This window comes from Sinohyriopsis cumingii, chromosome 4 (genome assembly GCF_028554795.1).
Source record: "Sinohyriopsis cumingii isolate HCF-2022 chromosome 4, ASM2855479v2, whole genome shotgun sequence".
Taxonomy (NCBI): domain Eukaryota; kingdom Metazoa; phylum Mollusca; class Bivalvia; order Unionida; family Unionidae; genus Sinohyriopsis; species Sinohyriopsis cumingii.
This window is the reverse complement of record NC_142964.1, coordinates 37,933,686-38,059,939: the sequence shown is the minus strand read 5'-3', so window position 1 is coordinate 38,059,939 and position 126,254 is coordinate 37,933,686. Positions and strand designations below refer to the sequence as shown.

Sequence of the window (126,254 nt, the reverse complement as noted above, 5' to 3'; positions counted from 1 at the left end):
AATACTTTTCAAGCTAACTGGAGGCAGGACATCCTCGCCAGCACATCCACTATGGAAATTAAATGTCGTTCCCTACGATTTATCAAAACACTTGCTAATTTCATCATTTATTTTGGCCATGTGTCTTCATATGTTGAGACACGTTTCGTGTGTGTGTTTATGTGCGTGTGTGTGTTAATGACTATTATTCTTTAATTTCACTAATCTGGGGACTCTCGTTGTCAAATGTATTGCTCTTATTCGAAACGTCGTTGTGGTCACACGGTGCAATTGGTAACGAATACCAATCAAACCTTGTGTGAAGTTCCCAAGAATCTTATCCACACACTATATCTACTAAGACGTTGTGTCGGTATTGATCTCCGCATAAACCTTTACACTGGAATGATCTATGCAACTCGAAAAGGTTTGAGATCCAAGCTGAAGTTGTATGTGCATATTTATATTACTGCTCATGACAATAACAAAAATAGCAAGCAAGACACACACACAGACGGATCCTGTTTTGGTAAGGAGATAAACCTAAAGCGAACGTTGATATTGACGTTGTGACATTGTATACATGTGTTGTTCGTTTTATAAAAATAAAAACATATTAATACTCTGCATGAAAAGTCTTCTGTGATTAGTTTTCTTTCAGAATTCCATAACACTCATATCATGTCTACCTGCATCATTCTTGAAGGATGCAAGCACTTTAACAAATCGAAAAGTTCTAGGAATGGATAATTTTATAAACGAGTAGATTAAATACATGTCACACAAATTCATGCCATTGTATGTTTCTTTTTTATTATAGTTTTCAGTACTGGTATAAAATCATATGATGGGCTGTTGGAATTACCCAATATAGAAGTTGGTTCGGACGTCCTGATAAACATCTGAATAACTCCTCATTAGGTGTAGATGTTCGCGTCACATGGACGAGTGTTTGGAAATTGCAAAAAGAAAATAAAATTATTGTCAGATATAATACTGTGCCTTTATAATTCGCAAATGATTATAAGTTTCTCAAAGTTAGTTCTATATAAAATGGACGATTTATGAAGAATATCCAGTCTTGTTTCTTTGCAATAAAGTCACGTTCCTCTTTAAACAAATGTATCGATTTAAAATTTTCAGTTAAATGTCAATTTAAGCTGTTCGAAAATCTATACCTATTAAAAGAGTAGACACTGCACTTTTATTGTATGTTTTTGAATTTAGAAACTCTGCTCGAATTCATATGTAGTATGGAGAACTTAGCAGCATATCACTATGTGTATATCCAAGGAAAGGAAGCCAAACTATTGACACAAATGTGCTTGTTTTACATAGACTAAACACAAATGGTAGATCATGGTAGACTTACGAGTAGATTGAGATCATTATTTAGAAGAATATCACTTTGATATATACAGTTCGACTGGATAAACCAAACTTTGCCTAGTAAAGAGCAAACAATTTTCTATAAATTTAATGCAGTTTGTTAGGAATAATAAGTAGGAAAAACGGTATAGATCCTGATCCGTCGGCGCATTTTTTATATTGTTTCTAGTTGAACCCGTCTTATAAGCGAGTATATATGGTGCTATAAAATCGCATCGTAGATGCCCCTTTAGAAGCTACATGACCTGCATCAAGGTACACGTGGCATATTGTTAGAAATATTAGCAATTGTATAGTTTAGTCCCTTTTAACTAATGGCTGGCGTAATTTCTTTCGCACTGCTTACTTGCATGGTTACTTACAGGATTATATAAATTAATGTAATTGGTGGACTTTCTTTGCAAACGTTTCATTAATAATTTAATTTGTATGTGCCCCAAGTGTACAGATTACATTAACCTGATTATGTTTACGGCAAAACGATGTACTGAGAAGTTGCGAATGCATAAGCTATTTTTTCATTCGCAACGTCTCGGTCAAACCTACGTGCAATCCATTCGTGGACAGCGCCGAATTGTTCCGCAAGGTCAAAAGTTTTATTAGGAAAAATGTCTGTAGGGTCAAAATAATTTTTGTCTCCACTCTAACTGATATGGAAATTTGATTTAATTTAATTGTTTGTAAGTTTTAATTTTTTTAATTCTATTACTTGCTATTGTAATGTAACTTTATTTACTGGAATAGACTTCAGTTCTGACTGTTTGTATTTTTGACGTAAACAGCTTTATGAAAGCATTGTATCTAATGCTGACATAATTTCTGACCTTCATTCAGAATCAGTGATAGTTTGTAGCAAACAACTTTCTTTTAAATTCTTTCTCAGAGTAAGATTCATAAAGTGGAATCGAGGCCACACTCGTATTACGTGACAAATAACATGCAGCAATTGTTACAAACTCTGGTTTTTCGAGAGGATTGACCAACATCCTGGCATCTGTTTTGCGTTGTAGTTAGATATATTACTGATGTTTTGAGAAATACTAGTCATACTTGCCTTAACACTGGAGACGTCCAGGTTTTTTACGTTGTGACCAGGTTTTGGGTTAATTATTTTATTTTATTTTAATGAAAAGTGATTTTTTAGAGTGCGGCTTTGTTGATGTTCCTCTTCTTTGTGTAAATTTGTCATCAGACTTAGTCTCAGGACCCGTCACAGAACAATAAGAAAACGTTAATAGATCAATAAGTTTTACTAATTGTACTCCTCATTATAAAAATCAGACTGATTTCGACGTCTCTTGGACAGTATCTAATGAGGGACCCATCCTAGTAATAGGAAATGTTTCAAAAAATATTCGCCTAGCCGATTTCCAGAAATTTGCGGCTAGATAAAGGGCTTTAGGTCGAACACATGCCGTAAGAAGATTATATCTTACGTATACTGTTGCGACATTAGCTCCCCTCATAAAAGAGTTTCGACATGGACCCTTCAATGACATTTCATCTTTATTGGACCTAGAAAGCAAGTCCTTACATATGTCAAGGAGAGGAATCATCCAAATAAGGGCATCCGAAGGGTACCGGGTATGAAATACACGCATAATATAGATCGATTGGAGCAATAATAAATTATAATTTGTATTAATTCAACACAGACTTAGTTTCTTTTTTATTAAAACAAAATCTTGGAAATTATCTAGATTGGGATCTGTTGCATCAGTAGAGAAGTTCGAAGACAATTCCTCTAACCAATTTGGAGAAACTCGCTGTTATATAGAGAGGTTTGAGCACAACACATGTTGTACGGAGATTATATCTTGCGTACACTCATTACTATTAGGTCCCGTCTTAAAAGAGTTTTGAAATGCACCTTTCTTTGAGAATATATGTCAAGGGATAGAATCCACCCGTCAATGGGCATCCTATAGGTTCTGGTTATGAAAACACGCACAATTAGATCGATTGGATCAATATTTGTACTAATATGACACATATTTAGATAACTTTGAGTCCAATGCGGTATCTAGAATTGTATATATGCCAACAGTAATAAAATTGTAAGGAAAATTCGTAAAACCAATTTTGAGAAATTGTATATATATTACTCTGGTTTTTCTTCACATCGTATTAATCTTTCGTCTTTTACTAAAGATTATCACAAATCCACCTACCAAGATGCCGGACATAAGGATTCGACATAGACATTTCCCGCTGGTGAGAAAAGCTGGCATGTAAACCGAATCACAACACTTAAAATTTAACTACAAAACTAAACCAAACTACAAAACTACAAATTCATGGAAACGACCTGGACTACAGAATGTGTGGACAACATAGCTTGAAAAGGAAGATCTTTCCTGATAACCATAAACATTTCAAAACGGATTAACAAATGAACCCACACGGACTATGATATGCTAACGGACTACTAATAATCCAAGAGACAACGGAATTACAAAGCGGATTAACGAATGAACCCACACGGCCTATCATTCATGCTAACGGACTACACATGACCCAATATATAACGGATTTACAAAACGGATTAACAAAGAACCCATACGGGCTATGATTCATGATAACGGATTAACGAATGAAACCTCAGAAAATGTAACAATATAACCGAAACCAACATACAAGGCGTGATACGGGAGGTGGAAGAGATATTCCCCTTTTGCCCGCGGTGGGGGGGGGGGGGAGGACACCAACCAGAAACTGTGCCATGCAGCCAGCTACCAAGTAACAAATTACCCGACATCACAACCGAAACAAATGATCAATTAGCAGCAAAACCAAGATCAAACGGAAACCACATAGAAGATGCAAAGAAGATAAACAATGGATATAGATAATACAAACCAAATAACATAGGCAAAAGACAGCTCCCAAAATACCACAAGTTTAAAGATACCAAATGGACGAAACGGTTATATGCATGGTTCAACATAAGCAACGATTCAGACTAATGTGAACGGATTACCAACACTGTGGGAATGGATTGTTAGCATATTAGTACAGCCGAACTCTCCATAACTATCACCTATCCTTTACATTCTTTATAATCTAATTACCAACTAGCACACACAAAACAAATAAACACTTTTAAAACCTGGAATCCTTTTCGGCTTAAAAAACTACTTCCTAATACCAAATTGTTATCTAAACCCTGCATAGCAGCTACTCTAGAACCCTTAGATGACATTCTAATTAAATTAAATCACAAAGATTTAAAACCGAAGTAATGTTCTTGAAACCTACCAAATGGCTAAATATTATATAAGGAATTTCTCTGTATTACTAAAACTATCGACGTTCTCATGAAATTCTCCCCCTTGTGGCGATGCCTCCTGACAGTGATTCTCTTGTACTAAAACAATCAGCTTTCTCAGGAAATAATGTTCTCGAAAAATGCCAACTGGCTAAATAGCATATACGAAAAATTTCTCTAATACTAAAGTAATCGACGTTCTCACGAAATTCTCCTTCGTGGGGAGATTTCTCCTGACAGTGATTTTCTAATACTAAAATAATCTACTTCTCACCGCTGACACCTTAAGACAGGCCTTTACAGTCAAGGCTGCTCTGGAGCCCATCACTGATGCCTGTAAGACAGACCAATAAGGTCAAAGTCTGTCTAGATCTTGATTATGAAGATGAGTGCACCTCTTTCTGTCTCCTGCAGTTTTGGAAGATAAATGAATTTTCCTGACATTTTTTAGACTAAATTAGGAACCCAGGAAATTCTACTTTAAGCTTAATGGAAAGCTTATTGCCAGTATATTTTTCATTTTCTTGGTACCACATGCATTTACACACATTCACTTTGGAAGGTTTGAGCATTGATAAGAACAAGAGTAAACATGCCAATTCAGTAAGGTACATCAATGTGTTTTCCACCTGACTTCCAAGTTGGTGTGGAATATGGTGACCATAACATCATCGTCTGATATATCAGACTCCAAACATGTATTCATCTGTTGATTGGTTTGGGTTTCTGATCTCACAAATACATAAAACCCTGCAATTATTTAGGACTTATCTGTCTGCAACACATGATTGAACACCTTGATTGTTTTAAGACACTGGTATTTGGGATGTACCATTTGAACACCTTGATTGTTTTAAGACACTGGTATTTGGGATGTACCATTTGGCCTCAAGACAGGTGTTTATAAAAACAATAAAATGCATCAACACCCAGTTGAGGTATTCCTCATCATAAGCACCACATCATATTCAGATGATAGCCCTTAAAAACATTGATAGTTCAATTTAATTGAAGGAGATAAAAGTCCTTATCTCATATTTCACCCGCCTGGGCTTTCTATTGAACTCAGATGTCAAATCATTTACATTGGAACACTTTGTCTATCTGGGTGTTGAATTTGTTATTCATCTCAACATAGTTCCTCTCCCTTCCAAGCCATTATATCAAGTATCAAGTGTTCGCTGCAAATTTTCAACAAGGAGTGAATTTCCTTGAGTGTTCTGCAACTGCTTGGTTTGCTGGATGCAGTGGCAAACTTGATCCATCTTGGTCTTTCTTTTTAAGCACTCTCAAGGCAGATGGCATTACTGGCTAGCTCATCATGTTACAGTCTTGACCAACATAAAATGATTCCAGATTAAGTAGCATGACATCAGTGTCTTGGGGCAGGAATTCCTCAGGGGAAGTCCCAGCCTGAGAGTATGGTTTGTATGGATGGCAGCTCATATGGTTGGGAGACTCGCACTTCATCATCATTGACAATATGGTTTGTATGGATGGCAGCTCTTGGTTGGGCGACTCACAATTCATCATCATTGACAATATGGTTTGTATGGATGGCAGCTCATATGGTTGGGAGACTCATACTTCATCATCATTGACAATATGGTTTGTATGGATGGCAGCTCATATGGTTGGGAGACTCACAATTCATCATCATTAACAATATGGTTTGTATGGATGGCAGCTCATATGGTTGGGAGACTCACACTTCATCATCATTGACAGCAGCTAGAGTCTAGAGGAGAAATTTAGAAATAAAGGCTGTAATGAATGTCCTTCATTTCTGGAAAGATCAGCTTTCAGAAAAGTAATCTTTGTAATATTGTACAATTTGAAAGTAGTCACCTATCTCCTCCATGTTTGTAGAAGAATCACTTGATCTCTGTGTTTTGGTCTGGGACTTTCAATACCGGTTTCTCAGCACAAGGTTCTGTTCCAAATCAGACACATTCTTGTCCAACTAAATGTTTTTGCTAATTCATTGTCAAGATGTTCAAATTGGTTGGGCTTCTCATCCATTATAGCATTTGTGTAATTTGGTGGAATCTAATGATAGATCTCTTTACAGTGAGGTGGAATCACAAACTGCCTACCTTGTCTGGCCAGTCCTGGATGCAGAGGTTTGTGCTGTGGATGTTCTGTCGGTCATTTGGGACAGCTTTTGGGTCTGTGCCTTCCCTGTTCTCAGTCAAGAGTCATTCAAAAGATAAATTCTGAATGCTGATAACCTTTAATGTTTTCGAATCCAGTTCTGTCAATAAAAAAGCAATACATTTGGTCCTTTATTTAATTTTAATTATGAAATCTGGTTAATTAATTGCACTTGTAAAATGTTCATCCATAGATCAGTCTTTTAATTGCTGCACCAAAAACAGAAATTGGCTTGTTTAAAGTAGATCTGTCACTGAGATGTTGTGAAGTTTTATGCCAACATGTGAGGTTTTCCAGGCCCATATATACTGTGTTATTACTGCTACAGCTGAAATGTTCTTTTTTCTTAAAAAACATTAAAGATGGTTCATGCTGCATGTACCTCAAAGTGACATTATCACCAGAACTTATGACACAAGTCATAGACATATATGTCACTACATGGCATCACTGTATATGGGTAGCACCAGACTGTGTGTCTATGATATTTGCATTCTCTAATACATTGATGCCTTTGTGTGTGTGTGATTTGGATTTTTAAAGTAGCTTTAAAAAATTTCAGTCATATCGCTACGATGTCTGCAGTGTGACATTTTATAGTGATGTCTAGCACTGGGGCATCATGATGCAGACATGTAGCATGATGTCCCACCCAGTCACATTATCCTGACACCAGGTTGACCAGTCCTAACACTAACCTCTTAATGCTGAGTGCCAAGTGAGGCAGCTGTTAGTACCATTTTTGTATGTCTTTGGTATGACTTAGCCTTGCATCGAACCCATGACCTCCAACATCCGAGGCGGACACTCTAACCACTAGGCCACTGGAGCAGTTTTGATGCCTTTGTAACATATACACTATACTTTCCAATCTTAAATTAGTACAGAAAATGTTCCCATTAAACTTTATGCTCAGTACACATTTTAGCTTTCTGGAAGATTTGAAGCTTTTACTTTTTTCTCTGGTGTATAATACAAGATAATGTGTAGTTGTCTTTCTTTCTGAATGCTCCTTTTGCCTGTTTGTCTGTCTGTCTGGGCATACACATTTTCTCTTCTGGAGCATAACTAACTGTCAGGTTATTTGAACCAAACTGGGTACACCTGTCAAGTAAGCTAGGTACCTTTTCATTCTTGGAATTCTCCAAAATTCAGTTTGTTTTATGTTATCATGGAATTAAGGTATAGCATAAGTAGTACACAAATTGAGAGTGCATGACCATGTAATACAGTGGTTCTTAATCTTTTTGGTTGCAACACAGATTAGGTTTGTGGTATTAATCTTGCCACCTATCAGATACTATAAAACCACTTGGTTAGGAAATGTCAAATTATTAAGGTTGATCTTGGCAACACACTCAAAACAGCATGGTGACCCAGTTTTGGGTTGTGACCCTGCATTAAGAACCACTGATATGGTACTATTACAAGTAGTTTAAAAATGTGAGTAGTGGACTATATTGTTCTTTAAGGTGGAGTCTTTAGATTAGAGTGATACGTCATCTCTAGTTGGCTTTTGTTTCAAACCACTTTAAAAATAGAATGAATCACATGTTGCAGCATCATTATTTGTTTCATTCTTGTTTCTGGAGTGTGGTGGTAAGAGGCATCTCCGAGAGGGGGAATATGAGAAGGCCCACACAGATTTCTTTGAAGCTTTTAAAAACTATGATGAATCTGGAAGCCCTAGGTAAGATAAGACTCCAAAACTATGTGACTTTGTTTTTTTCTCCATTGGTTGACATTCATGTCAGTTTTCATTGCCATAATTATTACAAACATTATTTTCCAACATTGTAACTGGCAGCTTCATCCATGATATAAACATTGAGTTGTCATCAATGCTTACAATTTATCCATTAGTATACCATATATCTTACACTTGTACCTTGTGACTTCCACCTAAACCATGTCTTGCACTTACTCTTTATGTCTGACATCTATACCTTATGTCTAACACATATATATTATGTCTTATACTTGTAACTTATGTCTCACACTTATACCATATGTCTTACACCAATACCTTATGCCTCACAACTATACACATGTCTTACACTTGCACCTTATGTCTGACACATATATCTTATGTCTTACACTTGTAACTTATGTCTCACACTTATACCTTATGTCTTACACCAATACCTTATGCCTCACAACTATACACGTCTTACACTTATAATTTATATATTTCACCTATTTCCTATGCTTTATACCTATACCTTGTACCACTTGTACTTTATATCTTACACCTATGCCTTATATCTTGAACCAGAGATTCTCTACCTGTTTACCCTAAACACATGTTGATTGGAAATAGTTATGCGGCTTTTCATAATTTGATGGGAGAAAATACAGGATTCCACATTTATATCCTTCCCTCCTTCTGTCCTTGATGAAGCCATATTCTAGGGATCCTTTTTAACTTTACTGTCCATAGACCAGAAGAGCTTATGGAATGGTCTTTTGTCCCTCATGTCATCCATTTGTCATCCATCCATCTGTTAGTAAGAGTTTGTTATCTTCTCCTTGTAAACTACTTAGAACATTGCTATGAGACTTTACATACACTTTCATCCCATGGTCTTGTTGATCCTCAGTGAAACATTGGTCAAGTTGAAAATCTTGTTATTGCAACTAATGGTCATATTGATGTAGAGTATGATGTCCAGTTGGTCATAAATAAAATTGGTGGCAATCTGACCTCCACTATGGCTACCATGGCAGCCATGTTGAAAATCTTCTCAGAAGGTCAGATTGATATGTAGTTTTCAACAAAATGTCAGACTGGTCCTAAATGAAAACAATGCTGATCTGAGATACAGTGTGGCTGCCATGTCATCCATACTTTTATATGGCTACTTTTCCTAGGTGAAAAATCATATTGACATGGGGTTTTACCAGAAGAGTTTTTATGGTGTTCAGTTGGTACTAAATGCAAATGGTGCCAGTCTGCTAATACAGTATGGCTTCTGGCAGTCATCTTGAAAACCTTGTTCCTATGACAACTAGCTGATCCTAAATGAAAATGGCGCCAATTCGACATCCTATATGGTTGCTACAATGGCCATCTGGACAATCTTGTTGTTTTTATTCTTTGTGAATGGATGGTTGCTATGCATAGATAATCAGAGATGGTTTCAATAGTTGGCAGGTAGAAAGAAGAAAGAGTCTTCCCATTGATTCCAGGAAATTCTTTTCTGCCAGCATAGCATTTTGTTTATATACTTCAGCTCCTTTAGTTTTTAATGCATTGCCTTGAAAGTTTACTTGATTGTTGCAGAGACAGTCGAGTTAAGTATAGTGCAGTTTGAGGAATGACAAATTATTTTTGAACCTAAGTAAGATTGTTTTAAATTGCCCCTATTTTTAAGTGACCTTCCCATAATGGGGTCCTTAGTTTGTGTCTTTGTTATGTTTCATAAGTATTAACTGCTTTGTTTTAAAACTTTAAAGTTTCTTGTAGAATGGAGAGTTGCACATGAGTATGAATAATGAATTTTCTGAAAAATTGCCATATTTTTCAACTTTGTTGTTTTCTCATATGAATTGCCTTTTTTGTGTGATTGAACTTCAAAATCCATTGCACCATCTAAAATTGGCATGCACAATAGTTGAAATAAACATTCTTGAATGTTCATCCTGTTTGTTTCACACCCTATAATGGACACTAATGGAGAGAGGTTTTTCAACAATTTGGATAATTTATTGAATGTATTTGAAAACGGGCAGTCATCTTTTACCATTAATATGATCTAGAGATCTGCCTGTGTTGGAAAATTATTTGTGTGTACATTGTATTATTATATATTCAGTTAGTTTTGTTTTGTGTTTGTATATTTGTCAGTCTTAATAAATCAGGTAATAACACAATAGATAACTGTGAAAGGAAAGAGATCTAAAATATCTTCACCTTATTTCTTTGTTCATCCAGGCTTCATTGTCCCCAACGTTTTCCTATATAACATGTTCACAACACCTCAATGCATATTTATTTGTCTGTTTTCCTTTGAGTTTGGAGACTGCATCTGTTCCTGTTTATAGTCTTGTCAGAAATATGGAAAATACTGTTTATGTCTTTTTTATTGATATAATTATATTCTTTCCTATTGATATAATTATGTCCTTTTTATTGGAATTATTTTAGTTATTTGAGACAGTACTTCAGAATAAATTAATGTAATGTTATACCTGAACACCATGTCGTATGTAACACTCAGTTAAAACATTATGGATAAGCTCTTGTGAACCTATAGACTGTGTTGAAATCCACTATCTAAAGTATGGTACATACATACACTGTATATAAGCATTTGTCTACATTCCTCTTTCAGGAGGACAACCTGCCTGAAGTACCTTGTGCTGGCCAACATGATAATGGAGTCGGGGATCAATCCCTTTGATTCCCAGGGAACCAAGCCCTACAAAAATGACTCTGAGATTCTTGCCATGACAAACTTAGTCACGTAACTGTCTGACATCAAACATATTCATATGACTAACAATATAATTGTTTTTTTTTAAATTAAAAAATCCTTTATTGAATAAAAATTCACCATATGAAGGTGAGTTTGGTAATATATTGAAATGGGGTCTTACATCATTCCTCGTTTGAATAAAAAGGAGGAAGTTTTTCCACCTGGAGCAATTTTATTAACAATATTTTATTAGGTGGTCACAATTTTTTGTTTTAATTTCACGTGTACAGATGAGAATTTAAGATGTAATGAGTTGAATCGTATATACGTAATTAAATTTTTTTTTTTTTTTTGAAGTTATTTCTGACATTTTTCTGAAACATCAGACTTTAAATTAGGTTGCACTTACTATCCTTGATCAGAAACAGATGGAAAGGAAAGGAGTTTCAAAGATATATTTGACTTTATGTTTATAAGTAAATAAATATAATTTTTTAATTTCTTATATGAAGGTGGATTTTACCTTTATCTACAAACTGTGTCAAGTATAATTGAAAAAACCTTTAATTTATGATGTTTGCACAGTTGAAAAAGAAGGATGTCACATGATTCCTATGTGTACCCTGATTAGATGAGTCAGTATCATGAAGGTTTATTTCAATCTTTCTGATTAGCAATTACATAAAGTTTAAGTAATATGATGCTGTTTTATTAATGAAGAGCAGAATTAATCTGACCAGCAGCTTTAGACTTGGTAGTAAGGTGGGAGGGGATAGGTTTTTACATTACCATTGTCTGAATTACTGCACTTATCGTTTACTACCTTGCACTTTTTATAGGTATGAATATCATTTTCTAATTTCATCAAGTTGAGAAAACTATCAAAAGTAAAGAATTACCTTCAAACTGAAGTTTCTGACTTCACTTTGGAACACATCTCAATTTGTTCAAAATGATTTTTCTAGACTTATTTATGACAGGGGTCTCAAACATGCGTCCCATGAGCTGCATGCAGCCCACCAAGCAGTATTAGGTGACTGCAGTATGATTGGCGTCATAAGGTGTCATGAGAGGTAACAAAGCTGGTGTGCCCTTGGGCCAATGAAAATGCCCATATGCAGCCCTCAAGATGGTTTGAGTCAGAGACCCCTGATTTATGGCATACAATCAGCACTCTGGAATGTTACAAATAATGATCTTTTCATATTTACAGCACATACCAGAACAATGATATTAGTGAATTTGAGAAGATTTTGAAAACAAATAGAAGTAACAGCATGGAGGACCCATTCGTTAGAGAACACATTGAAGGTAAAATATTTCATGTGCTTCATCAACATTTTATGGTTTGATCTTTGCGCTGTAACATCATGCAGGACTCGTTCATTAGGGGACACAGGGAAGGTAAAATATTTCATGTACTTTATCAGTGTGTTATTGTTTGATCTTTACACTGTAACATCATGCAGGACTCGTTCATTAGGGGACACAGGGAAGGTAAAATATTTTGTATACTTTATCAGTGTTTATGGTTTTATCTTTGTGCTTAAAGGATTCAAATATCATCAACAAAGCTGTTTGTTCACCAACAGTACATATTAAGGCACAGTATGATGGACAGTTATTATTTGCTTTTCTTTTCAAGGTGACTAACAGTACAAGTTAGTGTACATACATTATTGACTAATGAAATTTTGTGCCCATAGTCCCCCTCTCATTTCTTGATTTGTTGAAAATAGTCTCCCTCAAATTTCCTGATTTGTTGAAAAATCGGCATCAAGTTAACAAAATCTAGACCATACTTGAAATATTCAGTTTAATGTGTTAATATCAGACATTTTTCTCTGACTTAAAGCAGAATTCCGCTCTTCTCCTGACTTGAATAAGATTTTTCTTGATATAGTCCGTTTTTTATATTTCCGATCGAGTTTTTAAAAAATGGTCTGTCCAGTCCCATTCCACAATTACACTTGTAAATTATTCGCTCCATATATTTGTTAGCACTCGACTCTCGTAAAATGGATTCTGATTGGTCAAAGGTTTAAATTCATCCAGTAAATCATGTAATGGAAACTGATGACAATGGACAGAAGAATCATGCTTGCAAAACATGGCGTCCCGAGTTGTTCAAAGAGACCATGACACAAAGAGTTTACATAAAGGTTTTAAAATAACGTATGGAAATGGAATGGGTGGAGCGAAAAGTTGATGGAAATTTAGTTTGTCAGTTAATAAGAAAACTGAATGCTAGAAGACAGGCATTTTGGGAGGACCTCTGCAAGAAAGATCAGAATTACGGCAATCGCCGTTGGAAGAGTTTGGAACAGCACCTGCAAAAGAAGCTGCATATGGAAAAATTGAAGCTCAGAAAGCATCTGGAAAAAGTGCAATTAATTACTATAAGAAGAAAGATTTCTTGCATGAGAGAACAGATGTAGCCCTCTGTCAGAATATGCGCACTGCATCTCGCCAATACAAGCACCAGCTTGAAAGGATAAAGGCTCTCATTGAGAAGGAAAAGAAACGATTGCACATTTAGCCAAAAAAGTCATTGTTGACAAAAATGAAGGCTAAAGAAATCTTTGCCAAAGCTGCAAAAAGAGCTCAACTGGTATATCAACAGGTTGTGTCTACTGGAGAAAAAGACAAGTGAATGTATGGGATTATTTGTATATAGTTGATGTACTTGGGTGTTTATTTTACAGTATTTGTTATGAAAAGAGAGAAGTATTATATATTTGCTGCAAAAATTGACAAATTATTGTGACTTAATTACGATGTGAACACTGACATGCACCTGAAATAACTTCATCATCAATATTATTGAAGAACAAATTCATCTGACTATAAATATTGCGATATTATTCAAGTCAAGTTGAACATTGTTGTAAGTTTATTAGTTTTTCAAATGATTATTTTGGTTGATTTTACGATCATAAGTTGCACCATCAGTAGTTTTTTATCAGTGTAAAATGCATTTTTTAGCAGGAGGACTTTTGATCCCCGCATCAGGGGTGCTGCACCTCGAGAACCGATTAAGGGAGGACCCCCAACCCCCGTTAAATATTTGTCAGCTTTTATTATGGAAGACCAAAATCATGTCAGCAATATAAAATTTGTGAGTGATGTTTGTCCCAGAATGATAGTAATGTATATTCTCATTTGTAAGTTGAGTCCAACTGAAAGCAACAGACTCTAATCTGCCATCACATAATGCACTAGCAGATCAGGGTTAAAGTTGTTATTCTCCTGATTGCCCCCCCCCCCCGGTAAAAAACTATATCCAGATCAACTGGCATATTATGTGATGACAGATCTGGGTCTGTGTGTTTGCAGTTAGACTTGACTTATAAGTGAGCATGGACAGTAATGGGAAAAAAATTACTTGTCCAAAACTTTTTAAATTGATCATCATTTTTCATGATTTGCAGTATCTTTTTTTGAGTAAAATGTACGTGTAGAAATTCAGGAACATACAACCCATGATAAGCCAATCACAAAAAATGTGAAGTTATAGTTCTTAAGATGCAACAGAAAGAGTTCTGTTTTATAATTATCTGACCATACTAGCATGTTCCAGATGCAAGTGACGAAACTGGTGCTGCTATAAAAAAAAAATCAGTTCTTTTATGCTCATGATTTGAAATCTTCACAATTCCATTCTGATTATCCAAAATACCAATTACCTGAATTCTCAATACCATGTCCCCTCACCAATGAAAATGTCTACATTTTCAGCATCATGTTGAAGCATCGTGTAGTGCAGTGTAGAAGCCGTGTTATACTGGTGTTTCGTTGAAAAATCATATAGTACAATATAGAAGTCATGTTACGTTGCTGTCTTGTTGAAGAATCGTGTGGTTTACTGTAGAAGCCATGTTACACTGGTATCTTGTTGAAGAATCATATAATACAGTATAATAGCCAAGTGACTTTGGTGTCTTGTTGAAGCATCATGTAGTACAATATAGAAGCCAATTTACATTAATGTCTTGTTGAAGAATGGTGCAGTGCATTGTAAAAGTTGAGTTACCATAGTGTCATACTGAAGAATGGTGCAGTAGATGTTTGAGGCAAGTTACTGTGGTGTCATGTTGAGGAATGGTTCCAAGCTACTTAAGTGTCATTTTAAAGAAATGGTGTAGTATATTGTAGAAGCCAGGGTACTATGGTGTCATGTTGATGAATTGTGCATTACAGTGCAGAAGACAAGTTACCATTGTGTCATGTTGTGGAATCATTTAGGGCAATATTGAAGTCAAGCTACTGTGGTGTCATGTTGTAAGAATGTCTAGTGTGATGTGGAAGCCAAGCTTGTATAATGTCGTGTTGTATGATCATGCAGTGTGATGTAGATGTCAAGCTATTTGCAGTGTCGTATTTGAAGAATTATGCAATTTGTTTTAGGATGGTAATGTTCATTAATTTACTTGAAATCCTTTTGTATTCTTGTAAAACAATAATTAGAGTTCAATTATTTATCAGTATGCTGACACCAATTGTTATTACAGATTTAGGATCTGATTCACCAGCTCTAAAGGGGAGGCATCACATTTAGCATCGTAATATAATCATGCAGGGACCTTGTTATTTACATGAAATGCCTTTCTCTATGTTTCAGATTTGTTAAGAAACATAAGGACCCAAGTACTGATCAAGTTAATCAAACCTTACACAAGGATACATATCCCTTTTATTTCTAAAGTAAGTACCTACACCTCTGGGCTGTTGACTTCTGAAGCGCACAAACTACATTTAGCAAAGCTTGTAGAAAAAAATAGGATATAATAATTTCAGATGTACTTTAATATTTTGATTATATCTTTATGTTTATTAAAGAGTGTATCTGTTGTGTGTCAAATCTATACTTTATAGCTAATATTTCTTGACATCTAGCAATATTATCTATACATGCTTTTATGTCAAGGCCAACTGCAAACAAGATAGATCCTGTACTGCCATCCTATTAAGTGTCTATTAGATACTTAGATCAATCTGTCGATATTTGCCATTCAAAGGACTTTCTGGTTGACACTTTCTGAACTAGCTGTTAAATAAAAGCTGATACTATCTTTTGTAATAATGGTACAGTTAGTCCCTTATCTTAGTAAAAGGATGGTATTTACATCAGGGTTCTTATGGTCTTTGAAGGTCTTTGACAGTTTGGGAAAAATGAGTTAGTATTTTCAAGGCCTTGAAAGTTTGGGAAAATCAAGCAGATTACCCAGAGGTCTTTAAAAGTCTTTGAAAATTGAAATGAACCCAAACATTGTTTAAAACATCAACTGTAATAATGCATTTACAGCACTGCTGATGTCTGTTAAGAGAATAATTTATTTTGTATTAAATCTGATACATAAATTACACATTTCTGAAATAAATATGAAGGTTAACCTATCTTCCAGATCATTAAAAAGCAATTTTAGGAGATTAATTATAGTTTAAATTTCATCATTAAACAATATTATAGTATTTTGTATTCGTTGTTTTCTCATATAACATAACTTATATACAAAATGTTAGCGAAAATAGGTCTTGGAAATCTATGTTTGTGGTCTTTGAAAGTTTGGGAAAAGTCTTTTATCATTCAGAATTCTGTATGAACCCTGTACATGCAAAAGTTTTAGCCAGTTTGACTGTACTCACATCTGCAATACATATATTTTATTACAGGAACTGAATATAGAACCGGTTGAAGTAGAAAATCTCCTGGTATCCTGTATTTTAGACAAGTAAGTTTCAAAAGCTCATCATTAGCCATGAACCACCACAAAAATACCCTTATGTTGAGATGCACCAATCTCTAATTTACACTTGTTTCTCAACCAAAAGAACCAGTATGTAATTTATATATAGAGATAAACTAATTGTTGAGTTATACTGAGTGATTGGATGATCAGTAGTACAATAAATACAAAACATTTTCATAAGTGTATGTACTATTAGGGTGGGGCAATGAACAATTTTTGAGTTATGAATCATGGGCAGGGTGAAGGTCAAAGAGAGAAAGCTGGTTGTATAAATAAATGGATTAACTTTGACATGCAAAGAAGATGATCACACACACACACACACATATGTTGTATATGGGCTTGGAAAGAAGTTAAAAGATGCCCATATTAATAGACACTGTAGCAACTGTATATACAGTGCCTACATTTAGAGACAGAAAGGCCCAGTGATGTACATGTGGTCATCATAAGAGTACATGAATTGAACAACTTTGACTTTCATTATTGTGTTAATTTCTGAGTGTAGCCGAGTAAGTAGTGCAAGTGACCTTTAAATCGAGACACATTGAGACTTTGACCAAATGTTGTTTGCAGATTTGGATATATATTTTGGGGTTATATGGCAAATGGACAGAGACTGTAATGAGATTCAGAGAGTGCTAAAGTTGCTAGAACTGATAGTTTGGATGGGAAAGTAGCCAAGTGTAAGAAAGCATGTTTTGCCTGGCTTAGTGTTTGGAATAAGATCTTTCCATAGATTGACAAAATTCAGTCTTGTGGAAAAACAACAGCTATATGTTGCAATAACCAATAGGGGGAGACTACTTTTAGTAGCAAATATGTCACTGCCATTTTTTTTTGGGGGGGGTATAATTTATGCTGAAACACTACCCATCTTCTACATTCTCTTGTATCAAAATTTTTGATTGGACATCAAAAATAACAACCAATGGTGAAGCTTGAGACATAAACTCTTAATATATCTTCAATTCATTCTTCATTCTGTTGCATAGACATTAATTTCTCACAAAAACAAAATATTCCAAACATTTTAAAATTAAATATATGCAAGTTATATCAACAAGACCTAATTTTTGTAACAACAAAAGTATATCAATCAAGATCATTAGTTTAAAATTTAATTTACTTGAGAGAGAAAGCAGTAATTAGTAAAAGCATACACGTAGGGTGATGGCTGCAACAAAACCAAAAGTGCGAAGTTTCAGTATTGCTGCCCCCATGTAAACCTTGTCTTTCATTTTTCCCCATTCTGAGAGTTTTCTGTCAGCTTGTATTTAGTCAATTTATTATTTTCCATATTAATTCATGTTGACATTAGATTAATACATGACCAATTGTAATGAAGTTGAAATTATATTCAGGCAAAGTACAACAGTTAGGAAACCATCTACTACTTCTGTCTTTAGGAGGAATATTTTAGTTGTAGGCAAGTTGTATTTGTTATTTACTTCAATTGTTCTGAGAAAAAATAAAACTTTTTTGAAGGAAAAGGGTCAGGAATTAACGTTTGCTATGCATAAGTAATGAAGCCAAATTAGACATAATTAAACGTTATTTGTTTGTTGTGTGTATATGTACCATGTAGGAGGGAGGGGTAATGTAAGTTTTAAAACTTTTGAAAGTGTGCTTCAAAAATAAGTCTTTGCTTACTGAACTGAAAGGAATGATAATAAGTTTTTAAAAATAAAACAAATCCCACATTTAACATATTTTTGGAGGGGGGATTGACTACTGATCAGAGTTTTGGAACAAGAATTTTTAAGTGGTTTTGAAAATTGTCATGGATGAAAATATTGAAAATTTGCCAGAATCAAACATGAAGTCATACTGACCAAAATACTTCTTTTTTTGCAGTCAACCTTGTTAAAGTTTTATATGGTGCAAATTATTTTTTATTTGTTCAAAAGTTAAAAAAAAATCATTGGTTATCCCCTACTATATGTCAGTGGTGTAAAGAACGTGAAAAATTAAACTCAATTGCAACCACTGGTTCTTCTAATCTGGACATTTAGCAACTTAGGTGTGCCCATCATGCTTCTGGGAGGAGACTGCATCTTTTGCTTGTGGGACTCCTAGTTTTAAAATTCTAGTGAGACCTCTGATAAGAAAAGACGATAATACAAATATGTATGAAATGATTTTATGAAACCCTGTTTGTGGATATATCTGAAATTGTACTACACTTTGTTGATTATACTTGTTGTTTCAGCACAATCCAATGGCGTATAGACCAGGTGAATCAGGTTCTAGAGCTTAACAGAGGGGCACTTGGTATTGCACGCTATAATGCTACAAATGGACATGCCAGCTTCAGTCTTTACAACAAGCAGTGGTCAACAAGATTGCATGAAGACAATATGGACTGAGTCTGATCAGAAATGTATATTGTCTGTGGGGTTAACAGCTTTCAGTGTTTAGTTCTATTGGTACTCCAGTAATGCTATTAAATTCAAGCGCTTGTATCCAAGAGACTTTATAAAAATAAAGATGGATCTGATGATACGGAATTGAAAAAAGTATTCTTGCATTGGAATATTCGCCACAGTTGAATCTGCCTACTTATGTGATTGTTTTAAAATAAGATCATAGAATAATTTATACAGTATTCATTAAGTCAGTAATAAGAGACATCCTTTTCCCATAAAATTCATTCAGTACTAGTTCTAAAGGACTGTGAATTTTATTTGTTGTTATAGTAGAAAGTTTCTTGTATATGCAGAAACTGATTATTTTGTCTGTACATTACATTGTGGATTAAGGAAAGGTTCAGTTGCTTCCACAGAAGGATTGTTTGTTCTTGAGTGGGACATGACATTCATGGTTTGTAGCAGCCATAAAATCTCCAAAAATTGGTAGCCTCCAAAAATAGATATATAATTAATTTTCAACATTTTTCTTTCTTAGAGAATCTCAGAGATACATGCAGTTAACAAGCACAGACTTTGGACATTGCTATTTACTGAAACTAAAATTATTTTGTGAAACTAAGGCCTAAAAATAAGGTGTCAGTATATACATTCATATCAGTTTTGCTAAATTTATGTCATCTAGGAGAATAAATCCATGTTTTTTCAACATTATTTCTCTTTTTTTAACTCATATTTTCCTCATCCTGTTGACTAGAAACCTAAGTATCACTTTTTCCAACTGATCCTGTGTTTGACAGATTTGCCAAACCAAAGATGATATTTTTGTTGCTATATCAACTAAAGCAAATTAATTGCAATCACTTTAGCATAGTCCTGCACACATTTCTTTCCACTGACTTTGATTTGGAGTTAGTGGCATTAAAACTATTTAGTCTTGATACATTGTGGAGGTTATGCAAAAAAAAAAAAAAAATTAACACGTTATTCTGGAAGTGGAATATCAAATGTTCTTGCAGTGTTTATACCTCATAGATGGTGTAACAACACACCCAAAGGTACTGCATGTTCACATTGCCAAATGTGTTCCACCATACAGAAGATGGTTAACTACAAATAAAAATGGTACATAAGTTTATTAGTTGTGTATTACAACACAGAGTATTAAAGTGTTCCATTGTGTTTTAAGTAATATATTACATACAGAAGGTGTTTTGCCATGCTAGAAGTGGTATGTTATATGGAGTGGGAACAATGAAAGTTGAAATTTTCCACATTGACGTGGTTCTCCACAGTTTGAGGGGCCCCGAGTGGTCAAGTGGTCTAAAGCGCTCGCTGTTCCGGATCAGTGCCATCTCACCTCTGTCTGCGTGGGTTCGAGTCCAAGGCTCGGCTAGCGTGGGTACGTGGGAAAGCCTGCCAGTAGCTTCTCGTGGGTCGGTGGTTCTTCCCTGGGTTTTCCAGGGTTCTTCCTCCACCAGTTATACTGGCCGCCATGTATACCTATCTTGTGCTGAAAACTGGCGTTAAACCCTAGAACAACAACAGAACAACAACCACATTTTGAAAAAAAGGTATTGAATTTAACATTAACAAATTAATGTTTTGTTATCAAGGACTGTTATTGACACATTCTTAACTCAGCTGATATCATACTTCATACAGTACAGGCAATCATCTTGAGGAGCTTTCCACTGATGGACCAATAGTATGTCACTGGGACATACTTATTACATTAAAGTACCAAAAGTATGTCACTGTGGCATACTTATTAAACTGATGTACCAGAGGTAGGTCACTCTGACATACTTATTGCAAGATCGCTGTTATTTTTATATTCAGTTCATCACTGAATTGGGTTAGACTTGATATTTAAGGTTGTATTATCCCTATCTTTACAACAGTACAGGAGCTTATTAGGAATTCATCTGATTGATTTCAGCACCATTATCCTACAACTAGGTCTCTGTTGCTTATAATCTGTGACACTTAAATGTCAGTTTTCAACTATATTTGCATGGGATAGTGTAAGAAGTGTTTTTTTAGAAGGGTATCCACCCCCCTCCCGTTTTATTGTTTGTGTCATAAAACCAAAAAATTATAAATAGGAACCAGAAATATTTATATAATACTTTGAATGAGAATTGAATGATGAATAAATGATAAACAAATGCTTAATGAATGATAAACAAATGCTTAATGAATGATAAACAAATGCTTAATAAATGATAAATAAATGCTTAATGAATGATAAACAAATGCTTAATGAATGATGAACAAACAGCCAGAACTTCATATCAGGCATCAAGTGATATTTTAAAGCTAAAGAAAAATAATAAATGCAAAACACTTGTAGGATTTTATGTTTGCTATTTTCTCCCTATTAAACCAATGGTTTTGCTAATAAATGCTTGGCTTCATTATCAATACTTTCGATTTTTATCAGTTGGCTCTCGAAAGTCAGCACAATGTATTTAACATACATATGAATCAGAGCAAAATAATTTTCCAACTGATGACACATGGGAGTGTCAGGCCCCAGCCCCAGAACACTGAATTGTTGGTCCCTAATATAATTGCAGTATACCATGGCTTGTATTACAGTATGTTCAGAAATACCGCAATACAACATTTTTCTTTGTTCCCAGCTCTACTAGTAAACGTGTATAACATAGACTTTGCCAATTTGAATAAAAAGAGCACATATTTTACAATAATTGCAAACTATGATTAGACTGACTTTACCTTTGGAGCTGTTCGAGCAAGATATACTTAGGAAGTAGGGAAGGTACTTTTAATGTAGAGTAGTCACCCATCGATGTATCATTTTCATGTGAACTCTTTGAATAATCAGAGTACCATGGCATATATTCTTTTGAAAAGCAACTTCATTCGGTATAATGTATGCTTAACTGGATCAGCCCTTACATACTGTCAGAGCTTTTTCTAACAGTAATGACAGGTTACTTAGTAGCTTGTTCTTGTCTAGAATCTTTGTCAACAAAGCCTTAGTAAGATCACCATCTTTAATGCTGTGTGTCAAAATATGCCTTGACGATCAAGACCAAAGTAAATGGTGTGTATTGCTTGCCCTATCGTTCAAAATGAAAGAGCTGGAGCGATTGTAGAGTGACCTGGAGTAATCATAGGGTGAGCTGGAGAAGGTGATTTGGAGATATCATAGTGTGAAATCTTGGTGTGAGCTGGAGTTATAGGGTGAGCTTGGAGAGATTGTAGGGTGAGCTGAAGTAATCATGGGATGAGCCTGTAGAGATTGTAGGGTGAGACGAAGTAATCATGGGATGAGCTTTTAGAGATTGTAGGGTGAGCTGAAGTAATCATAGGATGAGCTTGGAGAGATTGTAGGGTGAGGTGAAGTAATCATAGGATGAGCTTGGAGAGATTGTAGGGTGAGCTGAAGTAATCATAGTGTGAGCATGGAGAGATTGTAGGGTGAAATGAAATCATAGGGTGAGCTTGGAGAGATTGTAGGTTGAGCTGATTGTAGGTTGAGCTGAAGTAATTATAGTGTGAGCATGGAGAGATTGTAGGGTGAGCTGAAGTAATCATAGTGTGAGCATGGAGAGATTGTAGGGTGAGCTGAAGTAATCATCGGGTTAGGTTGGAGAGATTGTAAGGGTAGCTGAAGTAATCATAGGTTGAGCTTGGAGAGATTACAGGGTGAGCTAAAGTATCACAGTGAGCTTGTTTTTACTGTTGTAAATTTTTATTGTGAAAACAGATGGTGTATTTATTTTTTGTGCTTACATTTTATTAATTGGGAACATGTAAAGGTTTAACATAAGGCTTTTAATTTTTAGGTGATTTCTATATATTTTTGTCTAAGGTCTAGATGTTTAAAATGATTAAGAACCAGAGGAAAATATGGGCAGTTATTTGTAGTAAAAGATTTATATCAAGTTCACAAAAGAACTACACCATGTTTAAATCACTATTTGTTAAGTCATCTTCACTTTCCCACTGTCTTTGGATTGCAAAGTTTGGTATAAGTAAGACTTTTCCAGAATTATTGATTTTGAAATATGAACTTGGACTTACTCATTTAGTAAAGAAGAAACCGATTTTGAAATACAGCTTAGACATTTATATTTGTGACAAGAGATGCCCCTGAAACTCTAGAATCAATAATTTTCTCTCATTGCTTTCCAAGGGAATTAAGCCGACCAAAGTTGGGAAGCTATATTCAAAATATGATACTATAGTCTGATAATACAAACCTGTTTGTTTGTACAACCCTACCGATTTAAATAATGGAAACCTTTAATGTGACAAAAAGTGCAAGGAATTCATTCATTGATTTATAGTTTCTAACCTGACTCTGAGTAGAGTGGCCCTAACACCGCATCTTATGTGCGTTTCAAGCTTAACGGAAGTTTTCAGTGTAATAGACGGACATGCTTGGATCCATTTCCAGTTTCTGGACAAGTCCATTTTCAGCAAAGGGGTGTATCACGACTACAGATGTACATAAGTCGTCTGCTTTCGATATTTACAGTGTCGAATCAAGCAAAGGAAAATAATGACAACTACAAATTTGCTTTTGATGTGGATTTAGCAAGCGGTTTAATTTCTATGTTCATATATGCAGAGGGATATAATTCCAAATTCTCAACGTTATGCAATTCACTCAGTTATTCAGCAGTTATCGAACAGGATGAACTATATCATCATGTTGTCTGATGGAAATAAACTAGTCTATAGTGTACGCAATATGGCGCCGTGTTAGTATGGAAAGTCCGTTAAGCATGAAATGATGCAGGGGATGCAAGCATTAGTGCCCTTCAGGTCACAGTCAGGTTAGAAATTATACATCGATGATTCAATTGACTTAGTTCTGTGCACTTGTTATCACATTAAACGTTCTCGTTTTTGAAATTGTTAGCGGGGTACAAACAAACGGGGATGTCGAGTCAGACTATAATGCTAGCTTAAAAATCACCTGTGATTACCTTATTCCCAGTTTTATAATGAACTTGTATGGAAGGCCAAGAATTATGATGGTTATGGAATGCTGTCGAGTTCGAATCAAATTGTAATATTCTGAATTCTACTTTCAGTTCAGCTGTACATATAATGGCTACTTTACTCATTTCCTTTCTGCTGCTGCCTTTCTATTATGCTGGTCTACAGCCAGAATGCTTCAGGAATAAATGTAGCCAATCTTTAGTAATTCTGAGAAACTGAGAATGAAAATGATGATTAAAGTTGTTGATTGGCTATAGTTTTAAAAACATGATACTGGGTCAGTATCTTCGCCAGTGGTTGAACAGGAAAAGGAAAGCTATGCCCTTTGCAGTGCCAATGTTTTGGAGAGAGCCAACAGATCATATCAGCAATTGTTACTTCTGCATGGTGCCTACAGTTGTGAAAGGTGTGTCAAAGAAGAAAAGTGGACTGTGCATTATCCAAACACTCCATCAGCTATACACTGAGTACCCCACAGAGATGGACTGCTGGTTCCTAATGCATCAGTATCATTCTCACTTGAGTCAGACGAAGAAGAGGATGAAACTTCCTGTACTATAAATATCACATGACCCATATTTTTACTCCTCCTCCTCCTCTAAAACACACCTCATAACACAAAGCGAGCTGAATGACCTTGTCAGGGATTTGGAACTATCCAAGAGTAAGGCAGAGCTGTTGGGCTCCAGACTACATCAATGGAATCTATTGACAGGTGATGTTAGGGTTTCCATGTTCTGTGACTGTCAAAAGGATCTTGTCCCATTCTTCTTCATTGAAGGTTGATCTAGTAGCCTTCAACAACATCTATGGTGTGATGTCAGCCCTCAGTATTCTTTATGATCCAGATGAGTGCAGACTGTTCATTGATTCATCAAAGACTAGTCTTAAATCTGTTTTGCTGCATAATGGCAATGTTTTGCCATCAATTCCATTTGTTCATGAAGTCCATATGAAGGTAACCTATAAAAACATGAAACAACTTTTGAGGTGCATAAACTATAAGCAACATCAATGGCAGCTTTGTTGTGATTTGAAGGTTGTTGCTCTCTTGCTTGGTCTGCAGACTGGATATGCAAAGTACTGCTGTTTTTTCTGTGAATGGGATAGTCGTGCAATAGATTACCACTACAGCAAGAGAGATTGACCACTCCAACAGTCATTGGAGCCTGGGAGGAAATTTGTTCAGCATCCACCAGTAGTTGAATCAAGGAAGATATGATGCATTTGACGGCGTATTGTATGACAAGGAAAAAACAGCATGTAAAGCCTTCCAGTTAGTGGCAACAACGTTTCTCTGAAACAAACAAGGCAGACAACGACTTGAAGTTGATGGAAAACCTCCTGAAGGCATACAAAAGCATTGGTTGTAACATATCACTAAAGATACATATTTTGCACTCTCATCTAGTTTTAATCCCACTGAACTGGGGAGAAGTGAGCGACGAGCACATCGAGCAAATTTCAACAGGACATTGCAACAATGTAGAAATACTATCATGGTAAATGGAGTCCATCAGTGCTTGCAGACTATTGCTGGACAGTTACAAGGAATGCTCCATTTAATGAATACAAGAGACAAGCCAAGAAGTACCAAGTAGATACTGAATAAAGACTAAACTATGTACTTATATATATATATATATATATATATATATATATATATATATATATATATATATATATATATATATATATATATATATATATATATATAGTCTTTGACTTTTGTTTCATAATACATTTTATTTATATAACCCTTTTGCTGTTTTTTAAAGTGTTACATAAACATGACAGGTGAAATATTATGTAAACCATAACCATAAACACATGAAAAGACCTAGGTTTACAATTTATGATTAAAACTCTACTATCTACACAATCTACATAGACATAAAATGTAAAAATTAAATATCTTGGAAACAGTAGCCAGTCATTTGTTTTAATTGTCATATTTGAGTTCAGCACATCAAAATCCACAATAAATAGCACATTTTATCTCTGAAGCAGACGACTTATAAAAAATTGTAGACCATTGCAATTAGAAATATTCCAAATGTATGAACATTGTGTGATATATCTAACATTTGTCAGTGAATAAAGATTTGTATGGATCAGGTGCATCAAGGATTCAATTTTTGAAAGATGTTCACATACAAATATGTAGACCTTCCACTTGGTGTATTGCACCATAGATCTCTTGTAAATATTATAGGAGTACAATACCTAGATTATCCCAGATTAATAGGTATTACTAATAAGACACGTGATTCCTCTTTATTGTTGTTGTTGTGGGGTTTAACGCCATTTTTCAGCACGATAGGCTATACATGGCGGCCAGTATTAATGGTGGAGGAAGAACCCGGAAAATCCCGGAAAGAACCACCGACCCACGAGAAGCTACTGGCAAGCTTTCTCACATGCCCACATTGGCTGAATCTTAGACTCGAACCGCCGCAGACAGAGGTGAGATGGCAGTGATCCGTAACGAAGAGCGCTTTAGACCACTCGGCCACTCGGGGCCCCGATTCCTCTTTATATTTTGTAAATTTATATTTATCTTGTGATCTAGGTGAAAGTTTGCGAGAAATTGTCGATGACTTGGGTAAAATTAATTATGTTATAGAAAATACTAGTGCACCAAATGTGTATTTATTAGGAGATTGGAATGCCACCTTCACCAATTTTGTGATAAGTATGGCTGTCATATCAGAAAAACATAGAGTTGTGAATGTGAACCTCCGAGCTGGGAAGGTTTTCCTTCCTAAACGAGGGATGTCTTCCATCCCTCATTACAGTCTCCCTCATACTCAAAATGGTTATTTAAAAACGTCCAGAACAGAAATTTATCCGTTTATTTACACTTTGCTTTGGTGGCGCTCAACAGTTTCGTATTTTGCATAGGGTTTTAATTTTAAAGAAAAAAGAATTTACTCGAGCTTCTTCACTGATTATACTGGCTATTTAGAAAAGACCTTATATATTTTATGCATTGTTCAAAGAACCTTCAATTCCCTTTATTTTGGTGTATGATTGATGGGTGTAATATGGGTTATAGAGTATACAACTTGGCCTTACTCCAGATGTGACCTTTAAAAAAAAGTGCTAGCTTCACTTGGTCATTTTCACTTCCTAAACTTCAGAGGTAAATTGTAAAAAAAAGAGCCAATAACCTTTTTTTCACATTTTATATATTTGGTAATTAATTCATTGCACTTTCAGAAGCTGGTATTGTCTAGTCTGGCAAAATTCATTTTCTCTGTTTTAATAGGTGCTAAGGATAGTAAACTTTAGACAAATTCTGGCTGATTTTTGGAGGACAAGGGAGGAGACATTTTAGGTAGCAATATGCTTAGATTCTTTACAATTTCCAAAATTATAATTTACAAAGAAATGTGAGGCACATTACATCAAAGTAGTATAGCGGTATGCTAACATTCTCTCCACTCTACATGTTTTAAATGCAAACAACTGCACCTTACATACGTGACTCTCAAAAATATGTAATAACTGGTGAGCGCGTCCCCCTTTCAGTGCTGCTTATTTATGGTAAGGACATCCTGTGATCACGTGACTGAACTGGGTTACCCGCATGTTACTTTAATTGCTAATTTGACAGACACTAACCAGAAAGTAGTCCTGAATTATAATCAGTATGATCAGCAGTAATTCAGAAAGGATTAAAGGCACAAATGGATTATGAATGAATCAAAACATCTCAAGCTGTATAAAATATCAACACTACTTGGATTCTTTCGGCAGGGTAAGTTTTGCTTCGGTCATTAATGTTTCTACAGATGGAGTATACTATGTACAATTAGAAATGATTCGAAACATAATCGATTAAAACATTAATTGATTATGGTTGGATTACTTAACACTAAAGAGATCTAGTGCCATAAAGCAGGTCGGTTTGTCTTATTTATTTAAAATATGCTTGAGATTCTAAGCGTGCTTTATCTCACAATGCTTAAACGCCCAAATCTAAGGAACCAGAATAACGCACCAAATTCCGTGATGAATGAATACAGGAATAGCACTGGTTGTACTCTAGTTCAAAGGGACAAGTACATTCATTCTGCTATTCCTGTAAAGTCGGTTTAAAAAAGAGCATCCTAAATTCGATCCACATGCCATGAATATTGAGCTCTTCTGACAGGCAAACAGCAGCCTGAAAATGTTTCGTGTACTTGAACGAATAAACCTTCATGCAAAGTTAGAAATTGTTCTTTAAATATAAAAATTAGGTTATTCAGATCTTATTGCTGCACAATGTACTGTAGACAAACTTTAGTGAGTGTATAAAGAGAAAATTAGTAGTTGGTTTTACCAACAATCTTCGGTAACTATCAGGCCTTCCAAAATGGAACATCACCTAAGCCATGTTTGTAAACTATAATGCATTTAGTTTTGAAGAATTCATGATTAAGTATGTGTTTTCAATGAAGACAAGAACATTTAATTGTACGAATTGCGTCTTGAAATCTCTGTGGAATTATGATATTTGTTTTAATGCCCTGTCTATAGATAGAATAAATTACTATTTAAATGTCTATACAAAATTTGTCCTTAAAAATGACGGGCACATTCTTTAGAACCATAGGTGTCTTGTATGATCTTTGATGCTTAAAATACATTTAGATGTAAAGACCATGAAGTCTGAAATAAAGAATTCTTATCTCTTATCTTAGCAAGGAAGAAACTGATTTTGATTTATAACCTGACATTGCTCATTTCGTAAAGAAAAAACTGATTTTTAAATAGAAATGAACTTGCTTATTTAGTAAAGAAGAAACTGAATTTGAAATATGTCTCGAACTTGCTTAATTAATTAAGAAGAATCGGATTTTGAGTTAAAGAACTTAAACTTTTTGGTCATAAGGAGAGGAGCACCCAAAACATTAATATCCACTTTAGGTTTGTCAATAACCGTCAGAGTCAATTTTAATACAGATAACAGGAACACGAATGCCATGTTTGAGTCCTTTGCAGTCCATTGTGAATCTTTAAAAGATCATTTTGTATCAGTTTTACATTGGTGTGGTTTGTCTAGTATTGAAAGTTAGTATGCAAATCCTGCACGCAGAATGGTTTGTCTAAGGTAAGTATGAAACGTTTGCACGGGGAATGATTTATCAAGTGTTCAAGGAAGGCATGAAACGTTTGCATTTGAAATGATTTGTCAGGTGTTCAAAGAAAGCATGAAAACTTGGGTAGTGAATGGTATATCAAGTGTTCAAAGTAAGTGAAAATATTCCATGACAACTGAATAAAATATGTCAGTTCACTAACTAGAGCAGCCAGATATACTTTATATCCAAGATATTGTAGCAAACCGAACTGTGCAGCTAAGTTCTTTTTTTTCTTCAGATGTTAAGTGTTCGAAATATTGGTCGATTCCCGCTTGAGCTGACAAGCGCTTCTGAAATTTTATTTCACTTCGCCAAACTTTCTATATATTTCTCAGACAGTGACAATCACACTCCTACCTTAGGTTTCGAAGATTACTACTGTTATACTGTTATAACAAATTTACTTTCTAACTAATGTTCATGGGAAGTGCTAACAAACATCTTTTAATTGTATTTGACAGTTGTCCCGATTCCTGATGCCATTAGACTAGCAGTGACCTCATGTCACCCTGTCACCTAGCACGATAGCCTTTGTAGCTGTTTACAATGTAAGGAAAGTGTCGGATGCGGGAGGTCGCAGGTTCGAGCCCAGCCGAGTAATATCAAAGACATAACTTTGGTACTAGCACCTGCCTCGCTTGGCGCCCAGCGTAAGTGGTTAGTGTTAGGACTGGTCGGCCTGTCAGGATAATGTGACTAGGTGGAACATGATGCTACATGTCTGCGGCATGATGCCCCCGTGCTAGACATTACTATACACTGACACACAGCAGACATAGAGATATGGTTGAAACGTTTTTAAAGCTACATTCAAAATCCAAATCACACACACAATGTAAGCAAGGAGAAACTCACTAAAATTATCCACATTAAAAACCGATTTTGCAAAAGGTCAATTTGACTGCAAACCTGTATAAACAGTTTTGACTGAATATGTGCACGGTTCATCTTAGGGGTAAGACAAATGAAGAGAGAAAAAAAGAAATTTATGAGTACAGAACGATAAACAATTTATGCAAAGATAAACTAATTTCAAGTAGTACGATCGATAACTTGACTGGAGTTTATTCATGGACAGCATTTATAAGTAAGCAAGGCATCCAGCAATTTAGAGTCAGTTTGCCAACTTTTTCGGTGGCTAGGACCCGTAAAAAGTAAGAATCACATACAAGATGTTATGTACATTTAGGTTATATTTTGTCGTGATCGTAATTGAAAGTTGTGAATGGAATCAATTTCTACCTGACTTTTGTCATCATTGTAAGTATGAAACAATATGTTTACATAACAGGAGTTCAAGGTCAGTCTCTTTGCAATAAGACTAGGCCCAATAATTTTCCGCGAAGATGATCAGTTTTTCCAGAGCACTCTGTTGTGACATAGATAAAGTTTACTCTCTCTCTCTCTCTCTCTCTCTCTCTCTCTCTCTCTATATATATATATATATATATATATATATATATATATATATATATATATATATATATATATATATATATGTGTGTGTGTGTGTGTGTGTGTGTGTGTGTGTGTGCTCATTTAAGTTTTAGACCAAAATACTAGTTTGGGATTTTTGCGAATTCATTCAAAGACACTCTGGATTATATCATTGTGGTACATAAGAACATATAAGACTTTCGGTACATCAGGGCGTTCAAGATTATTGGAAATAATTCGGAACGTTCTATAAATTTGGGCTTGTGATAGAACGTTTAGGATTATTTTGGATTTAATTCACAATAATGTCACTGTCTCTTAAATTGTCACTTTGTAATTTGAATACATTTTTTTGCTGAATTTTACTAAACTTTTCGGATTTTGCTTCTTTGTTTCTTATGTATTAGACATGCTTCAAGGACACGCAGGAAATTAAATCATTATTAGCTGAATAGGTGGAAGATCATTGTGAAAACGGCTCTTTGGAATTTGCATTATAAGTGCAATACAATATGTGTTTCAACGAAATGCATAAAACACTACATTAAGAAATAAACGGAACACCTCAATCTAGCATTTAAAATATGAAAGGTCGAGGTTATTAAAACCTGGAGTAAGAGTACAGTTTTCCAATGATCAGCACAACACTTAATTTCTGGTCCAGATTTTGAATATGGCTTGACTTCTGGGAATTCATAAACGTTTTTCCATTTGAGCGCAAAGATCATAGGTTTTTCAATGATACTTTTAACCTAAGTGATCTTGTTGAATGACTTACGTGAACTGTTAAAAATATCAATCTACTTTGGATGATGTTATACATGGCAATAACCATAGACGCTTTCTCAAATCAGTACATTTTAACCGTGGTTTGATTGACTGTCATAATTTAGATTACACAATTTTGGAATAAAGTGAACCCTAGTAAAAAGCGCAAACAAATTTCAGAAGCTACAAAAAATCCCCCCACCCAACTCCAAACAAAATCAAAACCCAACAGGTTTACGAATGACTTACTCGACACGGTAGAGAAAGATGAGCACTGATTTGTTCTTGGTCCTAAGCTATTTCATGATTGCATTTTGGTTTTACCAAGACATTCAGATTGGTAAAAGTCGTATAATGTGACGTAGAAAAAAACCGATTCATGCAACCTTCTTGTGTCCTCAAACAGTATTAGTAAATAATATTTAAAATATTGTTGCCCTTTATTTCTTGAGATTCGCTATTATTTCCTTAAATATTTGTATTTATAAGAACTGAACCTATCATATTACAGGATTCATGAAGTCATAAAGCTTGCAGCTTTGATTAAACATTGCATTTGAAGAGCCCATGATTATCCCATGATCACACACTAATAAATTTTTTAGCTTCCAGACTTAATAAATGCTGTAAATATGAAGCTGAATACTTAAATATCTTAATACTTGATATATTTTACTTTGTCAAAAAAGAGGTAGCACTCTGCAGTTATGCAGATGATACTACTTTATCTATCTTATATTACTTACGTTAAAGACCATGCAGTTTTAGTCGATGGGTTAACCCAGAATGGAATGAAGGCCAACTGAGACAAGTTCCAGATGGTTTGCATTGGCTGGCTGGCACACGCGCGCGCAAATGCAGGCACGCACGCATACAATCACTACACGAGGGTAGCTCATTTTTCTTTATCAAAATCAAATCAGTTGTGACGACGCTGCTGATGAATGATAAGTGAAATGCGTTGCATAGCTTCAAGATAACGGAATTTATTCAAGCGCATAAGTGGGTAGCCAACTTTAAATGGGGAATGTTTTCTTTTTTATTCTTACTAACATAGGGGCCCTGAGTGGCTGAGTGGTCCAAAGCGCTGTCCATTACAGATCACTGCCATGTCACCTCTGTCTACGTGGGTTTCGAGTCTCGGATTCGGCTAATGTGGGTCGGTGGTTTTCCCGGGTTCTTCCTCCACCATTAATACTGGCTGCCATGTATAGCCTATCGTGTGCTGAAAAATGGTTAAACCCTACAACAACAACAACTTACTAACATAGAAAAAAAACCAAGTTGTTCTTTGGCAAACATTTTTTGTAAAAAGGAAAATACTCTTAAAATGTAAAAAAGATAATACAAGTACGAATCCTACGTTTCATCTGTGAGTGGAGGTTACAAGTAATAACCGTTACCGGTACATGCAGCCAAGCTTCTAGCTCAGATTTAGTTTTATCAATTTTTATTTGCCCTTTGTTTAGCTCTTTGTCCATATTTGGTTTCGTATTTATGTAGATATGGTGATTTAGCCCCTTTGTTTTGAAGATATCAGCATGACACGCTTTTACATTTAATAAAAGTCGTACCCCAGTTTACACGCACTGAATTTAAGATTTGTGAATTCGACCACAAAAAATGTATGTATATGCTTCTGGTGTTCGTAGAGTGTGTAATTATGTATTGTATGTGTTTGATGCCTCTGTTATCCTTATATCGGCGTCGTAAAATAACGATTCAGTGTGTCTTCTAAATCGATGTGTTCATTATGTACGCTGTGTATCAGCGTAGGTTAATTTCTTTGTGCTTTATGTGTGATGTGTGTGTATGTGTAACTGTATGAAAAGGTACGTGTGCTTTATGTGTGTTCTGTGTGTATGTGTCAGTGTATAGTAATGCCTGTGTGCTTTATGTGTGATGTGTGTGTGTATGGTCATGTCTGTGTGCTTTATGTGTGATGTGTGTATGTATCAGTGTATGGTAATGTCTATGAGCTTTATGTGTGATGTGTGTACCAGTATGTATCAGTGTATGGTAATGTCTATGAGCTTTATGTGTGATGTGTGTACCAGTATGTATCAGTGTATGGTAATGTCTATGAGCTTTATGTGTGATGTGTGTGCCAGTATGTATCAGTGTATGGTAATGTCTATGCGCTTTGTGTGTGAGATATATGCAAATTTATAAATACTCCTTTTGTTCCATCTGTATTTGCATTTAGTTGATTATGTCTTGTGTCTTGTACTGTTAACCCGACTACACTAACCATGTGGCAGCCATGAAGCATGCTTCCTGTCAATTTGCAACTGACCTATGGCCAGATTAGATATGACCAGGTGTTCTCTTTAGTGCAGCCCATCACATGCAATCAATGCAAACGTTTTCTATATAATGAATGTTAAATTTTGGGTGCATACAGTCAATTTTATGTAAAACGGTTGGTGACAGGCATTAGGCCTAAATGTCGGACAAGCTGTCAGTGTTCCTGTTTATCACATGATGCTCAAACCCTTGCTATCGTTTGCAGTCGCTACGATTTGAGTGACATACATGCGGCGAAACGTTAATTCTGTTTATATCTAGACATGGTTTTGTTGCTGCTGTATCTCAGACGGAACAGGGTCAAGAGTATAGTTTGTTTTATGTATACGAAGTTTCATAAAAAAAGAAAGAAATTCAGCTATATATTTTACATGGTGTAATCGGAGGACTTTCCTTCGCACGATATTTGATAAGAAAATGTACGTCTTTCTGTTACATGTTTGAAAGATCACCAACGACTTTGTGCTGGGTCGAAATCTTCCAGGGACATCTCAGGGTTGTCATTCTCTCTGTAAGAAAAGGGTCAGCTTGCATTAAAATTATGTTGACAAAATGTGTGCTAGGAATTATTAAAAAAGTATAGAGAGCAAAATAAAGTCAAATAGTTGGTAATAAGGAAAACCCCATGCGATGGTATACATTCAGGAAATATGCAAGCATTCCGCTTATTATTATATAAGAGCGTTATTCTGATCACAGGATAATATAACCACAAAAATGCACGAAAAAGGTCCTGTAAATTATTTTTACCATATGATTGAAATTGCAAACAGCCTTTCATTTTTGTGCTACTTTCTTTTGGAAGATGTTAAAGAATTAAAAATACGCCGCGAGACATTTTTTATAATTAACGGTCAATAAATTGAAGCGGTAATTAATTCATTTTCTTTTTTATAAGATAGTATTTACGAATTTTCAGGAAAAAGATAATCAGTGTTTTGAGCCACTTTTATATATGCACAACAAAGCCCAGAGAAGAGGGACAAAAATCTAAATAGTATCTAAGAGGGCCACAAGACTGCCATAAAAAGTGTTATACGCTATTTGTAACCTTGTCATTTGCATTAGTCAAGCACGAAAACTAAATAAAAATATTTTAGCGGAACAATTATTTATAACTATATTGAACCTCCTGGTGCACCAAGCATGCTCTGTGGTCCTGTATATGTTGAATCTTTGCTAACTCTCCAAAAAACACGTTCTTTCAACCAACAACTCAGATTCCACCCTACTTCACAAATCAGGCAATACTTGCAGATCAATAAAGCGAAACATATTAGCGTCTATTTCCTAGCTCTGATAAATTCTGATAAAAGTTTTTATGAACCATTGTTAAATATTGGCTAACCTACCGGACCAATGACAGCATTGAGCGAGAAGATCTGGCAGGCGTTTGAAGGCTGGAAGAGATACGTTTTTCCTGGCACCCAGTTAGTTACATGTACAACGACGAATTTAGACCTGAACAAGTGTCCTCCCTCTGGGTTGTACTCTGTCTTGCAGTCTTCGAAAGATATCCCGCTGGGATGGAAAAAATCGTAGTGGATACCTACAATAAGATAAATTAGGTTTCAGCTATTAGAAACATCCAACATCTACGTTCATCTATTAGAAATATCCAACACCTACCACTGGGTAAATGTAGCCTATTTTTAGCAGTTGTGTGAGGTTGGGAAATTCCATGTACGACGCATAACTTAATTTTCATTTGGTTTTTGACGTTTCTTTTTTTCTTCTAAAAAGTAAATAGTGTTTCAGTAGAACACAAACAAATGAAAACAAACTTGACTTTCACTGATGAGAAGCACAAAAACAGTGAACAAACTTGACTTTTACTGTTGTGGTAGCACACAAACAGTGAACAAAATTGACTTTTACTGTTGCGGTAGCACACAAACAGTGAACAAAATTGACTTTTACTGTTGCGGTAGCACACAAACAGTGAACAAAATTGACTTTTACTGTTGAGGTAGCACACAAACAGTGAACAAAATTGACTTTTACTGTTGCGGTAGCACACAAACAGTGAACAAACTGACTTTTACTGCTGAAGTAGCACACAAACAGTGAACCGACTGACTGTTACTGTTGAGGTAGCACACAAAAAGAGTGAACAAACTGACTTTTATTGTTACTGTTGAGGTAGCACACAAACAGTGAACAAACTGACCTTTACTGTTGAAGTAGCACACAATTTAGTTATGAAACTGACCGTTATTGTTGCAGTAGCACACACTTTAGAGGACAAACTGCTCTTTACTGTTGCAGAAGCACACGCATGTAATGACCATTTCTTGACTACAGTGTATTACTATACCGCACATTGTAGTGAAGTGACTTTTACTGGTGTAGAAGTACACATTTTAGTGACGAGACTCAATTTTATTGTGTTAGTAGCACATACGTTAGTGAATAAAAATTTAGTGTAAACCTTAACTTCATGTCAAATTCTGTAAAATGCAGAGCAGACGAAAATTCGTCAAAACTATGTCTTGCTGCAGCACGATCTACAACAGCATTTCCCGAAATTGCTCTGTGAGTTTATTTATTCCTGGATGAAGCCGATACGAAAGCAAAAATAATTAATTTAAAGTTCGTTATGCGTTATCAAGTACACTTGTTTGGTTTCGATATGTTAAACCAGAAGAACCAGAACAGATGGCACTTCTGTTCAGAGATTTATAGAGTCATTCGAAAATACACTGCCAACAGAACGTTGGGATGTATATTGTTTGTGTTTAATTTGGCAATCCTTTTCGCATCCAAGTTGCCGTAGAGGCAGTGATGGTTGTCGCCACTAGCCTAGCCTTAAAGTGAAACCTATTTCCTGTACTGATTCGTTCACTGATAGCTAGAACACGCAAAATGTAAGTCACGTTTATTTTGTCGGAAAATAGTATATATGCTATATTCATTATTGTTGTTTCGCTTTGTGTATCACTCAAGTGTGCATGATTCAACTGTATGATTTGGAGACAGAGAGAGAGAGAGAGAGAGTATGCATTCAAATGAGTTTTGTCCATTCCCTGACATGTTTAAAGCAGTATTTTTCCTGACCTTTGAATTTGTGCTACAAATTTGACAAGATTCTGCACTACCATTCTTTGTTTAGATCGATCAATCGATAGAGAGAGAGCACGGTTTTGGCAAAAAATAAAATCTGTAATCCCCAATTAATAAATATGAATTGGGTAGGAATATGAAAATATATTGGCTCTCTATGTCTTGGAGAGGGTGAAGCACTGAGTTGCTGATTTTTCTTGGAATTTGATTTAGAAACAAAGTGGTGATTATTGTCTTTTTGTGTTGGTTTTTGTTTGGAGGTGCAAACATTCTTTTGATCAACTTTTTTATAACTCTCTCTCTCTCTCTCTCTCTCTCTCTCTCTCTCTCTCTCTCCTTTGGCACATCAAATTGATTTACATGCTAAATTCCAATAAGATCACAAATTCCCTATCATGTTAAATAATATGCGCATTTCTAAAACTACATTTCTAATTAGATACCATACAACCAGCCCCATATTAAATTCCCTTTAGACCCAAAACAGCCCCTGATGATGACCCTGTTGATATTTTTAAGATATAATTTCTCGTTCGATCCAAGACAGTCATTCTCTTGTTAAATTCCAGTTAGAGGCCAGAGTGACAAATTTCATGTTACCCAAAATTATGACCTCATTATTGAATTCCCATTTGGAGCCAAACAGATCCAAAATCTTACAATGTTGCATTTTACGCTAAAGTTAAACCTATGGACATTTTTTAAAGGATTTCTCGTTCGAACCCAGAGTGTCAATTTTGAGAATTTCCATTAACATTTACTAATGTTAACTCGTGTATGTAGCCATTTTGACACACTTTACTACTAGTACGCTCACGACAGACATACGCCAAATGGGTGCTTTACTTCATGCATCTTTTCAGCAAAAACAAAATGACACTGTAATTTCCATTCAAAAGAATCGGTTTGAACTTCTGATTCCTCTGTAATATAAATCAGTTTATACTTTTCAATTTAAAACGTGCATACCAGTATTCTGACATCAATTTAGAGGCAATGTCTTGTCACAAAAAGAATAAAAAAGACACCTTTTCTTGCTTTTTAATAATATTGGCATATTTAAATGTTTCCATCATCTCTCACATCATCGAAATTAGGAATAGTTAATAGACTTACAATACGTTAGCTCCATTGATGAAATTTTAAATCGAATTATTTCAAAAACACTTGACGGGTTTTGTTCATATCTATAGAGTTCTTCCTCTAAAACTGTCCTTTTCATTTAAATTTTCCTATTTCTAGTCGTCGCTGTCAAGATATCACAGTCTGAACCATGTATTTGCACAGCGACATTTCGACAACTCCAAATCATCACCACTCATCTGATAATGAAACTGCCCGGAAGTGATCTGTCCTGGGAGTGGTGAAGAAAGGGCTACGTCAAGCGTTGGTAACATACAATGTTGTATTCTTTAAAACGTAGTTGTTACTGCAGAGTGGTTCTGAACGTCGAGTCCACTATCGACATAACAGGGGTATATTAAAAGTTCTGAACATTTAGGGATAATGTTTTTATTTCTTGAACATGGTGATCAATTGAATGTCAATCAATAGACCAAAACACGTTTGAGCCAATGAACTGCGCGTGCAATTAGTCAAACATCTGTAGATACATGCATGTGACGTAATATAAGTAAATAACAGTGAAGTAAAATGGAGGAGAGAAACAATACTGTTTTTATGAACATACTGTTAAATGGTTCACTGATATCATGGCCATCTTGGATACAGTTTGCGTATGCAATTATCTGTCATATTCTTTAACTTTGGGGTGGCTTCATCGTTTCAAAGATTGTCGTGAATCCATTGAATATGACTCACGTACAGGAAGACCGTTGTCTGCGAATGATTAGCGGGAAGTCACTGCTGTGATGCATGCAATTGATGAAGACGACCGACACACACTTTAGTAAGTTTCTATTATCAGGTGCATTCATTCATAAACTGTTTTCAAATGTTTAAGAAAAATTTGAAGCTGATAAAGTTTTGGGCAAGTTAAGTCCTGCCTTTATTGACGACTCATCAAAAACAGACTCGGGTAGAAATTGCATCCCCCCCCCTTAAGAAAAAAAAACACAAAAAAACCCCCCAACAAAACTACTCCCCAAACATGAAGAGAGTGAGTGATCAGAGATTATCTGAGGTGATAAAACATAGATTGTCGTTTCTCAACCTAGTAGAAATTTGTTTTAGTTAGGATCGGAGAAAACGAGTAGAACTCTTCTACACATCGTTTGACGTAGTAGGATTGTCGAGAGGGTTTGAGATGCATTATTTTTCTTCTGCCTTGACAGATGTCCTTAAGAAGCACATCATCCAAATTTAGCCATAGCCTTTATATAGCCGTGACTTAGCTCCAAATTGGCCATATCTTTTATACAGACCTGACTTAGCTCCAAATTTAGCCATATCCTTTATACAGATCTGACTTAGCTCCAAATTGGCCATATCTTTTATACAGACCTGACCTAGCTCCAAATTTAGCCATATCCTTTATAATGACCTGACTTAACTGCAAATTTAGCAATAGCCTATATGCAGACCTGACTTAGCTCCAAATTTGGCAATAGCCTATATACAGACCTGACTTAGCTTTAAGTAATTTGTGACTGAATCCCATTTTCAAAGATTCGCTGAGGGGCAGACAATTTGAAATCCGCCTTGCGGTTAGAATTGCAGTTTTTGGATGTATGAACAATATACTAGAAAGTGAATTCAAATTGGCATTCAATAATTGGCCAATCGGACAGAGAACAGTACCTACAAATGCACGAGGAGTACTTGGAGGGGATGCAGGGAAGCACTGTTCACTAATACAGTAAACTTTGTTGTAATCGCACTAATATTCAAAATCTTTTAAATACCACTCGAACATTCTAATATAAAGCTATTACACTTATAAACGCAGACAAAGAATATAGAACCTGCGACCCTAGAGGTGGGAAGAGAGTGATTGATGCTCATTTTCTATCATCTGTGCCTTTGACAATACCTACATTTAGCTTACCGGAGCTTCATGATAAATAATTAAACGAAAACAAATCTATCAAAGAAGAACATCCCTGATCAATACCAGCATATATGTGATCAGGAAAATGATCTCGTGTGTTGGATGTAGGTATATCAATTTAACATGAGATATTGGGAAGCTTTCAAAAGTACCTTACCAATCATGTCGCCCGGTTGTACGTGTATACGTGACCCTCTGGGGATGTCCACTGTCACTTTCCGTCCGTTTCTTGTATTCTGTATTATATTGTGCCCCACGAGAAGGAACCTAGTGAAAGTATAAACAAATGGAAAACAAATGTTGTGTGCTTACATTTTAATCAATATGTCCATCTCATTGGAAAGGCTATAGCTAGATCCTGATCCTGTGTAATAGCAATACATATTGTAATTTTGTTGACATAACATAAACATCAATAACAACAATAACAATACTCCCAAAACAAACAAACTGAACATATAATTAAATTTAATTATTAAAAAAATCAAGCCAGAAAAATTGTTATTAACGAATTCTTATAAACGTTTCTGTTGAACCTGCTGGAAACCATGAATATATATATAAATATATATATATATATATATATATATATATATATATATATATATATATATATATATATATATATATATATATATATATATATCACAAAGTGAGGACGGACGCACACAATACTGTTATACTCAGCTTTGAATATCCTATGTAGGAATCTGCTCTGAGCCTCAACATCTACTATTAAACTAATATATAAAATGCACGATTCATCTATTTTAAATATCGAATACATATCTAAACATAAAAACGAAAAGACAAAATAGATACTGATTCACGGTGGATGTTTGTCGCCAGACTTGCATGACAGCCAAACCATCAAAATTGCTGTAGAAGATCCATCGGTTGATGTCCCCTGTTCTGTTTATACGCATGTACGTTGAGTTAGCAAAGTAGGCTAATCCTTTTGAACCCGTTGAATGGCGGTAACTTATATCCACGTTATTGACTGACGTCGACGTATCCTTCTGGGCTGGTACATGAAACATTACGGAGGAGGAAGTTAAGTATTTTACAATATTGTTTTGGAGATCATTAATTGGGTTATATAATAACCTGAAGCCAAGCTTTGATCTCATTCTTGCAATGAAAATAACTCGACTTGCATGGCCGGAAGTTTGTGCTTGGATGTGATAGGAATAAAAAAGTTCTTAAAAATCATGTTTTGTGAGTACGGTTAGTATTACATTACAGAACAGTGTACTAGAAAATGAGCAAGTTACTGTGATCGTTTAGTACTTTTTAAATAAGGTTTCTGAAAACTGTAAGTAATGTACAATACATGTATGACATGAGTATCATGTTCTGCAGATGCAGTATATTATAATATATGTAGATAAGGTTTGTCTTGATACGTTACCAAGACACTTGGGTGTCGTTCCTGCCAAAGTGCCTGAGATTTGACACATCCTAACGAGGTCACCACTGACGAGCACGTATCCCTGCCGGCAGGAGTACTGTACCACTTGCCCAACTTGTAGGGAAGTCACGTGTCCTACCAACGTTATGTTAGGTCCAACATCAAACTTTTGGCATGCTATTGATGAGAGAGGAACACCTACAAAATAATAGAACACTTTGATAAACTTGTTTTGATATTTTAATAAATATACACGTGCTCAAGATATACGTGATAACATTAGGAAACGACGAAATAGGTGCTGTCATGAACAGTGCTTAGCGGTGTATTGTTACCAATAATTTCTTTTCGTTTCTGCTTGCTTGTCCGACGTATAGGTGTGCCGACCTTTTATTTATTGTTTTATTTTGTATATATACCTTATAGATTTCTGAAACTAAAACGACTATCTTGGCAATGTAGCACTGAAAACCATGCTATTGTATTTCAAGATAATGCGTCCTTTTCTTTGGTGTTAATGTTTTATTCATATTGGAATGCTGGTAAAGATAAAGTGCTGGCATAAATGATGTAAGACTTACAAAACCGATGATTTTTATATAAAGGGCCTCATAACATGCAAAATATTAGATGATATAACCACAAGAAACATATATATGACTAGCACCACTACTACAGCCTATCGCAAGGTTCATAACTGGTACCGGCAGTTTTGTCTGTACACAAGCCACAGGTTTTTGCACATTTCGAGAGGGCAAAAGTTTCTCTGTAACGGACACACAAGTCGGGTGTTCTCTGAATCAGGAGACTGCAGTCAGGGCGTTGGTCTGCACACAGCACGCGCTCTGAAATGAGCAGAAAAAGTCCACTTAAACATAATGGCTTTTTTATACATAGCAGGGATGTCATTTCAACGTTTTTCGGGGTGGGGGCAAAACTTGATTGGGGAGGGCAAAACTTGATTGGAGGGGGTAAAACTTGACAGGCTTGTCAATTTCGCATATAGGCTACAGCGATTTTACAGGACGCAAATTCAAGGGGGTGTTGGCAAAAGCCCCCTGTCCCCCCTCCATGACGTCCCTGATACATAGTCTCGTTCAATCAAACGTAGCTCCATGAGGGTCTAGCAAAGGTCTGTACATACCATTGTGACACTTACAAATATTAAAACTTGGGATCTATTAGCTGAACCGGTTTGATGCCTGGTCGAAACCCATCACTTAAGGGGTAACACAACAGACCCTTGCTGAGGAATATTTGAAGGGTGTTGTTATTGATTTTTTTACATGTTGGCAGTACGGCTTCACTGGATATAGGGCATGTGTTGAATAAAAATGATGTTTTGATAGAAACTTATAGCACATAACGTCAACTGTGCATTTTTAAACGTTAATTTAACACTTAAGAAGAATTGTAAAATGATGTAACGGCTATTTGTTGCAAAATGTACCCACGCAGACCGATACCAGCAATGAGAAAATGAGATATTGAAAGGCTATACAACATCAAACAAGGCTTGCACTCTGGATTTGACCTATTTCCTGTTTCAATTGGTGCGACCCTGAAAGCACGTGCTCTTTCTTTAAATGAAAAATAGATGAATTAACCTATATCCATTTAACAAAACGTTATTTCATGTTAGAATCTAAAAGATAAAATAATTGGAATATGGAAGAAATAATTTGTCCTTTTTGACCAAACAAAATTAAGGGTGACGCATACTTTTTATCAGCATGAGAGATGTACATCAGTGTAAGGAGCTTAAATTATTCAAAAGATAAAGTGATTCAGTTTTGCCACGTATCTCATTGTAAAGGTCTGGACTGACCACCCTCCACCACAACCGAGATGTAGTACATTGTAGAAAATATTTAAAACCATTGGCAACGAGTATTTTTTGTATGATTAGCCAAATATAGTAATGTATCCAATAGTAGCATATTTAGCACATGCTAAGATATATTTTTGCACACTTTTGGCAAAGTATGGGCTTGCAGATAACAAATGAAACATTTACGAATAAATTAAAGAGCAAAACACCCTCTTTTACTTTCTTCTTTCCATTCTTTAAAAAGAGATTGGAAAAGGTTTCCTTTGAACATATAGTGGATGTTGTATGCAGTTTACCTGCGGGCTTGTACTTGCAGACAAACTTGTGCAGCTCTGTACACCTGACGTTGGTCCAGTTTCCACCCACATGCATCACTAGACAGTGTCTATCTCCTCCTGTTGACCATGGTTTGCCTAGAATTGTTACGTATACTTTTAAAATCCCAGATTTGTCAGGAGCATGGACAAGGCTAGCATAAGGTACAAGACATTACAATGAGTTTAATATAAACTAATCCTTAAATAATCTGAAGTAACCCGTTTTCCGATATCAAACCCCCATAATTACACAAGCAATTGCCAATGTCCCTCGAATAGGAAAATATCAGAGCTTCGATTCTCTTCATTATATGTACGAAGAAAGAAAATATGTTACTACACTTTCGTACCTTGCCAATTAGAGAAGTTGTTGACCGTGCCGTCATCCCATTTAAGTTGGCCATGATGCTGCAGGTCAGTTCCTCCAAGCCATGTCATTTGGTTATCGCCACTGAGAAAACTCAATTGATTAATGCAATATTCAAAAATAGAATTATTATTATTATTATTATTATTATGCAGTTTTGATAACTCTGGTAGAACTTTGCATCGAAACAAGTTCTATTAAAGAAAAATTCTCAATAGCTTCTTTGGCCGAAATCTTTGCTGTTAATCAGTCAACTTGTCATATACTTATGTGAGATGTGAAGACTCTACTTATTTGACTTCTGCAAAGTAGTTTAATTTCTATATAAAATAACCAAAGGTTAATTTATGCTCTAATTTAGGTTATCAACAACAACAAAAACCCAAAACGAAACTACGTTCTATTGTCTTTAATACTCGCACCCTTCGGTGGTGCATTTGTCCAATATAATTATACGTTTTTGAACGATGCAAAAAAAAAAAAAATCCTGAAGGCAAATAACCGTGTCTAAAGCAGTGTTCAAAGATCCATGCTCAAGAATCAACAACAAAGCGAACTCGATACTAAGCGCAAGTTTGCATGCTGAAAATGGATTATAACACTGCTCGGTTAATGTTTAAAAAAATATTTTTAAACACCAGTAGTTATGGAGTTTCAACAATTAATATAACAATTCCAGCTTAATCCGAATATGATTCTGGAAGACTCTGTAAATCATCCAAGCTTGCAAAATAAAACGTAGTTATTTTTTCAAGTCTATAAACACAATTTACTATCAGCACACATCCACATTTGTTTTCATTTTATTCAATAAATAATTTCTTTGCTGGTAAAGTAGACCAGAGTTCTAAGCATAACGAAGACAATTGCCTTACACAATTCTGGACAGAACGTCAGCCTCCTCACTGCTTGAACACGAAGTCAGGCGAGAGCCCGCATGTAATTGACCGCATTTTTTATCTGCTGCTGATTTCGTCACAGATTCATCGACAAACTGGTAACAGGAACTAGCATGGCCACTCCAGCCTGATGGACAAGCTGTTAGACAGAACAATATGCAAAAATGTCACATTCCAGCCTGTTGGAGAGTCGATTAACAAGGTACACAACAAGGCAGATTGTATTTTGACATCTGAATAAAGATTTTCGGTAGAATTTATTTGTGTACTGTACTAGATCATTGCATTCTAGTGGGAACAATGAATTCTTTCTGGGGACAAGATGAAAAGAGTTTCATATCTTAGGAAATGAAAATGAAGCATTGAATTGTGAGACAAATGCTTGCGGTCACGAAAGGATTTTACAATAAAGAACAGTACTCTATACGGTTACGGTAAACATGCTTTGTATTGTTAAATAGTTGATTTGTGAAATGTGGAATTCAATAGATTTTTATCTGACCGTTAGATTCGTCAAACTTTGTCCTAGGTTCCCGAAAGAGTAAACGACATATGTTTCTTCTGATATAATCCTTTTACAACATTTTTAATTGTTGCTGTTCAGTGAGGAACATTTATCACAGTAACAATTTCTTATCTTTCATTTCTGGCATAAATCGGTTGCAAACCAAACACACACACACACACAAAATAATTTCCAAACAGAAATATGTTGAAAGGAATTAACGTGGCCTCGAAAAACAATTGGATTCCTAACAGAGGTTGCGAGGTGCGATAATCTAATTTACTGAACCTTTGAAATTGTCATTGTTATAAGGCAGATCATTTCTTAATGCAGGTGTCGTCGTTTTGATTAGGTTTAGACATGTTATGTTATTCGATTAAATTTTATGTTTTACATCTGATAATATATGTGAGTACCAACTTCCGCAAACGTAAGATAGGTGAGTCCAAATCCTATCCGAGGTGCACGTGATGGCCTGGATGTCATTTCCGCCACTTTTACACCGGAACGTGACCTTTTCTCCGACGTAATATGAGGTCTTCAGTTTGATGGTAGGTACTGCGTCCGCTGGAACCGCTGGTACATCGCATGTCGTACTAGAAACTTAAACAAAATGATGAATTTACCCAATCTATTTTTTGTGTAGCTCTACGCTGTCGCAAACAACTTAATTGAATCCTATTTTACTTTATTTTTCTTACATTTGTTTGCTCATAGCGAAACTGCCATTGTCCCGCTGATGTTGGACCAGTTTAAACCATTCTGATAAAATGCATTATTTTATTTTAATTCACCATTCTGCACCATCCTGTTTGTACTTTCTTTATAACAGCATGACACTTAGTTCTGCACTATTCTTCCATAAGGACTCAATTTTCAAAATATTATTGAGTCTGCGTTGAATTGAACAAGAAAATATAAAGAATCGTGAAATAAAACCAAACTGGACACGTCGTGATTATACTGCTATGATTTTCTATTAAGCTCTTATATACTGATCAATAGATGTCATTCTTGAATATGGACAGTCTATGAAAATAACAAAAATAAAAAACCCAAAGCAAAACAAAATAAAAACAAAATACAAAAAAGAAGAAAAGAAGAAATAATAACACCCCCACCACAAAAAAAACCAGTATACCAGTCAAACATTAGCATTTGTGTAATTAAAGCTTGGTTTGCAAATTGAGTCGATTTGGTTAAAAAAAATACTGGGAAAGTATAGACAAGAAGTTAATTTTGATCAAAAACAATAAGAAGATTCATCTTGTACAAACTTCGAATCATCAAACTCCGCCTAGTCAGTCAGTTGTGTATTTGAAATGCAAATGCCACTAACCAGTCATGTGATCTGTTACATACTGTGTGTTGTCTGACTAAGAAATAGCTGATGTCCTTAGACATACAGGCAGCTTGCACTATGTGTGTTAATTCAATGTTTAGCAACTTCATAATTTTTAATCATCAACAGGAAATAGTTATTTAATAATGTGGTAGAATTTTGAAAAGAAAATCTTTAGTTTTACGAAGATACAATGATAATGAATAGGCGTGGTCGTTTCGTGTTATGGCAATTCGTTAACACTACTCACAAAGGGGGCCGAAATGAGGCAAATCAAAATTTACTTAAATAGGGTGACTTACTCAACCGATTCAGACATTTGGTATCAATCTCATAAAAGTGGACAGATTTTAATAATATTTTTAGCTATGAACGTAAGCTTTTATTATTATAAAGTGTATTATATTACCATATTGCCAAACGTGGTGAAATAAATTGCATTACTTAAAATATTTTTTTAAAAAACCCACTCTTAGGACTTTGCGCGATTAGATAGCCATGTATGTAGGTAATTTAATTATTTTCTGCCGACATTTACTTTCAGGCGTAGCTAGACCGAAATGGTCCGTCCTTTATTAACATTTTAAATATATTGCAGCATGGTATACTTCATTGTTAATATGTAAACATTGGTGTAACTTTATTACTCGAATTAAATTTGCAGAATATATTCCAATACATTCCAAACGAAACCATTTAGTCAGGTCCTGATGCATTAAGAAGGAAGAAAATATAAAACCTGTTACGTTATATAACCTTCACAGTACGTACGTAATTCATTCCTATTAAGTAATCCACTATGGATCTACAAATGTCAGCCCAACATTTGTGTCTTATTATTTCAAAATATTACCATAGTCCTGTTGTTTTTTTGTGTTACATTAAATATTCCATTCTGTAGGCATTTGGTATAAAATATATGTCGCTAGTAGCTAGTGACTGACAAACAAAGAGAAATAAGGAACGACCCTGGATTCCTATCATGGCGATTGGATGTGAATCATATTGTATGTTCTCTTGAAAAGATTCTTTTAATCAGATTCAGTGTCAAGTATGTATGCAAACACAGAACATGTTAAAGTATGTGGAACTTATTGGGCGTTAAACACCTCAGAATTTGTAAAAGAATGATGCAAATGAGTTAAGAGATACTAAAGACACGAAGATGAATTTATTTTAGTAATAAAGCCTCGCTCTAACTTAAAGACGTGTAATTTTTATTGTCATAATTACTTATCGCTTGCTAGTTGTCAAGTTAAACCATGAATGTTTTCAAAGATATTAACATTGGAAACGTGCCACGCATTTTGGGAGTAAATTTATATTCTACTATAATTCTCCTGTGTGCAAACGTTTGCGTGATAACTTTTGTTCATATTTTACCTTCCTTCGCCGGTAAACCTTGTCACACAGCAAACCGACTGCCATTGCCAATAGATCCATAACACAATTGTGGCACAGATAAACGCCTAATCCCTTACTGTAGCACATATATGTATATTACAGCCATAACTGTAGCACATATATGCAGAATTAAGCCCCAGCTATAGCACATACAATGTAAACTGCAGGCCTTACTGTAGCACATAGATTCACACCGAAACCCTAACTGTAGCATATATATGCAAACTAGAGCCTTAACTGTTGCACAAAGATGTAAAATACAGTCATAACTGCAACATCTCACGGGGATGTGTATAGTTAATGTTAATGAATATTTGGAATAGAATGTACTCGGGTTTCATTTTTGTGCACAGTGTTACCTGAGGATAGTTTATCTATATCATGCATTACGTCAATGTTGTGAGTTCGGTACACTATGCTGCATGAGCGAAGTGCTTACGATAGAGGATCACGGGCTCTGGGGGTAAGAAACACCCGGGCATCTCCAAGTTCTTGTTGAAACAAAAAAATTCTCTTAGAAAATTAAAAAGTGTTGTTGCCACCCCTCTTGTCGGCCTGAGTGTACATATAGGCTTTATGGTACATTCAAATTTCGCATTACGGAAAGTCTTGTCAGTAAGCAGTCCACTTTACGGCGAAATATCTGCAGCTGTAGAACTGAAAGGGGGTAAAGGGCTGATAAGGGGTGAAGGGCTCAACAAGTGACGGAGTGCTGTAGCGATAGTGACAGAGCAATGCTGTGTATTTGTATCTGCACCCTACTGTAGGTGTTGTTTTAGCCGTGATGCTAATTTGGGTTGGTATCTACCCAGTGTGCTGATGTCGGTGGTGACGTTGGTCCTGAGGAAGATAGTGGTGATCTCGTGGTGAGGGACCAAAACTTCAGGTCCAGCATGTCTGCAGGGAACAAGATGTTCTACTGATCATTAGGCAGACCGTGAGGGGCAGACCATTTGTGCAGAGTGGTGGGGCTGGAAATACCTTGTGCTTATGAATTGGATGCCGCACGATACACGTCCAAATTTACATTAAATCATTATTCACTGTTTGAGCGAAAACATTGTCGTTGTTTATGTAAAAGCAGTTATCAATGTTTGAGTGAAACCATATCATTATTTTGAAATTCACCTATCATTGTTTGAGTGAATAATTGATTCCTTTGTGCTTTTTGTTTTAAATTTCATTTCATTTATTATTGTTGACTCTTAGTTTTATATTGCATCTTACAATTCGTGCCAGTTATGAAACGTATCATCTTTCGTTATATTATTTCAGTTATCGGTCAGTAATACAACTCAGTGCGCATCATTGTGTTAAAACTCCAGTCTTAGAATTTATGCGCACGAGTTTGGAATATGATTTTTTCCACCTTAAATCATCTATAAATAAACATAGTATTTTTGTTTATCTTTCTTAGTGTCTTCATTGTAATGTGATCCAAACCCGGTTTATCTTGTTACACAACTTAGAGCTTTAAACTACAACTATAGCATTAAGATGTAAGCCACAACCCTAGCTGAAGCACACATGTAAAAGAAGACAGGTTACCTGGGCCACTTTGGGGAACAGACTGACACAAACCGCATGTTTTTCGACACCCTCTCATAGCCTCTTCGTTCGACTGACATAACTTAGAGTTATTGCGGATCAAAATATTGCAGTCATCAAATATGTCATAACATTTCACTGAAAGATTTTAAAAAGCCATTTATATCCTTGGAACAATGAACAAACTGTTGAACATATGCAAAACAGGTGTTGGTCAGAATCTGCATGGAATGATACAATCACAATGCGAATTTTTGCCTAATACAAGTTCAAAATTTACAACTTTCCAGCACCTTCCCGGTTTCAGGACCTAGTATTGTTTTGGACGATTTTGAATGCAAAACTGAATACAATCGGTATTGGCAAAGAATTTCACAACAGTTTGTGTTTGTATCCAAGCACTTTAATTTTATTTATTTAAGGTCCTGAAACTTAAATCGTCAGGAAAACGGTTATTTGAGCAGAAACATAAATACCTGATATTTTTGTTAAAGAGACTTTGGAAACAGAACTTTCATATTTATACATTCTCTGACAGGATATGATCCTATGATTGATTCACTATTATCAATATTGAAAATAGGCAAATATCTTACGGAGTTGACACGCGTCGCAGTAAGTCCGTTTACAGGTGTCAGCAGTAGTGTAACACCATGGTCCCAGCCCAGAATTAGGGTTTCGACAGTAATTGCCAGTCAAATCATACTCTATGTCCCTGTTAATAATAATAATGATAATAATAATAATAATAATAATAATGATAAATGACAAAAAGAGACACAGAAAGGCAGAGAGGTATCTAGACAGACTCTCAGAAACTATGTTCACAGAAAATCAGTGAACATTTGTATATCAATGGCTAAGACAAACCTTGTCATAGGGATAGGAAAGAGAAGGAGGTGGGCACCTTGTGTATTTAAAACTGGTAATGTTACTACATGAAGGGAAGACACAGAAATACAGGAAACAAAAACAATTTGGCTACAGATAACTCCATAAAATCTAAGCCCTACTTAGCTGGTTTTGCGTAATAACCCCCACTATCACACACTGATTGGTGTGAATACTTCAAAAAATTCAAACTTCAAATGAAGAAAAGGTATTTTACATTCTAGGTGATATAAAGGGAAACCTCTCAATGATCAAATAAAAATGAACTGGATGGATTGTATTGTTTAGTCTGGTACAGAGCGATAGATAAATGAACCCACCAGAGCAGCATCTACCTCCAAAATACTTATAGATCATGCTTATACCAATACAAAACAAAATGATCGGAAGTAATGTTTTCATAGATTGGTTTCAATGACCACTTTGCAATTTTTCTAACACGTCAAGTCAATGACAAATAAAAATAAATAATATCTGATCAAAACTTTGATACAATTAAATTCCTGGAAAATCTGAAACAGATTCCATGGAACACAGTCCATATCTTTGAACATACTGATGCTGTTTTAGGTACTTGAATATATATTTTCATAGAAACAGTCAACAATCATGTCCCTTTAAAAAAAACCACAGGATAAAGAAAGACCAATACCATCCTGACTCTCTCGAGAAATTCTAGATACAATAAAGCAAAGACACCATATAAAATATATAGGAAATCAAGCTGCATATGGAATTCGGAGGAATAAAGTTCAACAAAATGATACGTCAAGTGAAACAAGCACACTATAAAAAAATGTGCTGGATGAAAATAGAAATAACCCAAAAGGTAACGGGAAAGATTTTAAAGAGTTCGCTGCAGGGAAATGTAAGAGTGAATCTGAAAATGTATCCCACAGTCATGAGGGGATTTATACTGATCATCAAATGAGCCCTGAATCTGAGTTAAAATGTATATTTATAAATGGATGCGTTTAAAGCGACAGAACATGATATGATTGGACCAAGGTATCCGCAGCTGCTATATTATACAGTATAGCATTCATTTGCAATGAATGTATTAGGTCCAATAAATTTCCACAGACATGTAAATATGCCAAGGTAACACCACTGTATAAAGCTGGAACAAAAGATAAGGTAAATAAGAACATATCCATCTCTATTCTTCCTTGTCTTTCCAAATTACTAGAAAACATTTACATGATTCTTTTCTCAACTTTCTACAAACTTATGATCTTATTCATGAAATTGCGCTTATAATTATGACTGATAAATGTCGGAAAGCATTAGATGTAGGAGAAATGGTAGGCACCGTTAAAGCTTTTGATCTTGCCGACCATCATATTTCGCTTGAAAAACTGAAAATATATCATTGCAATGAAAACTCCCTGAACTGGTTTACATCTTACGTAACCGATTGAGTGCAACAGTATCTTTAAATGGTAAACTTTCTGAAAGTAAAATTTTTAATTGTGGATTACCATAGGGCTTAATCCTAAGACCTCTGTTATTCATCCTATTTATCAGTGATTTAACTCTTGAGATATGAAATTTAATTTGTTTTTTCGCTGACCTCTATGCTGATAAAACAACACTATCTGAGTCGGGTAAAACCAAAACTGTTCAAAAAATAATTTGCAATATGTAATTAAAAGACTTAAAATATTGTACAAGAAAATCAGTATGCTTATGAATAAAAGGAAAAACCTACTAGTTAAAACAAAACAAAAATTCTTAATGTATTCGTATATATCAACCTTATTTGGTCTACTCCCATGAAACACGTTTCCAAAAAGGTTAATTCTTATCTTTGACTACTGAGGAAATCAAATCATATATTCCATTTCAGTATAAGGTCATGTTTTATAAAAGTTATATTCAGCCATATCATGACTACTATATTGTATTTTGGGGGGTAATACCTCTAATTCAAACACAAAAACACTTTTAACACTCCTAATTCTAGATCATTGTATAGACAATTGCCATGACGGATTGAATATTTTATAAGTAATTTAACAAGCTATGAAAGAACAGTAATTATAAAGGCCAAATTTATGTATAAAGTGCCCAGAAAAGCCATTCCTGTCTATGCAATATATTTTACCATTTCACCTAAGAGATGATGATGACACTCCCAAGTTAAGGTCTGTTAGAAGTTTAAACTTACCTTATACAAAGACCAAAGAAAGTTTTCTTTAAAATCGTTGTCAATATGCTGGTCCACTGGTATGGAACAACATTCCCGGTAACATAAGGCAGGTTCCTATCATTTTTTTGTTTCGTTATCGATGTCTCAAAAGGTTTTAATCTTAAGGTAATTGAACAAATCTAGTAATCTAAATACTGCTTGCTTTCCTGAACTTTTGCATCGTTTTCACATCTGAATGTTTTTTTCAAGAGAGGATGATAGTTTATATTTTATATATGTTTATGGGTTCACAGATGCCTGTGCATAAGTTCCAGGCTTGATAGTTTTATTTTGATAATCAATTACTTCCTTAGTGTCGAGTCACAATTTATCACATCGTGTTGTATGTACTGTATATACGGTATTGTACATAACAGCTACCAGTCCTCATGGTAGATTAGTTCTGTAACTAATCTGAGTAAACGTTGCTAAATAAAACCTTTATTATTAGTAGTATTACTATTATTATCTTACAATGACCACCAATGGCTTCATTTCTTTTTCACACGTTTTTTCAGATTTTGAGTACTTTACGTAGTTTATCTAAGCATTTTATTACATTTGTATTGATTTTATAATTTCGTTGTTTAACTGATTTCAAGGTACACCTACTTATTGTTGAACATATGGTGAGGACAGTTGGTAACTTTGTCCCAGGAAAGGCATGTCTCAAAGTTACGGCCGTAGTTCACTTTACCCGCATAACTGCCGTCCTTGGCCCCATTTGTGTAGCACATATCGGATTCTACAATGATCAGGTTGTTGATCAACGTATAGACGAGGAAACAGAACAAACTAAAATATATCCATTATACGCTGTATCTATGATTTTTATAAGATGGAAAAGTAAAATTGCAAACACACTGATAAAACGAAATCGATCACAAGAACATTCAGAAGAAATACAGCTTATTGTTTGTAAACTTACTTGCCCATGGAAAGCAAATCGTCATTTTTATTGTCAGTGTAAGCACTGACTATTGCTTCTTGTGTTCGTGATTGAAATTAGAATACACAAATCAGTAAAACTTAATATGATATTTTGTCACCCACATTACATATAACATAATGCATAAAATAAGGCATAGAGAAAGTAACAAATAAAGCAAACCAAACAAGCCATTGTCCACATTGTAATGGTAACTAAAATACATTGAAATTCTATACTTTTTTAAATGGACTGCGTATTTCTTTTCTAGGGTGATGAAAAGCGATGATTATACCTCGGACTAGAGTAACAGTCGCATTGAAAGCTTGCTTTGTTCTCTCTGGTGCTGCATGAAGAGTTAGTGACACCATATTTGTGTTACTCATGATGGACTTCTTGAAGCCATTGCCGCAGTACCTGCATAACAAGAATCAAAGCAATAACAAAAATTCTATAGATGTCTAATACAAGTACCAATAACTTAACAATATCATTTCATTCAGAATATTTTATGTCATGTGGCCCCAGGTGGCCAAGGGGTCTGAGACGTTCGTCTTTACAGATCACTGGCATCTCACCTCTGTCCGAGTGGGTTCTAGTCTAGGCTCAGCTAATGCGAGTAGTTAAGAAAGCTTTGCTAGCAGCTTCGTGTGGGTAGGTGGTTCCTCCTGGACTTTGCCCGGGTTCTTCCTCCACCAAATATACTGTCAGCTATATATAACTTATCATGTGCTGAAAAATCCCGTTAAAACCCACAAAGGGTACTGGCAGAGAAATCGAATGCGCTTCAGCGTTTTCTCTGCCAACACCCTTTGAATCTACCACCCTATATTATCACTGTTATCACAGAAGAAAATATTGTCTGATTCATTATATGATCACGGTATTAGTTCTCATTTTATATGATCAACTCTCTTTTTGACCTAGGTCACACTTTTCGCCTATGCGCCTCATTTTCAACATCCCCTGTTTCTCTTTTTTATTTTTAAAACAATTCTAATGCTATATCATTTGTCAGCATACAGCTCGCTAACTATTTCGACTTTTCGCATGATCATACCCATGTTTTGTAATTGATTTAAAGTGTTAAACTTATAGCAGTCCAACCCCCTGGAGATATTCATATGCTTTAACTTCTATGACTTATCTATATTGTTTTAGGACGAGTTAAGCGGAATTTATACCGTGACTTATTCAAATTGTTCTGGAGGGAGGAATGCGGAAATTGGAAAATATTGCAATTATATGTCAACCAAAATAGAGGGAGGACACTACTATCGTGTATTTCAGAATTTAATTTGTTGACCAATTGTTAAGGAGGTTTATGGTATATTTTCTCTCCTTTCTTTCTTCCACGAATTGATTCATTTATATCTTTTTGCAATTCGGTATTTTTTCCTTTTTCATTAACAAAATGGCTCAATGAAGTACAAGCAGTTTTCAAAGTTTTTCATTTCATTTTATTCTCTGGATTGTTTGCAAAACTATTCACTCTTTTTCTTTTCTTTCTTCCTTTCCTCCCTCTCCATCTCACTGAAAACTAGATTGTCCTCACATTGATTAATGTTTTCCGCAACGACATATTTCCTTTCGTTGTTCTATTATAGAATTATATGAATATGATCATTTGTTAATGTCTATCCTTCACGTTACTTGCTAAACTAACTCTCTCTCTCTCTCTCTCCCTCTCTCTCTCATAACATTTTCTGTTTATTACCACCGCATAGAGCAGACAAATTCTGCCCTCATTTATCAATATACACTTGAAAACGCCCATCAGTGAAGTACAAGCTACTGGCACCACATGCATTGCCATGGGCTAATAGAATTTGGAACAAGCGAAAGGTATTGACCAGAAAGCCACCATCATATAATAACATGTAAGAATAGAACTCACAATCCTTAGCTAAAAAGAAAGAAAAAAATGCACTTAATATATGTGCAAGGAGGCCTGATGTTAACACTTAAAAATAAAAATATGATTACAAATAACATCAGTTCTAAGTGCTCATTACTTGTAATCTTGGTTGAAACAAGGTTAAAAATATTGATAGCTCGTCTGCAATATCTTTTCGACATAAAATTAATTTAATAATCAAATTCGTTTCATTTTGATTGAGTGCACATGTACCGATACCATTTCTAAGATTTATATTTAGAATATTTCGTAATCATGTATACATAAACTGACATCAATGAATGACAGAAAATGCAATCACTTTTGAAGGGGGGATAATATATAAACTAACCAAAATACGATCAATGTATGTATTTCAACAGAAAAAGGCCTCATTATTTTGATCTGATTTTGTATGGCAGATTGCTGCTTGATACTATTTTGTACACACTTTCTCAGCTTCAAGTTTTAGTAACAAGCTTTGAAATGAGTTTTGACCTCAACACATTTTAGGTGCAGGTCCTCGGAGTCGGTCACTTAGGGTTGTGTCAGAGCTAAGAGTATCAAACGTTCAGTATGCACGTGTGATTGCAGAAATGCAGCGAATATTCAAGATATATTGTCAATATAATTTAATGAATCCGTATTATCTTACTTAACACCCGGTTGTCCCGGTAGGCTGTAACGAATTTCAACATGACCTGCGCAGTCGTTGCTTCCTGACTTGTACACACCAAAGTCGTGAAAATTCAGCACCATTTTGCTGTTGGCAGGGCCCTGTAAGACATATTCAGAATTTAATTAATTTTCTTCCAACCTCAATTTTAGATAGTTTACCCCAGCATTATTTAGTGGAGATATGATTAATCTTTCGATTACAATTACATATTGCTTAAGTGAATTGAGTGAATGACTGGTATCACGTGCTCGTCATGTGAGATGCACTTGTGCATTGTTGGTCCTAATGTACATTTTCATAGAGGATAGAGAAGAAAATTCAATTTACTGCGAAAAGAGAAGATAACTCGAAATATGTTCAGCACAATTACGGATCCAGTCAAGTGTGTCGGTTAAATAGAGAACTTTAATTTCGTCAATATTAATCTAATTACACTTAACTTACACGCATATAATTTTATAAGGATTTGATTATAAAAGAACATAAAATTTCTAAAACTTAGCATGATCAATTTATAAAACTAATTGTGAACGTCTGACAATCAGTTATGTAATATATACGAGGCAGACACTAATAACTCTTCGTCTAGAGAAAGGCGCTGTTGAAGGATTTTTCTGCGAAAATTGGAACTGCTGTTAATATTAGATTGTTTTAACGAGGATATGTGACTAATGACTAGCGCACATTCAATTACGTTGATTTTGTGCTTGCATTATCGTATTTTTGAAAACTGATTCGTGTTATTACCATACCGACCAATATCGATGGAAATTAATGTCTATGAGCGAGTCCAACTGCAAACTCTAGAGAAATTAATGTCTATGAGCGAGTCCAATTGCAAACTCAAGAGACTCAGATTTTCCGGAGCATGAACTGGGTCTATGCAGTTTGTTAGCAGTAATCAATAGAACAAACAGCATATACTCTGATCTGTATTATGTGCCTGATCTGAGTGTATGTTGTTTGCGGTTGGACTCAACGTTTGTTTTTAGTTTTCTCTACTGAGACTTTATAGTCCCCCTCGAGTGTCAATTATCAAGCTTCAAAATCTTCAACAAGATGACATTTGTACTGAAACCGTTAAAATCCTAGAAATGGCAATAATGCTCACCTTGATAAACCACGTGCATGTTTTTGTGCCATGATAATTCTGCGGGTAATTTGGCGTAGTAAACGTTTTCCACTTCTGAGCGTCTGATAGGTTTATCACATCTCCACACTGTTCTTCCGATGCTGATGCTAAAACATGATGTATCGTATTCACTTAATTAAGTCAGTTCAAATGGTATGTATACAACTTAGATAAGCAACGAGGATTAGAGTAGTGACAGTGTCGTTAGGAAGGGAATTTTCAAAATTCTGAGTACCATGGACTTGGTGGTTCGGTGGTCTTTCACAACTTTTGGCAGTTCTTTGGGAGCTGAAAAATGTCCAACAGTGTCAGACACAGGTACGTTGATCACCGTGCTTTTGGCATTAAAATAATGCTAATAGAACTTGCTAGACAGTCCGATTACGTCGAGTGATTTTTGGTCTTTGCTCGTTTTCTCTGATCAAGCTTTGACAGTTTCTCTTGAACTGAATTCAGAAGAGTAAATCCATTTTGTTTCATCTCTTGTTACAATGTCATTCAATCGTCTCTTGTTACAATGTCATTCAATCGTCTCTTGTCACACTTTTCATATTTGACGAGTATGTGTTTGGCGACTTCAATCCGAGTCTGTTGATGACCATCCGTCAACAATGTCTGTGATAATAAAATATATATTCCAATCTGTATAGATGATCTTCATCAATTGCCCCTTTACAGCAACCACCTCCCACTCACCAATCGCAAACAACGAGACTAAACAACGTTGGTCATACATGGATTCGCGATACTCTTTTAAAATGATGAAACCACCCCACAGGATATGAAATTATAGAGAATTACATCCGGAAACTTTATCGAAGTCGGCTTTGATACCAGTCAGAGTACCCTAAAGGCGCCCAAGTTGTCCAGCATGTTCTATGCTCAACAGCAGAATTGTTTCTCCTTCTTAAGACATTTTCTGTGACTGTCATTTACATATGTTACCTTACACGCTTATATCTGCAGGTGTTGGGGTTGCTGTACATGTAGCTGCAGACCAAATTATTGAACGTACTTTTATGTATCAATTGGTATTAAATTTATTGACAGATTCCTAGGAACAAAAGTATATTGAGAACTTTTCAAATACTTTTTCCTGTAGACTAGATTTATGTCTACTACATTTTACCTCTAATGCATGAAAGTTCTATATTATTATACGGTATTGATCATTTTATGAAATATACAAAACTTAATTACGTGTTATAAATTGTTTGAAAAAGTATTCATTTTTCTTTAAATAGGCAGGAACACATTTTGATGTGAAGCTATAGATTGGTAGGTGATTTGTGATGGTTATGCCAGGTCAAATTATATATTAGTCTCATAACATTTTCCTTTCTACTTCTACTTTAAACTGAACAATCAACTAATGCAGAATATTTTTTATAGACGCACACACACATATTTTGTTTATTGCTCTTTCCCATTTAAACTTCTTTTTATAGAAGTTAGTTACATATAGATTATACGTGATAAATTAACTGGTGATATTTAATAAATCTTTGTTCCAACCAGACTTGCTGAAGTACCCGTTGACACTGCAGAAAACGTATTGATAAATGTTCATTTGTCAATAAACAATTCGTGTGCGTCAACGAGAAAAGCCTTTTCCACGTATGTGATCTTACTCTTGGTGTCTACATGACTTGTATTTGTCGCCAATTACGACAGAAACCTCATATAAGTTTATCTTTGTGATGTCCAGTGTTTTAAATTTTTTATTTTTTAAAATTTTGTAGGACACGCATTTATGGTTGAAAGATTCGGCAGGAGCACTAATCTTCTTGCTGAAAAGAATTGCATAGTTTATGTTGGATGCTAATGTGTAGTAATACTATATATATAAATGTACCTGCTGGTGCTGGGGTATAGTAACAATACTGAAGTTTAGTCAGGTACTGGTCGTCTCTTTTCGAATGTAAACTCCGACCGACAAGCACCGAGGGGTCGAATGTAGAGTGGTCCCAGTCTATGTGTTCTTCTATTATCGTCATGTCTGTTAAAGAAAAAGAAATTGTCGTTTACACGGACAATCTGATATAGAATTAATATCGAGTTAATAACGATTTTTAAGGTTTCGGTCTTGCTTCGTACAATTGTTTTTGAAGGATCAATTACGATGCATTTGTTTCTTCATCTTTGTTTTTATGACGGAAAGCGTTGCTTTTATACTTACTTTCAACTTGCTGACATGAATGGTAGTTATTCTTGAATAGGATGAAAGGAGTATGGGTCGGTAAAGATACTGGAACGTCAATGTTTCCATCATTTCTGCAGCACATTCCAACTTTCAGTGATCCTTGAAAACTGTGGTCCGGTAAAACACCAACGTCCGTGATATTGTAGAATGAAGATGGTGTGCCATATTTTGCATTAACTGATTGAAAGCCTGAAATTTACAATCGATTCCTGTTGTTAGGCATCAGTGCTTATTATATAAATGTTCATGTCTATTTGTAGCAGCATTTTTTATTCACTGAACAGCTACATTTCACCAAAATAACTTCACATATATTTTATGGTAAAAGCAGTGCAATACACGGTAAAGTTTTATATAGTACGTTAACTTGGGTATTATGAAACGGGCAGACTGAAGAAGAACCGTATATATGACACATTCTGTGTATGTAGTAGCTACAAATATTTTATACTGTCCAGTGCAGTATCGGATGAAGCTGCCTAGTGCGTGGACGTGGTTTCTGTATTTATTGAAGGCTACAATGGAATTCATAAATCTGGACATTATTTGACACAATCATGCAGTGAATCCATATTAGAGCCGTAAAAACCAGCAACCTTATTAATGTCGGGAGCTTTTTGTTTTTAAATAAGGGCTGTTAATAAAATTTTGCTTTAATGCAACGGCTATTTAAGCATTTTTGGGAAAAGTGAGAATAATACTTTATTTCATGTGTTATGCTTTCTTCGTAGCACCGTTGATATAAATACGTTAGAAGATATGAAAACGATATGACCGGTATATCGTTCAAATTGAAATGGTGGCAGGCGCAAATGTAATATATTTCTGTCAGTGGAGTCCTCACCTGGTGAGCACGTGGTATTAAACCTGAAGGTACAGTAGTTCCCTTGTGGCCAGCTCGTCTCCGTGCCGGGATGGTGCTTATACGTCTTGCTGCAGTAGCTGAAGGTCAGATAGTTGTGGCCAAATCTTCCGGCGGAGTGAAACTGAGGGGAAATGTCCAGACTCGAGTGCTTCCCAAACTGGTTTGTCCACAACCGTGTCCATCCCTCCTCAAATCCGGGGGGACAGCCGGACACTGGCTTTAACAGCGAGTACCGGCCGACGGGCCAGGTGGCTGAGAAAAAAGATCACAGCCTATACAAAGGTCTCCGATCATTCTGAATACTGCGAACATTCTGAATATTTTGTTAAATATATTGGACATATCTGAATATTCTGTTGAAGCTATTGGGCATATCTGAATGTTCTGTTTAAAACCACAGGGGCTCGTATAATTGCTTACAATTTACCTGTCATACACGTACCATAGTAATTATATAGTGCATGTGTGACAGGTAAATTATAAACAACGATACGAGCCTTTGTGGTTAAAACTGTTGTACATATCTGAATATTCTGTTAAAACTATTAGATAAATCTTTCAGCGAATTTAGTCGTAAAAATTGAGAGTCACTATAATGATCCTAAGAATAATACAGTTCATTTAATTATTACGATGCAAGGGCAAAATAAATAAAAGTAACACATGCCGCAGTAATAACTCGCTATTGCAATTATACTGACATACTTAGAAACATTTATTTATGTACCTATATATTTTTGTATCTTAAAAAATAACATCTGGTATTGGAGGATTGGAATATCGATGGAATTCATTGTCCCAAAAATCCACGAAATACATGACCGTTATTCACATTCATACGACATATACAGACTTTTACTGAGAAAATTGTGAGGTCATATTATAGGAATTTTGCGAAGATTTATAAAATTATTATAGTATGATTTTCCAACGATATCTAAGGTTTCTACCGCTGTAGGGTAAACATGTTTGACTATGCGTAGCTTTCTTCATTGAATTACAGTGTAAAACAAGGGTTACTATGAACAAAGATACAACAAATTTACAATTAGTATTAGATTTATTCTTTTGCATAAATTATTGGTACATCTCATTAATTTGGTTGTTCCATGCGATTATTAATAAATATTTTTTTTAAAAAATTATTAATTTAAACGTTAAAGTGGACCGGTTTGAAATTTTGATTACCTGTATTCTGGGGCGTGGCACATCCTGTCTCGTAGTTTAAGCCTGGAGGACAGCGACATACACACTTGTTGTGAATATAAGCTACATAGCCATCGTTTATACACTCCAATGGAAACTCCGGGCATTTCAGGTCTATAATATGAATTTATTAGATACATTATCACACACACACACACACACACAAACACACACGCACGCACGCACGCACACACACACACAAATATATATATATATATATATATATATATATATATATATATATATATATATATATATATATATATATATATATATCTGCGATGTGAGTAATCCATGTATGTTTCCATATATGGCAAAATGTATTCATCCAGCAGAATAAATCAGTAACTTATCCATACTTTAAACCTCGTAGAATTTTTCAAGTATTTTCTTCTAAGGAGATATTGTACTGAGTTCCTCACGTTTACACTAAGGACATAAGGACATATTGTACTGCGTGAGTTCCGCACATTCACACTAATGACATATTATGCTGAGCTCCTCACGTTTACAATATGGACATATTGTACTGAGTTTCTCACATTTACAATAATGACATATTGTACTGAGATCCCCGCCTTTACACTAATGACATATAGTAATGGGTTCCTGACATTTACACTAAGGACATATTGTACTGAGATCCCCACCTTTACACTAATGACATATTGTACTGAGCTACTCACATTTACACTAATGTCATATGGTAATGAGTTCCTGACATTTACACTAATGGCATATTGTAATGAGTTCCTGACATTTATACTAAGGACATATTCTACTGAGCTCCTCACATTTACACTATGGACATAGTGTACTGAGTTCCTCACATTTACACTAAGGACATATGGTACTGTGTTCCTAACATTTACACTAATGGCATATTGTACTGAGTGAATTCCTGCCATTTACACTAAGGACATATTGTACTGAGTGAGTTCCTCACATTTACGTTAAGGACATATGTTACTGAGTTCCTCACATTTACGCTAAAGATATATAGTACCGAGTTTCTCACATTTACACTAAGTACATATAGTACTGAGTGAATTCCTCGCATCTACACTTGCACAAATGTACTGAGTTACTCAAATTTACACTAAGGACATATGGTACTGTGTTACTTTACACTTGCACATATGAGTTCTTTCCATTTACACTATGGACATATATTAATGAGAACCGCATATTTACACTAAGGATATATGTTACTGAGTCCCTCAGATTAACACTAAGGGCATATGTTACTGAGGTCCTCACATTTACACGAAGAACATATGGTACTGAGTTCCTCCCTTTTAGACTTGTCCATGCCATACTTAATTCCTCAAATTTACCCTTGCTTATATGGGATCGAGTTCCTCACATTTAGACTGAGACATATAATACTGAGTTTCGCATATTTACACTTGTATGGACTTGTCATCTCATTACCTTTACACAGTCACACGGGACCCCGAGTGGCCGAGTGGTCTAAAGCGCTCACCGTTACGGATCATAGCCATCTCACCTCTGTCTGCGAGGGTTCGAGTCTCGGGTTCGGCCAATGTGGGTATGTGAGAAAGCTTGCCAGTAGCTTCTCGTGGGTCGGTGGTTCTTTCCGGGGTTTCCCCGGGTTCTTCCTCCACCATGTATAGCCTATCTTGTGCTTCAAAATGGCGTTAAACCCTAAAACAACAGCAACAACAACACAGTCACGCCGATTTCGATCTAAACAACATGCTGAAATGAGGTTCTTCCCTCCACACTTGTACTAACTATGTAGTTCTAATAACACGTGGAACTCGTAGAGCTGACACCCTCCTCATCTTTAAACTTTATTAATTTGTACAGTTCGGAACACACATATCACGGAGTTCAACACTGTTAATATGTGAACACATTAGAACATGTATAACTAAATTCATCGATCATACACTCATAATTCCGTGCTGCTTCATGAAGATGAAGAACATACGTTCTACACTGAGACACAAGGAGTACCTCTGAAAACAGATCAAACGGAGTTTTCACCTTTTCGTTTCATAAACTGAGGACATCACTCTCTGGTACCTTGTATAGTTTCCATGGTACCTTGTATAGTTTCCATGGTACCTTGTATAGTTTCCAATAAAAGTTTTTAACCTTTACACTTCACACACTATTAGTTCAAAGAATATGTTGAGCTCATTATTTTTGCACATGTACGTCTTCTGCAGTTCTTGGAAAATACAGAACTAAGTTCCATATCCTTACACCTAATAAACATTATAACTTTGTATTAAGTTCCTCATTTTTATTTTTGAGCATGACCACTCCGGTGGCCTAGTGGTTAGAGCGCCCGCCTCGGATGCGGGAGGTCGCGGTTTCGAAACCCGGCCGAGTTATATCAAAGACAAAAAAATGGTACTAACAGCTGCCTCGCTAGGCGTTCTGCATTAAGAGCCTAGTGTTAGGACTGGTCGGCCTGGTGTTAAAATAATGTGACTGGGTCGGACATCATGCTACATATCTGAGGCATGATGTCCTAGGATAAATTGCCGCTAGGATAAAGCTACGTTGAAAATCCAAATCACACACACACACACACACACACACACACACACACACAGACACACACACACATCTGATAACCCTGTGTAGTTCTGAAACCATTTAAAACAGAGTTCGTCGTCTTTATAAAAGTAATGTCATGTGCAAAGGGGTGTGCGCAAAAGGAATATTTACGACTTTGTTAGCGAACCATTCCCTTTGCTGTTCATACTCTGTTTTACCCAGAGACTGGTGTCGGCGCCTAATCAATCTTCTCGAGCCCTGGTGCTTGCCTGTGCGAAGAATATAAAAAATCCCAAGATTCCCTTATACGCATTTGATATTGCTAGAGTCGTGGAAAGCCTTCTTCAGGCATTTCACCTTTAGCATATTTACTACAATACTTACCTCACAATTGTCTTCTTGATTTACCGCTTTTTTTCTCTGAGGACGATACACATCATAACCGAGAAACATCACGTTACCGGACGAGTGTATTCTAACTGGACCAGCCCATTCTCAATACAAGGGATACTTATCAAAATGGACGACTTCTGATGCAGGGAAGAATCACTACAGTACATTATGTGTTATGTTTGAAACACGTAGAGCTACTCACCTTTACAACTGTATTCCATATGTATTTGTGAGATTCCATTTGCAACTTGTGAATAATTACACTTTATGGTCTTTTGAACATGCATGACCGAGGTTTATATATATATATATATATATATATATATATATATATATATATATATATATATATATATATATATATATATATATTCTCGTCTTTGCTTCGATGCGCATTGCAGATATCTGAGGATATTCATCGCCTTGTCACCTTTAAATAATTTGTACACGTTATGAAGTTCCGCAAAAATGTAGAAAATAGTTCCTTACATTGAGATTCTCGTGCAGTCAAAGAACTGAGTTTCTTACCTTTACATTTATATACATTATGTAATTCTGAGAACATGTAGAACTCCTCCGTGTCCTGGTGACCAAACAGATACTCCAGATCCTGGTCAAAGACGGTAATTGTTTGTTGCTTGTTCTTGGTAAATGCCTAATTGTATTAATAAAAATAATGATTGAGACTAAAACAGAGTTAAACAATGTCACTTTTTGCTTGTGGCATCATTTGCTTAATTATGGCTAACTCTGCAAAATTAAATAATCCAAACTAATTTTTGAGAGTGTCGAGTGGCTTTACAGTATTGTCCTTTCTTTCGATAAGGTTGGTGAATAAATGTAAAGATATATATTACGTTTTGGCTGACAAGGTCAGATTCTGTTTCATAGTCTTAATATCTGCTCTTTAAAATTGTAGTACATTGAAGGAAAGAGGATAATAAGATCTGAAACTTCTTACATTTTTCACATTGGTTTCCCAATAAAGTTAGTACTTTGGCTTGTCTTATTTCTGCACTGGACAATTTTTGTAAATGTGCGTTTTGTTATTTTCCTTACCATGCTAATTCCTTTAGAGCATCGTATCTGAAGAACACGATTTTGTTCAATAAGTACTAAAATTAAAGTCTTATCCGTCTGCAGTAGCCTGATCACTTTTCATAGCTCTTGAAATTAAATGCAAACTCGTACTTAAAGAGTCTTACTTGATAATGATAAACTGATTAAGCTAACAAGCCTTTTGAAAGCTGAAATATATATATATATATATATATATATATATATATATATATATATATATATATATATATATATATATATATATATATATGAATGAGCTTCTGTCATAATAATCGTTCTGTATTGTGATACCAAACCCCATTATCGCTTTCATGTCGATTACCGGTACTTTAGTTGGTGCGCTGGCCAATTATCGAGTTTGTGTAACTCCTTTATTTAATTCATACCACTCACTTCTGTGCGATACTTCATTACTGAGCTTGTGTGGTTGACATTTTGCCAGACTTACATTTATACCAGCCCCGAATAAATCTTAAAGTCAAGCTAAGACTTGAGACATTTGATTCGTCAATGTTCTTAAATTTTGATCAATCAGATTGCAAATCTGAGGTTAGTTACTTTTATACCGTAGTAATTTATTTTCAAGCTCATGTCACTTTATTATCAAAAAACGTCACTTACAGTGAGACCATATTCCATTATTGAGCTCATGTCAAAGTAGCCGAACGTCCTGCTGTTTTGCTGCCCTTTTTTGTAGAAGTTTGCCTGCCTTCCTATGTAAAACAATAGTCATAGTATTTGAATGAATCTCGCTCCAGTAGCGTTTGATAAAAATCGCCTTTTAAAATTCTATCCATTAGTAGATCATAAAAATATAGTAGACTGTACAGGAATCTGAAGCACAAGTTACGAAACATTCCGAATACATACTCGCTCACATTCTGGTTCAATGTATTGACGCATCTCGTCATAAAGGCTCCATTGTTTGTGCTTGCTTGAAGCTCTACTCAACTTGACAATAAGTTTACTAAATTTTTAAATGATTTACAATAAAAATTCTTTAGTTCGTTTAAAATTAATTAATGAACGTCCCTTTGAATCATTAATTACACAACCCATCTGAAACTCCGATTGTCCGGTAAAACCAAGAAGGCCAGTGAGTGCATGTCGAGTCCCCAAATCAAAGCACTGATATAAAATGCGTAACCTTCACCACCTCATCCACAAATTCAGTACGTTGCAGCGTTAATTGTTTAGCTACATAATAATTTATCCTAACTACGGAGCAAATCTATATTGGGGTTTAGGAAGAATATGCAACAAAAATGAGCAAAAATAAAATTTACCAAAATCACACCGCAAAGTATTCTATCACTGGCTTTGACTATAGGTCAGATGGGCGAGTGAGCATTTCACTTAACACTTTTCCTTAGCTTCATAATGAATATCCATCAAATGGTCAAGGAAACAATAAAAAAGGGAAAATTTGCTAGAAATTTAACACAAAATGTTCTATCACCGTGACCTTACGTTACAAGTATGAGGAAATATAAGCCCCCTCCCCGCAAAAATGAATGAAAAAACAAAGGAGAACAAGTTGGAAACTTTAATCCAAAGGTAAAAGGAGCGAGCGGCTACGTTGTAGACTAACTTAGCTTCGTGCCATTACAAATTATGCCAATTATGATCAGAATGTATCAAGCCGTTTAGGAAGTATATACAAAGGAATCTTTAGCTAAGACTGTAGCAACATGTTGAAGTCGTTTCTACATTTTATGGAAAGGTGACTGCTATGTCTCGCTTCCAACTAACGTGGGCTACAAAATAATATAGGAAAACATTTCAACTTTTATCTGTTGCTAAATAATCAGTACCATTTGCCAAACAGTTCTGCCTTTAAGACACATTCTACTATAAAACAGGAAAGTCAGAACTAATAATGTTCATAAGCATATTGGAAATACCATAATAAATATTTGATTTAAAGCTAACAATTCTTTATGAATTATAAATACTGACAGTGTTTACTACGACCAAACTTTATGTGGAAATAATATTAAATTAAAGAATGTCTTCAAACTTAAATGGTTACCAAGCAATTATATTCAGTTATGAAAAAGGCATTTTGTCTGTGTGTGTGTTGGGGGATGTGTTAGTCACTTGTACTTGATATATTGAGCAAACTCTGGAGATACTGAACTATGTATTACGTGCAATGTAAACAATCTGGACAGGATATAACATAATACTTTATATGCAGCCGACTTACACACGCCATATATAAGTTCTTAATTTATTTCGGTACTCTATTCGTTACTTTTAAACATCTTGACAACTGTTTATACCCTTTATTCACATTCATAATTAGATAACTAATCTGCATGAATCAAATAACGATCTTAAACTAAAATTACCGCTGACTATGTTTTGATAGTTGATTCTGATGTAATCGTCTCTGACTGGGACTTCTTGCTCATGCAGAAAACCGAGCGCGTGTCCAATTTCATGCACACAGGCAGTCTGTGCATAAAAAATAATAATAACTGATTAAGAATTAGGCCATACCAAAAACATTCTGAAAATAAATAAATAAATTACAAGACTTATCAATGATAAACTTTCGGGAGATGGAATATAGTTCAGACTTATATGCTGCATACCTGTCTGTGTCAACAATGTTGTGAATTTTGATGTAGAATTTTCCTACATTTTAAAAAATATAGAAAAATATATATATATATATGTTTGTTTTTAATTGTTTCTTTGTTAGTTTTAATTTTTTAAAATTCCATTACATGTTATTATAATGTAATTTTATTTACCGGAAATAACATTGTCCAGAAATCTAAGTCAGTTATAACCAACTAATAATATAAACTTTGTATCTAATGCTGTGCTAGTTCCTGACCTTGATTCAGAAACAGTAAGAGTTGTTGTAAACAACTTTTGTTAATTTTTTTAATTCTTTCTCAGAGTAAGATTCATAAAGTGTTTATTGTTACAAACGTTCGGTTTTCCCAGAACGATGAACTATTGACTTCCATTCGGGAATCTGTTTTACGTTTTAGTTACTTCCACGGGGGGGGGGGTACTTACACCTTGACAGCATGATATTTTCTGTCCACTTTTCCTTATATTACCAACGAATGACCAACAGCTGAAACGAACCAAGATATTCTATCTAGTTATTTGTCTTTTCGTTGGCCCCTTCTCTGTCCATGCATCTCTCTCTCTCTCTCTCTCTCTCTCTCTCTCTCTCTCTCTCTCTCTCTATATATATATATATATATATATATATATATATATATATATATATATATATATATATATATATATATATTCGTGTACAGGTAAAATACATCAATATAAATAAGAAAATCTAAATGTTATAGCGAATAATCTTTTGTTTCACGATTTCACCTGTACAGGTACGACAAGTCAAATCAAACTTTAAAACGAACTCGTGCAGAGAAACGGCGGCGCGATCAATAATTTGAATTTGTATACATTTGTATGCATTACTAACGGCACCAAGCTACATGTATTAAATTAATATGTTTCAGAGAAGTGCAACGAGCACCAAAATATCTGCAAGGATCTTACATTAATATCCTAAAACAGTAACGTTGTTGTACATATAAATAGCAAATTATTTGTACTGTGAAATGGCAAAATATTTTTTGTTTCTTTTTTTTTTCTTCTTGCGTCAATATATAAATATTGCATGCCTTGCTTTAATGTGTAAGCGAGGCCGTATGGAGACGATGTAGAGAATGGAATATTATTTGAAATGATGTTGCTGGAAACTCAGCATATGTATTACTATTTTTTTCAGTGAGGAGTTATCAAAGCCTACAACAGTGATCTAATACACAAAATAAAGACATGACATGAATTCTATTTTTGTGCAACTCAACAGTACATATAAAACGTTCTTTAATACCAAAGATCATACCATGACATGAATTCGTACTAAGTCACAATATTCAGAAATTAATAAACAAGCTGCTAACACATGAACGTACTGGTGTAAACAAATTCGTGACTTATTTATATAGTTACAATGATTAAATATAATTACTTTTTCATCTAAAATGCAAGTTAAATAGAATAAAATATCGAAGCAGTCAGACTCGAGATTTGAAATTTTGTTCTATGTAAGGTATAGAAACCTAGCGTTTTTGATGGATTGTACAAAGCAATATACATTGTCAACACAAGATATTAAATGGAGCACGCATTGAAGAAACGTTAAAGAAATGAAAATGCATTCCCAAGACATAATGTATTTATTTTGTCATGCACCAGTCCGCGCACATTTAGATAGTCCATGAGAATATCCGACATAAGAATAGGCATAATCAATGTAAGTACTTCCACGATATACAGTTTAGATGGTGACCCTATCTAATAACGGTCTAATGTTTGCAACAGCATATTACACTAGACCGTTAAAACGGTTACCAGAGATACATGTTAAATAATAATCAGTGTTGGTATTTTGTTTCAAACATTTCAAATACAAAAAGCCTACAACATTTGAGGGATGTAGTACTGCTAGGTTTGCTTTGCACGCCTGTTGCAGACACTGCCGTTTTAATTTCTACACTTTTATTTTCGCTTTGTTTTTCTAAATTGGACTTTTGCTATGTATATTTAATCTAATTTTTTGTTAGTTTTTTATTATTTTTTTATTTCATTACATGCTGTTGTAATGTAATATTGCTCTAAATGTAATAATATTCCCGTCCTAAAAATTAGAAACATGTTTTTTTTCTCACTGTGTAATCAGTTTTAACTGTCCATTATGTCGTAATCAGCAAGCCACCAATTGTTTTAACGCTCGAGATTGAGTCCACTGGTGGGGAAATAAAAAATACAGTACCCAATATTTAAAGATGCACCCAATGGCTAGTATATTGATTCAGTTTTCTTCCAATATACATTTCATAAACGTAAATGTAGAGCACTACAGTTGACAACAAAATATGTAGTTTTATTTTGATATCCTGCATTTAATTTTATACTGAAAAATATCATAAGGACTTTTGGTGCGAGACAGTGATATCAGGCGCAGACCAGGATGTTGCCATGTTTAAGTGTACGAAGATAGTACTGCGAAATACCTGTCTTTCAAGCTTAAAACAATTTCTCTAACTCTAGTAAATGAAGTCATGTGTGGTTTTGTTTGCCAACCTAATGAAGACATTATTTTTATTTTTGACATATTAAAATTAAGCTTAATGGTAAATGAATGAGTGGTTAGATTCTTTATATCATTATTTCTTTCACAATATATATATATATATATATATATATATATATATATATATATATATATATATATATATATATATATATATATATATATATATATATATATATCTGAAATCTACTCGGGTTTTGCATTTGCATATATGTTCAAGATTTCAGTGATAAGCAAAATAATTTTGAACAAATATGTATGTGTATATTTTTAGTCTTCAAATTCGATTCTTTTCTCAGTGCCAACAGTAGCTGACTATCCTTTTTAATTTGTACATTTTATCGTATGTGTTAGAAATGCATATTTTAGCATTCTTAATATTCTGTTACATTTCAAAGCATGACCGGAAATGAAAATTGGAGCAATATGAAACCTCTTTAAAGAGAAAATTAGTGTGTTTAAAAATATCCCCTATTAGGGGTGTGGGGTGGTGGTGGTAGACTTTAGGCAAGTAGATCGTGAACCCAATATATACAGTCACCTGTCTTTTTCGAAAACATATATTGTGGATATTTCTTTTTAAAATGTTGTGTTAGTGCATTATAATCTTTTTTCTTTTTATTTGAATGTTTTTATCCCTTTACAAGTGGGTTGGTATAAAATGTCATTACTCGTGATAAAATTTTGGTATGGGTTCCATTCTTCTTTTGGGGATATGCGCTAAATAGAGAGGGAATGGGGGTTGGTGCGCGAAGGCAAGACAAAGAGAGCTGTAACCCAAGGACAATATTTTAGTTACCAGCAGGGGACGAATTAAAAATTATCTAAAGCATTTTCTCTCCGTACTCCATACATTTTAATTTCACTTCATAGTATTAGTCATCGTCGTGTATGTTCAACAGATATAATTTTTCAACCTGACTGGTGTATATTATGATAAATATATAATTGTTGTTTACACAAAACATGATGCATTCATTAATTGCAATGGCACGTAGCAAAGGTTTAGAATAGACTTTAGCTTGCTAATAGCTGTGTTGACTATTTCTTGTTTATCAGTAAACGGCAATCTATTTCTTTATCGTTTTCTTTCTTTTATTTTAACTTTGGGAAATTGATGCTAGTATTGCAATCTGTGATGATAATCTGAAGTAAGAGTTTTGATCATGTATACAACCATTGTATAATGGTTTTCACATGTTCATTGGAACTGAGATAGACAATGACTCGTGCATGAAGTTATGTTTGTCCCCCTTAATTTGCTGTCTAGTTGGGGCTAGCTGTAGGATGACGTTCAGTGTACATAGCCAGAGACCCTCGAACTGGTCATCATTGTTATCAGTACTGAGAGATCGAACCAAAGTCCATGGTTAGCAGGTGGTACCTAGTGATCAGTCAGTATCGCTGGGCTTGGTTTGAGTCTCATGTAACTATATTTATGTACTTGTACATGCCTGATATCACCACTGACACCGCCTTGACATCACACCTGACACGGTCGGTTTGTTATGTACATTGTGCCCTATACTCGTATAATTGGCTTTCACTTGTGATGTCTCTTCATTACTCTGATAGGGGCTAGGCGTCCCCCATGGATATTCATATTGTATACTAACACGGAAACATCTCCCACCATCCATCTTGAGAATTCGTTTAAATCCAGACCATACAAGCCTTGTACACTAGGATCAGCCAAAGCGCTGGACTCATCCCACCGTATATTGATATTCAAAGTTTAGTTCGGATACATTTAATTGGAAATCAGAATACCTTTTCAGGCTAATCACAGTTCTGCTGAATCTGGGATTAGCCCAGAATACACTCAGATGCGAGGATCAGACATGGACAGATTTTTACTTAACCTGGACTCAGCCAAATATACACACTGATGCTAGGATAAGCCTAACCTAGATTCTACTAAATTTGGGATCAGTCCGGATAACAATGATGGGATCAGTCCGGATTACAATGATGGGATCAGTCCGGATTACAATGATGGGATCAGTCCGGATAACAATCTAATGCTAGAATCGGCTTAATACAGATTGTGAATCATCATTGTTTTATACGATGGGTTTCATGCAGATTCTAACCAATGCGTAGCCCGAGTTGACATACAGTTTGTTGCTTGTTTAAGTGGTTAAATTGGTATTATCGTCATATATTCAGTGTATATGTACTAATGCAGATCTATAGTTTGTTGTATATAAATGTAACTTTGTTCTGTGTGTACGTTTGTCAGCAACTTATTCAAGTTGCGAATATAAATTATTATTATTATCATTATTGAGCATGCTTTCATATACATACCCGTGGTCTTGGATAAATATCAAGTAGTTGTGGTGAGACAGGCCATACAGACTGGGTACACTGTTGTTCCATGGTACAAACCGGATACACGTCATCGTCTCGTACCTCGGGAAAACGTGATCAAATATGCTCTTTGAGGAACCTCTCCATTTCATTGTGGAAAAGAATGTAGTAACCGTTTGTGTTAGTCAGGTTCCATGTATATACGAGTTTTAAATATCTATAACTCATAATCTATAAAAACCGTGTTGTATTATAATACATACTACCATATGCCTTGTGGTCTCCTTAAACGAGAGGATTGCATGCTAGTATATTCAAGTGTACGCCATTGTTCTGAATAAAGTTTTCTAGTAATCATTTTATATCGAGGCTACTTTTATGTCGAAGGTTTAGTGTGAATGTGACACAGAATATTGTCCCGTCTAAGACGAAATTGTCGATGCTTAATAACTGCTATTGTTAGTTAAGAAGCAATTCATCCAAAAGAGGTATGTATTTAAACAGATGAGTGCCTCGCTGCTAAATCCATGGATGCACAATCCTGCGATGACGTTGCATATTTACAACTTGCAGCATTAATTTTGGTGAAAAACAACTGTTAAAGATGCATTGCGGATGATACCAGTGGGGTTTTTTTTAAGTTCTGAATATATGCGCTCTGAACAACAAAGTTTAGTGAACAGTACGTTAGTGTATCGTCTCAAAGTGCTCACCGTGCACGTCTACTTACTTTCTCAGTCTTATTATCCAATTATTATATGCCATTTTGTATTCACTTTATGGTATGTTGTTCACACATTACAAACATGAATTTTCACAGTAGGGTGGCTTTCAAATCGTCTGTCCCTCGGCGAATCGTTGATAACGGGATTCAGCTAACACTAACTTGGTAGCTAAACCAGAGTCTTATGTCACTTGTTTAGGCTCGAATAAACAGTAACACGAGAAAGAGTGAAAACAACAAGCTTTGAAAAAAATGCAATAATTTATTTCCCTGGAAAAATGAAAAAATATGAACTTACGGTTTTATAGAATCAAATCCAAAATTAATCCAAGAATAATCTAAGAATAAAATTTTGATGCCCTAATAACAAAATGTTCAACTGATTTCAAGTTCAAATCCCAACGAAGAATCCAAGATGGAAGACGATGACATATGATGAAATCTGTACTGTTGAATTCTACAGTTCCTTGTAGAAACAAGAATTATCACTCCGGTCTTTGATAGCTGAATAACTTTTTTTTAAACTGTTCTTGTTCCACAATATTACATGAGCACACGTATTGTCCAGAAAAATAACAGAATTAATCCTTTTATATCCAATTAATTAGAAATAACTCCAAACCAAGTAATTTGAAATAACTCCAAACAGCACAACGTACAACTAACAGTTTAACAACCCAACTTCTACTGAAATTAATTCTCCAAAACATAGGTTATATCGTATTATTAACGTAAACAAGGGGTCACGTGATCATCTTCTCGAAGGCTTTAGAAGGCAAGTACTTATTACAGATCACGTTTACCAATCATTTTACTCTAAGAAATAAAAAATTAAAAAAATTATTTACATCTTAAAGACAAAGTCCCATCATGACCTCGAAAACAACAAATCATTTTAAAATAAAATAGAACTTGTTTACGATGGTTGCTACAAATTTTGAAACGAGGTCAGGATTTAGATCAACACATGGTGTTTATAAACTAACAGTCAAGGTCAAACTATTTTCTGAAAAACGTATCATCTCTAGTGAATAAATTAACATTACAATATCATGTAATGAAAAATTTAAAAAAATTGAAACTGACAAACAATTAAATTGAAATAAATATATTTTAAATCAGATACAAGTAAATCAAATATGCATAACACAGAGTTGTATGGAGGATGTAGCAAAGTTTGACGCCGTCTCCTTCAGGAAGTATTTTTGAGCCAATACGTGTTATGGAGTAGATAAATATTTCAGGCACCGATGCGCAGACGGGTGGTTCGGTAGTGTTTCAGAGGGTGTGGCAAAATTTTGGAGTCTTAAAAATATCCAGTGACACTAGCACAGTCAGGTACAGATACATGGACGACAGTGCATTAAGCATTCAAAATAACGCGTATCACTTTTTCTTGACAGTCCGATTACAATGAGCAGCGATATGTCTTCTGCTTATTTTATCCCATCCAAACTTTATTATTTTATCTTCAGTCGTTTTTAGCAAAGTAATTTGACGCCTTATCTCTTATGATTATCTCATTCAAACGTCCCTGGTCAATATATTCATATTTTGGCCAGTAGATGTTGGTCGGTTTCAACCCGAATCTGTTTTTTTTTTATATATAAGCCGTCAACAAATGTGAGACTAATGTAAGGATGCAAATTTATGTCGATATATAACGAGCACATTAATTTGGGCCTAAGAACAATTAATTAGATTTATGGGGACACGTGGTTCTTAAATCGCTATACTGCAATTATTTATAATGTCTGTGTCGGAAGAGGAAGCGATTCTTAATAAAGCCTTCGTTTACTTAACTGTTAGACGACTAGAAAAGGGAATGGTACTTTCGATTTTATATCGGAACTGTCAGATTTGAAATTTTCCAGATCTGTTGTTTGGAATTCTATAAGTCATGCTAACCACAATTTTGGTGTCTAGTTATAAAAGCCGGTAAATATATTTAATCCTGATTGGTTACGCTAAATAAGGGGCGTGGTTCCCACATGAAAATTTCTTAGGGTTAAATTGCCCTCGTCGAAAGAAATCTAGTCAGTCTGAATTTTCCTGCAAGAGTGAAAGGGACTCCGAGACTGAATTTGGAAGAAATTCTCTCATAAAACATTGGTCAAAGGGACCGGATGTCTGGAAAGTCAACGGACACAATTTTGGCGGCAGAAGGGAACAAAGCTTGAAAGCACAAAGTATTTGAGTCAATTTCATTTAGCTCGTTAATACCAATATAATGATTGGCTTGAATTTAATTGTTTATATTTTCATGAATTTATTTGTTTAAATCAGTAGATCAATTCTCTTGAAATGAGTGTAACTGTGTTTGAGTCCATCTATCTGAATCTGCATAATGAACTCCTTTATATAAGTTTGACGAATTGTTTGAATTTGTCGTCTTGATTGTTATAGGAATCTAAGAATTTCATGCATTACTTTAGTTGATAAGAGTTACGCGAATCCGTTTGAATTCACCGATCTTATATAATTTCATGTATGCTAAAGACTTGAATGTGTGTATTCGCTGAAAATAACGTAGTTAAAGCATTTAATGAATTTCTTTCATTCATTTGTGTAATTGAGACGAGAACGAAACTGTTATGTCTCGTGTAGTGTTAATGGGATTCAGTAATGAAATATCCATTAGGTCTGTTTGAATTCCGATTAAACGATATCTAACATAACGAGAGTGGAGTAATGATCTATTTCCAGTAGGGCAACTGACAGAAGATTTAGGTCGCTTATCTTTATTTTGCAATGGGAAATAGCTCCACGGACGTATCCGCTGATGTATCCACTGACGTATCCCCGGACGTATCCACTGACATATTAACGTACCTACTTATCCAAGTATTTACGTACTTACGTATCCTCCTACCCACACAAAGTTTGAGGACCGAAAAGAGACGAGACAGTAAAGAGGTCGGAAAAGGGAAAAAGCGAAAGGACCTGGAGGAACCACTATAGTGAAGTCGGAGAGGACCGGAATAAGCAAGTTATGAAGTTGTATAAGACAATGACTTCGATCGTTCACTTGATTATATTATGAACTAAATCTGTCATTTAAAACAGACCGGTTATTTAAATAAATATATTTGTGTTTGAAATTTGGTGAAAGATTTATTTCATAAAGAAGTGTATCTTCCTAATGTGTAATGTATTATCACAGTTGTTTATGTGATTGATTCAATTTTTGTTTTTCCATGTACGGGGACTCGTGTCATTCTGTTCTATATATCTGCTCAGATCTCTGTTTATTTATAATTTCACATTTTATTTTAAAATTTACTCGATCCGGGCAAGAATACCGAGGGCGATCACCATCTAGATAACTGTAGCCAAATAAAGCGGACACCGTGTAAGAAGGTACAACCTCATAGCACCAGTAGCAACCGCTACAAGCCACATTGCAAAAATGTTTCTGAGCTTTATACGATGAATTATTGCTCGTAATATTCTTTGAATATCGAGCATGTTCATCAATTTCCTTCATACATTCGCAACCATCTTTAAAATGCTGCAACCACCTCCAAATTGTTGGATATGGCAGAGAATTATATTCGCAAACTTTACCTAAGTCCACCCTAATACCAGTCGCAGAGTACCCTAAGAGGGTTCAATTTTTAAAGTATACTCTTTACTCACTAGCGGAATTGTGTTCCTTCTCCGACATTTTTACCTTAATTTCGTTTGACTATGTTACTTCACAAACATATATCTTCAGGTGTCCGGTGCGCAGGATTTGCAGCAGCAGTCCATTTATAGAACGTTACTTTGTCCATTGATCGGCATTATATTTATTAACAGTTTCAAAGAAACAAAGGTTATACAAATATTCAAACTTATCAACTGCCCCTCGTACATATGTTTTATGTCAATGCGCTATAATATGGGAAGAAGAATTGGAACAATGTTAGAATCTTTTTTCTTTAAGCAACAAGGTAAGAAAATAAAATTTTAAAATTATGATGTAATTTCACCTTTAAAACGACTAAGGTACCATCAAAATTAGCCGATATTTACACGTGGCTATAAGGCTTTTATTTTGTTTCATTGGGGGTGGGATACAAATAAAAGTTTTGAGAAAAAAAAACATGTTCAAGTTTACTTTTGAAACATTGTTACTTACTGATATTAGAAAATTCATACGGTATGATTCCTTTATCCCAATAGCTATGTGGGTTGTTAGTCAAAAATCGTTTTCGGCTACTGTATCCATCCTCATACTGTTTAAATAAATAAATAAATAAATAAATAAATAAATAGTGACTAAAATAGATTTGACTCTGTGTAAAATATCCGGATCTTCAGATAGGTTTGCTTATTTTCAGAGCCAATATCATCTACAGACTGGTTTGGTTAGGTTGAAAGGACAATAACTTGCTTCTTTGGTAAATGGGAATAAAATTGACAAGAGCTCGCACGAAGTCAGTCTATACAGTAACTCTAAATTTATAAAGATTTTTTTTACATACGCCTTATCTCAGTGATTTAAATTATATAATCCCGTTATGTATCAATATTGTCAAAGCTATTGAAAACATAATCATCTTTCATTTGCAAAATATACTCCAATATTGAGAAAATTACCTCGTTTGTTTACATGTCAACGTGTCTGCTTAGCGATGTAAAAGGTAACAGGTATGTTGATAAAAAAACGTCTCCTGCTTTTGACTTTATCTTAGTGAAGGTTAACTCATTATTATATTTCTATTATTGGACCAATTCCACACAAATAAAACTAGAACTTACTTCTACATCTTGTATTTCCTCGGGACTGGTCTCTTCGAATGTTCTATCGTCCTCCAATGACTGGAATAAAATTAAATACCATATTGATAATAGACATTAGATGCCTTAGGTGCAAAGTGCGGTGTTCATAACAAACTTATTTTATATATTCAGAAAGAGGTTGGAAAGCGTTGGGTTTGAGTGGCTCAAGACTGAAAACAAATAGCATTTATAAAGCTATTAAAGTTTAATATTATTTTACCTTTCACTGCCTGGAGAGCATTTTTGTGTCTCGTATGATAACTACAGCCTTTAACTTTACGGGAATGAGGAGTAGTATGCAAAAAGCTGTTTCTGTGCTGAACCAATTTTAATCGAGATAAGAGAGAAAATAAAATGAAATCTTAAAAACCGATAGACACTAAAACGTCTGGGTTCATTTAAAAGGAAATTAAAAATATCACGAAACCATTCACGTTCTGTTGATCGACATTTCTTAGTCATATAAGAAAACAAATGTAATTGAAACTTTTTAAAACTAATGGACTAGCAAGACATCGCTGGCTGACCAGAGGTAGATACCTCATAAATGTAAAATAAATACTGGATCAGTCAGATTATGAAGACAATTTGCGAACACTAGTGCGACGTTTCCTTTCAGAGCAAAAATAATGTCAAAAAGTAAAACTGTATTGAGTTCAACAGTTTTCAGAGTTTAACATAAAAGCAGGAATGTCGGTATATACATTACATATACATATATATAAATAAATAAATAATATATATGTGTGTGTTTGTCTGTGTGTCTGTGTGTGTATTTGTGTGTGTGTGTGTGTGTGTGTGTGTGTGTGTAATTCCTATTGGTTTACAAATTTCGTAGTTAAAGCTAGATGTACTAAAGAGTTTCCAATAAAAGAACAAAATCATTAATTTGTTGATTTAGAAAACATAGAGGTATACTTGATCGTTTCAGAAACGATCAGAGATGCTGATTATATTTAATTATGATTACATTGAAATAAGTAGTGTCTTCTCGGATAGTAAAATGGCTCAAGCAGTATAGGATGATGACTGAAATAAAACTATTTGTGGTGAGAAACAGGTGTGTTTTGTATTCGGTTATTTGCATATTACAATCCGAGAATGTGATACATATCACAAGGCTAATCGTAATTTGTTCGACACCTAAAATGATATAGAATTTATGAAACATAAAGTTAGATTTAAAACAAGACATTGTGATTTAGCTTATGAGGCAGCAATTTGTAATCAGTATATGGAAGGAAAAATGCATGACATAAATCTAGAATCATTCATACGTTTGCAACGATGAAATAAACGTTGTTAATTGCTGGCAAGAAAACCCTCTTGCCTTAGACGATAATCTTGCTGGTTTGTTGATGGCACCTAAAAAAAATGTATCAAACACAAATGATACTCTTAAAGTTTCATATGGTTTTAAATGACCAACAATGACAAGCATGTATAATATTATCCCTACCATGCACAATATCAATTTGCTTATACAAAATATCACTCAAACGTGTGAACAAAATAAATGAGAGAAAATTTCAGTGAAGTACATTAAATTAAAGCAAGTATTCACTGAGCAGAACATACTTTACACAAGCAAAGGTGAGAAAGATTTAGATTTCCCTTCAGAGATATCTATGTTAATCATAAAGGGTGATCAGTCGCAGGTGGATATTGTTGACGTGTAGCACATAGCATATGCTATTTACAACGATTCATGCAACGATAGATAAGTAGTATAGGCAATGATACAAATAATCGAAAAACAACTATCTCAAATCAATCCAGTTCCCAATATATTTTAATATTTTTAAAAGCGTCAGTTGCCTTACACTAGTGACTGAAATAGGCCGATACAACACTTCTCTTTCTTGCCACACATTAGTGATTGAAATAGTAGTAGTGAAGGGGGGCACTAGAGCGACAATGGGAATTAGCATTACAAGACCCCTTGGGCAAATATAGCGACAATGGAAAATTAACATGGAGAAAAATCGTGGGCAAATATAGCGACAATGGAAAATTAACATGGAGAAAAATCGTGGGCAAATATAGCGACAAGGGGAATTAACATGGCGATAAATTGTGGGCCACTTTACCGACAAAGGGAATTTAACATGGAACTATAGTGTGGGTCTGTTTAACGACAAGGGGAATTTAACATGGGAATAAATCGTGGGTCACTTTACGTACAAGGGAATTGAATATGGGATTTTTTTTTTTTTTTTTTAAAAAAGAGGTAGGCAATGGAAAGGCTATCTCTTTTCGAGAAATATGGCTGGCCCTGAAAAGGGCCTTTGGGTTTTTGTTCTTCTTCTTCTTTTAACTTCTTAACTTCTTCCACCATCCTCTTATTTTGTCCATCATTCCTTTCTTCTTTTTCTTTTCTGTTTCCGGCATCCAGTCCGGGTGACCCATGGCTCGGAACTTGGCCTGTATTTTCATCCAGTTGTTATTCAGTTGGTCGAATTCTAATTTCTTCTTCTTATTCTGTTCTTCCTTTCTTTCTTTAGTCCACCTTTCCTTTATGTTCTCTACTTCTTGGGTCAGCACTCGTTTCATAAGTTCCTCGGCTTTTATAAGTTGGTCAACACCCCATTTCACAAAAGACCACTCACTCCAAACTAAGATATCTTGTAGGAAGCATCTTACTAATGTTGTATTATCTAGAGCTTCCTTCAAGCTACCTACTCTTACATAGGGAGGGTTAATTAATCCTCTTATTTTCTTCACTTCTTCTTGTAACATACCGTCAAGGAGATCCATAGCTAGTTTCAGACTCCTCACTTGTCTGGTCACAAAATCCCTTGTAACTGGATATTTCCATTCCTTTTCCACTCTTTCTACAACATATACTCCATCTACTATCCAGTAATAACAGTGTCTCAAGTTGTTGAACAGGTCAGATACAGCTACCATTTTCTTTCCGTTATTCCGTAGAATGGTGCGAACGACGAACACTGTGGGTTCTTATAGTGAAAGCGCGGACGTGAAGGAAAACATCCCCCTAAAATCATAAAATTGATCTTACCTAGATCATGACCCAACAACGCGCGGACGTGAAGGAAAACATCCCCCTACTTTTTCATTTCATATAATATAACCCAAACTATACTTTCTCATTTCATATAATAAAAACCCAAACTATACTCTCCACATACGCTAAGAAACAATAAACAAAATCCATAATCTACTATCCACACAATCTTACGTTAGCGCTTACAAAACCCTAACTATACTCTCCACATACGCTAAGAAACAATAAATAAACCCATAATCTACTATTCACACAAACATACCTGAGCTCTTACAAACACAAACACACTAACACACCAACACATACCCTCACATTTTTTTAAAAAGAGTTAGTGTTTATATTCACACTACTCTACCTACACACATTGGCAAATCGATAGTTATTTCTTTTCTAGAGTATTGGGTAGCCCTGAAAAGGGCTGTTTTTTTTTTACTCCAGATGCACCTATCTAATGGTTGCACCTTCCTGGCCTGGCGCCGCACACGCATCTTTGACTCCAGTCTCTTTTTACTTTTTGTCTTGAGAGTGCAGAGGCGGGATATGTCGCTTCAGCACCCCAATCCTCTGTCTCGGGAATATTGAACGACATCCTCTCTTCTCTTTTCTTTTCCTCTTCTTCCCTTTCTCTTCTCTCCTCCTCTTCCGTCTTTATTCTTGCTTCTTCTACGATAGCCTCCGCTGATAGTTCGTTTACTATGCGCCTGGCATATTCCAGGTGCATCTGGAGTTCTAGCAGCTTCACAATCCTTGTATTCATTGTCTTGCTGTTAACAGGTCGACGATGGGCCCAACTGACGATTAGTTTTTAATTTATACTGAAAGCGCGGACGTGATGGAAAACATCCCCCTAAAAACATAAAATTGATCTTACCTAGATCATGACCAAAAAACAACAACGCGCGGACCTAAAAGAAACACTCACTCACTTTTTTATGCTACCCATCACTATTGTAAAATTTTTTATAAATCACTTCAAGTGACTATCCACATACGCAAAGCAATCCAATCTAACCCCAAATATGCACCTCAAACACCAAAAAAAAGACATCATTTTAATCTACTATCCACACCAACTTACGCGAGCACTTACAAACACACAAACACACAAACACATACCCTCACATTTTTTATAAAAGAGTTAGTGTTTATATTCACACTACCCTACCTACACACACACACATTGGCAAATGGATGGTTATTTCTTTTCTAGAGTATTGGGTAGCCCTGAAAAGGGCTGTTTTTTGTTTGCTATGGCATTCTTTTTTTAGTTTCTAAGAATGCGATGTCCTCTGAGGTTAGACTTTCTGGCGATAGGTCTGCTTCTTCGGAAAGAGAAGAAGAACTCTTTGGTGTCGATACGACAATCGACAAAGCCTCTGTCAGTTTCAGGTTGTTGTTGCTGCTGTTGCTGCTGTCTCTGAAGTCTGTACTTCTCTGTCCATTCTTCTTTTTCCCTGTTCATTTCTTCTCTGAAGAGCTCTTCTATCAGGTCTTCAGTGATTTTTAACATTCTCACATTCTCTATTTCTTCTGGCTTCGGTATCAGACTGTGTCTGACCCTATGCAAATTCACGTAGGCTTCGTTGAGTTTAGCTAGTTTGGAGCACATCTTCGTAGGAGGATGAGTCGACAATGGATGGTTAGACTGGAAACAACCCCCGGTTCGTAAAGTCAAAGCGCGGACGTGAAGGAAAACATCACCCACACGGTTTTCGAGTCGCAACGTTCAGTGAGTGTCATGAGAGGGATAGTAAGAAATGAAAGAGCATCAATCCAACATTCTTATAGCTAAACAAAAGACAAAGGCATTTTTTTCAAAACACATTTTTTATTCAAAAATCACTTAACACTAAACAACAACAACTCTAACATTTTTTAACAATAATCCAACATGATAACATCAAACAATTTTTTTTCAAATCACAAACATTTTTTCTCAATTAACCATCTACTTTAAACAGGGCTGACAACGTTGTGAATGAAATTGTGATTTCCACTGTTGGAAATCATTAGGCCATTGACGGACACTACGCTTCCTAGCTTGAGACAAAAGATAAGCATAATGGTCACAAAACCATCGATCTACTTTCACATCGTTTCTAGCAGAAGAACGAGGATCAAAATGAGTCACTAAATGTTCTAAGGAATAGCCCAGGCTGCGATGATGCAGAAAATACACACAGTATTGACCACACACCAAGGAATCTGTGCCTTGTAATTTCACGTTATTGAATCGGGTGGTCTGAGCATTTCTTCTCATAAAGTCAATGATATCGTCTTCCAAAGGGGGCAATCCGTACGAATCGAAATATTCCACACATCCTTCTTGAGGAAAGTAGACGGCTACCCAGTGGGTTCCTGGGAGATGACTGTCGTCCGTGTTGATCACGTAAGCTTGATGGTCTTTAGGTTTGCGATGAGGGAGTTCATCTTTAGCACAGACGACAGGATTCCAAGAAGCCGTATACGAACTGTGGTTCAAAAGGTAATAAAGTTCCCAGGTATCCATTGTTTTGTGTTTTTTTCTTCTTCTTCACAGGTAATAATAAGTCGTCAATTCGATCCTGACTTTTTGCTTGAAAATGTCTGACGAATAAACGGTTATTCGTTCTGTTTCCTCACTCTGATTCAGGAGAGCTTCGATACGATGGATCTCTTGAGTGTTTAATGGTGGACAAGAATGTTCACGCAAGTCTTTATACCACTGGTGCAACACGTCTTTGTTCGAGATGAGACTCCAAGCTTCGTCCAGATACTCGTCCAATTTTTCTTCTTGACTCAACATTAGGCATTTATCGTGTTGAATTTGACTGGGATGATCGTTTTGACATCCATAACAATTTTTCTTGATCAATTCCGTCATTTTGTCGACCAAGTGTTTGGCAAAACAGGAGACTAAATGGGCTTCTTGTTCTGGCCATCTTGACTTCATCATGATCACTTCTTTTTCCACAGTTTCCTCACATTCTATCTCCAAAGTTTCTCCACTAGGTAAAGAGGGATAACAGTCTTCCATGGCTTCTAGTAATCTAGAATGACTTCTCTCAAACTGTTGATTTCTATCGTATTGTCGAATTCTGCATACAGAATGACGTTCACTGTGTTCCCTGCTTCCAGTGGACTCGCAAACTGAATTTCCACACGAATCTGACCTGATTTTATAGGGTGGAAATGTCCCTCGTCGCTGCCTTGGTCTGGAGTGAAATCGAAAGCCCACAAAGCATAGCCTCCTGCATAATCGTCGTACGTAATGCCGTGACTGGTGTTGGTTCCTAACTATCCGGTAGCTTCGTACAGGGACAAGTACGATCTCAAATAATTCTTTGCGGCACCAAAGTTAGGTTCGAAAGCTCGGGTACACAAGGTCTTGGCATCGCGACTGACTTCGATCTTGGACACATTGTAATGTTGAAACTCAAAAGGATTTTCGTGGTAGACTCCAGTGAAAGCTGAATTCTTGACGATACCAACAATCAAACGTTTGGGTAACTGTCCTTGGAACAGATGATCTTCGATCATGGATCGCTGTCCAGCAGGAATGGTGAAGGTTTTCACTTCTACGCGTCGGATCGGATACTTGGCGGTCGTTCTGCTCAACGTCTAACTGATGTCGTTTCCCACTTTAGGCAACACTTCCACACGTCGCACGTAGAGTCTGGCTTCTTGGATGATGGTTTTGTAAGTGGAACCATCAGCAGCCATCAAATGGAAAGCGGCGCTGCTGCGATTCAGTCTCAAGCGGATATCCACCCCGTTCAGCAAATACTTTTCTTGCAACCACATGTCTAGATGCAAGCGATCCATTAGTTCTAAAACACGACTTCCAGCAATTTTCATTTGTCGTTCTACAAATCCCGTTGTACTTGGATTATCCGCCGCAATAAGTGTAATTTTGTTGAACCTAGTCGCTTGGTCAGGTTTCCATACCACGCAAGCATCCAGATGAGTATCCTTGGCTTCTTTTCCGTACGTCAAGAGATTTTCCAGGTACGCTCGATAAGGGTAAGTATCCATGCTGCTGCTGACCAGTTTGTTATTCAAGTACAAGTCCACTTCGCTGAACAAGGAATGCATGAAATTATTGACGGAAGCTACTTCTTCATCAGCGTCTATGTTAGCGGGGGGTGTTCCTTCCTTCACTTGCACTTTTAAGTACAAGTAACTGCTATTCAGATCGATGTAATCTTCGGGCTGTCCTTTGATTTCAAACTCGATGGGAGCGGAATCGGTCAATGAGGAGACGGGATGAAATTCCACCCACTGGGATTCTTGCATCGTCATCATGGTGGGGGGCATGGCAAACAGATCCAGTTCCGTCTTGGAACAAGCGCAAGACTCTCGGTGCATCCTTTTTTGTTGCTGTGTCTCAATAATCGAAAACGTCTAAGTCTCGAACGGTTCTTCTTTTCTTGGCCTTTCTCGCTTGAAGTCTGGTGAAAGGGTGTTTTCTTCGTCGTCTCTTTCTGCCTTGTCCTTGCTGAATGCCTGACTCGGTAGCGTGCAGGGCATTTATAGGTGTGTCTCGTCGGCCTAAAATGTCTTTACCCGTTTGCAGCAAGACATTTTTGCCTGCCCTCATGAAGGCTTCTTTAGGGTTTTGTTTGTCGATGATGACATTTTGGAGAAATTCTTTGCCTTGCGTCAGTGCCGCATCTTTCAAGGCGTGCAATCCGCGTGTCACCATCGGTTTCAACACCGGGGCCACCGAACGAAAGGCTGATTTTAACATGTCTCCTAAACCGTGTCCTCGCTGTCGAGCAACCCCTTGGTACACTGGATACATGACTTACTTACGAATCGTGAGAGAACCGTTTTCGAAAATGGAGTTTCACCGTGACTTTTCCTTTGGTGAATGGAATATTTTGTCCCAGATCTCCTTTTATACTAATGTTGACCGTGTCCAAATACGACTTGCTAACGGGCAAATAGTGAGGATGGACAAATTCGCGGTGGACGTGGTAAGTGTTTCCACCTTCCTCGTCAGCGTTCGTGGCAGAATCCACTTTGAAAGGAATGACACGTAGTAACGGTACGGAGGTGTGTCCCACCACGTTGTACTCCACCACATCGGAATACACAAATACATCAAATTCAGTCCTTGGTTCAGTTCTACCGGGGTACGAAAATACTTGGCAAAAGTATCGTTGTCAGAAATGACTAGTAATTCGCCTTTTTGTTGTTCTACTATCTTCTTCAGGTTCATGTCACCGCCCAACATGTCAAACAATTCAGGACAAAATAAAAAAGATATTATTTTAGGCCCCTCAGGAAATTTTATTAGGAAGCGACGAGCTGTTTTGTGGTACTCCAGGGTGACACTTTTTTGGTACTTTCCAAAGCTTTCAGAAACACACCATTAAACCTGGTGGTTATGGTGTTGACCAAATGTTGACCACTAAAATAATAACCTGGGGGAACGAACAAGTGATAGTCGGTCCAGTTTGAATTTTCTTCGTTACGGGTTTTCTTGTCATATTTGCTATGGGTATCCATCCACTGTTGCACTTGCTCGTCATGAACTTGCACCGTAAAAAAATTTTGATTGGGAAGGACATTGAGGACTTGGGTCGGGTGAATCATTTCTACTAAAGCCACTTCCCAATGGGCTTCGTGATCTAAGGGGATGGCTTGAGGTAATTTGGCCGTGTAACAGCACAACGTGTTGTGGGGAAACACCTCCATGGAACTGTCACTGGGTAAGGTTAAGTAAAATTGGTTTTGATGACTCATAATTCTAGAGTTCTGTGGCTGTCCGAGGGGATATTACTGGACGTCAGAGGCGTGTCTCCGCCCAAAATGGGGTTCTGATTGTGGTTGTTGGAGTGGTGACTGGCACTGGTACTGGACACAAGGTTCCCGTTCGAAGAGAATTTCAGGGAGGGATTAGGAAGCAGGTAACCGATGCAACTGCTCAATAAAATGGTCCACAATTGTTTGTCTCCTTGTTGCAAACTCAAATTGGCAATGGCTGCCCCGATGACACAATACACCACGAAGATTTGGCAGAAAAAGACGATTTGCGTTTTAGGCACACGTTCTCCACACCACACCCACAAGGGTTGTTTTTGTAAATCTTGCACAGAAGAACTAGGTGAAGAAGGAGTGGTCGACGTAGCTGCGTCTGCTGTGTGAAAGGCATGATGGTCACTTCTTCTTTTTATAGTCGATGACTTGCGAAGCGTCGATCCAAGAATCGAAACTGGGTGGATATCCTTTCCAACGTACTTTGACTTCTTTGACACGTCGTTTGCCCACTTTACGGGTTCTGCGTTCGAGAATGCTTTCGATGTCGTACACGTCGTCTTCTTTTTTGGTGACACGTTGTAACTCGGGCAAATAAAACGTTCCTTTGAGTACTTCTCCGTTCATGTCTTCCAATTTATAGACGGCAGGATGACGGCCATGCACTCGTCCAGTGACGCGAAACAATTCGGTCGTCCAGTTAGGTAAGTAACCTTTGTCGAAAGTGCGTTTGGTTTTGCCAATGCGCACCCAATCTCCTACGGCCAACTCTCCACTTTTCTTGGGGACAGCCCTCGTTGGGGACGTACCAAACAGGCGCTCAAACACCAACACTTCGTTGTCGGGAGTCACGTCTTGCGGGGCACGTCCGATGCTTCGATGGTAAGATTGGTTGTACGCTTGCACCAGGTGCGGTAAGATGTCGATGTACGTCAGAGTGTGGTGATGCGTAAAATATTTCCACATGCGTTCTTTCAAAGTGCGTTGAAAACGTTCCACGATGCTGCCTTTGGTTTCGGGATTCTCGGTGGTAAAAAAATGAATGTCACGTTTCTTTAATTCTTTTTGGAAAGCTTGGTTCAGAAATTCGGTGCCTTTGTCCGTTTGCCATCGAAGAGGGTGACGACCGCTTTGTTTCAACACTCGTTGCAGGGCTCGCACTAACTCGCTGCTCGATTTGGAAGTCAAGGGCACGATCCAGGCAAATTTGGAAAAGACGTCGATGACACAAAACAAATATTTGTAGCCACGATTGTTGCTGGCCAAATGAGAGACATCGGCTAAATCGGCTTGCCATTGATGATCGATGCCTTCCACTCGGGTGCGACTTCTGGCAAACTTGCGTCGATTGGGTTTGTGTAAAGTGTAGGTAGCTTGTTCTTGTAACCATCGTTGCACTTTAGGTAAACGGAGACTTTTCAGTCGCGTTTTGGCAGCACGATACAATTTTTGAACTCCTGCGTAACCTGCAGGATGCGAGGGATCGTAGTAAATGCTGGCTAAGATTTTTTCCATTTTTTATTTTGTGTTGGTGTGTTAATAAGTCACCCACTCTTCGGTGATGCTACTTTGGGTGGGACGGAAGGGTGGTTTGGAAACGGATTTACGTGTCCGATGGGCTACGGGAGTAGAAGTCGAAGGTAGTGGTGGTGGTGGTGGAGGTGGCAATGGAATGGCTTTGGTTTTCTTTTCTTTTTTCGCTTCTGGTTTCCCTTCTTTCTTTTTCACTTCTGTCGAAGGAGGCGTGGACATCATCTTTTTAACCCAAGCTTTCATTTCTTCTCGTTGGGGTGTGGGGGACGGGGTCAACAAGGATGCTGCAATCTTACTCGAAATGGGAGCTGCTGACGGTGTTTGAAACACTTCGCGCATCTCTTCTTCCTCAGGTCTTTGTGGGGTAGCATCTCTGGTGACCCTTGGGGATGGCAGTGGTGGTGGTAATGATGATGATGGTGCTGGACTTTTCATCAAGGTCTTAAAATCTTTCAGAGTGGGTAGAGCTGTTTCGTCTAAAGCTTTCTGGTGAAAGAGTTGCAGTCGTTGCAAGAGTTGACCGTACTTTTGCGATTTTTCTGTTTCGGACAAATCTTGGCGATCCATCAAGGACTGCAATTCGTGTTGTAACTGGGACATCTCGCTCAAATTGGGATTGGGAGGTAAATGCGGGGTGCGTTGTTCTTGCCACCGATGTTATTCCATCCATCGTTTGTAAGGCACTAAAGCTAGTTTTCGTCCTTCCATGGGGTTGTCAGGGGTGGATTCTGAGATCTTGGGACTTCCGAGGGCCTTTTTATCTTGCTCCCACCAGTCCTCCCAACATGGTTCCCAAGACTCCTTTCAGTATGGGGCCTAACAAGAGAGGTAAAATGCCTCCACGTTGGACCAACATCTTCTTTTTTTGACGAATGGGAATTTTCTTTTGAACCATTTTCCGAAGAACGTGACGATGTTTGCCTAAGCATTGTTTCTGGTGTTTGGACAACGGGATCGTGCCTTTCAAAACTTTCAAACAGCATTCGCACACGGTATCGATGACCTCTAGCAGCAGAGGGGGCGAATCCGACATTTTGTCCAATCGTCATTTGGCTTAATTAATACTTTCTGCAACTCAACGATCCGGTGTCGTCAGCGCCTGGTAAAAAAAAACGACGTCGTCGTCGGGGGGTCGTCCAATCGTCATTTGGTTTAATTAACACCTTCTGCGCGCCGATCCCCAGCGTCGTCAGCGTCCGGTAAATACATCGACGACCGCGTCGATGTCATCGCCCCCTCTGCTGCTATGATCTTACAAACAGAGTGATCACTAACTCCTCCTCTTGTAGATCAATTAGGTTATTTGACTGATCGGTAAGTCTGAAATTAATTCTCGTTAAAAACCGATTATGGCATCGCATATAGACCGGATTAATCGGACTCTCAACGATTAAGAATCCCGGAGGGGCTGTTGGTGAAAATGAATAAAGGATATACCCCTGTTGAGCCTGATTTGATTGCTTGGTATCCACCTGGTAACTCCCTTCGATAACATCACACACTAGATTGATTGCTATCACCGATGCAATATTTACGTTGTACGGGGCAATATGCCTACCATCATCTCCGTTATCGTGTCTGAGGATATAAGTTGATGGATTGAGAAAATCATTAAGAGACTTTCTTAGTTCTGGTGCGTTGTATCCTGGAAACCTGAAATCGGGTAAATCGGCTTCTGTGATATTATACTTGGTTAGGAATTTTTGTTTATTATCATCGCTGCTATCGGATATTGTTTTAACGATTCGTTCATTGATATATTCCATGTCTGATATAAGATGATTTAACACCTCAACGTGTTTTCGTGCTTTTGTTTACCGTAGCTGTTCTAGTTGTGATTGGCATCATTTAAACTAACTGTGGCCGCGGCGGACAATTTAGGAGTTTCCTTATACGGAAAATACCATTGCATGGTATTCCTGTCTTGAAATATAAACCCGCTGGGTAATAACGCGCTTTTTATAATAGACAAATCAATTCGATAATTGGGATTAATCTCATGATACGATTGCTCATTCGTGTGCAAGTCCGCGAGGATTTCATGAGGTGGATTCTCAGGCCATCCTAGTATGGTTCTTATTGAACTGTTATAAATATCAACCATATACCCCGGTGTGCTTATTTCAATCGTCGACGATAACGTCGGTTCATGAACCGTAATATCGATTTTTGATTCTTTTCCTGTGATCGATTTTATCCTGCGCTGAAATTCTTTACTGATTTGTTCTATTTGGTATGACCCAGTTGGTATTGTAACCTCCTTCCAGTCTGGGGTCCCATCGGGTTTATTTGTCCATGCAAAAACCAGCGAGTTATTAGGTTGTTGTCGGTCAAATGCGTCCGCTCGGATATTAGGCCAACTGTGATATATTCGCAATTTTGCCAGCGCTATTTCCTTCACTGGAACCGGTGATGGGAAGTTCACACTGAATTCTGGCTTCGTTGACGTTATCGATATCATACTTGTTTGTACCGGAGTGGTGTTCTCCGCGATCCGCTGAAGTAATTGAAACCCTTCGGGGTTCAGCGACATTATTATTATTCGTTGTCTTTAGTGTCTAATTTCAACAACCAGAGCCCATTGAAGTGGTTCCGGCTTCCAGTTGAAAATCCTCGATTTTTGACATCGCGGAGCTATACAACTGGACCATCGTGGAGAATTCAACATCGGATATGAACAAATTATCAATCGACAACGAGATCAACCCGGATAATTTCGAGTACGCGTCGGATACTATTTGATGTTTTACTGTATACTCGTCGAGTTTTTTCTGAAAACACGATGATATCTTTTTAGTGATTGCGTTGGCGACTCCAGCAATTGTTGTCATCGCGGAGATAGCGATTGGAACAGCGATCGGGGCTATCGTGGTCACCGTGGATAAAATAACACCGGTACCGGCTACTATACCTGACACCGAGTACACGACCGCGTCGATGGCGGTTATTTTTCGGCGGTATTTTTTTATTTTTGCACGGTATTGTTCGGAAAGCGTTTTCAAATTCGCGGAGAACTCTTTTGCGGTATCGAATCGATATTGATGTGACGTCGGTGATACCTCTGATTCAATTATCCTGGTGGTCATTTTATTTTAAAAGAGCTAGTGTTTTCAATTACTTACTTGGATCCACTACAAATTCCACATACCATGTGATGTTTGCCCCGGCTAGATTTCTATCAACGGCATAAATTGTAAACTGTTCAGTTGCGTTCTTGTCCATAATTGTTGATATTGTATTGTTAAACCCGGATGAACTCGACGATAATATATTAAACTGCATCATTGAAATCAGTGTCAATCGATAAATGCCCTTAACAGTTGTGGTAATATTTACTGTATTCTGTGTAGGAGTCCAATTGAATGATCCATGCCGAATTGTGTATACTGTGTTGATGATGTTCTCATGAGGGGTTTTTATTTTTTCGAATTGCTCTACTACTCTCGGTAGTCCGTCTTTAATCGCTTCAACATCAGTTCTGATTATTTCTATTCTCCGCGAATTCGCGTCTATATTATTCTTGTTCGCTGCAACATTAGTTTTGATTGTTTCTATTTCCCGTGTATTCTCGGTCATACTTTTTTTGTTCGCTGCAACATCAAGTTTGATTGTTCCTATTTCATATGTATGCACGTCTATACCTTTTTTGTTCGCTGCAACATCAGTTTTGATTATTCCTATTCCCCGCCAATACGCGTCTATATTCCCTTTGTTCGCTTCAACATCAGCTCTGATTGTTTCTATTTCCCGTCCATATGCGTCCATATTATTTATGATCGTTGTAACACTAGTTTCGATTATTCCTATTTCCTGTGTATGCGCGCTCATATTATTTATGATCGTTGTAACATCAGTTTTGATTGTTTCTATTTTCCGTCCGTGCGAGTCTATATTATTTATGATCGTTGCAACATTAGCGCCGATTATTCCTATTTCCCGTTCATGCACGTCTATATTCCTTTGTTCGTTGCAACATCAGTTTTGATTGTTTCTATTTCCTGTCTATACGCAGTGATATCATTTATAGTTATTGTAATCTCATCCGGTTTGACATTTTTTTTACCAAGGAATTTATCAACGGCGCTATCAACCCTGTTAAATTTTTTCCGTAACGAGGTAAATTGGCCCGACAGCGTCGTAAACTCCAAAATAGTATTCTTTATTGTTGCAAGATTTGGTTCGATTGCCGTCGGGATCCCAAAAAAACCAACAGTAGTGAGTTGTATATCGGCGACAGATTTTTTCACCTCGGTGGCAGATTTTTTCACCTCGGTGACAGATTTTTTCACCTCGGTGACAGATTCGGCCACAAATCCATTTAACCCTACAAAACTGTCTCGGACGAATTTTATCCTATCCATCACCGTCGACAGATGTTCACCCGGTTCGAGTCGTCCGTCGCCGGTATACAGCGCGATAGCGCCCTCGGCGGCATCACGCTGTCGTGTTAAAACGTCATCCAGCGACACATTACTGGATTTCAATTTACCCTGGCGGTCCTGAAATACAACTATTTCACCTGGGTCAACACTTGTTAGGTTCAACGTATCAGCGATTTCATCCTCAATTAGTTTTTTTTATGTCATCGGTGGCGGGCGTTTCCGTGGACTTTTTCAGCGCCGAAACCGGTCGCCCCCAGATATCAATCATTATTATTGTAAATGTTATTCTCTAAAATCCGTTGAGCCTCTACGACCCCACTAGTGTATTCGTTTACAACCACATGAGGTGGTTTCCGCGATGATGAAATCGCCGCGAGTACGTTCAATACCTCACGGCCGCATATCGGTGGGTCACTTAATCGCTGTGTTGGCAGCGTGGAATAAAAAACCCGGGCTGAACACGCCCGGATATACCGCATGAACTCGTTCGGCGGGGCTAACCCGTATGAATCAAAATAGACGATCGCACGCGGATCAATCGCGTACGCAACCCAATGAGTTCCCGCTCCGGAGGACCCATCGAGGTTAATTATACCGGTTTCAATATTCCTTGGTGCCGCCGGTAATTGATCCCTCATAAAAACACCTCTGAAGTTTTTTATCGCTAGCGCGTTTGCGGCGTCTATTAAATCAAAATTAGACATGGGAGTCATTGACTCCTGAGTTAATAAACGGTTCCCGGTAGTCTTAGACCCTTTCCCGAGTACCATGAATACGGGGTTCCCGGTAGTCTTAGACCCTTTCCGGCTACGGGTCGTTTTTTTTTGTAGCCTTTCCCGGTTGCCTTCTTTAATGCCATTCCCGCCGCGGTACCAACGGCCCCCAACGCCGCCGCCTTAGCCACTGCTGGGGCCGCCGCGGCAATCAACGCCGGAATCGCAGCTAACAGCGGAAATATCTTTTCCATGTTTTTAATCGCTGCGGCCGAGAAATCTATTTGAACGCCCTTTTTATTCTTCATCGCATTATTGAAATGTTTTATTTGACGCGTCGTCAACGATATCTTATGATTACCACCTGCCATCTGTGACGGCTTCAGCGTTATTGTGGTCCCGCATTGTTTAGCCGACTTTGATCGTAATTTCTTGACTTGACCATCAGTCAACTCTACACTGACAACACTATACGACATTTTATTGTAAACGCGTTTGTGCTTTCAATTACATGTTTTCCACTGGCGCATCAACGACTCTCATTCGTCCACCAACACCTTCTAGCAGCATTGATTTATCGCTGAGAATGACAGCAACCGCTCTGTAATTAACATTACCCGGGGTTATACGAGCTCTGAAGTGTATATCAACGACGGATTGTCTCGTTAAATCAAGATGTTCCAACGAAAAGTAATAAATCGGATACAGGTTTTTAAAATCAAGTTGTGATATTTGCAAACCAGTGTCGACGTTTTGATCACGACCCATATATGACAGCAATCGATGATACACACGTGCGATATGGTTGTCGCCGTAATTAAGCTGTATATCCTCGGATGGTTCCTGTTGTCCGTTTATTCTCAGCGAAACATCCCTGACTCCTAATTGATCAAATATCATATGGCTGTGTTCTTGATTACCCAATCGTTCCCTATTCTGTAGCGCTATGAATATATGACGCGGGGCTGAAACACCCTGTTTTGATGCCAGGTGCCATGTAAATGTATCGGCGACATTATCCTCTTTAGCATCAGTTGTTACCGCTAGCCAACTCAATAATGATTTTCCTCCCTGTTCCATAAATGATAACAATCGTGCTTCCGTGGTAACTGATGGGGTCAGCACCGGCATCCACAATGCCATTTTAGTTAAAACGACGCAAGCAGCACGCCATATGGCATTGTTATCATCGCCCCTTCGCGTCAGCGCAATTGTGTGCTTAGCCCCATAGATAACTTTTCTGACGTTTCTACAGAATCCGAATATGTGATGGAGTGGAATCGCGCATGAAAACTGTCGGCGTGGTCTTTGCAACATCCCTACTCGTGCTGAGAATCCCATATTGTAATCATTGTTGATACTCTTTATAATATTGAAATTAGCGCCCGGTCTTGCTCTGCGGTCTGGATTAGCTGCTTCAACCTGATCAGCAGCTGCGGTATCTCTTTCCGCCAGCACGTTAACGTACTGAAGATGATCAGCGTTATTAGTGGCGTCCTTCGCAAACATCATAGATGGGCCCGCCGATCTTGTATAATCATCCGAGTATCTCGCTAACCCAATTATCGTCGTTGCAACATCAACCTCGCGTTCTATTGATTCAATTTCTCGCCCGTCAATAAGATATCTGGCGCTCTCAAATAACGCCATGATACCGTTGTTGACAAAACCAACTCGAACACGATCGTCATTTGCGTACGGTGCATTATCGGCAGCATTTGTCACGAGTTCTCCCTCAATTTCGATAAACGCTTCACACGGCAAAAAATATTTGCTGGTATCTTGGACTTGAAGTTCAATTCGCGATCGTAGGTCAGGTTGCGCTGCATAATAAGAATAAAATTGATAATCACGGACAGAATCATCCCTGCGCACTGGGGCATCCATATCAAACGCGGGATCAGCGGTTCGCGCAAACATTTTATTATTATTCATGTTGATGTTTTCAATTGCGATTTTTTCGTCGTAGACCACTTCCCGCTATCGCGTTCATGAGCGCGTTGGTTGCCGCATCGGCGGATGGCGGAGTCGCCATTGGCGGAGTCGTCGCCAACGACCGAGTCGTCGCCAACGACTCTAGTTTTTCTTCCACGGCGTTATTTATTACTTTACTGACATTTGCAGGCATCACTGTTGTTGATGGCATCACCGGTGGTTTCTGTTTTTTTTTCTCCTCACCAACGACATTAGTTTGTCCCGCGCGGCTGAAAGCGCCTTTCCGGCGACATCTCCGATAGCGCTGTTTCCCTTATCACGAATAACATCAATAGCCTTCATTCCTAATTGTTTGGCTAACGGCGCAACTTTTGGAGCCATTCTTGTAAATAACCCCGCAATGGTGCTAACGAGACCATCTCCATAGTACGCGCGGTAAACAGGCAATCGCGAGTTTACCACGTAGACGAGTACTGGTTTATCATGGTTGTAGTGTATGATCATCCTTATTATAAAAACACCAGTTTTCCAATTAATCATCCACGAGCTCGTCTATGAGCGTTCGATATGCATTAATGTCCATAATACCGCCCGCAAATAAACACCTGCAAATATCAGCGGCCTCATTGATTATTTCCGTAGAGTTATTTCCGGCTCGTTTTCCCCCGATTAGTATTTCTAGCCGTGATATATCACTGAGAACACTATTAGGACAAGCGTTTTCAACTAGACCACTACCACTTGGATACCCCTCTCCGCTTGTTTTTTTAGAACCAGCTTTTTTTTGACGTTTTTCTTTTTGCTGTTGTAGTATTTCTTGTTGTTGTCGTATATCATAATCATCAATTCCTTTTTTAAATTCTTTATATCCCAATTCTTTTGTATCCAAGCGATCAATCCCTTTATTCGTTTTATACAACCAATTAGCCCAGTCATCTCGTTTTATATTACTGTTTTTATACTCGTCTTTTAAAAAGTCTTTTTTTGAATGATAGCTTTGAGCGGCAAAATTACCAAAAACCCTATAATCGTCGGATTTCAGTAATTGAGGTCGTTTTATTTGTGTTATAGCCATTTCAGTGAGTTTATCTACAAAGGAAATCCCTCTTTGAGAGGAAATTTTTTGAGGTTCACCAACATCACCCTGTTCAGAATCATCAATATCAGCTAATCGTTCATACTCTCGTTGGGTTTTTATATCATTGGAAAGTTGTTTTATCCGTTGCTGTGTTTGTTCGGTCTCTACTGCTATCTTTTCAAGTACAGGAAGAAGAGGCGCCTCTTTCCGTTCGCCTTCCTTAGGAATATCTCCGTATATTGCTCGTTCTGTTGCCGCCGTAACATCCTTAGTCGCTTTGGTTACCGGGCCAAAGAGTTGTTCGCTTCCAACAGCAAAATCAGTTTGCATTTGTTGCCGCGTTTGAAGTTGTTCTCGGACCCTGTCTCGTAACGGTATAAACTTTTTAAGCGCCGCTAGCCGCTCTCTGGCTAGCCGAGTAGTAAATGATTCACGTACCATTATTGTAAATTGATCCGCAATTTTAAATAAAATTTTCTAATTTTCCGCCGGGTCTTTCCATGGTGGCAGAAATATATCAAAGCAAAAGTTGTGTCATTGTGTGTATATGGATAGGTAAAGTACGACCTTACCGAAAAAAAAATAAACCATTACTTTTTCACATCACATGTATATAATGTTACATTGGCATGCCGACTTCGTCACGCGATGTGGGCACAGGTAACTTCAAGCTGAGGCTCCCCACAGGGGTTTCGTCTATAATCCTCCTAATGTTTTTAATCTTACTAGAGATCTCGCGGCGTTTTTCATAAAGCTGCCCAAGTTTTTTTCGTATTGTTTCAAAGGCAGTGAATAACCCAATGAATACGCTTACGTCATTGCCATACAGATTCTCATTAATTGTATGTTGTAATCGTTTTATAAAAGAATACTCGCGGGCTAGCGTAAAACGCCCCCGCTTCGATTGCTCGTTTATACCTTCATAATCGGATAATATTTCCTCGCTGTTGAGCCTATCAGATAATACAATTCCTTGATTTTTTAATTTTGAAATCTCAGTTAATATATTATTGATGTCTTGGGGATCCATATTCTTATAAACATCTTATTTCTAATATCAAAAATTTTAATAAAATTATTGGGGGTCATTTTTGACCCGTTTTTTGTATGGACAGTACAATGCCGTAAATCCCCACTCGAGTGTTGTGGCAGATTACAGGCATACATGGACAGTACAATGCCGTAAATCCCCACTCGAGTGTTGTGGCAGATTACAGACATACATGGACAGTACAATGCCGTAAATCCCCACTCGAGTGTTGTGGCAGATTGCAGGCATACATGGACAGTACAAACAATGACGGGGGCGTGGTTTGCACTCAACCGAACCAAAACGCAACCCATAAAAATCAATCATGGTTGCGTAGTTGGAAAAAACCAACCGTGCACACTATGAATGATAGTGTGTGGGCTGCGTTCTGGTTTGTTTTGAACTTCAACGAAGGGGGCTTTATCCCCTCCCCCCCAATTATATAGAAAAAAAACATCTGACCGTTTCCCGCCAGGCAATTGCCCGCTGCGAGGCGCGAACCCGTAAATTGTTGACTCGAGTTTCATAGTCAAACATGTTTGCATCGGACTACGGACGCACCTAACAAATAACGAGTTTTTAAAAAATATAAGCACGTAGTGCGTTCCAGGTGAACGCGCATAGGTAACTCATTTACATTGAAACAGACGACTATTTGCAATCACGTGACAGCATAACTCTATCATGGTGACTTCGTCATACCCTCACGAGTTATCCCCCTTCAGATATGAAAATCGAATTCTATGTCCGTTTTTACTTGAGAAAGCTGTTTGATATACTCGTTCTGCAACAAATCGTACTGAGGCGCTACAAATGTCAAAATATTTTCCTGCCTCATTCATTGACTGAAATATTTTTTCCTCGTGCGTTGATGTATCAAATGATTTGACGCCCCTTGCTGCTTTTGAGTACTTACCAGTTTGGCCTTTTTTACTGTTTTCACTCTGAGAGATAGCTTGCAGATTACACAGTCTGTTATTTTGATAATTAGAATCAATGTGATCAATAACGAGACTATCTTTAATCAATCCGTGGAAACATTCATAAATGATTCTGTGACAAAGATATTTTTTCCCTCCAGCAGTAAACATTAAATACCCGTGATTGTTTTTCCATCCAACTGGTTTTTTTTGTCTACGGTTTCTAACAAGGCCGTCGCAAGATGCCTCGTAATTAACAAGCACGGGGTGAGGTCTAAAGTCCTGGTTCATTTGTATAATAATACTATTTGTCTAATTCATTATTTGCTTTAGTTATGAACCTTTCAATGTAGTCTTGAGGGTTTTTTATAATCCTGTCGTTGTTGGGGGTCAATGACGGCGTTTTTAATTCGTTTGTCATAATAGCGTTTTAGTTCCCTGTATCGCTTTCCGCCACAATTAATACACAACTGCGATTTTCCTCTTACACCAACGTGGCAAACCAAGCACGGGAGGGGGCCAAGAGAACCATTACGAACGCTTTGTAAATGATACCCGCAGAATTCACCTCTACATGATTTATTGCACGGGGTTGTTGACCCAATCATCAACCATTCGCATTTATTCATTATACTATATTCTTTTATTTAAATACTTGTTTTAATTATATGGATGAGTTTGAGAGATTAGCAGCAATTAAGCCCTGGAAAAATATTAAATTCAATCTCGATAGAGTCCTCAAGGACGTACCAAAAGCGTTAATAAACGATAAAACCCTGTTGAATAAAATACGCGATTGTATCAATGAATTCAAGCGTGATGGTGCATCTCATAGTTGGTCAACATTTCGAATTGATGGCGTTGTTGATGCTACCATGAACAACAACCGCGCAGCAACGATAATATCACAACTTGGCTCCAGCAAGTATTTCTTTAGAGTAAAATTCATTGTCCGGGTGGAATCAGGTGATTGGATCATACGTGATAAATTTGAACCAGTTCTCAGCGACAAGAAAACAGTCATTGTCAGCCGCGACTCCAAGCCGGGGTTGTTAACCGGAATTGACAGACCATACTATGAACGAGCGTATCCTGAAACAGCAGTTGTTTATGGAATATACCCGTTAAATAAGAAACCTGATATCCGAAAACTGAAACCAATGAGACAGTCAACGGGGATAAATTGTGTAGCAGAACGAATAATAGAGCATTTTACAAATGCATGTCGAGGAAACAAATTAACTGATTTACGACGTAGCAAAATCAACCAGTGGGAACTAACCGTAAAAGAGCGTGGAGCAACCATCAGCGACATAGCGAGATTAGAAACGTCGTTGAGATTTCCAATAACCGTTACAACGATAACCGGTGAAGTATTATACGAATCAAAGTACAAATCAAATGGGGCCCCAATCAAAATTATTGATCATAACGAACACGCATGGACGCCAACGATCACAATATTTCCACGGGATAGAACAGTAAAGTATATCCCGGGGGAATTTATACAGGACGGTTTTCTCGCGGAGAGGAAACTATTTGATGCTATTGCCTACTTGTGTAAAAACTACCCTGTATCAGTGTGGTTACTTCGCAGCGCTGAAAACGATGCGGATACCTTTGATCAGTTTGTAAGACCAAACGGTGAATTATATCGCACTGAAGCGTTTCACAACAAGATGAAAAAAACCGCCATAGAATTTGAAGAGCATGATGAACAACTGCTAACAAATTGTTTTACGATTCCATCGGTTGCGGCTCATGTTGCAGCAAGGAAAAATGCGTGGAGACCAGCGCGCAAGGAATTTCTACCGGATGTACAATCCAGTTGTTTGGAATACTATCACGGTGGACTATGGAACACTGAATACAACCGCGACGCTATGATCTCGGTTGATATGGTTGCCTGTTATCCAGCGAGTTTTCTCGGGTATGGATCCGCCGCTGAGTATTTCAAACGATTTGGACACCCCAGACATGAAATGACTCGTGTTGCTATTAATGGACCACTGCCTGATTTTGATTTAACCGGATTCGCTCGCATAGTATCATTTGAATTCGCGGCAGGACTTCATCGCTGTTGTTATATTTGGATCGGTAGACACATGGCTGAAAAGAAGTGGCTGCCAATAGCGCTGCTACGGTATATGATTGATTGTAAAATGCTAGTTTCGTTGATTGTCAGTGACGCGATTATATCATATCGGGCGCAGACTGAAGTCTGGTTACCAGAACCGGAGCGTCTAGATAGCATAATTGACGAGTCCAGAAAACACATTGATGCCGACGAGGAATATATCATCGAATGGTCCAGGAGGATATTCAACCAACGAAACCGCGAGGCAAAAGATCTCGGTAGAAGAATAATCGGTAAATTCACACAAGGTGGAAAAAACTGCGATTACAAACGATATTGCTCACGGCTGATTATAGATGACGCAGAATATGATTTCATAATCAAGGACGCAGTGGCGAAAAATAGATACGTGAACTGCGAAACAGCTTTCTTGTCCAATGGAACAAGGTTGGGTACAGTTGTTACCTACAGCGATGGAGACAGCCCGGCATATCCACATTTGAGGGCGTCTATGCTGGGTTACGCCGCTATCAATTTATTCTCGATGATAAATAGATTTCCCGACACCGCGGTTAGAGTAGCCGTTGATTCATTTTATATAGACGTAAAGTATAAGGGAAACGTAGCCGAGTTTACTAGCCCGGACGAGAGTTGGGGTACATGGAGAATTAAAAATGAAATACGACGCGATTATTCCCCGTCAGCAGATGTCACCGTTGAGAACGACTACTTACGCGGTGATAAATTGTCAGAATGGTCTAATGCACCACCGTGTTCTGCTCCAATTTGTAGGCATAAAACAGTTTATTTAAGCGGCTGTGGCGGGTCAGGAAAGACGACTCGGGCAATTGAATTATTTCGAACGCGGGCAAGTATAATCGTGCTTACACCGACCCATAGACTAGCGCGAGAGATAAAACAACGAAATGTTGACGCCGTTACTTATCACAGCTTTTTTCGATACAGCGGTGGTGAGTGGACTCCTGATCGAATGGGCGAAAAATTTATTCCTGAGGTTATCATCTGGGATGAGATATGTACTGTTTCGTTAGATGTTTTACAAATGTTTCTTGATTGGTTGCTGCTCGCGAATACAGCGGTAATCATGTGTGGCGACCATGGCCAACCACCACCATTTGTCGGCGAGGGCCCACATGATTGGTTAAAGGGTTTTGTGGACTATTATGAAGAAACCGATACTGATTACCGGGCACTTGATAAACAACTGCGCGAAGTTAAAAAATTAATCAGATTACAGCCGGATAGAATTCAGTGTGAAATAATCCGCGAGGTGATTCCGGAAACGCCGTTAAATGAATTCTGGGAAACATGGAGACCAAATGATTTGATTGTAGCGAGTAGAAAGATAGTCAGAGACACACTTCAGCAAAAGTTGTTTACGTTGCATAAGGAAAAGTTTCCAACGCGCCCAGTGCCGTTATGTTACAGACCCGCGGACACACGGCGGCAGAACATTGAAGTTGAAATCCCGGGCCGGACAGAAAAACAAATTCTCGTGCTGAATGATATCGTGCTAGTTGATATCAGCGTCGTCGAGGACGCGCTACGTGCTGATAAATCCCCGTGGACGCTAGGATACGCAACAACAATACATTCCTCGCAGGGACTGACTATCACGGACACAATTGTTTGGATGGTTGATAATCGCATCGAATGGTCAAATCTAGTCTATCTTGCAGTGTCCCGAGTACGGAGGATAAATCAGCTTCGAAGAATTGTTGTTGACGGAGTCAGTGACGAAGTCACCGACGGAGTCATCGATGCAAGCGTCATTGATAGAAAACTCTCGGGTTACCGCCAACAGGATAAAAAAAAACAACGGCGTTTTGATATTGATGCCGAATTAATAATTGCGTTACGACAACAACAGAATAATCACTGCGCGAGTTGTAATTGTGTAATGCGCTGGCGTTATTCGGATAAAGACGCTCGCCAATTTACCGTGGACAGGATCGATAACAGTCTCGGTCATGTCAAAAACAATGTGAGATTGACCTGTCTTGAGTGCAATAGACGCAACGGCGCTAGTTAAGACCACGCGAGGGTAATTGAGTATCGTCAGGTATCACTTGTAGTTACTCGCGTGTAAACCCGCGCTGAGGAGCAGTTGAATCCAGTCTATAGATCGGTGGTCTACCAGTTGATCGTGTTATCGTTGATATGTTATGTGTGGTAACACTCCAAATAGGATCAGTAGCCCTTTTTTTACCGCCTTCAAGCTCCCCTGGTTCATACAGATATCTAACAGTGACATCGCCGAGAATCGGCGTGGAAACGCTATCTATTTTTGATCTTCCGGGTATATACTCGTATTTAATCGCGTCGCTGGGCTTCATGTTGATTGCTCGGGTAATCTCGTTATTTAACGCTGCAATTACGCCTGGCAACCTTTTGACCCATTCACGAGATCGTTTTTCTTGGATGAATTCCTTCGCGTATTGATACCCAAATAACCGTTCAGCAAGAGTCCGATTGAATCGTTCAACAATTGCCTGATCACGATGTAGCGCAGTATGACCTCGTCGTACCGCGACACTATGATGTTTCAGCGTTGACAAAACAGCGCCGCGAAATTCACTACCAGGATCAACTTGTAATAGATTTGGCCAGCGCAGAGGACCTCTTCGATAAATTCTTTCAAACGCAGCGGCTACTTCAGTTGCTGACTTTGTTTTTAACGGCTCCGCTTGTTTGTATCGACTCGCAACATCAACTACGGTTAGCGCGTATTTGTAACCGTTGTCATGCGGCAAAAATAGTATATCAGCGCGAAAAGTTGATTTGTTTAGGCGGTGGTAGATAAATTTGCCATATAGCCTGTTTGGATAACCAATTAGCCGCAGTGGCCTTTGTTACCTTTGCAGCGCTTGCAAGCTTACCAATTGCGGCCTTCCCCTTCCAGTATCCTCTCGGAGAATAATAGATGGATTCCATGTTGTTATTAATTACCAGCGCCCATCATTAATTTACCTTTCATAGCCGATTTTACCAACCATGAGACCAATTTTTCTTTGACGGATTTATCAGGAATAGCATTTAACGCGTGAATTAATTTTACGTCCGCGATATGACGCTGTTGCAGATCGCTACTTTTGTAAGCAACATCATGAGCATGACACGCCTTATCGATAGCGTTTATTGGATACTCACCGGGCCGGGGTTGATTTTGATCATCGAGTCTGATATCTAATCGCGTTCCGGGGCCACAGTAGCTATATCCTGGGAGGTGTTTTTCTCCTGGATACTTTGCCCACGGGGTTCCGGGGAGTTTTGATAACCTGGCTGCAATATCACCTCCTCGCTTTTTTTTAAAACATCTCCGGGTCTAATAGAAATAAATCTAAATTTCTTTATACCGCATTGTACACACTTGCCAGTAAGCGCCGATCTGTTATTTCTTGTTGTAACGGTTGTCATATCATTTGTGCCAGTACGCACTCTACACTTTACACAATATAGATCCATAATTTATGTATAGAGACATGAATATAATTGACTTTTCAGCGACTAAAACAAGAGAACCAGTTAAGCATGTTGCAGCGTTACCAAACTCGATCCGGATGATTATCATCGGACCATCTGGATCCGGCAAGACGCAATTGTTACTCAATTTAATAATGAGATGGATGAAGTGGGATAAGTTGTATTTGGTTGCTCCTAGCGTGGATGATCATCGATGCTACGAGGTGTTGAAAGATTTCAACGAGAATGCATCAGCGATCGCTGAAAAAAAATGTCATCGAGTTTATTACGGATATCAATGATGCACCGGGTATCGATGATATTGATGGCGACGTTAACAATCTAGTCGTGTACGATGATGTTATGTTAGACAATCAAAAAAACCCAGCTAGGATATTTTCCAGAGGCAGGCATAAAAACACTGACGTGATATATGTCACTCAACGATACACTCAGATTCCAAAAGTAATCAGAGACAACTGTAATATTCTTGCTGTATTCAACGGCGTTGATACACACACGCTACGAAATATTTGGCAGACATGGTGCGGCGGTGACATGGACTTTAATGTTTTTCGAAACTTTTTTAGTCATGCTCAGTCGACCCCACATGGATTTGTAACGATAAATTTACATGATCCTTGGACACGATATCGTATCGGACTTGACCAAATATTCGGTTAGTTGTAAATAATTTTCATTGTAAGATCATAGCAGCAGAGGGGGCGATGACATCGACGCGGTCGTCGATGTATTTACCGGACGCTGACGACGCTGGGGATCGGCGCGCAGAAGGTGTTAATTAAACCAAATGACGATTGGACGAACCCCCGACGACGACGTCGTTTTTTTTTTACCAGGCGCTGACGACACCGGATCATTGAGTTGCAGAAAGTATTAATTAAGCCAAATGACGATTGGACAAAATGTCGGATTCGCCCCCTCTGCTGCTCCTCTTTGGAGGCCGTTTGAATGAGTTTTTTTCGTAGGGGTGGAGAAGCTTTGGACAGGACAGATAACATGTCCCCATGTTTGGCTAAACGTGGTGGCAGTCCTTTCCTTTTCTTTCCTTGGGGTTTTCTGGAGGGTGACATTTTTGCTTGTGGGTTCCGGGACATTCACCGAACAGACACTAACGTCGATGACTTAACGCACACCCCTTTATCTTTTTTTTTGGGACTATCGCTTTGTCATAAAGGTGACAATGTTTTTCCCAAAATCGCCGAGGAATCCTCCCCTTTGTTGACGCCTCTTTTTCTTGGAACGACTGTGTCTTTTCTTAGGGTAACGTCGATGCTTGGCTAAGCGCTTTGTCGGATGACGCGTCTGCCTTTGTCTCTTTCTTTTGTGGCTTCTTGGAGGTGACATCTTTTACAAGTTCACTGATACCCCGACTTGGTCACAGGTCTTTTTATACTGGTACGCGTCGCCACTGATTGTCTTTACGTCGTATCAGTTTGAGGACAGGCATGACACGTCGTGCAGGAGTACGCAACGGACTAAATCGAGCCAGTTCTTGCTTGGACAAATCCAGTAAACTTTGTAACATACCCGATCTTTCATGGACTTTGATTTTGGGAGAAGGTACTTTGTGAGCTTCAGCCACTGCCGCTAAATTGGAGGGTCCTGCCACTGGGGAAGTTCTTTTGGGGGTCATCAACGAAGAAGTTCTTGGTGTGATCAACGTCTCCAAGTACTCTTCAGTTCTGGGTGTCATTAACGGAGAAGTGGACAAACGTGAGGCTGCCGGAGACGTAGTCACCGCTGTGGCAGGTCGTGGTTTGCGAGTGTAAGGTTGAGTCCTGGCCGAAGTACCTCTCTTGCGACTAGTTTTCTTCTGTGGACTTTTCTTTTTCTGGGGACTTTTGTTCTGTTTCTTTTTCTGGGGGCTTCTTTTCTTTTTCCGGGGTGGTGGTGTCTGGTAAGAGGAGGGTCCTGCCACTGGAGAAGTTATTCTTCTTGGGGACCTGGTCTTTTTCTTTTTCTTCTTGGGGCTTCCTTGGACTTTTGTCTTGGGGATAACTTTGGGGGCATTAGGATCCCATCTTAAGAGTGAGCGAATGATGACCCCTCCTAGAGTACCGCTCCCTCCAGGTTTCAAAATGATTTGTTTTTTGGTTTGAGTGTCGATGGGGGGATCGGCCAGTTGGACCAAAGCGACTTTGTTTCGATCGAAAAAGCGTTGGGTTTGATGAGGAATCTGAATGATTCCTTGGAGTACTTGACGTGCCGTCACCGTGAACCATCGTAAGACTTCTTTGAGACTAGCTTCTAAGACACGAGCTCGTGTTTGTGGATCTTTTTCTCGACTGATGCCATACAAGGCACGAATCAATTTGACGGGAAGATGCGACTGAAGGGACGTCATGTTCACACTGTGAGTGAGACAGACGAAAAAGGGTCTGAGGTTTTTATAGATTTTTTGATGGGGAGTGAAATGAAGTCGAGGACGGAGACGTGTACAGGACAGGCCCTCCGTCTTGGCACCAGTGGTGAAACAAGTGGGTACGAAATCGCAAATCCTCGGGGGTCGTAGGTTTCAAATCGACGAGTAAATAGGCGTGTGGTGTTTGAGTGGCATCGTCGTACGCCTGAGTCAGCCAAGGTGTCCCTAACTGTTTGGCTAAGACTTGCACTTGCGATTTATCTCGAGGGCTTTTAAACAAGACCACGTAATGCGCATTGAGACTGATGGTGCGATGGGCTTTACTTTGTTGAAACAAATTTTGGGTGATGTAAACGACACTGGCATTACGGTGATGCCCTTTGCGCGTGAACCACAATTTAATTTCTTCTTCGTCTTCTCCTAACATGTCGTCGAAAATGACCAAATGGGTTTGACGGGAGTCAGAGACGATGCCGTCGTCTTCTTTAGGAATGCCTTCCACAAACACGATGGAATCGCCTTGACTTTCTCGCAAGAGGTTGTACGCCGATTGCCACTCTTTGTAACACCACACGATCCGTTGAGGGGGTCGATCAATCAAATGATGTTTATGTTCGATCAAACGTTTGACGAATTCGGTTTTGCCCGAACCGCTAGGTCCAGCAATGAGCATGTTAAAGGGATGGCGAAGATACAAAGCCTCCCAACTGGCACGATCTAAGTGTTCGTCGATGACTTTGACAGTAGAGGAAGAGGGAGCAGAGACAGTAGAGGTAGCCATGGTGTGAGAAATGTCACTTGTGACACGAAAATCAAACAAGACAAGAGTTTATATACTTTTTCAGAACACATTTATTGAATGTTTTTTTTTAAACATGAATACGAAAGACAAAAATACATAAAAGCCAAAGGCTTAAGTACAAGGATAAAAGACACATGATAACGATGAACGTGGAATAAACACAAGTGTCTGTACAACAACCACATGTTTTGGGTAATGTTCTAACCAGTTCAACAGGGGGTAAGGTCACACAAGTGTCCTCCCGAAAGGGTCTTTCAGGTCTGTCCACGACAGTCCTGTTCTGGGTGACGGGTTCTTCTGGCACCGTCACTAACACGGGTTGAAAAGTAACTTTTTTCCTTGAATAACTCTCGTGCATACTGGGCCACTTCTTGGGTCCAAGCCTCAAAACCCCATTCTTTCCAGGCACGGACATCTGTCCAATGGGGATGTAAGTCACAAGCTACACACACATCGTCATACACGTCTTGGGTAGCTAAAAGTTGACGAATCTTTTTTTCCTGTTGAGGTCGAGAAGTATCCAGATGAAACCGCAAGGCTTTGAGCAAAAGGAGTTTTTCGTGACCATTTAAGTCCATGGAGGTGGTAAGTACTGATCGTAAAGAGTCCACAAAGAATCGGCTGGTAAACGAAATCCCAAAAAACAAGTCACTAAGACACACACCACTTGTCGTCCCAAATTGAATGGATAAAATTCTTGTAATAATTGATGGTAATGATCCACGGTTTGAATATGGTCATTGAGTTCCTTCCACGGAATCTGTTGGATGACATGTGACATAAACCGTGGCATGGCAGCCTGTTTTTATATTCTCTTTTTTTTGGATGCAATACACGTACTTTCTAGCCAGAGATCTTCGTTCTCCAGTAGGGAATCTAAATCTTCCATACTGTAACCGAAACGTCAGAGTTCGTTTAGAAGTTTCCTCTTCCGCTAAGTAGATTCCACGTAACAAATGTTGGTAATCCTTTACCTTGTCTTCCTCAATGTATTGCTGTAGGTGAATCTCGAAGTAACCATAATTATGAACATGTCGATCATTAGCGACCTCAAAGTGTTGAACAATGTCTGACCATTGAAAGAATTTCTGACGAATCAGTTCTCTTATACCATTCAGGTACCAGTGGTTAAAGATCTGGTGACGTAACGGATGCAATTGTTTTTTACGTTTCACTTGTATTTTCACCAGCTCTCGGTAAATCCTTTCTCTCAACTCCTCAGGCAAGCCCAAAATGTTCTCTTGTAAAGTATCCATAAGTATATACACTGTTTTTGGAATCGTTGGGTGATGTCCAATAGCCTCGTTTAACTTTGTGCCTAATGTAATATCCACTCATAATCAGTCTTCTTGTACTTTGGAACAGAGCATAATTTAAAAACGGTTCAATCACTTCGAGTTTGCGTTTCACTTGTATTTTGATCAGTTCTCGGTAAATGCGTTCTCTCAACTCCACAGGCAAAGCACGAATGTTCTCTAGCAAAGTATCCATGAACAGCTCAGTCCGTACAATTCACAATCTTCTCCTAGAGCAAAAGTAATCAACATAGTAAGTAATTTCTGACCACTGCCATTCAGGGTAACGTCCAAGAATCTCACTGAACTCTTTTGATGTAAAAGGTCTAGAGTGATATAATAGGACGAATGCACACTTGACCCAAAGAAATCTAACACACTGGTTGACTTTTTTCACTTTCCTCTTGTGAATTTCACGGCACAAAAGTTCTACAGTGACCCATTGAGAGTTCACTCTGGCAAGTCCCTGCCAAACTTCCTTGTAAATCTTCTCTTGCAGTTCTTTAGGTAATGATTCAATATCGTTTTTGAAATCAAGTTTAAATACTGGTCTAGGTGATGTCCAACATTTGACTCCTAGCCAAACTGGTTTCTTCTTCGTCAACGACATGGTAAGTTACTTCAATGTCTCGTTCCCACTAAGGGTAAGTAATGACAATTCGGTGACCATCGAGCATCTTCTACGTAGGCCGAATCTTGCGGTTCCCAGTGGTGAAGTGACACACCGCAACTGAAGCACTTGACTTTATCTCCTTCGCCCAAGTAGAAAAATCCGGCTCTGGCTAATTCTTCGGGGGTCGGTCCTCCCAGATACTTTGGCCATTTTCCTTTGAACGATTGAAGACGATTTTCAAAGTCGCAGTATTCCGACAAACGCACAGGAAACGAATATTCGTTTTTCACAGGTTCGTTTCGATGAGGCTTGGGTGACATGAACAGGAGTTTGCTCAGGGCTGGATGACATCCGTAGGGGGGTAGACGTGAAGGTGAACATTCCCCTTTAAAACGAAACCCAGTAAAATGTCCAGAGGACGAGCGGCATCACTTTCGCATCCCTCAGGTTTGACACGCACAGCATCACTTTCCATGATAGGGGTAGGGACACTAAAGTTCCCATGATGCTTTACGGCATCGCTCAGGTCACAAGGTACAGCATCGTATCCATCGCAAGGCTCACAATCGCACTCGTCTGCAAACTCCGTTACGCAATTACAATGGTAACCACATGGACAATCGCAGTTTTCTTCCGGACATTTTCCGTCGCAATGTCTGGGTCTTATCCATCCAATATTAGTCACACTAGAGGAAGATACAACTTTTTTACAATCCCCAAACTGGAACGATGTCTCTTTCAAAGTATTCATCTTGTTCGCTCGGTCTTGGTAGTCACAATGAACTATCGATCTTGCCTAGGGTTCCTTTTTTATATACAGACCAATACCGACGTGACCGTACGGTAAAGTGAAATGATTGGGAAGTCGAACTCGCTTCTGGTACACGATTTGATAAACTTTTTCCAAAGGTCGACTGACGATGTGGTGAGTGGGTAAACGTACAATCTTGTTCGGTTGGTAAGTGGTCACTTTAAAGTTTCCATCCTCTCCCGATTGCAAGGCTTCTTTCAATACCCCAAAGTTGACCACTCGACTGGTACGATAATTCAGAGTCAGTCCTTTCACTTTGCACGTCGTGTGCACTTCTCCTTGTTTGTCCCGGTATTCGTAGCCGTAATTTTTTGGACCGCCACTGACGAAACTTAGAATCTTGTCGTCGGGATGCTCGTCTGTCCAGGCTCCTAAACGGTCTCCTTCGATGTTAGGGTGACGTTGAATCGGGTGATGGATGTAAATGCAACTGTCCGTGTCAAAGTACAGGACGCGTTCTTCTAACAGTTCTAAAGCTTCGTACAATTTTAAGCGAGCATGGGCTGTGACGTAAGCTGCAATGATGACATTTCCAAAAGGGTCGTCTTGTACAAAGTCCAGATCTTCTTCGTAATTGACCAAGATCAAATTCGCTCGAACGACGTACACGTGTTTCATGTATTTGGTTTTGTCGTGAATCATCTGGAAGTAGCGGGAAGGTTCTGTCAAATATTCCGTCTTGGGTAAACACGGTCGTTGTGCCATTTTACCCCACAAGCAATTTAACATCACTTTGGCAAACGATCGCCTGCCTTCGTTTTTCTCGATGTGGTCTAAAGTGATGCCTTCTTGTTCGTAGTATTTCTCTTTGAATTTTATTTGGTCTTCGGGAGTGTGACACCAGGAAGGATAGCCGCTGGCTTCTTGCTTCAGTTTCAAAAAGGCATCCACGTAGTCGGCGAAAATGCCTTTCTGAGTAGGGTCACCCTTGCGGTATTGTTGTGTCTTGGGAAAGTGGCAAATTTCGTACACTTCTAACAGTTGGTATCCCATGTCCAGAGCTTTGAACAATTCTACGCTGACCCAGGTTCCCGTCAAGGCCCGTTCTTCCTGGCTGTGCTGACAAGCTTGGTCTTGGTTGCACGTTTCGGCACAAGTACGGCACAAGGGAAACATCAGTTTGCCTTGACAATGGTGAGGTAAGACGGGATGGTATAGGTTCGTGGGAGGCAAAACTTTACACTTGATCAAGCCTTCGTATTGTCGAATGTTTTTCAGGTCGATGTGTTCCGTCAGCAATTGCGGGTGCCCTACAGGAAAGCGACAATATTTGCACACGTAGGGATACAGCGAACACACGTCCAAGTATTTGATTTCTTCTCCTTCCTCTTCGTCGGCTTGGTACAGCAAACAGGTGGCATTGGTCCTTCCTCCGTACAAACTATCCCTCGGGTTCAGCGGGTCCATGAACTGGTAACTTTCCACGAGGCGTTTAAACTCGGGATCGGTTTTCATACGGTGATCGTACTCGTGTTCCCACATTTCCACCACTTGGTATCCTTGCTGTTCTAACATTAGGCGCCGCTGACAAGTGTCCTGGTACAAGTCTTCCATGGTTCGTTGCAAAAACTGATTTTTAGTGCCACGGTCAGGGTAACAGACGGGACATCCGTGAAATAAGCATCCGTTAAACTTGTACACGATCTTGGGGTTTTCTAAGTCCCAGCCATCGACCGAATACGTTCCGATGGTCTTTTCGCCCCCTCCGTTGCGGGCATGCTGAATCCACTTGTCTTCCTTGTCGCACAAGTAATGTAACCAACGTAGGGCTTTGACCGAGTATTGACGTTTGACATAGTGGGTCGTTTGAGGACTGATGACAGCCACGGTGTTTTCAGGCATGAATCGTTGTCGATACACTAAGGAACACGCTTTGGCAATGGTGCAAGCTTCTTTCAAAGGATCGACCCCTCCGTGTTCCATGAACAGTTCTCGAAATTTTCCACAGCAACGCCGTAAAATGTCCACGTCGGAACGACAATACTTTAGCATTTCTTCCTGAAAGTCGAAAGGGTCAGAGGCATGAGCCTGGTACCAAGCGTAGAAAGCTTCTCGTTGTTCGGTACGCATGTTGTCGGGGTCGTAATAGTGAGCCTCAGGCAAATGGGGTAGAACGGCGTGTTGATTGGCTTCCGTATTGAAAAAGTGTGGAAAGTACCCTTTAGCCATTTCTGTCATTCCAAGCGTTTTAGGCATTCGACTCAAAGGTATGGCCAAGTAATCATCGAATCTTTAAACTGTACTTGTCCCACTTGCATGAAAATGATTTTGGCTCCGTTCAAAGTCACTTTAGGACGCTCGGTGCCTTGTTCCGTATAGTACCTCAAAAGAAACTGTCCATCGTATCCGGAGAAATTGTGAGCCATCACCGTGGCATGACGATGACAATCTCCGTAACGTTCGATGTCCTCTTGGCTCCACGTCTTGTCGACGGGGTCTAAGACCCATTGGGCAAAATCGGCTAACGTGTTCGGTCCCCGAAAGATTTTTTCACGCCCTCCAGGAATCTTGCTGCAGTGAGGGCAATGACTGAAGATAGGTTCTTGAATGCACTTCTCGCACGCTCGATGAGCCACGCAGAAATTAGGAATGTGAATGCCGGTCTCTTGCATGCATTCGAAATCGAAAAAGATGAAATTGCCTTTCTTCTTGTGACTGTCCTCTTTCTCTGGTGGGGATTGGTATTTTTGCACGTAACATTGGTGTTCCAAGTCCACGATGTGGTGACAAATGTGACATTTTTTCTTTCCTGAACATACGTGTGCCTTGGTATTATTGGTACGTATGACTTGTTCACACGTAGAGCACAATCTCAACAGTTGACAAGCGCATTTCTTCTGTGAACCTTGCGTCTTCAAATGTTGTTGGTAACAGGTAGGACTGACAAACGTGCGCAGACAAGTTGAACAAGGCACTGGTTCTTCGCTCAGACAGGGTGAAGAGGCCAAACATCCTGTGCATTTCGATCCACAATGCTTGTGTTGCTCTCGATTGTTATAACCATGGTCACATTTCTCACAGTAATAACTGTATCCCAGGAATCCGGTGATACTGGTAATGGTATCGAAATGTTCATCGTGATAATAGACATGAATGTATTTTCCGTCCTTAAAGTTTTGCCCTCGAAACAACAGAGGTCCGCGCACTTCTTGAGGGTGCACTTTCAAGGTGTAGCGTGGAGCTAGGACATCTTGCAATTTTTGCATCTCAGGAATACCACAGGGTGTGTCTTTGGACAGTCCGGCTTGTTGTAACAGGAGTTCTGCTTCATGTCGTTGTTTGGCTCGATCGGATCGATGAATAGTTTTCCAGGTTCTTTTCCATTCTACCGTGTCGTTCTTGTTGGCATAGGTTCGTCCCACCACGATGGCACGGGCTAAACTCATCTGGTCATGAGGGTTGTGAATTTGGACAAGGCTACGCTTAATGCTGCGAAGGTCGTTCACCAATAACATCTTTTTGCGTCCGGTCCCTTGAGGAGGAGAGACGTGGGTCATGTCCAATGTGGCTTTTCCATCGGTGATGTCAAACTGGTCATTAGATTGTTGCACGTGTTGAATCTTGTCCATGACTTTGGAAGCGGTCAATTCTGCAGGGGTGCTAAACTCGATCCAAACAGGGGATTTCAAACCGTCGTGTTGTATGGAAAGTCTCAAGCGATCGTCTTCTTTGGGCTGACATTGTTGCTTGAGTGCAGTGAGCAAAGAATCCCACATCTCAGTGATGAACCTTTCTGCTTTCTCTAACGGCACTTCAGCCTTGAAATCTTTAAACTTCACCGTGTATTAGTAAGCCGTGGTTCTAAATTTTCTAGAGGAGCGCTTTTCCGTCTCTCGAATGGAATAGTGCTTTTCAGGGTTGACTAAGGGTGGTGAACTTGGTTTAGAGGGTTCTGATTCTGGTTCACTCATGTCCTCTTCAAAATCACTGGCATGAATTTGTGCCAAGATTTCAGCCCTGGTACGAGGCGATAGATCACGTTTCTGCCTCTTACTTTCTTCTTCTTTCTTCTCGAATGAATTAGATCGTTTCATCTTGAAAGCAAAAAGTCAAATGACTCAAGTTCAAACACCATGAGCTACTTTATAGTCATAGCAGACCAGCGTATATAAAAGGGTGTGTGTCTTGTCCTTTCACTATTCATTTCACTCTCAAGCCGAGCACAACGATGGAAGAGACTAACCAAATGGAACGTTTCGTCAGAGCTTTGCGAGGGGTCATTAGAAAATTCTCTTCAGACCAGCCGACGGACTACTCTCCTTCCTTTCGAGATAAAAGTCAAGATACTTGCTATATCTGTCAGAAGAAAGGGCATTGGTCTTCAGAGTGTCCAGACCGTCAAAAAAGAACAAAAACAGGAACTAAAAAAGACAAAAGTCAAGATACCTGTTATTATTGTAAAGAAAAGGGACATTGGTCTCCAGATTGCCCAAAAAAGAAACAAGAGGAGTCAGAAGAAAAGAAGGATTCTTCAGAAGAAGAGAGGGATTCTTCAGAGGAAGAAGAGGAAGAAAAAAGACAATTCTATTTACAAGAGGCAAAGAAACAGGAGAAGAAGAAAAGAAGAAGGGAAGAAAATGAGGAAAAGACGGTGAAGAAATTCAAAAAACAGAGAGACTAAACAAGGAGAAAGAAGAAGTCAATGAACTTTTTATTTAAGTGTTGTGTTGTAAATTGTGAATTGGATTGTAAAAATTGGATAAAAGAATAAATGAATTATATAAGGTAAGTGTCTTTGAGTTTTGATTTTAAAATAAGAAGCTACACTCCCGCACTCATACATAGACACGTACTATAGGAGTAAAATGGGTGGGTTATTTTTTTTTTCTTTTTTGAGTTATTGGCAAATTGAAATTGTATTTCTTTTCGAGAAATGTGGGTGGCCCTGAAAAGGGCCTTTTTTCTTTATGGTGTAGGGGTGAGTTTAAGCAATCAATTTTAACTGCCTTATGCCTTTGCCACGGCCAAGGCCTACTTCTGGACTGCGTAACGTTGATGATGATGATTGGGTTGAAATCACTAAGGGTGGTACGGTAGGCTTAGTCACAGGGTTGACGTGTTTAGCTCGGGAAGGTCGTATTCTCTTCGGTCGTAATAAAGAAGTCTGATACATTTGTTTCAGACTTCTTAACTCCGCTAAAATGTCCAACAGTACCGTGACCGTTTGATTTTCACCCTCTTGTTTCTTTGCTGCTACTTCTTCTTGCTGTTGTTTTTTTTTACCTCTTCTTCTTGCTGCTGTTGCTGTAGGAGAAAAGCTTGTTCCGCTTCCTTTTGTCGTTGTATAAATTTCTCCAATTCTTCTTTCTGTCTCTGTCTAAAATTCTCCACTTGCGGTAATGAAGAAGGTAACGAAGGTTCCGGAACAAATTCTTGCGAAGAGAGAAAATCCACAAAATCCCAATTCACCTCTTCTGAAAGTAAGTCCGGGTTCCCTTGGGCGGTCTCCCCTGCTGGTGCACCCCATTGGATCGTTTTCTGAGTTTCCGTCATGTTGAATCACTGTCGCATAGATTGACTGCACACAAGCGCTAGCAAATCTATATTGACTACGTGACGTCACAGACTGCTCTCTTCGGATTGGATGCGGCTGGCTGAATTTTGTAACGCGTGTTCGGATTGGTGAATGAACTCAATCCGTTTCAATCCTACCTCTGCCTATAAATAAGCGCAGTTCACTGCATTGATTCACCTGTTCTCGGAGCCTCAAGATGTGGACCGACGTTCAATCTTCAACCCTTGTGTCAACAATGATGTTCAGGACGGACATGCTCATGTATGTCCGGTCCAAGTGCACTGTTGTTGATAGGACAGATACTAGTCTATGGATGAGGAGAGTTTATATAGAAAGACAAGGATGTCTCAAGAGGGTACTTGTGTATGGACCGGCAGTTAGAAGGAGTTTAAGAAGAAGAAGAAGATGTGACAGATGCCATCTATGTTAATATTAATATTAACATAAACCGAAAGGCCCTTTTCAGGGCCAGCCATATTTCTCGAAAAGAGATAGCCTTTCCATTGCCTACCGTTTTTTTAAAAAAAAAAAAAATCCCATATTCAATTCCCTTGTACGTAAAGTGACCCACGATTTATTCCCATGTTAATTTTCCATTGTCGCTATATTTGCCCACGATTTTTCTCCATGTTAATTTTCCATTGTCGCTATATTTGCCCACGATTTTTCTCCATGTTAATTTTCCATTGTCGCTATATTTGCCCAAGGGGTCTTGTAATGCTAATTCCCATTGTCGCTCTAGTGCCCCCCTTCACTACTAATAGTTCAATACAACACCTTGTCTTAGTTGTCATAAACTAGTGATTGAAATGGAACAATACACTTAGCGTTATTGCCATTCACTTGAGATCGAGATAGGTCGATACAACTCTTCGCTTAAATCAATATGCTCTAGAGATTGAAATAGGTCGATACATCACTTCGCTTTATTGCCATACACTAGAGAGTGAAATAGGTCGATTCAACACTTCACCTTAGTTTCCATACACTAGTGATTGAAATAGGTCGATATATCACTTCGCTGTATTGCCATACACTAGAGAGTGAGATAGATCGATTCAACACCTCGCCTTAGTTTCCATACACTAGTGATTGAAATAGGTCGATACAACACTTCGCTTTATTGCCATACACTAGAGAGTGAGATAGGTCGATTCAACACCTCGCCTTAGTTTCCATACACTAGTGATTGAAATAGGTCGATACAACACTTCGCTTTATTGCCATACACTAGAGAGTGAGACAGGCCGATTCAACACTTCGCCTTAGTTTCCATACACTAGTGATTTAAAAAGGTCGATACAACACTTCGCTTAAATTGCTATGCTATAGTGATAGGTCGAGACAACAAAACAGAATGGGGTCTACCTTCTGCTCTAACTGTACAGATGACGAAAAACATTTTCTATTGTCATGTACTGTAAATAATCATCTGAAAAAATAATACTGAATAAAAAATGTTTTGATATTCATTCAGTTATATACTTCAATTTCTAATCATTCTGATACTAATATGATAAAAAGTGGTTAATTGTGTGTGTGTGTGTGTGTGTGTGTGTGTGTGTATATATATATATATATATATATATATATATATACATATATATATATATGTGTGTGTGTGTGTGTGTGTGTGTGTGTGTGTGTGTGTGTGTGTGTCTTTTGAATTTCTCAAAATCAGAGTGCCCTCTACAGCTAAGAAGTTACATATATAGTAGTTATATATTTGCCACAACATTATTTGATCATCTGTCACTTGGTTCTTTTATTAATTTCTTTCTTAAAGTGTACATTGTCTGCTATTATATTCTGTACAATAACATTAATTGAATTAAATGGTCATACATTTATATCTAATGCCATTTGATATTTAAAAATGCTGTTATGATCTGTGTTTCAAAATAAATCTTTTGAACCAGCTGACAAAATTAAAAGAGAAAATAAGGAAGCATCTACATAAGCTAGTTGATTCATTGCATAGTTAAAACTGAAACTGAAAAATAATCTTATTCTGTAATTAAGGCTGAATAATTTCCTTTTTCAAGTTTTATCTAGTCATAATGGATACATATTCTGAGATTTTCAAGAAAAGACGGCACTCTTGTCATACCAGTTTTGTGCATTCAATTTCTTAACACATATTCTTTAAATCATTTAGTGTTGACCCAATTTCGGACGTTTCTCCCTGTTCTTACCTGCGACTGCTGCATCTCTGACATAATCCGATTATCCGGACGTCCATCTTTCATGTATACCACGTCACTTACGGTGGCAGCCGCAACATTGTCGCACTGACGTAACAGCTAATGAAGTAAATAAAAGGGAAAAAACAAATTTGAGAAACCGAGGATCACGTTGTGAATATATTTTTTTGAGGATGATTTATAAAATACACTGGTCAACAGTGAAATCATTACTGACTTGAAAAGGCCCTAATCTGTAGTATTTTGGTGTGCCGAACACGAATATAACCGTGAAAAATTTGTATTGGCTCTCGTTTTGAAGATATTCATATACCTCATTTTCTATGTTTCACTGTGTAAATTTCTTCAGTAGGACTGCAGCAACATCCGGAATAATGATGTAACATTGCATAATACCATCATGCTCACATCATCCACAGTTGATTGCATCATTTTATGATGCAATGCAATACTAATGCCATGCGGCTGCTGAAGTAAGTTGACGTCAGCAGTGTACTATACATGTGTAGGCCTATTATACTAATGCCAGGCGGCTGCTGAAGCTGACGTAAGCAGTGTACTATATAAAGCCCAATCAGATAGGTTCAGCATTTAAAATATTTTAGACGTTGTGCGAGACAGTTCAAGCTACTGTTACATAAAACTTATTATTTTATCCATTTACGTACAATAAAGAACAGTAATGCCTCGAAAGTGTGTTAATACCGCGGACAATTTTTGCTATATTTGTGGGGAAGTGACATTTGCCAACCAGAAGAAAAGTATCAATTCTCAAGTGAAGAAGGCATATCATCTTTACTTCGGATGCAAGGTTGGTGACCAAGACAAGCCTTGGGCTCCGCATATATGCTGTGCTACATGTACAACACAGCTTTCACAGTGGTTGAATTGCAAAAGGTCATCAATGCCGTTTGCAGTCCCAATGGTGTGGAGAGAGCCAAGCAACCACCTAAATGACTGTTACTTCTGCTTGGTTCCTCCTCTTTCCGGCGGAATAACGAAGCGAAAGAAGTCGAGAATAGTCTACCCAAACATTCCGTCTGCATTGAGACCAGTTCCACATGGTGAGGGACTTCCTATTCCAGAACCTCCAGCAGAATATTCTCTTGATTCATCTGACGAAGACAAAGGTGAGTCGACCTGTTCTTCTCCTGGTCCATCAGCATGCAGTGATCCAGATTTTCACTGTGGTGCATCATCAACCCCACACAGAATAACACAGGAAGAACTAAATGACCTGATTCGTGATTTGGACTTATCAAAGAACAAGGCAGAATTGCTAGGATCAAGACTCCAACAATGGAATCTTCTAGAAGAAGATGTCACAATTACTGCATATCGAAAGCGCCACCAGCAATTGGAGCCTTTCTTCAGAAAGGAAAGTAATCTGATATTCTGTTCCGATATTGAGGGCCTCATGAATGCTTTAAAAATCACTCATGACCCACAAGAATGGAGACTATTTGTGGACTCTTCGAAACTGAGTCTCAAGGCTGTGTTTTTGCACAATGGAAACATTCTTCCATCTATTCCAGTAGCGTATGCTGTCCACATGAAAGAGACATACGATAACTTAAGGCAGCTACTGAATTCCATTGAGTATAACAAGTACAGCTGGCACCTCTGTGGTGATTTGAAGGTAGTTGCCCTTTTAATGGGACTGCAGCAAGGATATACAAAATACATGTGTTTCTTATGCGAGTGGGATAGCCGAGCAAGGGAAATGCACTACATGAGGAAGGAATGGACTCACAGGCAGAATGTAGCCATTGGAGAGAAGAATATCCAACACCCAGCTCTGGTTGAGGCTCAGAAAATCTTGCTACCACCCCTTCACATCAAACTAGGTTTGATGAAGAACTTCGTGAAAGCCATTGACCGGACTTTGCCAGCATTCCGATACCTGCATGAAAAATTCCCTCGACTCAGCGAAGCAAAGATTAAAGAGGGAGTTTTTGTGGGTCCTCAGATTCGAGAGCTTTTCAAAGATGACCGGTTCAACAACTTGCTGGAAGGTGACGCGAAACAAGCATGGAATGCTTTTCGCCTAGTTTCTACAAACTTCCTCGGAAATGTTAGGGCAGAAAACTATAAGGAACTAGTAGAAGACATGTTGATGAAGTATAAGAAACTTGGCTGCAATATGTCTCTAAAGATTCACTTCCTTCATTCCCATTTGGATTTCTTTCCTAGCAACTGTGGTATTGTTAGTGATGAACACGGCGAACGTTTTCATCAAGATATCGCAACAATGGAACAAAGATACCAGGGAAAATGGTCCACTACAATGCTGGCTGACTACTGCTGGACACTCCTCAGAGATGCTCCCGAACAGCTGTACAAGAGACAGGCGAAGAAATCTAAGATGTAGTCAATGACTTGATTTTTTATAGGTAGGCTATTACAGTTGACCTTTTACTATTGGAATGCATTTCGTTATGTAAACATTAATTTCTTGCAGATTACAAAAAAACTAGAGCCAATTTTGCAATTTGACTGTCATATTCGTGTTCAGCACATAAAAATTGATAAGAATTGACTAATTTTATTTCAGTAACATGACTTTTGTAAAAATTTGTTGTCCAGTGATATTAATAATGATATAATTTATTTCCGTTACATTAACACATTGAAATATTAGAAACACCCAAAAGTAAAGAAATAAAATAATACGAAACCGTATCACCAACATTATAGTTGGTGATAAAGACACTTTGCTCTGATAATAACTAATTACCAAAAAAAATTATTTTGTTTGCAAAATATGACAGGTTTAAATAAATTTAAAATTCACATAATTATGAGGTAAACGGAGTGTTTAACACCCACGACATGGCAGTACTAATGATGACAGTTATGCGTTGCTTTGGTGCTCTGCATTTCGTTTTTTTTTTTTTTTTTTTTTTGTCTGTATATAAGAAATATAGTAAAATGCAATTGTATGGTTAGCATTGGTGTGTGATACAGATTTATTCTTACATTTCCAAAAATTCCGGTATAGAGGGTAAATTCTTTAATTATTTATCTCTCAAGTTAAGTTTAATCGTCCTTGACGAAGAAAACGACAGAAAAATACAAGACGTTTTGCTCGATTATTTCTGACTTTTTGTGTAAACATTGTAATCTATGCTAAAGAAATGTGAATGAACTAATAATTTAATTTTAATGAGGCGCTTTTATAGACGAATATTTTTTTCTCTCGATAGAGTGGACCTTGACTTAGCATCACATGTTTCCACAGGTAAGACCACATAATTTATTTACCCTTCAGCAGTAAAAAGTTGGCGAATCTGAATCCAGCGAAAAACAAAATTCAGCAGAATAGAGCTATATGAATTGATCCGATTCGCAAGCAAATAGTTCTTACCGCGCACAGAAGCAGAATTCTGCCCAACAGAGATCGTCGCAAGGAGAAACTCACCGACATCTTCAGCTATAATAATAATAATAATAATAATAATAATAATTGCAATGGATAAATATTTATAGAAGTTTGGATATGTGCCACCAAAAATTAAAATGCGAAATGTTTGAACATGTTTGAACACCAATTCTTAATTATGGATCAGAAGTTTGGGTTAGTTTGAAGGAACTGCTGTCGAGCGGTTGCACTGAAGTATTTCGGGGGGCTTAAAAAATCTACCCTAACGATTTTGTATATGGCGTTTTAGGAAAGAAACCTTCCTGATCAATAGATATTATGCATTATGATGTATCCCCTAATGCTCACTGACATGGAAAGCTGTTACGGAAAATAAAAACTGTGCATCACTAGTCCGGGATTTATTAAACAGTCTTGGTTTGGGGGATTTTTAGATAAATCAAGCTAATGGAAACATAAAGGTTGTCTTATCTTTCGTCAAACAACAACTAAATGACCAGTTTATCCAAAATTGACAACTTGGAATCAGATTATTCACCATCTAGATTATATAGAAATTTGACATCACATTATGGCAATAACGAGTATTTGGATGTAGCAAAGTGAAACAATTTAGAAAATTCCTGTCAAAGATAAGTATGTCTACCCATACTTTGTATATTGTATCAGAGAGATGGAAGATATCACAATCTACCCCATTACATCAAAAGGACTTGTAGTTTTTGCAACTTGCTGAAAGATGTGTATCACTTTGTATTAGAATGCCAATGTTATTTGCCTCGAAGAAAGAAGTATATAAACTCTTATGTTTGGAATGGCCTGATGAAATTTATTACATTACCAAATTCCACGAAACTTACCGTGGTACGAAATCTGATAAATTATATCCTTGGAGTATTAATTGGACATATTAATATGACGAATGCTGCTCAAAATTACATAAAATTACTCGATTTAATTACAATTATTTGCAATTATTATTATTTTGTTCCTAAGTTCACTTTTGATTTCAACCAATCTCCATTTCATTGTTTAATGCATGCATTGCTATCATATTTGACGCATAACGATCTTATCGACCCACAAATATCATTCTGAATAACGCTTGTATATTGATGACTCTGCCTGTGTCTTCGTCAGAAATAGCTTTAATTTAAACGCACGTATGTGATTGAGCAAACATATTCTGGTGTATTTTACACGCAACATATTAACGTGTTGTATATTTATTTTGTATCATACTCCATATATGTATGTATGTATGTATGTATGTATGTATGTATGTAGGTAGGTAGGTAGGTAGGTAGGTAGATAGGTAGGCAGGCAGGCATGGATGTATGTATGTATGTATGTATGTATGTATGTGTTTTCTCGGTTCAAGAGCACGGAATTCTCAGAGAGAAAGAAGGGAAGAATAATTACTGGCAGATCATGTCTAAAGGAGTGTCTGAGGGGTACAAAACTACAAATCATTTTTAGTATTGTTAACTAAATAACAGAAAAAGCGAAACGAACAGGTCTAGTAAAATTCAACAAATAAATTATTTCCCAAGAATTAAAAGTAAAAATTTAAAAGGAACTTATATCATTGTGAATAAATCGCAAATAGTCCTGAACATTCTGTCACATGATCACAAGTATAGTGTTCCAAATGAGTTCCAGTGGTGTTCCGAAGTAATTCCAATCTTCAACGTGCTGATGTGCCAATATACTTAAATGTGGTGATGTGCCAACAATTTTGATATGTCACAATGAGATAATGAAAATGTTATTGAATACATTCACAAAAGTCTCATAATAACGTCTTAGTCTGAAAGTCAATAAACACTTTGTAATTCCAAAAATACTTTAAATAAATTAATCCTCTCAAATTGTAAATGAACAGAACTTAAAGACTGGTCCCATTTGACAGATGTTAAAATATGAATGATTTTGATGTAAATAGCTTATGTAGATACTGTCTCTTGCACAGTCCAGGTTGTTACTGCTGTACTAATATTTAATAATTAGTTGTTCCTTGTCACATTTTCATATACTGCACAGTCCAGGTTGTTACTGCTGTACTAATATTTTACATTACCTTTTCCTTGGCACACTTTCATATATTGCAAAGTCCAGGTTGTTACTGCTGTACTAATATTTTACATTACCTTTTCCTTGGCACACTTTCATATATTGCAAAGTCCAGGTTGTTACTGCTGTACCAATATTTTACATTACCTTTTCCTTGGCACACTTTCATATATTGCAAAGTCCAGGTTGTTACTGCTGTACCAATATTTTACATTACCTTTTCCTTGGCACACTTTCATATATTGCAAAGTCCAGGTTGTTACTGCTGTACCAATATTTTACATTACCTTTTCCTTGGCACACTTTCATATATTGCAATGTCCAGGTTGTTACTGCTGTACTAATATTTTACATTACCTGTTCCTTGGCACACTTTCATATATTGCACAGTCCAGGTTGTTACTGCTGTACTAATATTTTACATTACCTGTTCCTTGGCACAGACTGAATTCAGGAATAGCAATAAAGAAAAACAGCTATAAAAAGCTAAGCTCAAGGAATGGCCGCAGTTCTATTCAACGAAAGGTCTTTAAGGTTCGGATAACTACGCGATGTAAGGTAAAGACTACTCATACGCAATCAAAAGACTATTCGAGGAAGAAGGGGAAAAAAAGAAGCGGCGACGAGTATGAATCTTAATCGATTTCATTTAAGTACCACCTAGGAATATTTGCAATTTTCAGCAATCTACCATAATTAGGTATGTGAAACTATTATGTTATTCTAGACGACATTGGTTCATTTTAGATAACTCCACATTTGATACTGACCCTTTCTAATCCCAGCATTTGAAAAATGAAGTTTTATATATATATATATATATATATATATATATATATATATATATATATATATATATATATATATATATATATATACATATATGTAACTTTATATTTCATTGTTTGCTTATTTGATGGAAATTTCCATTACATTTTAAGACAGGTGACAGTCTGAATATAAGGTTATTTATATAAGGTTATTTATATCAAAATTCTTCATTCCTTATTGTAACATCTAGTGGAATCAGAGTAAAGTTGATATAATGATTAATTAACATTGTTGTGTGGATGAAATAAAAGCAACATAAGTCAATTTGCGGTACGTACGTTTCCATTTACCATCTTCGATGTCCCTCAATAGTTCGGATTTTGCGGCTTATCATGAACACACACCGAAGTTTACACATGTAGGCAGAATGGCAAGTCAGAGATAAGGTTAAAGCAATGAGTGAGATAATGATATGACATGTTTACATCAGAATTGTTTACTTCACACACACACGTACGCACGCACGCACGCACGCACGCACACACACACACACACACACATATATATATATATATATATATATATATATATATATATATATATATATATATATATATATACTTGCTAATTTCATCATTTATTTTGGCCATGTGTCTTCATATGTTGAGACACGTTTCGTGTGTGTGTTTATGTGTGTGTGTGTGTTAATGACTGTGATTCTTAAATTTCACTAATCTGGGGACCCTCTTTGTCAAATGTATTGCTCTTATTCGAAACGTCGTTATGGTCACACGGTGCAAATGGTAACGAATACCAATCAAACCTTGTGTGAAGTTCCCAAGAATCTTATCCACACACTATATCTACTAAGACGTCTGTGTCGGTAGTGATCTTCGCATAAACCTTTACACTGGAATGATCTATGCAACTCGAAAAGGTTTGAGATCCAAGCTGAAGTTGTATGTGCATATTTATATTACTGCTTATGACAATAACAAAAATAGCAAGCAAGACACACACAGACGGATCCTGTTTTGGTAAGGAAAGGAATCTAAAGCGAATGTTGCTATTGACATTGTGACATTGTATTCACGTGTTGTTTGCTTTATACAAATGAAAACATATTAATACTCTGCTTGAAAAGTCTTATGTGATTAGTTTTCTTTCAGAATTCCATAACACTCATATCATGTCTACCTGCATCATTCTTGAAGGATGCAAGCACTTTAACAAACGGAAAAGTTCTAGGAATGGATAATTTTATAAAAGAGTAGATTAAATACATGTCACACAAATTCATGCCATTGTATGTTCCTTTTTTATTATAGTTTTCAGTACTGGTATAAGATCATATGATGGGCTGTTTGCATTACCCAATATAAACGTAGGGTCGGACGTATTGATAAATATCCGAATTATTCCTCATTATGTGTAGATGTTCGCGTCACATGTACGAGTGTTTGGAAATTGCAAAAAAATAAAATAAAATTATTGTCAGATATAATAATGTGCCTTTATAATTCGTAAAAATTTAGTTCTATAAACTATGGACGATTTATGAAGAATATCCATTTTTTTTTCTTTGCAATAAAGTCACGCTCCTCTTTAAAGAAATGTATCGATTTAATTTTTTTAGTAGAATGTCAATTTAAGCAGCTCAAAAGTCTATACGTATTAAAAGAGTAGACATTTTTTTGCATGTTTTATTGTATGTGTTAGACCTTAGAAACTTGGCTCGAATTCATATGTAGTATGGAGAACTTGGCAGCTTATCACTATGTGTATATTCAAGGAAAGGAAGCCAAACTATTGACACAAATGTGCTTGTTTTACATAGATTAAACACAAATGGTAGATCATGGTAGACTTACGAATAG

General features: G+C 37.4%; 2 protein-coding genes across 2 annotated transcripts; one reads left to right on the top strand and one right to left on the bottom strand.

Annotated features, from left to right (window-relative positions):
• The first annotated feature begins 11,141 nt into the window (after positions 1–11,141).
• On the top strand, positions 11,142–19,689 carry LOC149800945 (COP9 signalosome complex subunit 2-like). The gene is made up of 5 exons (XM_089954239.1): positions 11,142–11,256; positions 12,422–12,519; positions 15,830–15,912; positions 16,882–16,940; positions 19,171–19,689. Exons 1-5 carry the CDS (start codon positions 11,162–11,164, stop codon positions 19,325–19,327), a joined length of 492 nt encoding a protein of 163 aa, XP_089810365.1. The 5' UTR covers positions 11,142–11,161; the 3' UTR covers positions 19,328–19,689.
• Positions 19,690–34,318: 14,629 nt separating this feature from the next.
• On the bottom strand, positions 34,319–124,808 carry LOC149800944 (uncharacterized). Its single transcript, XM_089955015.1, has 30 exons — positions 124,716–124,808; positions 121,519–121,584; positions 118,143–118,250; positions 78,584–78,643; positions 77,961–78,057; positions 73,111–73,252; positions 68,691–68,751; positions 68,009–68,114; positions 66,276–66,367; positions 65,103–65,229; positions 61,629–61,760; positions 60,420–60,692; positions 59,552–59,764; positions 59,228–59,371; positions 57,352–57,479; positions 56,217–56,338; positions 53,960–54,081; positions 53,349–53,481; positions 50,251–50,369; positions 49,655–49,792; positions 45,781–45,963; positions 44,832–44,994; positions 43,940–44,040; positions 43,569–43,685; positions 42,146–42,286; positions 41,442–41,639; positions 40,853–41,054; positions 40,188–40,297; positions 35,310–35,506; positions 34,319–34,466 (listed from the first exon to the last, which is right to left on the bottom strand). Exons 1-30 carry the CDS (start codon positions 124,728–124,730, stop codon positions 34,458–34,460), a joined length of 3,819 nt encoding a protein of 1,272 aa, XP_089811141.1. The 5' UTR covers positions 124,731–124,808; the 3' UTR covers positions 34,319–34,457.
• Positions 124,809–126,254: the final 1,446 nt, after the last annotated feature.

What these genes read in the sequence shown, in the direction of transcription:
- LOC149800945 (XM_089954239.1), top strand. Translation starts at nt 11,162, where the DNA reads ATGATAATGGAGTCGGGGATCAATCCCTTTGATTCCCAGGGAACCAAG. An exon ending in GCCATGACAAACTTAGTCAC is followed by an intron (nt 11,257 to 12,421) that starts GTAACTGTCTGA and finishes TCATATTTACAG; the next exon opens with CACATACCAGAACAATGATA. An exon ending in GTATCCTGTATTTTAGACAA is followed by an intron (nt 16,941 to 19,170) that starts GTAAGTTTCAAA and finishes TTGTTGTTTCAG; the next exon opens with CACAATCCAATGGCGTATAG.
- LOC149800944 (XM_089955015.1), bottom strand. An exon ending in CAACTTCTCTAATTGGCAAG is followed by an intron (nt 43,686 to 43,939) that starts GTACGAAAGTGT and finishes TAACAATTCTAG; the next exon opens with GCAAACCATGGTCAACAGGA. An exon ending in CAAACATCCACCGTGAATCA is followed by an intron (nt 40,298 to 40,852) that starts GTATCTATTTTG and finishes TACTTTCACTAG; the next exon opens with GTTCCTTCTCGTGGGGCACA.